The 144,179-nt window shown below is 46.8% G+C and overlaps 1 protein-coding gene across 1 annotated transcript; it reads right to left on the bottom strand.

The window, feature by feature from the left end:
• Nucleotides 1-26,017: 26,017 nt before the first annotated feature.
• Nucleotides 26,018-129,459, bottom strand: CBL (Cbl proto-oncogene). The gene is made up of 16 exons (XM_069741761.1): nt 129,192-129,459; nt 74,760-75,007; nt 67,635-67,781; nt 63,949-64,105; nt 63,739-63,860; nt 59,369-59,506; nt 58,502-58,589; nt 58,274-58,405; nt 57,998-58,195; nt 57,718-57,849; nt 54,098-54,454; nt 52,910-53,004; nt 49,014-49,160; nt 48,840-48,937; nt 31,545-31,712; nt 26,018-29,786 (listed from the first exon to the last, which is right to left on the bottom strand). Exons 1-16 carry the CDS (start codon nt 129,330-129,332, stop codon nt 29,527-29,529), a joined length of 2,628 nt encoding a protein of 875 aa, XP_069597862.1. The 5' UTR covers nt 129,333-129,459; the 3' UTR covers nt 26,018-29,526.
• Nucleotides 129,460-144,179: the final 14,720 nt, after the last annotated feature.

Genomic DNA, 144,179 nt, shown 5'->3' with positions numbered 1-144,179 from the left:
CACCAAAAGGACCTGGCCACCAGATCTCTGGTGCCAAAAATTCCCGGGTGACCTGCCAACACCGAGGAATGAACCTCGGAAATGACTCTGCTGGTCCACTTATCCGGAACAAACAGTCTGTCAGGTGGACAAGACTCAGGCCTATCAGCTTGAAATCTCTGCAACACACGTCGCAGATCCGGAGAAATAGCTGATAAGATAACTCCATCCTTAAGAATACCAACAGGATCAGCGACTCCAGGAGCATCAGGCACAAAGCTCCTAGAAAGAGCATCGGCCTTCACATTCTTTGAACCTGGTAAATACGAGACAACAAAATCAAAGCGGGAGAAAAACAATGACCAGCGGGCCTGTCTCGGATTAAGGCGTTTAGCAGACTCGAGATACATCAGATTTTTGTGATCAGTCAAGACCACCACACGATGCTTAGCACCCTCGAGCCAATGACGCCACTCCTCAAATGCCCACTTCATGGCCAACAACTCCCGATTGCCCACATCATAATTTCGCTCGGCAGGCGAAAACTTCCTAGAGAAAAAGGCACAAGGTTTCATAACAGAGCAACCAGGGCCTCTCTGCGACAAAACGGCCCCTGCTCCAATCTCCGAAGCATCCACCTCAACCTGAAAGGGAAGTGAGACATCGGGCTGGCACAAAACAGGCGCCGAAGTAAACCGGCGTTTCAACTCCTGGAAAGCCTCCACGGCAGCAGGAGCCCAGTTAGCTACATCGGAGCCCTTCTTGGTCATATCCGTCAAAGGTTTCACAATGCTAGAAAAATTAGCGATAAAACGACGGTAGAAGTTAGCGAAACCCAAGAACTTCTGAAGACTCTTAACTGACGAGGGCTGAGTCCAATCAAGAATAGCTCGGACCTTGACCGGGTCCATCTCCACAGCAGAAGGGGAAAAAATAAACCCCAAAAAGGGAACCTTCTGTACACCAAAGAGACACTTTGAGCCTTTGACAAACAAAGAATTTTCACGCAAAATTTTAAAGACCAACCTGACCTGCTCCATATGCGAGTCCCAATCATCAGAAAAAACCAAAATATCATCCAGATAAACGATCAAAAATTTATCCAGATACTTCCGGAAAATGTCATGCATAAAGGACTGAAAAACTGAAGGCGCATTGGAGAGCCCAAAAGGCATCACCAAGTACTCAAAATGACCTTCGGGCGTATTGAATGCGGTTTTCCATTCATCACCTTGCTTAATGCGCACAAGGTTGTACGCACCACGAAGGTCTATCTTGGTGAACCACTTGGCACCTTTAATTCGGGCAAACAAGTCAGACAACAGCGGCAGAGGATACTGAAATTTGACAGTGATCTTATTTAAAAGCCGATAATCAATACAAGGCCTCAAAGATCCGTCCTTTTTAGCCACAAAAAAGAATCCTGCACCAAGAGGGGAAGAAGACGGACGAATATGTCCTTTCTCCAAAGACTCCTTGATATACGAACGCATAGCGGTATGTTCAGGTACCGACAGATTAAAGAGTCTTCCCTTAGGAAATTTACTGCCTGGAATCAAATCTATAGCACAGTCACAGTCCCTATGAGGAGGCAATGCACTGGACCTGGACTCACTAAAGACATCCTGATAATCAGACAAATACTCCGGAACTTCCGAAGGCGTAGAAGAAGCAATAGACACAGGCAGGGTATCCCCATGAATACCACGACAGCCCCAACTAGAAACTGACATAGCCTTCCAGTCCAGGACGGGATTATGGGTCTGTAACCATGGCAGCCCTAAAACAACCAAATCATGCATTTTATGTAAAACAAGAAAACGTATCACCTCGCGGTGTTCAGGAGTCATGCACATGGTAACCTGTGTCCAATACTGCGGTTTATTTGCTGCCAATGGCGTAGCATCAATACCCCTAAGAGGAATAGGATTTTCTAATGGTTCAAGAGTAAAACCACAGCGCTTAGCAAATGACAGATCCATAAGACTCAGGGCAGCACCTGAATCTACAAACGCCATGACAGGATAAGACGACAGTGAGCAAATCAAAGTTACAGACAAAATAAATTTAGGTTGCAAATTTCCAGCGGTGACCGGACCAACAACCTTAGCTATACGTTTAGAGCATGCTGAGATAACATGTGTAGAATCACCACAGTAGTAGCACAAGCCATTCCGGCGTCTATGAATTTTCCGCTCATTTCTGGTCAGGATTCTATCACATTGCATTAAATCAGGTGTCTGTTCAGACAACACCATGAGGGAATTTGCGGTTTTTCTATCACATTGCACCGAATTAGGTGTCTGTTCAGACAACACCATGAGGGAATTTGCGGTCTTGCGCTCCCGCAATCGCCGGTCAATTTGAATAGCCAGTGCCATAGCATCATTCAGACCTGTGGGAATGGGAAAACCCACCATAACATCTTTAATGGCATCAGAAAGACCATTTCTAAAATTAGCGGCCAGTGCACACTCGTTCCAATGTGTCAGCACGGACCATTTCCGAAATTTTTGGCAATACACTTCAGCCTCGTCCTGCCCCTGAGACATAGCCAGCAGGGCCTTTTCTGCCTGAATCTCAAGATTGGGTTCCTCATAAAGTAAACCGAGCGCCAGAAAAAACGCATCAATATCAGCCAATGCCGGATCTCCTGGCGCCAGCGAAAAAGCCCAATCTTGAGGGTCACCCCGTAAGAACGAAATAACAATTTTTACTTGCTGAGCGGAGTCTCCAGATGAACAGGGTCTCAGGGACAAAAACAATTTACAATTATTCTTGAAATTCCTAAACTTAAACCTGTCTCCGGAAAACAGTTCAGGAATCGGTATCTTAGGTTCTGACCCAGGACTTCTGATAATATAATCTTGTATGCCCTGCACTCGAGTAGCCAGCTGGTCCACACTTGTAATCAAGGTCTGGACATTCATGTCTGCAGCAAGCAGAAGCCACTCTGAGGTAAAGGGGATGAAGAAAAAAAAAAAAAAAAAAAAAAAAATGAGAGAGGAGAAAAAAAAAAACTCAGAATCTTCTTTCTTATAATCCCTCTTTTGCAATGCATTAAACATTTAATATAGGCCTGGCAAACTGTTATGACCCCAATGGCGAGGGTCTCAGAGGAACGTGGAAGTCTGCAAGATACAAAAATCCAGCTCATAGGGCAGTGGTAACTGGGTTGACCATATATCTACTCCTAACGCCAACACTAGAAGTAGCCGGGGGTCATACCTACGTTGATCCTAGATGACTCGCGCCAGCCGGAGAATCTAACTACCCCTAGTAGAGGAAAACAAAGACCTCTCTTGCCTCCAGAGAAAGGGACCCCAAAGCAGGATAGAAGCCCCCCACAAATAATAACGGTGAGGTAAGAGGAAATGACAAACACAGAAATGAACCAGGTTTAGCACAGAGAGGCCCGCTAACTAATAGCAGAATATAGAAAGGTAACTTATATGGTCAACAAAAAACCCTATCAAAAATCCACACTGGAAATTCAAGAACCCCCGAACCGTCTAACGGTCCGGGGGGAGAACACCAGCGCCCTAGAGCTTCCAGCAAAAGTCAGGATACAGATTAGGAACAAGCTGGACAAAAATACAAAACCAAAAACAAATAGCAAAAAGCAAAATAAATGACTTAGCTGAATAACCGGACCAGGATCAGTAGACAAGAGCACAGCAGATTAGCTCTGATAACTACGTTGCCAGGCATAGAACTGAGTGTCCAGGGAGCTTATAAAGCAACGCCCCTAACTAACGACCCAGGTGCGGATAAAAGGAAAGACAGAAAAACCAGAGTCAAAAAAACTAGTAACCACTAGAGGGAGCCAAAAAGCAAATTCACAACAGCCATCATTGACGATCAGAGCAATCGATCCCTAGCTGGACCTAAGTTCTTTGAAGCCTTTAGAATCAAGGGACCAGCAACGCCCTACACTCTGAATACTTGCTCGGGGCGCATAGAGACTAGCGGCAGAAGAGCACAAGGTTTCATCGCTTCTCCTGTCAATGAAGACGTAGAAATACCCCTACCTACGCTAATTGAATGCGATCAAATACCAGACCAAAGGGATGAGATCCCTACCCCGGAAGCTGCTTTCCACCAACCACACTTAAGGCACCTAGCCAGCGTTATCCCACCTTTGGACACAGATGCTGAAATCCTACTTCTGCTCGGCAGAGACAATTTGAGGATACATAAGGTCCGCCAACAGTGTAATGGTCCTGACTACGCCCCCTACGCCCAGAGACTTGACTTGGGGTGGGTAGTCATAGGAAATGTATGCTTGGACCAAACAGGAGTCCACTCCTTTAAGACGTACGTACGCCGAGACGGGCGCACTACCTTCTGCAAACCATGTCCTCAGTCATCACTATGAGGTGAAGGAAAAGCTTCCAGATTCCGTAGAGCTGCCTGATGTTATCCCTTCTCCCTATGCAGACGACTTGGGAAAATTGGTGTTTCATACCACTAAGGATGACAACAAAGTAGCCCCATCTATGGAAGACAAGGAATTTGTCAGGATAATGGACAATGAGTTCCTTAAGGACGAAACCAATCACTGGGTTTTCCCCTTACCCTTCCGAGCTACCAGGGTAAGGCTCCCGAACAATCGTGAACAAGCCTTGTCCAGATTTAACTCTCTCCAGCGCACGCTAAGCAATAAACCGGAGATGAAAGAACACATTGTCACCTTTATGGGCAAAATATTCCATAACAACCATGCGGAGCCAGCGTCTCCCTTAAAGGAAAATGAGGAGTGCTGGTACCTACCCTCATTTGGAGTATATCACCCGAAGAAACCTAAACAAATTAGAGTTGTCTTTGATTCAAGCACCAAACATCAAGGCGTATCTCTCAATGATGTCCTCCTCACAGGTCCTAATCTGACAAACAACTTAGTAGGAGTGTTGATGAGGTTCAGGAAAGAGCCCATTGCCATCACCGCCGACATTGAACAGATGTTCCACTGTTTCATAGTCCGAGAGGACCACAGGAATTTCCTCAGGTTCCTGTGGTACAAGGACAATGACCCCAGCAAAGAGATGGTGCAGTATCGCATGCGGGTGCACGTATTCGGGAACAGCCCTTCACCCGCTGTGGCAACATATGGCCTGCGGAGAACCGCACAAGAAGGAGAGTCCGAGTATGGAACAGACGCCAGAGACTTTGTAGAGAAAGACTTCTACGTAGATGATGGACTAAAATCTCTACCTACAGAAGAAGCTGCAATCGACCTACTCAAAAGGACCCAACATATGCTGTACCGAGCTAAGCTTAGACTGCACAAAATTGCTTCAAACAGCCCGGCTGTCATGAGAGCCTTTGAGTCAAGCGACCACGCACCTGGATTCAAGGACATAGACCTGGGACCAGACCGTCCGCCTGTGCAGAGAAGCTTAGGCCTGAGGTGGAACCTGTCAGCCGACACCTTCGGATTCCAAATCAACTGTGCAGACAAACCATTCACTAAACGTGGTGTCCTGTCAGTGGTAAATAGCCTGTATGACCCACTGGGATTCGTAGCACCAATTACCATACAAGGTAAATCCCTTCTGAGACAGCTGTCCGAAACTGTCAAGGACTGGGATACCCCTCTACCTCCTGATAAGGAACCAAAATGGGAAACCTGGAAGCAGTCTTTGTGTGCCTTGGATAAAATCCATATAACGAGATGCTACGCTGGAATCTCACTTGCTGCTAGCACTAGGACGGAACTCCATGTGTTCTCGGATGCATCCACGGAGGCCATTGCAGCTGTTGTCTACCTGAAGGTAACGGGATCTGACAATCAAGATCATGTTGGGTTCGTTTTCGGCAAAGCTAAGTTGGCTCCCAAGCCTGACCACACTATTCCCAGGCTGGAACTCTGTGGGGCTGTGCTTGCAGTAGAACTCACAGACTTTATTCAGCATGAGCTGGACACTCACATAGATGACGTACAATACTACAGTGACAGTAAAGTTGTCTTAGGTTACATCTACAACCAAACAAGGCGCTTCTACGTGTACGTCAGTAACCGCATTGAGAGAATAAGAAGGTCTTCCAAACCTGAACAGTGGCACTATATCCCATCTGAACTTAATCCAGCCGACCATGCCACTAGACCTATGTCTATAAATTCCTTTGCTAACTCTTCTTGGCTTTCAGGTCCAAAGTTTCTGCTGGAACAGAAGGGAAGTGAATGTGTTCAGGAATTCTTCAGCATCCAGGATCCGGACGATGATCCAGAAGTCCGCTCCGAGGTCAGTGCTCTGGCCACGAATGCAAAACCAACCTCCACCCTCGGTTGTCAGCGCTTCGAACGCTTCTCCAATTGGATGAAACTCGTCAGGACTATTGCAAGGTTAGTCCACATTGCGAGATCTTATCACAATTCACATGGAGACAAAGACTGTCATGGTTGGCACGTCTGCCAAAAACCACTCTCTGCTGAGGACATTTCTCACTGTGAGTCTCTTATAATACTTTATGTCCAGCAGAGTGTATTCAGTACCAAATGGGAATGCTTATACCACAAACAGCAGATCCCTCCGAAAAGCCCCATTGCCAATTTGAATCCACTAATGGACAGCTTCGGTTTGCTGAGAGTCGGAGGTCGATTAAGTCGAGCCAAGCTAGAGTTTTCAGAGCAACATCCTTGCATCATTCCCAGTAGACATCACATCACCGATCTACTGATTCGGCACTTTCATGAAAAAACTGAACACCAAGGCAGGCAGATCACAGAGGGCAAGATACGGTCTGTGGGACTTTGGATCATAGGCATGAAAAGACGTGTAGCGGGATCAATACATCGCTGTGTGCAATGTCGCAAAACTAGAGGAAAACAGGTACATCAACAAATGGCCGACCTACCCTTCGACAGACTGAGCACCGAACCGCCTTTTACCTACGTTGGCCTGGACGTCTTTGGGCCATGGATGGTATCTGCACGCAGGACTCGTGGAGGTCATGCCAACAGTAAACGTTGGGCCGTGCTGTTCACTTGCATGAGTGTCCGTGCCGTTCACATAGAAGTGATAGAATCTATGGACACATCCAGCCTGATTAACGCTCTTTGGCGGTTTCTAGCGATCAGAGGACCAGTGAAACAGTTAAGGTCCGACCGCGGAAGCAACTTCATCGGTGCATGTCGAGAGCTGGATATTGACATCAAGCCAATTCAGGATCAACTGGCAGAAAAAGGTTGCACCTGGATCTTCAATCCTCTGCATAGTTCTCACATGGGAGGTTCCTGGGAAAGGATGATCGGGATCTCACGCAACATCTTGAACTCTATGCTTATGGACATAAACTCTTCAAGACTTACGCATGAGACCTTGGTTACTCTTCTGGCTGAAGTTTCTGCCATAATCAACTCAAGACCCCTTGTCCCAGTGTCAATGGATCCTGAAACGCCAACTATTCTTACGCCGGCTACTCTTCTTACCCAAAAGATCGGGAACCCGCTAACAGTCAGTGGAGAGTTTACTCACGCAAACTCCTACCAGAAGCAGTGGAAACGCGTACAGTACCTCGCCAATTACTTCTGGAACCGATGGAGAAAGGAGTATCTTGTGGTTCTGCAAGGAAGAAGAAAATGGCAACAGAGTAAACCAAACTTGAAGGAAGGAGATATTGTGTTAATGAAGGAACAACAAGCTCAAAGGATTGACTGGCCTATGGGAATCATTACAAAGACTTTCCCTAGTGAAGACGGTAAGGTCCGGAAGGTGGAGCTGAAAGTCCTTAGGAAAGGTGAACCTAAGTCATTTCAGAGGCCTATCCACGAGCTCGTACTGGTACTACCAATCGAGGACATTCCGGTAGGATAAACTACCAACAGAACACTGCACTAGTACTTTACCCATTGGATTACAGTGGGTCAGAGATAGTTTGGCCTAGTGCGGCTTCTCTGATCCGAAGATGGGTTTTCCATTGGATTATCTCAGGAACTGACTTAATGTCTTGTTTAAAGTTATTATTGCATTACATGCATGTTTGGTTTCACTTTCTAGGTTGTTGGACTTTTTAAGGACATTGATATAGTGAAATCCCTTACGGAATTTCAGACGGGGAGTGTGCTGTTCCATGTATATTCCTCAGTTTCCATGTATGTTGTTATATTTTACTCTGCTGCCACCCAATGGCCTTTTTCTGTATGGCAGCTTGTTTTTCATGTATTTCTTGTGGGCATGTCTTACATCCGGTTCAGGGGTCAAATCTTCTCTTCCTCTGGCAGCCATTTCCAGGTTACTTTCTGTTGTGAGAGGATGTGCTTTTGAACTGGGCTTAGGAAGGCATCAGTCTTTCGACCACTCTCTCATGCTGCTCACACTTGCAGACACATTTGGTGCTACATCTTACTGTACCCTGTCTACCCTGCATTTCTGGAGAAGTTCTGTATTACCAGTTATACGCTGTATGTCCAGATCTACAAAATAAACAAGTCTGGATTGCACAATCCCTGGAGTGCATCATCTCTCTGGACGCTGAGCAGCATTGGTCCTGTCTGCCTCACATCGAAGAAATACGGAGGTACGTTTCTCTCTCACAACACTTATTAATCAACCACACCTCCATTCGCCTCATGTGGGGACAGAACAGTCGGCAGCAGTCTCACATTATCCTTACTAGGATGCAGCCCACCTTTCCCAGTGTCGGCAGCAGTCTCACATTATCCTTACTAGGATGCAGCCCACCTTTCCCAGCGTCGGCAGTAGTCTCACATTATCCTTACTGGGATGCAGCTCACCTTTCCCAGCGTCGGCAGCAGTCTCACATTATCCTTACTGGGATGCAGCTCACCTTTCCCAGTGTCGGCAGCAGTCTCACATTATCCTTACTAGGATGCAGCCCACCTTTCCCAGTGTCAGCAGCAGTCTCACATTATCCTTACTAGGATGCAGCTCACCTTTCCCAGTGTCGGCAGCTGTCTCACATTATCCTTACTGGGATGCAGCTCACCTTTCCCAGCGTCTGCAGCAGTCTCACATTATCCTTATGAGGATGTAGCCCACCTTTCCCAGCGTCGGCAGCAGTCTCACATTATCCTTACTAGGATGCAGCTCACCTTTCCCAGCGTCGGCAGCAGTCTAACATTATCCTTATGAGGATGTAGCCCACCTTTCCCAGCGTCGGCAGCAGTCTCACATTATCCTTACTAGGATGCAGCTCACCTTTCCCAGCGTCGGCAGCAGTCTAACATTATCCTTATGAGGATGTAGCCCACCTTTCCCAGCGTCGGCAGCAGTCTCACATTATCCTTACTAGGATGCAGCTCACCTTTCCCAGCGTCGGCAGTAGTCTCACATTATACTTACTAGGATGCAGCCCACCTTTCCCAGCGTCGGCAGCAGTCTCAAATTATCCTTACTAGGATGCAGCTCACCTTTCCCAGTGTCGGCAGCAGTCTCACATTATCCTTACTAGGATGCAGCCCACCTTTCCCAGCGTCTGCAGCAGTCTCATATTATCCTTATGAGAATGCAGCTCACCTTTCCCAGCGTCGGCAGCAGTCTCACATTATACTTATGAGGATGCAGCCCACCTTTCTCAGCGTCGACAGTAGTCTCACATTATCCTTACTAGGATGCAGCTCACCTTTCCCAGCGTCGGCAGCAGTCTCACATTATCCTTACTAGGATGCAACCCACCTTTCCCAGTGTCGGCAGCAGTCTCACATTATCCTTACTAGGATGCAGCTCACGTTTTCCAATGTCGGCAGCAGTCTCACATTATCCTTACTAGGATGCAGCCCACCTTTCCTAGTGTCGGCAGCAGTCACACATTATCCTTACTAGGATGCAGCTCACCTTTCCCAGTGTCGGCAGCAGTCTCACATTATCCTTACTGGGATGCAGCCCACCTTTCCCAGCGTCGGCAGCAAGTCTCACATTATCCTTACTGGGATGCAGCCCACCTTTCCCAGTGTCGGCTGCAGTCTCACATTATCCTTACTAGGATGCAGCTCACCTTTCCCAGTGTCGGCAGCAGTCTCACATTATCCTTACTAGGATGCAGCTCACCTTTCCCAGCGTCGGCAGCAGTCTCACATTATCCTTACTAGGATGCAGCCCACCTTTCCCAGCGTCGGCAGCAGTCTCACATTATCCTTACTAGGATGCAGCCCACCTTTCCCAGCGTCGGCAGCAGTCTCACATTATCCTTACTAGGATGCAGCCCACCTTTCCCAGTGTCGGCAGCAGTCTCACATTATCCTTACTGGAATGCAGCTCACCTTTCCCAGTGTCGGCAGCAGTCTCACATTATCCTTACTGGAATGCAGCCCACCTTTCCCAGTGTCGGCAGCAGTCTCACATTATCCTTACTAGGATGCAGCCTACCTTTCCCAGTGTCGGCAGCAGTCTCAAATTATCCTTATGAGGATGCAGCCCACCTTTCCCACTGTCGGCAGCAGTCTCACATTATCCTTACTGGGATGCAGCCCACCTTTCCCAGTGTCGGCAGCAGTCTCACATTATCCTTACTGGGATGCAGCCCACCTTTCACAGTGTCGGCAGCAGTCTCACATTATCCTTACTAGGATGCAGATCACCTTTCCCAGTGTCGGCAGCAGTCACACATTATCCTTACTAGGATGCAGCCCACCTTTCCCAGTGTCGGCAGCAGTCTCACATTATCCTTACGAGGATGCAGCCCACCTTTCCCAGCGTCGGCAGCAGTCTCACATTATCCTTACGAGGATGCAGCTCACCTTTCCCAGCGTCGGCAGCAGTCTCACATTATCCTTACTAGGATGCAGCCCACCTTTCCCAGCATCAGCAGTCTCACATTATCCTTACTAGGATGCAGCCCACCTTTCCCAGTGTCGGCAGCAGTCTCACATTATCCTTACTAGGATGCAGCCCACCTTTCCCAGCGTCGGCAGCAGTCTCACATTATCCTTACTAGGATGCAGCCCACCTTTCCCAGTGTCGGCAGCAGTCTCACATTATCCTTACAAGGATGCAGCCCACCTTTCCCAGCGTCGGCAGCAGTCTCACATTATCCTTACTAGGATGCAGCCCACCTTTCCCAGTGTCGGCAGCAGTCTCACATTATCCTTACTAGGATGCAGCTCACCTTTCCCAGCATCAGCAGTCACACATTATCCTTACTAGGATGCAGCTCACCTTTCCCAGCGTCGGCAGCAGTCTCACATTATCCTTACTAGGATGCAGCTCACCTTTCCCAGTGTCGGCAGCAGTCTCACATAATCCTTACTAGGATGAAGCCTACCTTTCCCAGTGTCGGCAGCAGTCTCACATTATCCTTACTAGGATGCAGCTCGCCTTTCCCAGTGTCGGCAGCAGTCTCACATTATCCTCACTAGGATGCAGCCCACCTTTCCCAGCGTCGGCAGCAGTCTCACATTATCCTCACTAGGATGCAGCCCACCTTTCCCAGCGTCGGCAGCAGTCTCGCATTATCCTTATGAGGATGCAGCCCACCTTTCCCAGCGTCGGCAGCAGTCTCACATTATCCTTACTAGGATGCAGCCCACCTTTCCCAGTGTCGGCAGCAGTCTCACATTATCCTTACTAGGATGCAGCTCACCTTTCCCAGCGTCGGCAGCAGTCTCACATTATCCTTACTAGGATGCAGCTCACCTTTCCCAGCGTCGGCAGTAGTCTCACATTATCCTTACTAGGATGCAGCCCACCTTTCCCAGCGTCGGCAGCAGTCTCAAATTATCCTTACTAGGATGCAGCTCACCTTTCCCAGTGTCGGCAGCAGTCTCACATTATCCTTACTAGGATGCAGCCCACCTTTCCCAGCGTCTGCAGCAGTCTCATATTATCCTTATGAGGATGCAGCTCACCTTTCCCAGCATCGGCAGCAGTCTCACATTATACTTATGAGGATGCAGCCCACCTTTCCCAGCGTCGACAGCAGTCTCACATTATCCTTACTAGGATGCAGCTCACCTTTCCCAGCGTCGGCAGCAGTCTCACATTATCCTTACTAAGATGCAGCCCACCTTTCCCAGTGTCAGCAGCAGTCTCACATTATCCTTACTAGGATGCTGCCCACCTTTCCCAGCGTCGACAGCAGTCTCACATTATCCTTACTAGGATGCAGCTCACCTTTCCCAGCGTCGGCAGCAGTCTCACATTATCCTTACTAGGATGCAGCCCACCTTTCCCAGCGTCGGCAGCAGTCTCACATTATCCTTACTAGGATGCAGCCCACCTTTCCCAGCGTCGACAGCAGTCTCACATTATCCTTACTAGGATACAGCCCACCTTTCCCAGCGTCGGCAGCAGTCTCAGATTATCCTTACTAGGATGCAGCCCACCTTTCCCAGCGTCGACAGCAGTCTCACATTATCCTTACTAGGATGCAGCCCACCTTTCCCAGCGTCGACAGCAGTCTCACATTATCCTTACTAGGATGCAGCTCACCTTTCCCAGCGTCGGCAGCAGTCTCACATTATCCTTACTAGGATGCAGCCCACCTTTCCCAGCGTCGGCAGCAGTCTCACATTATCCTTACTAGGATGCAGCCCACCTTTCCCAGCGTCGACAGCAGTCTCACATTATCCTTACTAGGATGCAGCCCACCTTTCCCAGCGTCGGCAGCAGTCTCAGATTATCCTTACTAGGATGCAGCTCACCTTTCCCAGTGTCGGCAGCAGTCTCACATTATCCTTACTAGGATGCAGCTCACCTTTCCCAGCGTCGGCAGCAGTCTCACATTATCCTAATGAGGATGCAACCCACCTTTCCCAGCGTCGGCAGCAGTCTCACAGTCCTTACTAGGATGCAGCCCACCTTTCCCAGTGTCGGCAGCAGTCTCACATTATCCTTACTGGGATGCAGCTCACCTTTGCCAGTGTCGGCAGCAGTCTCACATTATCCTTACTAGGATGCAGCTCACCTTTCCTAGTGTCGGCTGCAATCTCGCATTATCCTTACCAGGATGCAGCTCACCTTTCCCAGCGTCGGCAGCAGTCTCACATTATCCTTATGAGGATGCAGCCCACCTTTCCCAGCGTCGGCAGCAGTCTCACATTATCCTTACTGGGATGCAGCTCACCTTTCCCAGTGTCGGCAGCAGTCTCACATTATCCCTACTAGGATGCAGCTCACCTTTCCCAGTGTCGGCAGCAGTCTCACATTATCCTTACTAGGATGCAGCTCACCTTTCCCAGTGTCGGCAGCAGTCTCACATTATCCTTACTAGGATGCAGCCCACCTTTCCCAGTGTTGGCAGCAGTCTCACATTATAATTATGAGGATGCAGCCCACCTTTCCCAGTGTCGGCAGCAGTCTCACATTATCCTTACTAGGATGCAGCTCACCTTTCCCAGCGTCGGCAGCAGTCTCACATTATCCTTACTGTGATGCAGCCCACCTTTCCTAGTGTCGGCTGCAATCTCGCATTATCCTTACCAGGATGCAGCTCACCTTTCCCAGCGTCGGCAGCAGTCTCACATTATCCTTATGAGGATGCAGCCCACCTTTCCCAGCGTCGGCAGCAGTCTCACATTATCCTTACTGGGATGCAGCTCACCTTTCCCAGTGTCGGCAGCAGTCTCACATTATCCCTACTAGGATGCAGCTCACCTTTCCCAGTGTCGGCAGCAGTCTCACATTATCCTTACTAGGATGCAGCTCACCTTTCCCAGTGTCGGCAGCAGTCTCACATTATCCTTACTAGGATGCAGCCCACCTTTCCCAGTGTCGGCAGCAGTCTCACATTATAATTATGAGGATGCAGCCCACCTTTCCCAGTGTCGGCAGCAGTCTCACATTATCCTTACTAGGATGCAGCTCACCTTTCCCAGTGTCGGCAGCAGTCTCACATTATCCTTACTAGGATGCAGCTCACCTTTCCCAGTGTCGGCAGCAGTCTCACATTATCCTTACAAGGATGCAGCCCACTTTTCCCAATGTCGGCAGCAGTCTCACATTATCCTTACTGGGATGCAGCTCACCTTTCCCAGCGTTGGCAGCAGTCACACATTATCCTTACTAGGATGCAGCCCACCTTTCCCAATGTCGGCAGCAGTCTCACATTATCCTTACTGGGATGCAGCTCACCTTTCCCAGCGTCGGCAGCAGTCACACATTATCTTTACTGGGATGCAGCTCACCTTTCACAGTGTCGGCAGGTCTCACATTATCCTTACTAGGATGCAGCCCACCTTTCCCAGTGTCGGCAGCAGTCTCATATTATCCTTACTAGGATGCAGCCCACCTTTCCCAGCGTCGACAGCAGTCTCACATTATCCTTACTAGGATGCAGCCCACCTTTCCCAGCGTCGACAGCAGTCTCACATTATCCCTACTAGGATGCAGCTCACCTTTCCCAGTGTCGGCAGCAGTCTCACATTATCCTTACTAGGATACAGCTCACCTTTCCCAGTGTCGGCTGCAATCTCGCATTATCCTTACCAGGATGCAGCTCACCTTTCCCAGCGTCAGCAGCAGTCTCACATTATCCTTACTAGGATGCAGCTCACCTTTCCCAGTGTCGGCAGCAGTCTCACATTATCCTTACTAGGATGCAGCTCACCTTTCCCAGCGTCGGCAGCAGTCTCACATTATCCTTATGAGGATGCAGCCCACCTTTCCCAGCGTCGGCAGCAGTCTCACATTATCCTTACTGGGATGCAGCTCACCTTTCCCAGTGTCGGCTGCAGTCTCGCATTATCCTTACCAGGATGCAGCTCACCTTTCCCAGCGTCGGCAGCAGTCTCACATTATCCTTATGAGGATGCAGCCCACCTTTCCCAGCATCGGCAGCAGTCTCACATTATCCTTACTAGGATGGAGCCCACCTTTCCCAGCGTCGGCAGCAGTCTCACATTATCCTTACTGGGATGCAGCTCACCTTTCCCAGTGTCGGCAGCAGTCTCACATTATCCCTACTAGGATGCAGCTCACCTTTCCCAGTGTCGGCAGCAGTCTCACATTATCCTTACTAGGATGCAGCTCACCTTTCCCAGTGTCGGCAGCAGTCTCACATTATCCTTACTAGGATGCAGCCCACCTTTCCCAGTGTCGGCAGCAGTCTCACATTATAATTATGAGGATGCAGCCCACCTTTCCCAGTGTCGGCAGCAGTCTCACATTATCCTTACTAGGATGCAGCTCACCTTTCCCAGCGTCGGCAGCAGTCTCACATTATCCTTACTGTGATGCAGCCCACCTTTCCTAGTGTCGGCTGCAATCTCGCATTATCCTTACCAGGATGCAGCTCACCTTTCCCAGCGTCGGCAGCAGTCTCATATTATCCTTATGAGGATGCAGCCCACCTTTCCCAGCGTCGGCAGCAGTCTCACATTATCCTTACTGGGATGCAGCTCACCTTTCCCAGTGTCGGCAGCAGTCTCACATTATCCCTACTAGGATGCAGCTCACCTTTCCCAGTGTCGGCAGCAGTCTCACATTATCCTTACTAGGATGCAGCTCACCTTTCCCAGTGTCGGCAGCAGTCTCACATTATCCTTACTAGGATGCAGCCCACCTTTCCCAGTGTCGGCAGCAGTCTCACATTATAATTATGAGGATGCAGCCCACCTTTCCCAGTGTTGGCAGCAGTCTCACATTATCCTTACTAGGATGCAGCTCACCTTTCCCAGTGTCGGCAGCAGTCTCACATTATCCTTACTAGGATGCAGCTCACCTTTCCCAGTGTCGGCAGCAGTCTCACATTATCCTTACAAGGATGCAGCCCACTTTTCCCAATGTCGGCAGCAGTCTCACATTATCCTTACTGGGATGCAGCTCACCTTTCCCAGCGTCGGCAGCAGTCACACATTATCCTTACTAGGATGCAGCCCACCTTTCCCAATGTCGGCAGCAGTCTCACATTATCCTTACTGGGATGCAGCTCACCTTTCCCAGCGTCGGCAGCAGTCACACATTATCCTTACTAGGATGCAGCCCACCTTTCCCAATGTCGGCAGCAGTCTCACATTATCCTTACTGGGATGCAGCTCACCTTTCCCAGCGTCGGCAGCAGTCACACATTATCTTTACTGGGATGCAGCTCACCTTTCACAGTGTCGGCAGGTCTCACATTATCCTTACTAGGATGCAGCCCACCTTTCCCAGTGTCGGCAGCAGTCTCACATTATCCTTACTAGGATGCAGCCCACCTTTCCCAGCGTCGACAGCAGTCTCACATTATCCTTACTAGGATGCAGCCCACCTTTCCCAGCGTCGACAGCAGTCTCACATTATCCCTACTAGGATGCAGCTCACCTTTCCCAGCGTCGGCAGCAGTCTCACATTATCCTTACTAGGATACAGCTCACCTTTCCCAGTGTCGGCTGCAATCTCGCATTATCCTTACCAGGATGCAGCTCACCTTTCCCAGCGTCAGCAGCAGTCTCACATTATCCTTACTAGGATGCAGCTCACCTTTCCCAGTGTCGGCAGCAGTCTCACATTATCCTTACTAGGATGCAGCTCACCTTTCCCAGCGTCGGCAGCAGTCTCACATTATCCTTATGAGGATGCAGCCCACCTTTCCCAGCGTCGGCAGCAGTCTCACATTATCCTTACTGGGATGCAGCTCACCTTTCCCAGTGTCGGCTGCAGTCTCGCATTATCCTTACCAGGATGCAGCTCACCTTTCCCAGCGTCGGCAGCAGTCTCACATTATCCTTATGAGGATGCAGCCCACCTTTCCCAGCATCGGCAGCAGTCTCACATTATCCTTACTAGGATGGAGCCCACCTTTCCCAGTGTCTGCAGCAGTCTCACATTATCCTTACTAGGATGCAGCCCACCTTTCCCAGTGTCGGCAGCAGTCTCACATTATCCTTATGAGGATGCAGCCCACCTTTCCCAGTGTCGGCTGCAATCTCGCATTATCCTTACCAGGATGCAGCTCACCTTTCCCAGCGTCGGCAGCAGTCTCACATTATCCTTACCAGGATGCAGCCCACCTTTCCCAGCGTCGGCAGCAGTCTCACATTATCCTTACTGTGATGCAGCCCACCTTTCCCAGCGTCGGCAGCAGTCTCACATTATCCTTACTAGGATGCAGCCCACCTTTCCCAGTGTCGGCAGCAGTCTCACATTATCCTTACTAGGATGCAGCTCACCTTTCCCAGTGTCGGCAGCAGTCTCACATTATCCTTACTAGGATGCAGCCCACCTTTCCCAGTGTCGGCAGCAGTCTCACATTATCCTTACTAGGATGCAGCTCACCTTTCACAGTGTCGGCAGCAGTCTCACATTATCCTTACTAGGATGCAGCCCATCTTTCCCAGTGTCGGCAGCAGTCACACATTATCCTTACTAGGATGCAGCTCACCTTTCCCAGCGTCGGCAGCAGTCTCACATTATCCTTACTGGGATGCAGCTCACCTTTCCCAGTGTCGGCAGCAGTCTCACATTATCCTTACTAGGATGCAGCTCACCTTTCACAGTGTCGGCAGCAGTCTCACATTATCCTTACTAGGATGCAGCCCATCTTTCCCAGTGTCGGCAGCAGTCACCCATTATCCTTACTAGGATGCAGCCCACCTTTCCCAGCGTCGGCAGCAGTCTCACATTATCCTTACTGGGATGCAGCTCACCTTTCCCCAGCGTCGGCAGCAGTCACACATTATCCTTACTGGGATGCAGCCCACCTTTCCCAGCAGTCTCACATTATCCTTATGAGGATGCAGCTCACCTATCCCAGTGTCGGAAGCAGTCTCACATTATCCTTACTAGGATGGAGCCCACCTTTCCCAGCTTCGGCAGCAGTCTCACCTTATCCTTACTGTGATGCAGCCCACCTTTCCCCAGTGTCGGCAGCAGTCTCACATTATCCTTACTAGGATGCAGCCCACCTTTCCCAGTGTCGGCAGCAGTCTCGCATTATCTTTATGAGGATGCAGCCCACCTTTCCCAGCGTCGGCAGCAGTCTCACATTATCCTTACTAGGATGCAGCTCACCTTTCACAGTGTCGGCAGCAGTCACACATTATCCTTACTAGGATGCAGCCCACCTTTCCCAGGGTCGGCAGCAGTCTCACATTATCCTTACTAGGATGCAGCCCACCTTTCCCAGTGTCGGCAGCAGTCTCACATTATCCTTACTAGGATGCAGCCCACCTTTCCCAGTGTCGGCAGCAGTCTCACATTATCCTTACTAGGATGCAGCTCACCTTTCCCAGTGTCGGCAGCAGTCTCACATTATCCTTACTAGGATGCAGCCCATCTTTCCCAGTGTCGGCAGCAGTCTCACATTATCCTTACTGGGATGCAGCTCACCTTTCCCAGTGTCGGCAGCAGTCTCACATTATCCTTACTGGGATGCAGCCCATCTTTCCCAGTGTCGGCAGCAGTCTCACATTATCCTTACTGGGATGCAGCTCACCTTTCCCAGTGTCGGCAGTAGCCTCACATTATCCTTACTAGGATGCAGCTCACCTTTCCCAGTGTCGGCAGTAGCCTCACATTATCCTTACCAGGATGCAGATCACCTTTCCCAGTGTCGGCAGCAGTCTGACATTATCCTTACTAGGATGCAGCCCACCTTTCCCAGTGTCGGTAGCAGTCTCGCATTATCCTTACTTGGATGCAGCCCACCTTTCCCAGCGTCGGCAGCAGTCTCACATTATCCTTACGAGGATGCAGCCCACCTTTCCCAGCGTCGGCAGCAGTCTCACATTATCCTTACTAGGATGCAGCCCACCTTTCCCAATGTCGGCAGCAGTCTCACATTATCCTTACTGGGATGCAGCTCACCTTTCCCAGTGTCGGCAGCAGTCTCACATTATCCTTACTAGGATGCAGCCCATCTTTCCCAGTGTCGGCAGCAGTCTCACATTATCCTTACTAGGATGCAGCTCATCTTTCCCAGTGTCGGCAGCAGTCTCATATTATCCTTAATAGGATGCAGCCTACTTTTCGTAGCGTCGGCAGCAGACTCAGAAGTTATCACAGAGCTGTATGCCAACTTTCCCAATGAGTCAGAAGGGTGACAGCTGATAAACTGGGCTACAGCCATGTGGTGTGCTATGGGCTGCAGTAATCATGGGGCTCCTCACTATTGTAAAGAGGACATCTAAGGTTACGTTCACATTAGCGTCGCCGTTGCGTCGGCGACGCAGCGGCGACGCGCCCCTATGTTTAACATAGGGGACGCGTGCGTTGTTTTGGTGGCGTTTTTCGCCGCTAGCGTCGGACGCAAGAAAACGCTACATGTAGCATTTTCTGTGCGTCCGATTTTCGTCAAAAACGACGCACGCGTCGCAAAACGCGCGCGTTTTTGCGCGCGTTTTTCCGTGCGTCGCCGCTGCGTCGCCGACGCAACGGCGACGCGACGCTAATGTGAACGTAGCCTTACACTACGTTAATTTGGATAATGTACCTTGGAACAGTGATTTTGCTTCCAAATGCAGGAGCACCTCTAGGTACAGTACAAGGAGTCCGATTGGTAATGTAAGAGCCGCTCAACCTGCGAACACTCGGCCAAGCGATGTTGTGTTTTTAATAGGATAAGAGAACGCTGCTCATCCTCACCTGGATAACAGAGATCAGGTGTCTGCATCCAAATTGCCCAAGGCTCATCTGTGTTGGCATATGCAACAGATTAGAACTTATTATATATATAATATATATTATAACTGTTACAAGTGAAAGGAGGACTTTATACTAACCAGACAGCAGATGGCGATAGTGTGTAAAGTCATATACTTGCTGTAATGTGGGGAGGGAAGCTCTCAGTGGTTGGTTGTTTTACTTTCGGTTTTGCTTTTCTTCATGAATGTGTTGTCTTCAGTGCACAGACTGTGTGACACTGAATTGTATCTCATGTTTATCCAGTATGAAGTAAATACTGTTTACTCAAGATATCTTGCTGATTGAAGCTTTCCTAAGTACAGTGGTGACTGCAAGAAGACGCACTCTGCAACAGGTTATGGGCCCAGGCATCCCAGATAACCCCAGACACCCCAGATAACTCCAGATAACCCCAGGCACCCCAGACACTACAGGTCTGCACTACAAGCTCAGGCAGAAGGATCCTGGTTTATAGCCCAGATAACGGAGCACACAGATAAGCTCTGTAAACAGAAGGAACTAAATCCAGATACAGAGTGACAGAGGAATTCAGCATCCCAGGAGCTGGATATAATTGCAGAGAATTCACAGGACATACAGGAGAATATCTTCAGTACAACTCTCTAAACAAGTAAGACCATATAAAGATGATGAGTAACACAGAACTGAAATTTACAGTAGCTAAACTGAATAGTGAAAATTATCAGTTATGGAAATTCAAAGTAGAGATGTTGTTATCTAAGGATGATCTATGGGAAGTAATTGTTACAGCAAGACCAGATCAAGATAATCAGACATGGGATAAGAAGGATATACAAGCGAGAGCCACCATTAGCTTATTAGTGGATGATGCTCAATTAATACATATAAGAAATTTAGAAACAGCTAAGGGAATGTGGGAAGCATTAAGAAAACTGTATGAAAGACCTAGCTTGAATCACAAGTTGTTTTTATTAAGAAAGCTGTACAGTATGAGATTGAGTGCAAATGACGATATGCAGAAGCACATATTCTCAATGATGGAAGTGATATCACAGCTAAGATCTATGAAGATGTTAAAGAAAGTCATGTAGCAGCTATATTGTTGTGCAGTTTACCAGATTCGTATACAGCCTTGATAAATGCCCTTGAGATGAGACCAGAAACTGACGTTACATTAGATTTTGTGAAAACAAGACTAGTAGATGAATATCAGAGAAGAAAAGAACAAAGAAATGATTCTTCTACTGAAAAGGACAGTGAAAACGCTCTTAAAGCTACAGAATTAAAAAACCCCTATAATAAAGAGACAAGAGAATGCTTCAGATGTAAGAAAAAAGGTCATTTAAAGAAAGACTGTACCATATGGAAAGCAGAACAACAAAAATTACAACATAAAAAGCATACAGAGAAAGTAAAAAACACAATTTCCGATTCATGTGAGAATAATTGGAATGGCACATTTAAAGTAACAGACAAGAAAACATCACTTGGTTGGTTTATTGATTCAGGAGCAACGAGTCATATGACAAGTGACAAGAATTTCTTTACTGATCTTGATTTAGATAAGAAAGAAGCCATTTATCTCGCAGATGGAAGCAAAATAACCGCAGAAGGTATCGGACAAGGTATGCTAAATTGTTCAAACAAGTTCGGAAAGATTCAAAGATACTTGTACAAGATGTGTTGTATGTTCCAAAATTGGAAGGCGGATTATTATCTGTGAAACGTTTAACAGCAAAAGGACTTACAGTGAAATTCAAAGACAATGAGTGTGCAATTATTGCAGGAAACAAGGTGATAACCAAAGTCAAGGCAGATGAACAATTATATAATTTTGACACACCAAAGGAACAGATGAAGGTATGTACACATGATCACAAAAACTGTATTCACATGTGGCATAGACGTCTAGGACATAGACACCCTGACAGTATAAGGGAACTACAGAGAAAAGAATTGACAAAAGATTTAAAGATATCAGATTGTTCAATTACCATAAGATGTGATTGTTGTATAAAATCCAAAGCCACAAGGATATCTATTCCAAAAGAAAGTGAGATGAAAAGCGAAAGACCACTTGATTTGGTGCATACTGACGTATGTGGACCCATGAAAGTGACTACATCAGGAGGCAATAGATACATGTTGACTTTTATAGACGATTACTCAAGATACACAGTCACATACTTAATTAAAAACAAAAGTGAAGTTTTTGATAAACTTGTAGACTATGTAACAAGATCAAGTAACAAATTTCAAAGGAAGCCAATTGTCATCAGAAGTGATAATGGAGGTGAATTTACAGGTCACAGAATAGAAGACTACTTAAGACAAAATGGGATAGAACACCAGAAAACTGTTCCATACACACCTGAACAAAATGGAGTAGCAGAAAGGAAAAACAGAACTCTAACAGAGATGATAAGATGTATGCTGACGGATTCCAAACTACCAGAGAAATATTGGGGTGAGGCAGCAATGACAGCTACTTATCTACATAACAGACTTTTTTCCAGAAAACTGACGAAAACTCCATATGAACCGTGGCAAGGTATGAAACCAAGTGTCAATCATTTAAAAGTTTTTGGATGTAAAGTTTTCATATTCATTCCAACAGAAAAACGTTCCAAACTTCAAAACAGATCCATGGAAGGAATATTTGTTGGATATAGTGAAAATTGCAAAGGATACAGAATCCTAGATCCCAAAACAGACAAAGTTATGGTGAGTAACAGTGTGACATTCATTGAAGATTTAAATGAAGACATTATGATTTCAGTTGAAACTAAAAATGAGAAAACCAATAATGACACAACTGAAGAAATATCTGATGAGAAAGAAGTAGAAATTAATGAAGAACATAATACTGAAAGTGAAGAATCACAACTACAAACAGACACAGAACCAAGACGTTCAATGAGAGAGAACAAAGGAAAACCACCAAAACGTCTCTCATACAAGACAAGCACAAGAAAAATCTATGAGCCTACTTCTTGGGAAGAAATATCTAAACTGCCTGTAGAAGAAGCTAATAAATGGATAGAAGCAACAGAAACAGAAATTAAATCCATGCAAGATTCAAATACATGGACATTAAAGGGAACCTGTCACCTGAATTTGGCGGGACTGGTTTTGGGTCATATGGGCGGAGTTTTCGGGTGTTTGATTCACCCTTTCCTTACCCGCTGGCTGCATGCTGACTGCAATATTGGATTGAAGTTCATTCTCTGTCCTCCATAGTACACGCCTGCACAAGGCAAGATTGCTTTGCGCAGGCGTGTACTATGGAGGACAGAGAATGAACTTCAATCCAATATTGCAGCCAGCATGCAGCCAGCGGGTAAGGAAAGGGTGAATCAAACACCCAAAAACTCCGCCCATATGACCCAAAACCAGTCCCGCCAAATTCAGGTGACAGAGTCCCTTTAACAGATTTACCAGAAGAAAGAAAAACCATAGGATGTAAATGGATTTTTAAAGTTAAATACCAAACAGATGGCACAGCTGAAATATACCGAGCAAGACTCGTAGCTAAAGGGTATTCTCAAAAATATGGAGAAGACTATGATGAAACATTTGCTCCAGTTGTCAAACACACTACAATAAGAACTTTACTTACAGTTGCAGCAATGAAACAGATGCAACTGAGACATCTGGATGTAAAGACAGCTTTTCTGAATGGAGATTTAACAGAAGACATTTATATGGAACAACCTCCAGGATTCAAAGATCAAAGAAATCCAAACAAAGTTTGTAAACTACAGAAAAGCATATATGGTTTAAAGCAAGCAGCTAAAGCGTGGAATGACAAAATCACGGAAGTACTTACAAATGAAAAATTTCAAAGAAGCAAAGCTGATCCATGCTTATACACAAAAAGGCTGATTAATAGATGGATTTACATACTCATATATGTAGACGACATTTTGATTTGTTTTGAACAAGAAAGGGATAACGAAAACATTCTAAAAATCCTGAAGCAACATTTCGAAATCAAAGACTTGGGAAATGTAAAACAATATCTAGGAATACAAGTAGAAAGAGAAGAAGATGGAAGTTTCCTACTGAATCAAAATCACATGATTCAAGACATAACAGAAAAATTTGGATTAAAGGATGCAAAAACAGTAAAGTCTCCAATGGAAACTAATTATCTCAAAGAGATGAACAGTGAACAAAATATGCTACCAAATAATGGAGAATACAGAACAGCAATAGGAAAACTACTGTATCTAGCAACCGTTACAAGACCAGACATCGCAGCAGCAGTAGGAATCCTGAGTAGAAAGGTATCAAAACCAAATAAAGCTGATTGGAATGCCGTGAAGAGAGTAATACGTTATTTGAAAGGAACTAGCAATGTTAAGCTGAAATTACCCACAAACGATGATTGCATTTTAACAGGATATGTTGATGCAGATTGGGCTGGAGATCCAACTGACAGAAGATCTACCAGTGGACATATTTTTTTCCTCTCAGGTGGACCAATAAGTTGGACAAGTAAGAAACAGTCAATTGTGACACTATCTTCAACAGAAGCAGAATATGTTGCAGCAGCACATGCGAGTCAAGAAGTACTGTGGTTAAGACAATTGTTGACAGAATTAGGACAACCACAGTTGGCACCAACAAAACTAAAAGAGGACAATCAAGGATGTCTTGTTCTTGCTCAGATGGAAAGAGTCAATCCAAGAACCAAGCATATTGATGTGAAATATAATTTCTTGAGAGATCATCAGGAACAAGGAGTCTTGAAGTTAGAGTACTGTCCTACTGAAGAAATGACAGCAGACATTTTCACGAAGGCGTTGAATGCTGATAAACATCAGAGACTAATAAAAAAGTTGGGTTTGAATGAATAAGTCCTTACTGTTGAGAAAGGGTGTTGGCATATGCAACAGATTGGGACATATTATAAGTGAAAGGAGGACTTTATACTAACCAGACAGCAGATGGCGATAGTGTGTAAAGTTATATACTTGCTGTAATGTGGGGAGGGAAGCTCTCAGTGGTTGGTTGTTTTACTTTCGGTTTTGCTTTTCTTCATGTATGTGTTGTCTTCAGTGCATGGACTGTGTGACACTGAATTGTATCTCATGTTTAACCAGTATGAAGTAAATACTGTTTACTCAAGATATCTTGCTGATTGAAGCTTTCCTAAGTACAGCGGTGACTGCAAGAAGACGCACTCTGCAACAATCTGTTCTGAATGTATAACGATATTGGCACCTCACCAAGTGATAATTATGTCCTTCCAGCTTCCAAGTGATCAGATCACACAGGGTGGACACTGGATGAGAAGACAAGGCGAGAGGTGACTGCCTGCTAATACTAAAATACATTGAATGTTGAGCTCTATGGATCTATAAACTAACACGATCCCAAGACCGCAGTTCTCAGAAAGCACAAAATTATTCTTTACATGTGGAAGGTCCCAAATGCTCTGCATCTGTGTGTTTGAATGAGGATCTGCAGCCTTAATAATGTTCTTCTGAAGCAACATGTGACTGTGGCGCTGACCAGGAGCCTTTCCTACTCCATTACATGCAGTGATAGAACTGACAGCCAGGGCACAATGCTGCAGATTGTGGCCAAATACCACAGAAGCTAATGTTAGCACCCTACTCGTGTTTAAGGCTATGTGCACACGTTGCAGATTCTGTGCGGATCCGCAGCGTTTTTTGCGGTGCAGAAACGCTGCGGATCTGCAAATGATTTACAGTACAATGTAAATCAATGAGAAAAAAAGAAAGCTGTGCACACTTTGCGGAAAATCCGCTGCATTTTAAAAGAAGTAGCATGTCACTTCTTTTTTGTGAATCTGTAGCGTTTTTGTACCCATTCCATTATAGAAAACCGCAGGGGTAAAAACCGCAGCAAATCCGCAGAAAAACCGCCGCAAAAACGCACAAAAAAACGCGACAAATCCGCAGGTGCATTTTCTGCCAGGAGAGGCAGAATCCGCACCAGAAATTCCTAAGGCTAATCCGCAACATGTGCACATAGCCTAAAGGGGTTTTCTTGTAATCAAAAGAGGTAAAAAATAAAATAAAATGCAAAGCGCTTGTAAAAAAAAAAAAAAAAAAAAAATAGCATTTTCTTATTTAAAATGCTTTCCTTTCTGAAGAATGGAGGGAATTTTAATGATATAATTTAATTCTCTAGTTCACCAGAGACTGAGTCTGGCAGCAGAGGTTGGTCTTCTTCACATGCTGCGGGGGGAAAAAAGCTGCCTGTGCCTGCGGCATGGGGTGAAATAGAAGAATGCTGCCAACTCTACCAGTCTATCTCCAGGAATGCACCAAACCCCCACAAAGCAGTTGTCCTACTCTTAAAAAAGTAAAAAAAACAAACAAAAAAAACCACAAAAAGCTGTAGAGAAAAGAAAGCTGTATTATACAGGTGACATTGTGGCAATATATTATTCAAATTACTGCCAGATTTTTGAAAATTCTCCTTTGGTGAAACCAATTGATTTTTTAAAGTAAACTATTGTTAAAATTCTCTAATACATGCTAACAAACCGTGAAAAACAGGATGACAAAGTACACAAGAAATACCAGACAAAAAAAAATTTATTTTAAAAATAATTTTTTTTCCCCAACTTGTACAGAAAAAAAAAAAGAAAAAATAAGAAAAGCTCTTTAGTCAACAGAAGAAAGTCATTAAATAAATAAGTTGTACTTTTTTTTTTTTCTTTTAGTATATTCTACAATCGTTAAAAGAACACAGGCATAAAACACAAACACATCAGGATGAGGGAATTCACGGGGGCCCTCATACGCAAGAATATTTACCTTTGGGTCTTGAATGAATCATCAAGACATATGATTAAAAAAAACAAATTATATTATATATTTATATAAAAGAAAAAACAAAAAAACAAAAAAAAACAAAGGCGTATGGTCATGAAACATTCAAGCTTGTAACACTGCGATCACCTGGAGCACGTGTTGGTCATTTCTGAACACTAGCAGCTGCCAAGTTGCCTCTAATTCTTACTGTATCTCGAGGCCATAACGTTGCAAGAGCAATTATGCAAAAACCAATCACTCGGTGGGGTTCGGAGAACGTCGTGGAGGAGCGCAGTTATCTTTTTAAGCAGTTTCCACACTGCTTACAATGCCATCACTGTGAATAATCATCAGAAGATCCTCAGAGCTAGAAGTGATCATATATACGTTGCCCTAAACAATTAACCGTTACTAAAATTTTAGGAAATTCTGCTTTTGCTGGATTTTCAGAAAGTCAATCTTTGATTACAGTATGGGCATCACCTTTCTTCTCTCCATATTTACCCTACCTGCCATTACATGTATAGCCAGCAGATAACGTTACTATCTCCGAAGTGAACGTGTGCAACGTTTGCAAATGCAACAGGACATTGCAAGAAAGGAGAACAGAAAGCCCACGGCATGAGGTAATCGCGGATCCAACAAAAAGAAACTCTGGAATTAAAAACATTGAGGAAAAATGGAGTTTCACCCCGTAAAATGCTTCTATAACCCTTGGAGACCTTCATTTGCGTTACCAGTTAAAAATTTGGATACTGGGTCATGATGTACAATAACAAATTGTATTGTGGTACCGTGTTAGCCTGAAAAATCGATGTGAATAGTTTTCTTCCCAATGATGACAAGTATTCTACGAGTGATACCTTTATTGGCTAACCAGAAAATAATATGTTTGCAAGCTTTCAGAGCACAGTGGCTCCTTCTTCAAGCAGGATTATAATCTTGCCTGAAGAAGGAGCCTCTGTGCTCCGAAAGCTTACAAACATATTTTCTGGTTAGCCAATAAAGGTATCACTCCTAGAATACTTCTGTCATCATTGGGCAGAAAAATATTCCCATCGATACTGGGTCAGAAACCCAAAATTTAAGAGAGTCCTAAAATGGTAACAAACATGGAGGAAGAAGGGTTGACGGAACTCGAAAGAGAAAGCACAAGATTATAAAAAACAGGCAACAAAGTTGCATGCGAAAAAGATGTTGTGCATGGATAAGGAAACGGGCCGCTTCAAGATTTACATCTTGATGTCCTCTATGACGACATCTAAGTGGATGTGCACACAGTGTCTCGCACCCGCTGAGCTTTCGAAGCTGAAGATGCTCCAGGTAAATGTCGGCAGTGTTTTACCTGAGGAGTCTTATTTGGAGTCTTTTTGGTTGTTCTCGGATGATGGAGTCTTTTAATCAGCTTCTGTTTGGAAGCCGTCTGAAGGATGCGTTCAGGACATTCTTTATGGCAGTTTTGTGGTTTTTGAATCACGTAGGTTAAAAGAATCGCAAAAATTCTGAATGTACGAACGGCAAATGATCATTTTTTGTAGGAATTTATTTGCACTCACTTTTTCAGGCGGAATGAGGGGTTGTGTGCACATACCCTAAAGAAAACCAGCCTTCAAAATCTATAGGAACACGATGCTTGTAGTGCCAATTACTTCATGTCCCAAAGTAAGGAGAGATGTGTTGGACGATTTCAAGGGGCAGTCATTTATTTTGGTTCCTCTATATGAATATAACAAAACAAGCTGTACCTGATCCAACCCTCCTACTGCCGTTGTAGCACCAGCTCTCCACTACCATGCTGCAGTCGTATTAACTAGGACTGACGACAGCAGCTGACCTGGAGCAGGAGGAGAGGGTGGGTTAGTACAGCTGACATTTCCTTTAGCCTTGTGGCTTCCTCATATTTATCATATTAAACTCACTTTTTCCATTGCTTTTGTTATATACAAAGTGGAAAGAGGTGAAAAGAAATTTTAGTTTTACCTTCTGCATTTCTCTGGGGACCAACTGGGCCCCATCTTGGGGGAATGGAAATAAACTGTCTACATGCGATAAAAGGTACATGTGAGAGGACCAGTTAGTAAGTGGTTATGAGAAAGAACGACCATTACTCGGGATCACTGGATATATGTGAAGCTAAGCAGACTGTAGCTTTCCATCATTTTCGGTTTGCCGCTGGACCACAACAATATGCATCTCGAAATGGAGTTTCTTCAGGTAACTGTACAATTATTTAGATTAAAGCCCAACTGAGTAGTAGAAAATGCATACAATCGATAAATCTGTACGTACCTTGGACATATAGGTGTATACATATATACACATTTTACATACACATAAATATACTGTATATGTTACATATGTATACAGAGAAATACAGAGCAATGGGCATCATTATACTTTGCAAGGTATCTCCAGCTCACTCGGGAGCGCAGGAGGGCGGAACTCACCCCATCATTTCCTTCCTCCCTGCACAAAATTTCCCCCATTTAACCCTTTGCACCCTGAGTTAGGCAACATCAATTCACCACTAAAGTTGGGAGCAGAGCCCAATTTCTGGAATAAGTTACGGCCTTTAGTCACAGGATTTAAAAAAAATAAAAATAAATAAAAAACATTAAAAAAAAACCAAAATACACAGCAGGTAACAGATCCTCTGGGCCAGGAAATACTGAATATATTCAGGAAATGTTGCCATTTACTGCATGTTAATGAGCCGTGTTGATTTTTATTCCAAGGCAACATCATTCAATCAGTGAGGTCCCCCATTCTGCATCTATACAAGATGCCGGTGAAGTAGATTAAATAACACTGAACTGTTAAAAACAAAACAAAAAAGTTGGCAATCTATTCGCAAAACACAACATAGGGCCTATAGTGACCGGCAGTTAAATTAAAAAAAAAAAAAAAGGTTACAGGTGGAGAAAGTGGGTTCAGTGTACACGATAATCCCCTGAGCCAATCAGAGCTTCCCACGTCTGCCTTGACGGAAAGGATTTCCTTTCAGTTGCCGAAAAGAAAAATTGGGGAAACTGCGCTCGCTAACGCACTGCATTCTGATTGGTTAGGAATCACCTGATTTATAATGCTCATCAGTGGGCAGGCTTGTGCCCGTACACTGTATGCTTCCAGTTTGGGGCGGAGTACGGACAATTTCCTCTATCCATGTACCCACAGTTGCCCCCCACTGGTCCCATAGCTGCTCCCTTAAGGATCAGAGGTGCACGCATTACTCTTCTCATGACACGGTGTGGGAGTATTTGTGGATCCGACTGCTATGTAGCCACGTGAGGCGCAGATGGTATGGCTACAAACTCGCGGAGGATATTTCGAGCCATTTCAATGTTGTTATGAGCGATGAGCAAGGCTTTATTCACATCCTGCTGAGAATAGCCCTGGCTCAGCAGGCTCTCGATCTCACTGGAGAGTGGCGCGGACCCTCCATCGCCAGCCGGGGTGGGGCGGCGCTCAGAGTTCATCCTCCTTGGGTAGGGTTTTGGTGGACGCTCTGGAACAGCTGAAGACTCAAAAGCCCCTGCAAAATGAAAACCCATTAAGGATGTAGAATAAAGCAAGGATATGGACAACCAAACCGGCTGGGGGAGAATGGGGACTTGTGTGTGGGACCCGCTGCCATCTAACAAGTATCACACAGTTTCGTAGACTGGAATACAACTTTTTTTAAAAAAAAAAGGGCACTCAAGTGCCAACAACTGCACAACATGTCTGTGAGCAAGAGAAGCAAGTTGTGTAACCTAGACCCCTACCAAGGGCGATGATTTACCATCATAAGAATATCTCAGAATATAGGGGTTCAGATTGGGAAAAAACCCACAACAAAACTTATATTTCAATGACCAAACTTAGACAAGGTTGTGTTCATCTATGAAACAAGAATGCATTCTAACGGGACTCCTGGGCATAGAACCTATTTAAAGAGTTACCGTCACTTTAATAATTTTATCATAGCTTAATAGCACTAGTGGTAAACTTTGTAACACAACTTACCAGAGAATTCTGCTCTTTCTCCAACCAAACTGATCAGTCTCAAAATCCTCAACTCAGTGGTAAAATCTGGCTTCAGTGGCTACAGACTTCCCCATTACAGGGCCATGAGGTGACAGTTGGTGCCCATAACATTCTATGGAGACGTCTCCTCTAACTCCTCCCACTCTGTAGAATTTAAAGGAACCAACTGTCATCTATCTCAGTGATGGGAAAATGATCCAGGAACGGACAGTGAAAGATCAGCCCAGGAGGAGAGAGGCAGATTTGTCAGATGAGATCTAGTATAAAGTTGCTTATTTTCACGTGCGCTATTGATTTATAAAATAAATTGATGGTTCCCTTTAAGATTTCTTGATAAAAATCTTGATTCCAGGAGATAACTCCTTTCTAAATGAGCACTTTACGGTCTTATTGTGCCTAGTTTTTTCCCTTCCTTTCTTCCAAGAGCCACAACTGTTCAAGGGCTTTTTTTTTGCAGGACAAATTGTACAGTAATACCAAACACGGATTACGTTTTTTGGGTTGTTTTTTTTTATGAAATGAGGGGGGAAAAAATTCAGCTTGTTAAATTCTTTAGAGACATTTTTTGGTTACTAGAGATGTGAGAAGGCTTTTTTTTTGCCCTAAAGCTTTTATTGATACCATTTGGGGTTGATACAAAACTTTAAGTTAAGTTTTCTTATTTTATGTATTCTTAATAGGTTTGAGTCCACCTATATTTTTTTTCTATTCTTTTTTATTTTTTTTTCTTTATTATATTTTGTAGTCCCCATAGAAAACTGCAGGGTCAATAGTCCCAACTGCTGTGACTATATAATGCAATACCACAGTATTGCTGCGTATGGCAAAAATCACCATCTCCCAGGAAAGCCAGCCACGGCGTTCTTCAGCAGACCCCCAGCCGTCATGGCAAACCATCAGCACCCCAGTGCGTCTCACTGCAGGGGCGCTGAAGGGCACGCCCTTAAGGCCGCCTAGTGTAAATGATGCAGTCACAGATGTATCCAGTTGGATGAAACACGTCAGGTAGGCTGCACTGCTGGAGTAAACCGATGCCTCAAAGATTATCGAAGGGTTTTTTACGCACAACGCCGAACTGGCATCTTCATCATGTGAAAAAAAATAATGTCACAGATTGACAGCGGCAAGAGAAGCTCAGCTCCATCCACAGCTGTAAGATGCAGATGATGGCTGAATAACTCAGCCATCATCTGCTGGAACAAATGTGGGCTCAGTTCCTAAGCCCACATGGAAGACGGGGGGGGCGACATACAACCTCATGTACCTGCTGCAGGGTCTCTACCAGCGGTGCTGGAACTAAAGGCAGGAACGGCATTAGAGATATCAGAAAGTGTGCGCCGGGCTGGAGCCATTGGCAAGTGGGACTTTGGGATATCATAGCCATCATCTTCATCATCTTCTGACCCATTACTGCATGCAGCACAGCATTCATCTGCATTGGGAAGCAAAGACAACGTCATTAGCACATGGCAGCATCTGTCACATCACATTGAACAATGCGCGACATCATATTTCTCCATCTTTCCAGTTTTATAATTGTTGTTAGAGCACATCACTTACTAGATTTCACCATCTGATTAGATCATTAAACAGATCTCAGACCCAGGTACTTTGTAGACACTATGGTGAACTTGATCTGAAAGTTTAAACTCCTCTCCGCCCACCTAGTCTGACTGACAGCTCCTCAGTGTTCCTCCTCCCTGCTGAGCTCTCACACTGCTCAGTACAAGCTGCAGCTGTCAGTCAGGCTGAGCGGAACAGACATAACACTCTGATTTGTGAACCTGTTTAACTGGACCCATAAAATTGGCAATTTAAAATCCAGCCATCCTGACATTGGTTTTTACAGTTAGCAGACCTCAGTCCTCAGATGTGCAGGCAAATAATGTATGCAGATTGTACTGTGGAATTTGGAGACAGACCCACTATCAAGTGATTTCAATGTTCTTGTAAAAAAAAAAAAAAAAAATTCTGCTACAAATAGGAAAGTTGTGGGACGTCCTAAGAAGATTTCTTTACTGCTCCTATGTGCTTTGTCTAATACTACTGGTATGGCGGCCTCTCCATCCACACCGCTTTCACGTGGATATGGCTGATGAAGAATAGACTTTCCTCTGAGAGAATCCTGCACGTAAGAAATAACAAGCTACTAGTGATGAGCGAACGTGCTGTGATGGGGTGTTATCCGAGCATTATCGGATCCTAACCGAGTGACTTTGCGGCTCATGTCTCATGGCTGTAAGACAGCCGCAACACATGCATGGATTGCCGAACAAACTGTCGAACAACCGTGAGACATGCAGCCGCGGGGACCCGGACACTCAGCACAGGGATAACACCTTCTCAGAGCACGCTCACACATCACTACAGGCTACTAAAGTACCACGATGACAGTATGAAGCCCCAGAACACAGACATGGCACCACGTCACACTACACATAGGCAGTTTGCCTCCGGTAGTCTTGGAGCGGCATCATTCTGGAGCACATGGCTCTGCACACGAGCAGTGAGTTTGGCGTAATGTCTATGACAAGGATTACACTATAAGGAGGGGTGGTCATCCTTCAGAGCAGACGCCTGGTCATGGCTCACTCTAAAGCTGGAGTCACATATAACGATATCGTTAAGGATATCGTTGCAACGTCACGCTTTTGGTGACGTAGCAACGATCCCGTTAACGATCTCGTTATGTGTGACAGCGACCAACGATCAGGCCCCTGCTGGGAGATCGTTGGGGAATGATCAGGACCATTTTTTGGTCGCTGATCACCCGCTGTCATAGCTGGATCGGTGTGTGTGACGCCGATTCAGCGATGTGTTCACTTGTAACCAGGGTAAATATCGGGTTACTTCCCTGCACTGACTGTCAGCGCCGGCCGTAAAGCAGAGAACAGCGGTGACGTCACCGGTGTTACTGCCGGCGCTGACACAGTCAGTGCATGGAAGCTCTCGGCAGCAGCGCGTGCATTAGCAGCGCTCCTGCCAAAAGCAGTTTTAACCCTGTGGACGCCGGGGGACGTCACAGACATCAGAAAGTGAGTATGTACTGTTTTTTTGTTTTTTTTTTTACTTTTACAATGGTAACCAGGGTAAATATCGGGTTACTAAGCGCGGCCCTGCACTTAGTAACCCGATGTTTACCCTGGTTACCCGGGGACTTCGGCATCGTTGAAGACAGTTTCAACGATGCTGAAGTCTTTCCCCTGATCGTTGGTCGCTGGAGAGAGCTGTCTGTGTGACAGCTCCCCAGCGACCACACAACGACTTACCAACTATCACGGCCAGGTCATATCACTGGTCGTGATCATTGGTAAGTCGTTTAGTGTGACTAAAGCTTAATACCAGCCCGATACTAATGGAGGGAGATACAGCAGGTGTCTGTGCCATTGGATGCAGAGGCGGGCGTGATCCTTCCTCCATTTCACAGAAACAGGGAAGTCAGAGCTAAATGTGACCTCAGGGTTTTCATTTTACAAAGTTCCCTTCCTGACCTTATAGAAATTTTCAGTTCAGGGCTAATAACGCAAAGAAATGCAAGAGCTTGTAAAAGACGACCGATCGGTTACCAGGAAGACGGAGAACGAACCCGAATGTTGCTTTTTCAGACTGCACTCTATACGGCCTTCTCACTCACCAGCCATGCATTTCCTTTTGGGAGAAGCGATTTAACTATTCTTCTCAAATTCACTATTGCATCCAAATAACCAGCAAATGAGAGACTCAAAGCAAAAAAAAAAAAAAAAATGCTCTTTAACCTTTCATGCCGTGGCCAATTTCCATTTTTTCTTCCCTTTCTTACCAGAGCCATAACGCTTATTTTCCTGTCCACATGGCCATGAGGGCTTGTTTTTTGCACTTTTGAATGACACCATTGCTTTTACCACAGTGTATTGGAAAGCGGGAAAAAAATCCAAAGTGCTGTGAAATTGTGACAACCCACACAATCCTGACATTGGTTTTTGAAAATGGCTTTTAAAGTGTGCATTTTAATTATAAAAATTACCTTGCAATTTGATTCTCCTCGAGAATACAATGATGGCTATACCCAACATGTCCAGTTTTTCATTATTTTAGTGGTGGAAAAAATAGGGATTTTTGTGTACTCACCGTAAAATCCTTATCTCCAAGCCAATCATTGGGGGACACAGGATCATGGGTGTTATGCTGCTGCCATTAGGAGGACACCAAGTTAACACATAAAGAATAACTCCTCCCCTGCAGTATACGCCCTCCTGCTGGCTCTAAGTGAACCAGTTCGGTAACAAAGCAGTAGGAGCTTAACAATTAACAAGAATGAACCATGTCAAAACCAAGTAAGAACAGAAAAAAACTAGAGCCAATAGGCTAACAGGGTGGGTGCTGTGTCCCCCAATGATTGGCTCGGAGAAAAGGATTTTACGGTGCGTACACAAAAATCCCCATTTCTCCTACGCCTCATTGGGGGACACAGGACCATGGGACATCCTAAAGCAGTCCCTAGGTGGGAAAACAATCCACTGCAATTGCTCCTTGTACCACTGCAATTGCTCCTTGTACCCACAAGTTACAGATGCGGCACTGCCACCTGCAAAATTCTTCTGCCGACGGACACATATGCTGAGGCTTGAGAATGGACATGGTAATGTTTCGTAAACGTATGCAAACTGGACCAAGTTGCAGCTCTGCAGATTTGTGCTGCCGACGCCTGGTGCCGGATGGCCCAAGACGCACCCACTGACTGAGTAGAATGAGCCTTAATCCCTGCTGGGACGGAGTGACCTAACTCGGTAGGACTCCTGGATAGCTGTATGAATCCACTTGGCTATCGTAGCTTTGGAAGCAGCTAGACCTTTCCTTGGCCCTTCCGGGAGCACACACAGGGCATCTGACCTGCGGAAAGATGCCGTCCTCGAGACGTATCTCCTAAAAGCTCTCACCAAGTCCAGTGTGTGGAGAGCCTTCTTGGTGCGATGTACTGGCGCCGGGCAAAGTGAAGGCAAGACAATTTCCTCATTGAGGTGGAAAGATGAGACAACCTTCGGTAGAAAAGACGGGGATGTACTCAAAACCACCTTATCCTGATGAAAAATGAGGAAAGGAACTTGGCAAGACAAGGCTGCCGGTTCTGAGACTCATCGGATGGATGTGACCGCAACCAGGAAGGCAACTTTCCATGACAGAAGAGACAGGGAAACGTCCTGCAGAGGTTCAAAAAAAGCCTCCTTCAAGACTCCGAGGACCAAATTAAGGTCCCATGGTTCCAATGGCATCTTATAGGGCACCACATGGGAGACTCCCTGAATGAAAGTCTTCACCTGTAATCTGTTGGCAATTTTATGTTGGAACAGGATTGACAAGGCTGAAATCTGCCCTTTGAGAGAACTAAGGGCAAGACCTAAGTCCAAACCCGACTGAAGGAATTAGAGGATGGAAGGAATAGAAAATTCAAGAGGAGAGTGTCCACCTGTCCTGGCACCATGAGAAGAAGGTCTTCCAAATGTGATGATATATACGCATAGACGTAGGCTTTCTAGCACTGATCATGGTAGAAATGACTTTCTGAGAGAAGCCTGCTTGTGTCAGCACCCAGGACTTAATGGCCATGCCGTCAAACACAGGGCCTCGGAGTTCTGGTGGTAAATGGGGCCCTGGGACAACAGGTCTGCGCGATTCGGTAATTGCCAGGGAACATCGGCGACTAGTTGAACTAGTTTGGCATACCAGGCCCTGCGCGGCCAATCTGGCGCAATGAGGATTACTGGTATCCCCTCCGCTCTGATCTTCTTGATGACTCTCGGCAGCAAGGGAAGCGGGAGAAATATATACGGAAGCTGGAACTGATGCCACGAGTGAATGAGTGCATCTGCCCCGATAGCTGCCGGATCGTGGGACCGAGCTATGAAAATGGGAACCTTGGAATTTAGCCGTGAGGCCATCAGATCCACGTCCGGGGTTTCCCAACGACAGCAGATCTGGTGGAAGATCTCTGGATGGAGAGACCACTCTCCGGAGTCGAGACCTTGGCGGCTGAGGAAATCTGCCTCCCAATTTTCTACGCCTGGGATGTTAACCGCTAATATCATTGAGCAGTTTTCCTCGGCCCAACGAAGGATGTGGCCTACCTTGGTCATGGCTGCCTTGCTGCGTGTTCCCCCCCCCGCCGGTTGATGTATGCCACTGCCGTGGCATTGTCGGACTGAATCCTGATGGGATGACCCATCAGGAAGGGGGTGGAATTGAAGAAGAGCCAACCTGATTGCCTGTATTTCCAGGATGTTGATGGGCAAGCTAGCTTCCTGAAGAGACCAGTGGCCCTGAGCAGTGTGATGGTGGAACACTGCTCCCCAGCCAAGAAGACTGGCATCTGTGGTCACAACTAGCCAATGTACTGGGAGAAAGGACTTCCCCTGATTCAGGGAGGACTTCAAAGTCCGCCACCTGAGAGACTGTCTGACTCGCTGGGGAAGAAGGAAATGACGATCGAGAGATAACGGGTTCCTGTCCCACACAGCCAGGAGAGCATGTTGTAAGGGGCGGAGGTGTAGTTGAGCAAATGAGACCGCCTCCATAGCTGTTACCATCCTGCTGAGGACTCTCATACTGAAACGTAGAGTGTGAGTATGAGGTTGGGAGAGCTTCTGAGCTTCCCGCTGTAAGAATGAGATTTTTTCCGGGGGAAGAAGTACCAACCCCTGGGACGAGTCCAGTATCATTCCTAGAAAGGAAATTCGCTGAGCCAGTACTGGGGAAGATTTTTTGAAGTATATCTTCCAACCCAGGCGAGAAACAGTATTTATTGTGATGGTCACGGCCTCCTTGCAGGTGCGGAAAGAGGGGCCTTTGATGAGGATATCGTCTAGATACGGTAACACCACCACCCCTTGGGTATGGAGGATGGCCACGGCAGTCGCCATGACCTTGGTGAATACCCTTGGAGCGGTGGCGAGGCCGAAGAGCAGAGCAGCAAACTGAAAGTGATCTTCCTGAACTGCGAAGAGAAGAAACCTTTGGTGAGAAGGTAAAATAGGAATGTGGAGGTACGCGTCCTGGATGTCTATGGACGCTAGGAACACGCCTTTCTCCATGGAGGCGATGACAGAACGAAGTGATTCCATCAGGAACCGTCGCACCCTGACAAATTTGTTCAGCAGTTTTAGGTCCAGTATGGGCCATACTGTACCGTCCTTCTTTGGAACAATGAACAGGTTTGAATAAAAACCTTGAAACCTTTCGCTTTGAGGAACCGGGATAATAACCCCGTCTTCTTTTAGAGAGCTTATGGCCTGGAAGAACTCTGATGCCTTTGCCCTGGGAGGAGGAGAAGATGGGAAAAAGGGATTTGGTGGAAGAGAAAGAAATTCTATCTTGTATCCGAGGGACACTAGGTCGCGGACCCATTCGTCGTGAACAACCGAGAGCCACGCGTTGCTGAAGGAAAGCAGGCGGCCGCCTACTTTGAGGGTGTCCTCCGGATACCGCAGGGAGTCATTGTGTGGGAGACCTGCCCGGTCTGGACCCCCTGGACCCCGACTGCCTAGGCCTGCCTCTCCAAGAGGGGGAAGGTTTGTAAGAGGTTTGAGGACCTCTATCCCTACGTTGCACCCGGCCAGGTCCGGAGGATGTGAAAGTAGAGGACCAATTTGAGTTGAAGCGAAAAAAAATTTTTGGGACCGGGTCTGCTGTTGTTGGTTCCGAAAGGGCCGAAAGGGTCTCTGTTGTGGAAGAAATTTACTCTTCCCTCCAATGGCGTCAGAAATTAATTGGTCGAGCTTTTCGCCAAAAAGGCGACCGCCCTGATATGGAAGAGAAGTCGATGACTTTTTGGAAGTCGAATCCACACACCAGTCCCTGAGCCATAAGGATCTCCGGATGGTGATGGCGTTTGCTGCTTGAGAAGCACAGTTAGCAGCGGCCAAGGATGCGGTAACTACAAAATCTCCCTCACTGGCTACCTGAGTAGCGAGGTCTGCCATCTTGGGGGAGGGGGGGGGGGATATCGGTATCCAGCACTACTGCGGACAAGACCTCAGCCCAGTGGGTCATAGCCTTAGCCACCCACGTAGCAGCAAAAGTTGGGAAGAGTGCGGCTGCTGAGGCTTCAAAGGCTGAACGCGCCATATTGTTGATCTGACGATCGGTTGGATTTTTAATAGAGGCGTCCTCCGAAGAGGATAAAATAGCTTTAGTAGCCAGGCGTGATACCGGAGGATCTACCGGGGGGATATTCTTAGATCCTGGGCAAAGGGATATTTTGATTCCATGGGCTTCTGCCCTGTGAATCGTTTATTGGGACGGATCTTGTGAGATTCAACAATTTACTTAAATTCAGGATGAGTAGCGAATACCTTGTGAGCTCGCTTGGTCCTCTTAAAGGACTCGGCATGATCCGTTTTTGATAAAGGTTCCTCCTCGCTTGATACTCATGAGAAAAAACTTAAGGGAATGGGCGACTGACATTTCGGCGAGATCCAGTTGGGATTTGTTTTCTCTGTCGATAGAGGAGAGTTCTGCGCTCGTTAGCAATGGTTAAAGAGTTGAGCAACTGTTGGGGGTTTTGCTGGGCCATATTGAAGGAATGGCCGGAGGGGACAGTACCAACTATTAAGTACGGGGGAGGAGGGTTATGCTGGGTACTGTGAACTGGTTTGGTACTTTTTCTATATGTTAATATAAGTTGAAATGTTAAGATACAATAAAGTGAAAGTTGGGGGGGAAATTGTGATTGCTATGGCAGCGGGATGCGAATGGAGAGGGTTAAGTAAGGGAGAGTGTTCGCAGTGGGCAGCCCCACTCTTGATGAGAGGAAGAATGCGTTATATTGGGGGGGTTAGGGGGGCAGGTTGGGAGGGGGCAGGGGGGGTGGGAGGGTTGGGGCAGCTCATACTTGGGAAATTGGATACAAGAAATGATGAGCCACATGATGGGAGATTGTATTAAAATATTGAGTTGGAATGTGAGAGGTCTGGCGGATAAAACACGGCGGGCGGCAAGTCTGCAGTATGTCCGAGAACAGAAGGTCTCAATGATATGCCTGCTGGAGACACATTTAGTGCGGGAGAGGGTGAACGTATTGAATAGGCGCTGGATACAGAGGGCGTATCATTCTACTTTCTCGACGTATTCTAGGGGTGTGTCTGTGTTGATTCCTGCTGGGGTGCAATATGAGGAGGTAGCGGTAAAGGAAGATGTGGATGGTCAGTATGTGGTGGTGAAATGTAAAATAAATGGAGTGTTGATGTGTATAGCGGCAATGTATATTCCGCCCCCATACTCAAGCAAGAAGATAAGAGAGGTGCTGGAGAGGGTAGAGCGCTGGGGACCGTTACCATTACTAATTATCGGCGACCTTAATAATATATGTGATGACTTTTGGGATAAGAACAAAAACCCCCAGAATAGGACGGTGGGACATACCACTACGTTTGGGACTTATGTCGGGGAAGTGGGCATGGTTGATTTATGGAGAGTTAGGCATATCGGGGAAAGGGCGTATTCATGCTACTCACCAGCTCATGGTACGCTGTCTAGGATTGATCTGGCACTGGGTAACCGATTACTAGATACGATGGTAAGGGACGTGAGATATTTACCTAGGGCTCTCTCAGACCATAGTCCAGTTGAAGTGGAATTTCGATCAGTGGGGACGCAGACCGGGAGCAGGAGGGAGTGGAAAATTCACCCTAATTGGCTACACAGTATAGACTTGGAGAAGATTAAGAAGGAATTGGTGGAATTTTTTGAGATAAATGAGGGTAGCGTAGATGTGCTTACTGTGTGGGAAGCCATGAAAGCGTACTTGAGAGGGCTGTTGTTTAGGGATATTAGCAGGTGTAAGCGGAAATCGAGAGAGGCAGAGAGGCTGGCGATAGATGGGCTGAGGGTGGCTGAAGATGAGATGGTAATAATGGGTACTTTGGAGGCTGGGAGGAGGTTAAAGGCAGCTCAAAGCCAGCTAGAGGCGGTCTTGCTGAGTAAGGCTGAAAGGAAGAGGGAATTCATGAATTTGGCCTATTACCAGGAGGGTGAATCAGTGGGTCATTTGCTGTCGCTGGTGGCATCTGCCCAGAGAAATACTTCCTTTGTTCACTCTTTGGTGACTGGGAGTGGTGTTGCTGTTTCTGAGACTTCAGAGATTTTGGAGACTTTTGCAGATTTTTACGCAGACTTATACTCCTCTCGGGTAGATGGGTCAATGGAGGACACGTGGCGTTCCTTGAGGAGTTGGAGCTCCCGAGGCTGAGTGACACAGCTAGGGAGGATTTGGAGGCTCCCATTACGGAGGAGGAACTGGGACGGGCATTGCAGTCGATGGCTAATGGGAAGGCGCCTGGCGTAGACGGATTTCCTGCCGAAATTTATAAAAGCTTGGGGGAAGTGTTGATCCCTAAATTGAAGGCGGTCTTGGAAGAGGCTACGAATGGTGGAAGGCTACCGGCATCTATGCGGGAGGCCACAATAGTGGTGATTCCAAAGGAGGGGAAAGACCCGACACAGCCGGATTCATATCGGCCAATTTCTTTGCTTACTATCGACGTTAAACTCCTGGCTAAGGTGTTGGCGATGAGGTTGACAAGTGTTATTTCTGGCCTGATACACTCAGACCAGTCTGGCTTTATGCCCGATAGGTCAACTGCGATTAATCTACAAAGGCTGTATATGAACTTGCAACTCAAAGCCGATAACTGTGGCCAGAGAGTTATTGCATCTTTAGACGCTCACAAGGCGTTCGATAGTGTGGAGTGGGGGTATCTCTGGCAGGTGTTGCGAAGAATGGGGTTTGGACCGCAGTTCATATCATGGATTCAATTAATGTACTCGATGCCGATGGCCAGGGTTAGGGTAAACGGGGAGTTGTCACGGACCATACAATTGGCTAGAGGGACGAGACAGGGGTGTCCGCTTTCCCCCCTTTTGTTTGCTCTGGCGGTGGAACCACTGGCCGCTACACTTCGACAGTCTGATGAGATGACGGGGTTTAAATATGGGGTGATTGAAGAAAGGGTGGCGTTGTATGCGGATGATATTTTGTTGTTTCTGGCTGACCCGGTTGCATCCTTGGAGGGAGCCATTGGGATTATTGAACGATTCGGATCAGTGTCGGGACTTAGGATAAATTGGAGTAAGTCTATCTTGTTTAAGGTGGACGATGTGGATGGGGAACCATTGGAGGATGGGCGTCTGGAGGTGACGAGTAAATTTAAGTACCTGGGAATATGGGTATCTATGCCGGTCACTGACTATATACATGAGAATCTGACTCCAATCTTGGGTGCCCTCAAGGCAAAAGCGGATGCATGGCTTAAGCTACATTTGTCTGTGGTAGGCAGGGTGAATCTTATCAAAATGATTCTGATGCCGAAAATACTGTATATTCTTCACAATGCGCCGGTTTGGATACCACGTGGGAAATTTAGACAGATCAACTCTCTGTTTAGGAATCTGGTTTGGGGGAGGCAGCATCCGCGTATCAAACTGGAGACACTTCAGCGACCCAAGGATGATGGGGGTCTGGCATTGCCTAACCCTGAGTTGTACTTTCTTGCAGCCCAGAGTCAGTATTTAAGGGGCTGGGCGCATGAGGGGTCATCTGGGGCAGTACAGCGGTTGATGGAGGTGGTGACAAAAAGAAGGCCAGTGGTGCAATGTTTGGAGGATGGATCCTTGGAGAGTTTGGAGAAGCTATATCCGACTTTGCTGTTGATACGCAAGCTGTGGAGTAGATTGAGGCACATACGTGGGATCACGGACTTGACTAGATACTCGCCGCTATGGCATAATAACAATCTGAAAGAATTTGAGGCATTGGGGGTACTGATAGAGTGGTTGGGCAAAGGGATTCAGTATGTGTATCAAATAATTGAACAAGGTGAACTGAAATCATTTTCCCAATTGCAGGCGGAATTTGGTCTTGGGTCTGCAGGGGAGTATCAATATTTGCAGATGAGGCATGCCTTTGGAGCTCAGAGTAGGAACGGAGGTATTAGGATTCAAAGGGAATAGTACTGGAGTATGTGTGTAATGACGGGACGACTGGAGGAGTCATATCCACTCTGTACAGGGATCTGTTGCACACTTTTCTATTGGGGCTTCCAATAATGGCAAGAGCTAAATGGGAAAGGGATTTGGGCCCAATAGATAACGAGACTTGGGAGTCGGTGTTGGAATGGATCCCAAAACTGTCGCTGAGTGAACCGTATAGACTGTCACAGCTCTATGTGATACACAGAGTTTATAGGTCTCCGATGGTGCTATATAAGGCAGGATTGCGTAATGACTCTGAATGTCCGAGGTGTAGGTCTACGGATGCAGACATTTTCCATATGATGTGGACATGTCCGAGGTTGGCTGCCTTCTGGGTGGTAGTTTTGAGTCGTATGGAAGGTGCGTATGGATGCATGGTGCCAAGGGATCCAGTTGTCTGTTTGTTGGGATGCGTGGATGAGATTGGAGTGGATAAACACCTAAAGATAGCTATAGCCAGATTGTTATACATGGCTAGGAAGGTGATAGCTAGAAACTGGATTAGGGAAGAGCCGCCGTCAAGAGGAGAGTTCCTCCAGTATGTGAAGCAGGGCCTGACACTAGAAAAAGGGATTTATAAGAAGAAGGAAAACTGAAACGTTCAATAAAATGTGGTCTCCATGGATTGCTATGGGATAGTAATGTGAAGTGTGGCTTATACGAATGGTTGAGGGATTAGATACTCTATTGTTTTAATGATGGTAGTAATTAACAAGATGAGCTGCTTTGTGGGGTGGGGGTGGGGGGCTTTGGAATCGAAGGGGGCTGTTTGAAGGGGGAGGGGGGGGGAATTCTCTATATTGAAAATGTAAATGTAACATGTTAATTGCCTTGTTATTCTTAATAAAAATTTATTTGAATAAAAAAAAAAAAAGGTTCCTCCTCAAGTTTCAAAGCCTTATTTACTGACTCAGAGAATCGAGAGTCTCCTGATAATCGTCCTCTGAAACAGGTGCTTTGCTAGCCCCAATGGAAGGGGAGCGAGAAATGGAGCTCTCAGAACCCGAATCCCGGTGATGGTCTGGGGATATGGCATGAGTCCTCTTTCTGGAAGGGCAAGAGCCCCTTGGCAAGGTACGACCCTTAGAGTACGAGGGGTTTTGAGGATCGGAAGCGTCTTCCGTAAGAGTGCCCTGGTTAGAGGAGGGGTCTCGGAACCATTCTAACGCTTTTGCCAGGGATGCCATAGACCGGGTAAGGGAGGTAGCCCACTCAGGGGGACCAGGCTCACTAGGTTCGGTATCAGTAACAGGTGGTTCCTGAACAGTCGCCGGTTCACAAGCTGTGTACAATGCAGTATTTTGACCCCGGGGTAATGAGACCTTACAAGAGGTACATGCAGCAAAAAATACAGTGTGGGTTTTCCCAGACTTTTTGTGAGGCCTTGATTGAGACATAGTAACCTTGATGATAGCGCTTACTAGCAGGGGAAGGGTTAAGCTATGTATCTGCAGCTTACCCAGGTCCTGTGTCTTGAGTCTCCAGGGGAGGTCCGCAATGTATGGTCCTGAAGGCTGTATATCGGTTGTGACCCTGGATCCAGAGATTAAGAGGGCTGGAGCAGCGCTGCAGGATCAGCGCTGGGTGTACCAAGATGGCCACCGAGATCTGTGAGCGCTTCTCATGGAACGAGAAGCGCTGGAAAAGATGAGCGGCGGTAATTGCCGGTGGGCGTGACCAAGGACTCTGGCCTGTACGAGGAGAAAAGCCGGGGACTAAACTTGAAAAGCTTGCGGTTGCGGCCTGTGGGGTCATGACCGCTATTAGTGCCATCCTGAGGAGCACTCCATTAAAAATGCGCGCTGCGGACCACCCAAGGACCCAGGCTTTCTGTTAGAGGTGCGGACCTTCCATATCCCGGGGACCAGGACCCCCCAGCGCCTCGGCCCCTGCAGTGTACTCACGGTAGATGCGGTGGGCCGGTGCTCAATCCACCGTCGCCATAGTCAGGGAGGGGGTGGAGAGCTTCTGCTGCCATGCGCCATCCGCTATATCAGTGGTGATGCAGAGGGGGGCTGCACGAACGCCATTCATAATATGTCCGGCTATGCACCTGGCTCCAGGAGAGGTAGATGGAGGGCTACTCCATGTGGTCGCGTGCTATGGAGGGGGGAGATCGGAACGCGAAGGAACTGTCGCCCGTAAGGTGTGCTCAGGGCTGGCATCCAACGTTGCAGGAAAGGATACGGGAGGAACGCTCCACGTACTTGCCTGTTGATGGTTCGGGGGAGATCGGAACCTAGAAAGGGTCCATCGCCCCTATTCGCTCCGTTAAGAAAAAAATAGAATAAAAATTTAAATAAAAACGGTGGCGTCTGAAACAGACCCAAGTGCCACCTATAGACACTAAGCAAGAACTGGTTCACTTGGAGCCAGCAGGAGGGCGTATACTGCAGGGGAGGAGTTATTCTTTATGTGTTAACTTAGTGTCCTCCTAGTGGCAGCAGCATAACACCCATGGTCCTGTGTCCCCAATAAGGCGTAGGAGAAAAATAAATAAATCAGAGGTTACAAAAAAAAAAAAAAAAAAATTTTTCTGGGGTTGTGTCACCATTTTTTGAGACCCGTACCATTTTCATTATTTTAGCCGATGGAGCTGTGTGATGGCTTATTTTTTGTGGGGCAAGACAACGTTTTTATTAATATTTTGGATTAGATGTGACTTTTTGATCGCCTCTTGCAGCAGTTTTTATGGAACTAAGGCGACTAAAAACAAGAAAAAAAAATCCAAAAACTTAAATTTTGGAGTTCTTGAATTTTTGTTGTTTATGGAGTTTATCGTCAGGTTAATTGTTTTTAGATTGGGATAGATTGAACTTTTCTGAACATGGAGATATGACCTGTACTTTTTTAATCTTTATTTTTAACTAGCTGAAGAGCCCGACATTGCATGGGCATAGTATCTAGCTGTAGTTAATATATATACTCGAGTATGAGCCGAGAAATTCAGCCCATTTTTTTAGGCTGAAATTGCCCCTCTCGGCTTATACTCGAGTCATTCCCAGGGGTTGGCAGGGGAGGGGGAGCGGCAGCTGTCTAATCATACTCACCTGCTCCTGGCGCGGTCCCTGCACGTCCCTGGTTCTCCGGGCGCCGGCAGCTTCTTCCAGCGTTGAGCTGTCACATGGTACCGCTCATTACAGTAATGAATATGGACCCGTAGGGGTGGAGCCGCATATTCATTACTGTAATGAGTGGTATCATGTGACCGCTCAAAACAGGAAGAAGCTGCCGGCGCCTGCAGAACCAGGGATGTGCAGGAACCGCGCCAGGAGCAGGCGAGTATGGGGGCATTGCGCGATATTCACCTGTCCCTCGTTCCACCGCCGGGCGCCGCTCCGTCTTCCGCGTCCTCTGCAGTGACGCTCAGGTCAGAGGGCGCAATGACGCGATTTGTGTGCGCCGCCCTCTGCCTGAACAGTCAGTGCAGAGGATGCGGAAGACGCAGCTGCGCCCAGCGGTGGAACGGGGACAGGTAAATATTGCAAGTGCTGGGGGCCTGAGCGACGAGAGGAGAGTATGTGATTTTTTTTTTCTTTTTAATCGCAGCAACAGCATATGGGACAAATGTGTTTATGGAGCATCTTATGGGGCCATAATCACCATTTGAGCAGCATTAAAGGGGGCAAATGTCTTTATGGAGCATCTTATGGGGCCATGTGCAGCATTATGTGGGGCAAATATCTCTATGGAGCATCTTATGGGGCCATAATCAGCATTTGTGGAGCATTATATGGGGCATATTTTAATATGGAGCATCTTCTGGGGCCCATCATAAAATGTATGGAGCATTATATGGAGTGTATTTTGTATGGAGCATCTTATGGGGCCATCATGAACTGTATGGGGCATTATATGGGGCTCCTGATTCAATATGGATATTCAAAAACACTTAACCTACTGATGTCTCAATTAATTTTACTTTTATTGGTACCGTATATATTTTTATTTTTGACATTTACCGGTACCTGCTGCATTTTCCACCCTAGGCTTATACTCGAGTCATTAAGTTTTCCCAGTTTTTTGTTGCAAAATTAGGGGTCTCGGCTTATACTCGAGTATATATGGTAGTTATAGCACCTCACTTCTCTCATTTTCCCATCACGTCTCTCATTTTCCCCCTCAACACCTTCAGATCACTCCACCGTTTTCCCCTCATCCTCTATTTTCCTATCACACCTCTCAATTTTCACCTCACACCTCCATTTTCACCTCAGTATATACCTGTATGTCATCTCCCCTGTATATAGTATATAGCTGTATGTCATCGCCTTCTGTATACAGTATATACTTGTATGTCATCTGCTCCTGTATATAGTATATACCTGTGTGTCATCTCCTCCTGTATATACCTGTATGTCATCTCTTCTTGTATACAGTATATACCTGTATGTCATCTCCGCTGTATATAATATATAACTGTCATCTCCTCCTGTATTAGACCTCGCTCACACGTTATTTGGTCAGCATTTTTACCTCAGTATTTGTAAGCTAAAACTTGAAATAAAACAATCAGAGGAAAAGTTTATTAGAAACACGTCACCATTTCTGTATTTTTCTCCCACTCGTGGTTTTGGCTTATAAATACTGAGGTAAAATACTGGCCAAATGCTGAACGTGTGAATGTGGCCTTATACACAGCCTCCACCTGCAGCGCCTCACTCTTCTCTGTTCACAGCCTCATACTGCAGCAGCACCTCACTTCTCTCATTTTCCCGATGACATCTCCCATTTTCCCCCTCACACCTCTATCCATGAGGCTCCTCCCTGTCCCTTGATGTCATACCTCACAGGAGCAACTCCATTCTAGACATGACGGAGCCAGATGTGGCCTGTGCCTGCTATGCGGAGTGGGCGCGGCTCGATACATACATAAACATATAGATAGGGGAAAGTGGCAATATAAACTACCGTATTTTATTTTTACTTTTTAACCCCCTGAGCTTTTTTCAGTTTTGCATTTTCGTTTTTCACTCCCCTCTTTCCCAGAGCCATAACTTTATTTTTTCATCAATATGGCCGCGTGAGGGCTTATTGTTTGCGAGACGAGTTGTACATTTGGACGACACCATTGGTTTTACCATGTCATGTACTAGAAAACGGGAAAAAAATTCCAAGTGCGGTGAAATTGCAAAAAAGTGCAATCCCACACTTGTTTTTTCTTTGGCTTTTTTGTTAGGTTCACTAAATGCTAAAACTGACCTGATATTATGATTCTCCAGGTCATTACGAGTTCATAGACACCTAACATGTCTAGGTTATTTTTTATCCAAGTGGTGAAAAAAAAAATTTCAAACTTTGTTAAAAAAAACCAAAAAACTTTTTTTTTTTTAAATTATGCCATTTTCCGACACCCGTAGCGTTTCCATTTTTCGTGATCTCGGGTTGGGTGAGGGCTTATTCTTTGCACGCCAAGCTGACTTTTCAATAATACCATTTTGGTGCAGATATGATCTTTTGATCGGCCATTATTGCATTTTAATGCAATGTCACACCGACCAAAAAAAAAGAGCATTTTGGCATTTTTACTTTTTTCCTTGCTACACCGTTTAGCGATCAGGTTAATCCTTTTTTTTTTTTTTAATTGATACGGCGATTCTGAACACGGCGATACCAAATATGTGTTTGATTTTATTTTTGTTTTATTTTTAATGGGGCGAAAGCGGAGTGATTTGATCTTTTTATATTTTTAAAAACATTTTTATTTTTAACTTTTGGCATGCTTCAATAGTCTCCATGAGAGACTAGAAGCTGCCATAGTCCGATCGGCTCTGCTACATAGAGGCGATGTTCAGAGTTCAGTGTTTGACAGCAGCATTTAACTTGTTAATGGCCGTGGGGGATTGCGATTCCACCCGCGGCTATTGCGGGCACATGTCAGTAGTTCAAGACAGCAGATATGTGCCAGGAAAGATGTGGGCTCACCGCCGGAGCCCACATCAAAGGGAGGGATTCTGACGTTGATGTAAATGTATGCACGATGTTGGTAAGGGGTTTACGTTATTGTTAGCCCCTTAGGGGATTTGAAGATGTGATCATCCCATCACTTGTGCTAAACACAGCAATGCCTCTTTATATCGCAGAAACCAGTGTCTCCTAAGCCCGGCCACGGGCAGGGTTTAAAAGGGACTCCTGTAATGTCAGGTATGGGGGTCATCAGCTGATTCCCGGCTGTCATGACAACCCGCGATCACATCACAGACCCGCTGATGGGCATAGAGAATTACGCGCATGAACGTCGGTGTGTGCCAAATGCCTATGTTAGAGATTGACCGCGGCATTAAAAAGGTTAACAATCGTTGAGTGGAGCACCACTTCACTGGCAATTGTTAGCGGAAGAGCCTGGCTGGAATACTCAGCCACCAGCTGCCGCTGTTGGGTGGGCTCGCTGCAGGAACCTGTCCCATACACCCACTTCCGACTGGCGCCGTACATTTATGGCAGATGTCAAGAAGGGGTTAACTACAATAACTACAATTAGGATATAGCAGCTTTTAAGGCGCTAATCATAGTCCTTCACTACATAGACAAAGCTTTCCAGGAGGGTCACGAGTCTTACCCGCTTCTCTCCCCGGCTCCAGGACCACCGGTGCCGATTGGCACTGGATGTTGTACATGGTCTCATATGAGTCTCTTTCAATCAACGGCTCCCCGGGCCTAAAACAGAAAGAAAGACGTCAGTATTGAGCTCCAACACCACAAATATATAACCCAGGGCAAAAGATCTGCTAACCTCATCCCAGGAGTCATCACTTCCACTGGCCGCTCACATTTAGGTACCATGGTGGGAAGAACCGGTCGGGAGGATGGACACATGTATTCGGAATCATCAGCACTTTCTGAATGATCTCCTAATGGAGGTTTTGGCACTGGGAACGGCCTATAATGGAAGAAGATGGGAAAAAATAACAACCCGGAGGAAGAGCCAAGACTGCAGGAGCATCTCATCTTACCATACAAGATACTAAGAACACAATCATTTCTCAAACATCTTCTGGTTTTAACGATTTTATAGCATTTTTACTGGGAACTGAACCTGTGATCGCTTGTTTTATATACTGTAATATCTCAACCTGGACTTAAAACCAGCATTAACAATGAAACCAAGGGGGTCCGCAGCAGTATCCCATTAACACCCCCATTCACATGGCAGGGGAACAGCAGATACACGGGACACGGGAGCAGAACTGTGCACCTTAAATGGTTAAGTCAGGGACCCAGAGTGACATTTATCAGCCACACGCAATGCTGAACTCCATCACTACTGCTAGGAGAGGATGACCGCTGGACAGGACATCCCACTACATCAGGCTTCAGGAAGGGGTTAAGGAGAATGCTTCGTGTGGATACAACCTGTACACATTAATAAAGAGATCGCAGACCTATTGAGGCTGGTGTACAGACTTTGAAAATCCAAGATATTAAAACGAGCGTGTCAGCTGGGCTCAGAAAAAACGCATCTGAATATCAAGCCAGAAACTTCGGAAAGGATAGTAAAGCCATTCTGGATAAGTACATCAGCCTCATCAGATCCAAGGTGTATTTAATGCCTTTTTATGAAATCCAGAGACCGATCCGCTTTATAGAAGTGATTATGAATGCAAAATCCGGCAAGTACAGAAAACTGAGCAATTACAGCACCGCCGTATTCTCGTTATACCTGACAAAATAACAGAATATACAGTTTTGTCGTCGGCAGATTGTTAAAGCCAGAAATGTGTTTCACCAATAGGGCGGTGTGAAGGGTTATTGCTCGCATGATGAGCTGTAGTGGGCACCATTTTGGGGCTCATAACTTTTTACTAGGGAAGGAGAGATTTAAAAAAAAAAGAAGAAAAAAAATTGGATTTGCTTATGTTTTGTTACATACGTGGGGAAACCAAATATGCAGATTTTTCATTTTATCTTTGTTTTTGATAAACTTAAAAAAAAAACACATTTCAGTGGCTACCATTAGCTTAATAGAGAATAAAGAAATCCGCCATATGGTTAAGAAGAGAAGGGACTTTTCAATTTTGTGCAAATGTTGATAATCTTTTCCAAGGAGGCGTGAATGGTTGGGATTCTCTAGAATTATTATAAAATGAGAACTTTATATAAAAAGACCCTGATCTCTGGAACTGTACGGCTCAGTTACCAAAAAAATAAACCCAACCCCCCCCCAAACTACAAGGCAGAGCAGGGGGAACCGAGCAGAAACGGCCCACTTCACACATGAAGACCGCTTCTCTTTTCCTACTTATGGTTATGAAACAAGAAGTGGTTGTTCCGTCTGACAGCTCCAGGCTGCTCAACTGCAATTCTATATCCATTTCCTCCACTGACATTTCCGGCTTCAGAACAGTCATGCTGAATGCAGAATTCGTGGTACTGGATTGTGATGTAAGGGCATCACACCAGGAAGGAGAGGGGAACTCAATGACCACAGGATCTTCTAGTAACAAAAAGGGCACATTAGCATTCTTGCAAAATTAGGAAAGATATCCGAGACTTAAAAAAAAAAAAAGCATGTAAGCACCAACAGGCATGTAGTTAGAGGAAACTACCTGCATGTTGTACCCGGCACCAGTCATTGACCGCTCTTGCCAGAGATTCAGCTGCTTCGTCAGCACAGCAGTGGTTTCTCTTCCTGTTGACAGGGCAGGACTACTGGTGTCATGCTGATTGACAGTCGGCTTTCCCCAATTAGTCAGTGGACAGCCCGCTATCAATCAGCATGACACCAGTAGCCCCATCCTGTCAACAGGAAAAGAAAAAGCCGCTCTTGACAGGCAGCAGCAGAATCTCCGGCAAGAGCGGTCAATGAACGGCACTGGGTACAACAGGCAGGTAGTTGCCTCTGTTAGCAGCTACATGCCTGTTAGTGCATTTTTTTTTTTTTTAAGTCCCGGATATCTCCTTTCAGGGAAATGTATCATGTAATTAATCAAAATTTTATTATTTAAATCTAAATTATGTACAAAAGAAAAGGTGTGTTGCCATCTTCAATGTAGACAGTTTTTTAAATAACGCAGAACATTCCACGATGCTGCTACAACGGAGGTATGAATTCCTGCATGGTCTGTGGGAACATAAGATGGGCGTTACTACCCCAACCTCCGTCAAATGTGTGTGGCATTGCCCCTTACTCCCACACGCCCAACAGACCCAAATCCTCATATTCATCTCTGAAACGAGAGGTCGTGTATGTGCACAAGACTTCCGACGACAAAGAACCTGCATCGTGGTGAGGCAGAAGATGCTCGTTTTACCATGAGAAACATGAAGAGGTTAAAAAGTACAAAAAAAATACGTGACCTTATGCACAGCATCATTTCTACATTGCAGTGAACATAACCTTTCTTTTTACCCCCTTCATCCCCAGACCTTTTTCCGTTTTTTTTTTCGCCCCCTTTCTTCCCAGAGCCATAACTTTTTTTTTAATTTTTCCGTCAATATGGCCATGTGAAGGCTTGTTTTTTGCACGACACCATTCATTTTACCATATAATGTACTGGAAGATGGGGAAAAAAAATCCAAGTGTGGTGGAATTACAATAAATGTTTCATTCCGCAGTTGTTTTTTTACCATGTTCACTAAATGCTAAAACAGACCTGCCATTATGGTTCTCCAGGTCATCATGAGTTCACAGATAATGAACATGTGTAAGTTCTTTTTTATTTTTATGTGGTGAAAAAAAAATTCCAAAGTTTGATAAAAAAAAAAAACAAAAAAAAAAACAACGCACGCCATTTACCAAGACCCGTAGCGTCACCATTTTGGGCTAGACATGAACTTTTGATCACGTGTTATTGCATTTTTTTGCAATGTTGCGTCGACAAAAAACAAAATAGTTTTGATTTTTTTTATCACTATCCAGTTTATTGATCAAATTATTTTCATATCTTGATAGATTGGGCATTTCTGAACGTGGCGATTCCAAACATGTGAATTTTTATTTTTTATTTTGAATGGGGAAAAAGTGGGGTGATTTAAACTTTTACATATGTTTTTTTTTTCTCTGGCTTCAATAGTCTTCATAGGAGACTTGAAGTTGCGATCTTCTAATCGCTTGTCCTACACAGCAGAGCTTCAGCCTTGCTATGGTTAGTAAAAATTCTCATCACAAATTTGCAATGACAACCACAGGGGTCTCCTGCAGACCCCCCACCTGTTGTCATGCCAACCCATCAACGCCCCGCGATCATGTGACAGGGTACAGATGGGAAGGGTTAGTGACGTGCTTCCGGAGCGTGCATGCTAAATGCCGTAGTCAGAGATTGACAGCAGCATTTAACATGTGAACAGCCACGGATGGATTGTAATTCCACCCGCAGCTGTTAGAGGCACAAGACAGCTGATGAAATCAGCTGTCATGTGCTAGAAAAGATTCGGGCTCAGCAATGGAGCCTGCATCAAAGGGGAATATACCTCATATGTTGTGAATGTGTTAATGTTTAATGAGCATTTTTTCAGGCAGAATTTGCTGAGAGATTTCGTGTGCACATACCCATAAGGTCAAGCCTTGTAAATAAAAGGTGATGGATCTTCTATAGGAGCTTTGTGAAACTCTACATGAATACTAAACTTGGGTTCAGAAAAATCCTTTGGTTTTAAATAAATAAAAACACTAAATTACAATGATTTTACCTGGCGGCCAAAGAGTAGATGGCATTGGCAGAAGAAGATGGCTTCACTTTGGGATCATCAATATCAAGCCCTGCCAAAAGCTCCATACATCCACTCTGAAAAATAGATCAAATGGTCACATTTGAGTTAAAAAAAAAAAAAAATATGTTATACTACCTTGTAGATCAGATAGTTATACATTGGATTAGAAACTAAAGGTACCTTCACACATAACGATTTCGTTAACGATATCGTTGCTTTTTGTGACGTAGCAACGATATCGTTAACAAAATCGTTAAGCGTGACAGCGACCAACGATCAGGCCCCTGCTGGGAGATCGTTGGTCGCTGGGTATGATCAGGACCTTTTTTTGGTCGCTGATCACCCGCTGTCATCGCTGAATTGGCGTGTGTGATGCCGATCCAGCGATGTGTTCACTGATAACCAGGGTAAATATCGGGTTACTAAGCGCAGGGCCGCGCTTAGTAACCCAATGTTTACCCTGGTTACCATTGTAAAAGTAAAAAAAAAACAAAAACAGTACATACTCACATTCCGATGTCTGTCACGTCCCCCGGCGTCCACAGGGTTAAAACTGCTTTCGGCAGGAGCGCTGCTAATGCACACGCTGCTGCCGAGAGCTTTCCCTGCACTGTGTCAGCGCCGGCCGGCCGTAAAGCAAAGCACAGCGGTGACGTCACCGCTGCTTTACTGCCGGCGCTGACAACAGTGCAGGGAAAGCTCTCGGCAGCAGCGCGTGCATTAGCAGCGCTCCTGCCGAAAGCAGTTTTAACCCTGTGGATACCAGGGGACGTGACAGACATCGGAATGTGAGTATGTACTGTTTTTTTTTTTTTTTAACTTTTACAATGGTAACCAGGGTAAATAGCGGGTTACTAAGCGCGGTCCTGCACTTAGTAACCCGATGTTTACCCTGGTTACCCGGGGACTTCGGCATCGTTAAAGACAGTTTCAACAATGCTGAAGTCTTTCCCCTGATCGTTGGTCGCTGGAGAGAGCTGTCTGTGCGACAGCTCCACAGCAACCACACAACGACTTACCAACGATCACGGCCAGGTCGTATCGCTGTTCGTGATCGTTGGTAAGTCGTTTAGTGTAACGGTACCTTTTGGCAGATAACGTTAAGGGCATGAGATAAGCTTACTGCTAGCAGCGCATTACCAGCTCATTGCTTGTTTCAGCACTTACTGTAGCAGCGTTGTCCAAGCTCTGTGTGCTTCCATGACGTTCTACCCTTTTATCATCAATATGTGAAGGCAACGTGAAGGGCAGAGAGTGCCTGTTGGTAAGCTCCTTGCCCCCAGTCCACGGGTCACTAGCATTTAAGTTGGGCGTTGGGGCTTTGGGAACAGAACGCCAAGGATCCGGACGATTTGAGGGAAGAGGAAGTGGCTTTTCTGCTGGAGTGGAGGGAAGAGGTCTCCTCTGAGGTCTGTTGTCACCGACCATTGAATGCGGTCTATCTGGGGGTGGAGGTGGTGGGAGGTCTCGAAGTGTTGGAGGGACAGGCAATGGTTTGTCTTTGTGATGTAAACTAGCAGAAGCCTAAAGTGTTAAAAACAAAAAAAATGGCATTTAAAAAGTTACAGACACAATATATAAAACATAAAATAAAATACAACACATATATACACACACACTAAAGGGATTAAACAAAAAAACCCTGGGAAACATTTTCTCAATTGCAGCAGTTTTTCTACAACGCCTACTCATTTCATGAGCTCAAAAGAAATTGGACAAATTAACTTTACCATAAATGTTCATTTTTACTACTGGAAGCTATGGACGTCACCAAACGCTGGGTTTCCTCCAGGGCTTTACTACACCTGACTTCCATTGTTTCTTGTTTGTGGGTCTTTCTGCCTGAAGTTTTGTCTTAAGCATGTGAAATGGATGCTCGATGGGGTTGAGATCTGGCGATGACTCGGCCATTGCTGAATATTCCACTCCTTTGCCTTAAGCTCATGTGTTGCTTTCGCAGTATGTTTTGGGTCATTGTCCATCTGTCCAATCAGCGTTGCTGCATTTAGTGGATTATGAGCAGAACCTATCACCCTGTACACTTCAGAATTCATCCAGCTGCTTCTGTCTTCAGTCACATCATCAATAAACACTAGTGACCCAGCGCCATTGGAAGCCATGCATGCCCACGATATCACACTGCCTCCGCCATCTGTTACCCAGGATGTGTTGTGCTTTGGATGATGAGACATTCCAAACCTTCTCCATACTTTTCTTACCATCATTCTAGAACAGGTTGACCTTCATTTAATCTGTACAAAGAATGCTTTTCCAGAACTGGGCAACTTATTTAGTTATTTTTTGACAAAGTCAGATCTGACCTTTCTATTTGTAAGGCTGATTAATGGTTTGCATCTTGTGGTGAACTCTGTATTTGCTCCCATGAAGATTTTGCTTTACAGCAGACAGATACTGAAATGCCTACTTCCTGGAGCAGGTTCTTCACTGAGGTGGATGTTGTGAAAGGGTTTTCTTCACCATGTAAAGGATTCTGTGATCATTCACCACTGTTGCCTTTGTGGATGTTCAGGCTTTTTTGAGTTCCTAGCTCACCTGTGTGCTATTTTTGTGCAAAATGTACCAAACTGTTGATTTGGCCACTCTTAAAATTTCTGCTATCACACGGACGATTTCCTTTTTCAGCCTAATGATGGTCTCTTTCACTTCAATCAAGAGCTCCCTTGACTGCATGTTGTGGGTTCACAGCAACATGTTCCAAATGAAAATGTCATACCTGGAATCAGCTTTAGACCTTCTACCTATTAAATTGATGATGGATTAATGAGGGAATACCCCATTTGGCCATTAAATAGCTTTTGAGATAATTGTCCAATTGCATTTAGTCCCTTTAAATAGAGGAATTTACATATTAAAAAGCTATAATTCCTAAACCCTTGGGCCATGTTCACAAGTTCAGTATTTCACATCAGCATATGTAAGCCAAAATACCGTATATACTCGAGTATAAGCCGACCCGAGTATAAGCCGACCCCCCTAATTTTGCCACAAAAAACTGGGAAAACTTATTGACTCGAGTATAAGCCTAGGGTGGAAATGCAGCATTTACCGGTGAATTTCAAAAATAAAAATAGATCATTATTTCCCCATAGCTGTGCCATATAGTGCTCTACACCATTCATATTTCCCCATAGCTGTGCCCCATATAGTGCTCTGCACCGTTCACTGTGCCCCATAGCTGTGCCATATAGTGCTCTGCACTGTTCACTGTGCCCCATAGCTGTGCCATATACAGTGCTCTGCACCGTTCATTGTGCCCCCTAGCTGTGCCATATACGGTGCTCTGCACCGTTCACTGTGACCCCTAGCTGTGCCTTATACGGTGCTCTGCACCGTTCATTGTGCCCCCTAGCTGTGCCTTATACGGTGCTCTGCACCGTTCATTGTGCCCCCTAGCTGTGCCTTATACGGTGCTCTGCACCGTTCATTGTGCCCCCTAGCTGTGCCTTATACGGTGCTCTGCACCGTTCACTGTGCCCCATAGATGTGCTCCATATACGGTGCTCTGCACCGTTCACTGTGCCCCATAGATGTGCTCCATATACGGTGCTCTGCACCGTTCACTGTGCCCCATAGATGTGCTCCATATACGGTGCTCTGCACCGTTCACTGTGCCCCATAGATGTGCTCCATATACGGTGCTCTGCACCGTTCACTGTGCCCCATAGATGTGCTCCATATACGGTGCTCTGCACCGTTCATTGTGCCCCCTAGCTGTGCCTTATACGGTGCTCTGCACCGTTCACTGTGCCCCATAGATGCTCCACATTAATCTGTGCTGCCGCTGATACTGCTGCAATAAAAAAAAAAAACACATACTCACCTCCCTTGATTGCAGCTCCCAGCGTCTCGTTCCGGCGCCTCCATCTTCCCGGCGTCTCTGCTCTGACTGATCAGGCAGAGGGCGCCGCGCACACTATATGCGTCATCGCGCCCTCTGCCTGATCAGTCAGAGAGCGCAGACGCCGGGAAGATGGAGGCGCCGGCCGGGAAGATGGATCGGCGCCCGGCGGCTGGAACGAGGACAGGTGAATATAACATACTCACCTAGTCCTGGCGATCCTCGCGCTGTCCCCTCCTGTCTTCGGCGCTGCAGCTTCTTTCTCTATCAGCGGTCACCGGCACCGCTGATTAGAGAAATGAATAAGCGGCTCCGCCCCTATGGGAGGTGGAGCCGCTTATTCATTTCTGTAATGAGCGGTCCCACGTGACCGCTGAAGAGAGGAAGAAGCTGCAGCGCCGAAGCCCGTGGGACGGCAGGGACAGCGCGAGGATCGCTGGGACTAGGTAAGTATACCCCAGCGCCCTCAGCCCCTCACCTGCCGACCCCACCGCTACCGTGACTCGAGTATAAGCCGAGGGGGGCACTTTCAGCCCTAAAATTTGGGCTGAAAATCTCGGCTTATACTCGAGTATATACGGTAAGTAGGAGAATAGTCAAAGGAAAAGTATAACAGAAACACGTCACCACTTCTGTAATTATCACCCACTGCTGGTTTTGGCTTATAAATACTGATGTAAAATACTGACCAAATACTGAACGCGTGAACATGGCCTTACTCCAATTAGGACGTGAATACCCTCAAATTAAAGCTGAGACTTTGTACACAATATTGATTATCCAACCATTTTGAATATGTTTTGGAGCTAAAGTGATAAAACCTGTGTCATTGTCCAAATATTATTTCTAGACCTAACTGTATACACACATATGCATGTATGCATGTGTTACACAAACTTATGCAGAAGCAGAGATGTTCGAGATTCACCTTCGAGCTCGTTGAAGGACTACATGCGCCCGGGGGATTTGAAGTTCTTTGCTGGAGCAAGTCTAAACGAGGGGGTACAGGTGGTAGAGCTGTCGGTGTAGCAACTGAAAGCGGAGATGGAGGCCTTTCAATCTGAAAAGGAAAAAAAAGACAGTATTTCAATCCATTGCCAGCCACACAACAGAAGATAAGTATCACACAAAGTACCAGTGTGTGTAAAACGTCCTAAAACTTTAAAACCCTGTTAAATCAAAGAGAAAAGCCATAAAAAAAGACAAACCTTGGCCCCAGCTAACATGAAGAGGGAATCATTTCCATCGTCGTCATCATCTTCATAACAAGGCGATGGAACACCGTCTAGACAGTGGCGTAACATTTCTGCCATACCACCGCCTCTAGGGTCAAAAGGATCCACTACAATAGGTTCTGTTCCTTTTATTTCACAGCGGCAGAAAGGACATCCCTGGCCTTCAGATTCCTAACAGAAGACACAAGGGGTTTTCTCACAAATTCTATTATGGAAGACAACGGCATTCCAAGAAGATGAGATTCTGACCTGCCAGGAAGTGAGGCACAGCGTGCAAATTAAATGGCCACAGGGTTCAATCTTTACATCCTTATCGTTCTCAGCACATATCTTACAGAGCTGGAAGGTGGAGCCCATCTCACAGTACAGCTCATACTGCTCCTGGAGAAGAAAGCAAAGACAACATATTGGCACATCACTGGTAACCAGGGCATCACGATCCTTGTTTACCATGCCAGCTGACCTGACAGAAGTTACCTGAGTAACTTTGATGTGGTCCTGAGGTGTGGGTTCACATAGGCCTGTTAAATCTGGGTTCTGACTTCGACCATCTGGAAATAGATAGCTGCAAGCACAGAAAAAAACAGGGATTTTTGTGTACTCACTGTAAAATCCTTTTCTCCGAGCCACTCATTGGGGGACACAGCATGAACTAAAGTCCTGGGTCCCCCGATGAGGCAAAGGAGAAACAGGGATTTTTGTGTACTCACCGTAAAATCTTTTTCCCCCCGAGGCACTCATTGGGGGACATAGGACCATAGTTCATGCTGTGTCCCCCAATGAGGTGAAGGAGAAATAAAAAATAATACTAATGCTGGTGGGCATCTTAATCTAGAACAGCGGGCACATCGTCCTGCATACCATCTTCTCTAGGAGTTTTCCATATGAACTTATAAGGGTACATGGCCATCAAATCCCACCAAGGAAAACATCTGCAAAGAGTTTGTATGTTCTCCCAGTGTTTGCCATACTGATAGGGAATTTAGATGGTGAGTCTCAATGGGGACAGTAATGATAAGTTCTGTAAAGTGATGCGGAACATGATGGCGCTACAGAAGTGTAACATCTGAAATGTTTTCTGTATTAGCACAAAAATATTAGAGGGGAAGAAAATCGATTGGCACAAAATCCAGACATGGCATAAAACAAAATATGCATAAGCACTGATCCACGATTCATTAAATCTATTCTGGATAGGGAAAAAAAAACACTTGCACTTGCTGAAGAACCATGGCATTTATGATATCTTCATACATGACAATCTCAGACTAGACTACACCTTGAGGAAGCAGCAAGTACATGACGCGAGAACATATGAAGCTAGAAAGAGATTATGGCCCTTACAATCCTTCCCGGAATCCATCAATCAGAGCCTGGAACAGAGGTTTGTTGTGTGGAATGGTCTGTAAAATGTTGCCATCCGCGGTAACGTATCCAATCGCCCACTGGCCAAGTCTTGTGCAGCTCAGGCGAAAAATGTAACTGCAAGAGAAAATAAGTGTGCAGAGCAATGATGAATCTATCCAGACCATTTAGGAAGGAGAGACAATGGGGTCCAACTAGCAAAGCTTCATCCCACCCTTCTGTGCGAGGCAGAAGTATTTAGTACAGAAGTTTCAGTGCTCCCAAGTATCCAAAAATACAAAAAAAAAAAAAAATAATTATTTGGGGAAATAGGATGAAGCCTCCAAGACCTCAAATAAACCAACATCGCTCTGAAGAGAGCCGTTCTAGTCTCTCTAGTCCGAAACCTATTCTTGAAGTTTTCGTTGGTCATGTTCTCCCCAACAGTTTAATGTAAGAAGTCATCACAAAATGCCATGTTCATCACATTACTACAGATTTGTCACTGGGGGCTTGTACTTGTTCTTCCTGTATGACCAAGTCTAATCATACGCAAACATTAACATACAGGAGAAAAAGAACACGCCCACAGCAGCTCAGAACAGGTCACTCCTGTGTGAGATACTATGACACCCTGCTCTGATTTTACTGCAGAGGGATGCATTAGCTGAACATAATAGAGATAAGTGGACAACTTTCCTGATAGCATTGTAGAGGGAGTGTCAGCACATCAGAGCCGACTATGCCATGAGAGAAGTAAAGCAGATAGAAGGGTTTGTAATGAGACACCGCTAAACTCACCTGTACAGCACCCTCCCCCCACCCAAACTGACTGCGGTGAAGGATGTTCATTATCTTGTGCTCTAGTTCCAGCAGTTTCAACCCATGAACAAGATTATAGGAGATAAATCAGGGTATTCTGACATTACATTGAGAAACCTGCTATTAATGGGGAAGCACTCTTCTTTCCTTTGAGTGCTGCTGGCGATTGGTCAACATCACACAGGAGGAAGAAGTACACACCTACAGTGAAAACTATCAGAAAATATTCATTAGGTGCCTAATCCTTTGATTATAGCTCTACACTGAAAGAAGGTGAAGAAAAAAAAAACAAAACAAAAAAAATAATTTTATTGTGCCCTACAGCCACCACTACAAGTGTGTGTCCAGTTCACTGAATCTGTCGTCAAGCCAGGGAGCTGTCAATCAAGCAAAGGACGGTGGCACTACGGGGGATTAAGAGCCAGTAACGCAGAGGCTTGGAAAATGCTGTTACATACTGGAGCACTTAACCCCTTCGCACCGCGGTCAATTTAAATTTGTTTTCCTCCACTTCTTCCAAAAGCCATAACTTTTTCTATTTTTCTGACCACATAAACATATGAAGACGTGTTTTTTGTGACCAGTTGTTCTTTTGAATGACACCATTCATTTTATCATGTGATGCACTGGAAAGTGGGAAAAAAAAATCCAAATGTGTTGAAATTGCAAAAAACAAAACAAAATGTTTTTTATTTAACATGCTCAGCACATGGTAAAACTGAACTGGCAATGTGATTCTCAATACCAGTATGATTATGCAAATACCAAACGTATTGTTTTGTATTATTTAAATTGAGGAAAAAATATGGAAATTTGTATAAAAAAATATATATTTATTTTATTGCTTGTGCAGTCCCACCCCCCTCTCCCCCTCCCCGAGGACAGTAAAGCTAATTTTCATGATAAAGTGCTGTGCAGCGGCTTACGTTTCGATCCCAGAGCTGTCGTCTTTGCTGACACCATTTTGGGGCAGATATGATGTTTTGTCTCTTATTGCAATGTTGTGATGTCCAAAAGACCACAATTCTGGTGTTTCGATTTTTTTCTCATTGCACCATTTAATAATAGTATTATATTATATTTTGATGGATCTGACATTTACAAATGCAGCGCAACCAAATGTGCATTTTGGTTTATTTTTAATTTAATTTGAATTTTTTTTTTTTTTTTTTAAACTTTTAGTGTATTTAATAGTCCCCTTGGGGGACTTCAACCTGCAGTAGCCTGATAGCTTCTACTATACATAGGCTTCCACAGAAGAATCGTCATGACAAGCATGAAGGTCTTCAGAAGACCCCGGCTGTCATGGTAACCGACAAACAGAATTGGAATGACACTCCCCCGCCGTTACGTGTTAAATGCTGCTGTCAGAGATCAACAGTGGAATTTAACGGGTTAACAGCCTGAGGGTGGAGCTGATGAAGGCAGATGCCGAAACGCACGTCGGGGTGGGCGCATCCAAGGGACAACACACAGTATAGCAGGTAATGTACCATCTATATGAGGATTTAAATGTTCCAGCATGCCACTGCAGCCATGATTTTGCTAGGCAATACTTTGTGTATCACCTTCATTGTCTTGCTTACCTCCTAGCATATTTTGCACTACTATTTTATTGCATATGCACTTTATTCCTTCCTCTTCACCTTATCGCTTACCTGTATACAGCTTGTTACATGGTCCAATGTAGTAGACTGAGATTTTCAGGCTTTATGATTGCAACTTTGCACATAGGCACTTTCCTATTTATTATATGACATCTAAACTTTGCTGTCACTATTATTTATACAATTTTATTCTGCATTGTTCCTTTTTTCTGGTTATTTGTCCCCTACCATACCGCACCGGTTCATGCTTGTAACACCAATAAAGCTATTATTTGTGTCACATTTTGGACTTCTGAAGTTGTTTTTTTCCTCTTGTTCTTATCATTCATTTGCTGATATGTCCTACACTTTGTCCTAAGCACACATGTAGTGGGGACGGTATATATTTTTATATAATATTTATATATAATGTAATATACACACACAAACACTTGTACAAAACCTACAAGAAACAAAATGCGCAAAAACCCTGCTATAACGAAATAAGTAAAAGCAAAAGTGTGCTTGAATAATAGCTTTTATGCTTTTTTTTTAATCAAAAACAGTATTACTAAGAACCCTGAGTTATTTAAATGCACTTTTGCTTTTTACTTGTTTAGTTACAGCAGGGTTTTTGCTCATTTTGTTTCTTATAGGTTTTGTGCATTTTATGGCCAATGTGAACATGCGTTTATGTGCTGCGTGTATACCAACTTAATCCAAGCTCAATTTTTGCGTTTTTTCTCTATATATTTGAGATTATATTTACCATTGTCTACACGTGTACATTGCCTTTGAAGCAATTTTCCTGATTCACTTCTTATACCGGTACAAGCGGACATGCTACATTTTTTTCATCCAAAAAAGACATTAAAAACATATCCTACTCACAGTCTGACAACAGGTACATTACCCAAATACTAATTTTCGGAGGAAGGAGTAAGGCTACTTTCACACTAGCGTCGGCCCGACGTACGTTGTGAAAGAAATGAACAACGGGGGCAGCGGATGCAGTTTTTCAATGAATCCGCTGCCCCATTCTAATGTCCGGGGAGGAGGGGGCGGAGTTTCGGCCGCGCATGCGCGGTTGGAAATGGCGGACGACGCACAAAAAAACGTTACATGTAACTTTTTTTGTGCCGAGGGTCCGCCAAAACACGACGCATCCGTCGCACGACGGATGCGACGTGTGGCCATACGTCGCTAATGCAAGTCTATGGAGAAAAAACGCATCTTGCGGGCACATTTGCAGGATGCCTTTTTTCTCCAAAACGACGCATTGCGACATACGCCAAACAACGCTAGTGTGAAAGTAGCCTAAGGCTTCTTTCACACTAGCGTCGGAATCTTCCCGTCGCAATGCGTCGGGGAGAGATTCCGACGCTAGCGTTTGCTGCATTGCACAATGGAGGCAGCGGATGCATTTTTCTGGCGTATCCGCAGCCCCATTGTAAGGTGCGGGGAGGTGGGGGCGGAGTTCCGGCCGCGCATGCGCGGTCGGAAAAAGCGGTCCGTCGGGAGAAAAAAACCTTACATGTAGGGTTTTTTCTCCTGACGGTCCGCCAAAGCACGACGCATTCGTCGCAAGACGGATGCGAAGTGTGCAAATCCGTCGCAAATGCGTCGTCAATAGAAGTGTATGGGGAAAAAACGCATCCTGCAAGCACTTTTGCAGGATGCGTTTTTTCTGCAAAACGACGCATTGTGACGGATTTAAAAAAACGCTAGTGTGAAAGTAGCCTAAGTGGCCTGCTGCATTAGAATAAGCACCACTCTCGTCCTTGGAGGTGGATCAGCCCACCTTTTGTCTACTGCATCAGTAAGGTATGGATGACATTATCTTTCAAAGAGCCACATGGCCAAACAAACAATTGATCGTGGTGACAGATTCCCCTTTAAGGAAGTTTCCATAAAAACTGTAGCCTGACGAGAACCTTCCATAATGGAGTTTCACGCACTCACCTCCCAGGCTTGTGGATAAATTTCTGAAGTCGTGCCTTGACTTCATCGTACGTCAGGAAAGCCATGTAACCCGGATGCGTCACCGCCAGGCTATTCCAGTTCCTGAGAAGGGAAGACCATGGCTGTTGGCGTAAAAAAAAGGAAGAAGGAATGATTGGACAATATCGGTTATAAGGGTAACGGGCAACAAGAACAAAACAAACACTGTACCTGAAAAAGTCTAGTGAAGATATCAAACTCAAAAACAGAGATATAGTCATTGCACGTGAGGTCGATGGTGGATTTCAGCGCCATGGCTTCCAGACCAGAAGAAATAGGGTGGACGTCATGCAGGGCATGTCGGAATATTTTCCAAGGAACGACGGTTCTTCAAGAAAAGGGGAAGACATTTTTGTTGAGTTAAGCACATTTCATTGTTTTCCTTATTTTTAGGCATTTCCGCTATAAGTTCTCAGAAAGCGAAGTAATGTTGAACAGGAAGTAGGGCAGGGGTCTACAATAAGGTTAGGTGTGCACGGTGCGCTCTTCCATCGAAAAGCTGGATTTTACTGTCCCATTTCTGAAGTCTCATGCACACACTGCTAATGTTTTCCTTGCAGATTTGAAGCAGTTCAGAATGAACTGAAACTTCAGAACGAAAGTGTGATCCGTCCACGTGACAAGAATTTAGCCCAAAGAACCCAAATTTACGGGGTCAAAAATAAAAAACCTTTAACAAAGTCTTCATATGGCAAGACATTCCTGATGTCACACGATCCAGGAGGTTATGGCTCCAAACAAGTATTGCTGGCAGAAAACTGCAATACTCAAGTGTGAAAGCAGCCTCGGGCGGCAGAAGGAGAAGTGAGATGTGCAGAAGCGGTGGAAAGAAGAAGATGGCTTCATGAGACAAGCTGTACTCTGACTGTGGCTGCAGACATCCACGTCTGGTGCTAATCGTCACCCCTCTAAATGTATGGCTAGTGACTGGTGTCATCTGCTACTGGACAATCTCTTTCTAATGGACACAAGGAAGTGTGGGGGGGGAAATAAAACTGATCCGCCAATCTGCTGGAATCAACACTCAGCAGAGGTGTAACATAAAATCTGCAGCCAATCAGAAGCCAGTGATCGTCTGCAGCATTTACATTTCACCTGAACTAGGCTGGAAGAAGCTTGTTTGATGGGTTTGGACAACATGTGAATGCTAAAACCTATCAGCGATGTGATTCTGCCGATAGCAGCGGGAAATGCAGCGCCGAGTCCAAATAGAGTAGAAAGGAGCAGTGCATTCTGGGAAGTCAGGACTGCAGATTAGCTCTCATTCTCTTGGTTTGGGGTGGGGGTCAGGACTGCAGATTAGCTCCCATTCTCTTGGTTTGGGGTGGGGGTCAGGAATGCAGATCAGCTCCTATCCTCTTGGTTTGGGGTGGGGGTCAGGACTGCAGATTAGCTCCCATTCTCTTGGTTTGGGGTGGGGGGTCAGGACTGCAGAACAGCTCCCATTCTCTTGGTTTGGGGTGGGGGGTCAGGACTGCAGAACAGCTCCCATTCTCTTGGTTTGGGGTGGGGGTTAGGACTGCAGAACAGCTCCCATTCTCTTGGTTTGGGGTGGGGGTTAGGACTGCAGATCACCTTTCATTCTATTGGTTTGAGATGGGGGTCAGGACTGCAGATCAGCTCTCATTCTCTTGGTTTGGGGTGGGGGTCAGGACTGCAGATCAGCTCTCATTCTCTTGGTTTGGGGTCAGCACTGCAGATCAGCTCTCATTCTCTTGGTTTGGGGTGGGGGGTTAGGACTGCAGATCAGCTCTCATTCTATTGGTTTGAGGTGAGTCAGGACTGCAGATCAGTGCTTATTCTTTTGGTTTGGGGTGGAGGGGGTGGGGGTCAGGACTGCAGATCAGCTCCTATCCTCTTGGTTTGGGGTGGGGGGTTAGGACTGCAGATCAGCTCTCATTCTATTGGTTTGAGGTGGGCGTCAGGACTGCAGATCAGCTCCTATTCTTTTGGTTTGGGGTGGAGGGGGGTCAGGACTGCAGATCAGCTCCTATTCTTTTGGTTTGGGGTGGAGGGGTGGGGGTCAGGAATGCAGATCAGCTCCTATTCTTTTGGTTTGGGGTGGAGGGGTGGGGGTCAGGAATGCAGATCAGCTCCTATCCTCTTGGTTTGGGGTGGGGGTCAGGACTGCAGATCAGCTCCTATTCTTTTGGTTTGGGGTGGAGGGGTGGGGGTCAGGACTGCAGATCAGCTCCTATCCTCTTGGTTTGGGGTGGGGGTCAGGACTGCAGATCAGCTCCTATTCTCTTGGTTTGGGGTGGGGGGTTAGGACTGCAGATCAGCTCTCATTCTATTGGTTTGAGGTGGGCGTCAGGACTGCAGATCAGCTCCTATTCTTTTGGTTTGGGGTGGAGGGGGGTCAGGACTGCAGATCAGCTCCTATTCTTTTGGTTTGGGGTGGAGGGGTGGGGGTCACGAATGCAGATCAGCTCCTATCCTCTTGGTTTGGGGTGGAGGGGTGGGGGTCAGGAATGCAGATCAGCTCCTATCCTCTTGGTTTGGGGTCAGGACTGCAGATCAGCTCTCATTCTCTTGGTTTGGGGTGGGGGGTTAGGACTGCAGATCAGCTCTCATTCTATTGGTTTGAGGTGAGTCAGGACTGCAGATCAGTGCTTATTCTTTTGGTTTGGGGTGGAGGGGGTTGGGGTCAGGACTGCAGATCAGCTCCTATCCTCTTGGTTTGGGGTGGGGATCAGGACTGCAGATCAGCTCTCATTCTATTGGTTTGAGGTGGGCGTCAGGACTGCAGATCAGCTCCTATTCTTTTGGTTTGGGGTGGAGGGGTGGGGGTCAGGACTGCAGATCAGCTCCTATTCTTTTGGTTTGGGGTGGAGGGGGGTCAGGACTGCAGATCAGCTCCTATTCTTTTGGTTTGGGGTGGAGTGGTGGGGGTCAGGAATGCAGATCAGCTCCTATTCTTTTGGTTTGGGGTGGAGGGGTGGGGGTCAGGAATGCAGATCAGCTCCTATCCTCTGGGTTTGGGGTGGGGGTCAGGACTGCAGATCAGCTCCTATCCTCTTGGTTTGGGGTGGGGGTCAGGACTGCAGATCAGCTCTCATTCTCTTGGTTTGGGGTGGGGGTCAGGACTGCAGATCAGCTCTCATTCTCTTGGTTTGGGGTCAGGACTGCAGATCAGCTCTCATTCTCTTGGTTTGGGGTGGGGGGTTAGGACTGCAGATCAGCTCTCATTCTATTGGTTTGAGGGGAGTCAGGACTGCAGATCAGCTCTCATTCTATTGGTTTGAGGTGAGTCAGGACTGCAGATCAGTGCTTATTCTTTTGGTTTGGGGTGGAGGGGGTGGGGATCAGGACTGCAGATCAGCTCCTATCCTCTTGGTTTGGGGTGGGGGTCAGGACTGCAGATCAGCTCCTATTCTCTTGGTTTGGGGTGGGGGGTTAGGACTGCAGATCAGCTCTCATTCTATTGGTTTGAGGTGGGCGTCAGGACTGCAGATCAGCTCCTATTCTTTTGGTTTGGGGTGGAGGGGGGTCAGGACTGCAGATCAGCTCCTATTCTTTTGGTTTGGGGTGGAGGGGTGGGGGTCAGGAATGCAGATCAGCTCCTATCCTCTTGGTTTGGGGTGGGGGTCAGGACTGCAGATCAGCTCCTATTCTTTTGGTTTGGGGTGGAGGGGGGTCAGGACTGCAGATCAGCTCCTATTCTTTTGGTTTGGGGTGGAGGAGGGGGGGGGGGGGGTCAGGACTGCAGATCAGCTCATTCTCTTGGTTTGGGAAAAACAGGTGGTTTTCTGGGCAGTGTCAATGTGATACTGATTCATTGATATACCAAGCCAAGCCCATTAAACTACAAAAAACATGACTTAAATCTGACAAGATCCATTTCTCAGAATTCATACTTTTCTCCAAAAGCTTTTCTCCAGAAGTCGGCAGCATCTGCCTTGGTGATCCGGAAAGTATCTCCTTGGAACAATCCATTGGGGAATATTCCCTTTAACTCTGCAAGCATGTGACTGAAGATCAGGGACAACTTGGTCAAGTTCCGCCTAGTGGGTACAAAAAAAAAAAAAAAGAAAACAGAGGGTTAATATTACAAATGTAAACAGTTATTAAAAAGCACAGAAAAGTTGATCCAGAGTAAATGAGAAGACTAAGCAAGAGTGATGAGCGAATATACTCGTTACTCGAGATTTCGAGCATGCTCGGGTGATCTCCAAGTATTTTTTAGTGATCGGAGATTTAGTTTTTATTGCCGCAGCTGAATGATTTACATCTGTTAGCCAGCATAAGTACATGTGGGGATTCCCTAGCAACCAGGCAACCCCCACATGTACTTATACTGGCTAGCAGATGTAAATCATTCAGCTGCGGTAAGAATAACTAAATCTCCGAGCACTAAAAAATACTCAGAGGACCCTGTTGTGAATTCTGTGGCAGAGCTCCCTCCTGTGGTCACGGGTGGTACTTCGGCTGATTCTCTCTGGGAGCTTCCGTTTGTGGAGGAAACTGGTGCTGCTGCTTCTGAGTTTCCTCCCTCAGGTGATCTGGTGAGGTCGTTAGGTGCTTCTCTACTTAACCCCACCTAATGCTTTGATTCATGCTTCCTGTCAATGTTCCAGTGTTGGACTTGCTTTTCCCTGGATCATTCCTGTGGCCTGCTGCTCTGCATAGCTAAGTGCTTCTTTGCTATTTGTTGCTATTTTTTCTGTCCAGCTTGTCTATTTGTTTTGCTGGAAGCTCTGGGACGCAAAGGGTGTACCTCCGTGCCGTTAGTTCGGTACGGAGGGTCTTTTTGCCCCTTTGCGTGGTTTTCTTTAGGGTTTTGTGTAGACCGCAAAGTTATCTTTCCTATCCTCGTTCTGTCTAGAATATCGGGCCTCACTTTGCTGAATCTATTTCATCCCTACGTTTGTCTTTTCATCTTACTCACAGTCATTATATGTGGGGGGCTGCCTTTTCCTTTGGGGTATTTCTCTGAGGCAAGGTAGGCTTATTTTTTCTATCTTCAGGCTAGTTAGTTTCTCAGGCTGTGCCGAGTTGCATAGGTAGCGTTAGGCGCAGTCCACGGCTGCCTCTAGTTGTGTTTGGAGAGGATCAGGGATTGCGGTCTGCAGAGTTCCCACGTCTCAGAGCTCGTTCTATTATTTTGGGTTGTTGTCAGATCACTGTATGTGCTCTGACCTCCATGTCCATTGTGATACTGAATTGCCTTTCATAACAGGACCCCCTATCATGCTCAAGTAATGAGTATATTCGCTCATCACTACTAAGCAACTAAAGCGTTAAGTTCATGGCAGCAGGAAGTGTCAGTGACAAAAGGGCCCATAGACAAGTAGTTACCCTGGTTGCAAGTATTTCCTCTTTACAAGCATGCAAATAGTGTCAGTAACCTCGGGGCCTCCGGACATCATTCTTAAAACTGTAGTTTGATTGTCACCATTACAAGCAGCAGCATAATAGAAGCTTTGGCCTGTAGGGGTCCACAGCGGGCACAGGAGCCCCTGGCGCTGGGATGGACAATGTATTAGTTTGGGCCAGGGGACCAGCAGTCTGCCGCGTGCCGTACACAGATGTGTCGCAGCCTTATACTGCTCCCGCAGGTCTCCAGCAGCACATAATGCAGCCATTCTAGGCGTTTCCAGTGTTGCATATGTACACATGACTGTAAAGCCGCCATACACATCAGACCAACGTCATCCAAAGCCATCGATATCGACAGGTTCAGCCGATGGTCTCATGTGTATAGGGGTGCTGCCGACTGCAGACCGCATCTTGGTCCTGAAGATAAGCCGCCATCCAATGTGTCAATTCGCGGGTTTCTCAGAATATCGCCCCATTTTGAAAAGTAACAGCTTTACAGTGCGAGTCGTTATTGACACGGCAATACCACATGAGCGCCTTACTGGGGACCCTTGTTTCTCCAATATAAATCCATTTTATTTATTTTTTAATTTTTTTTTACCGTTAAACAGATTTTTGTATCATGTTTTTTTTTCCTCTAAAAAAATCCGTTTTTAAATCCTACAAAAAAGACAAATATGTGAACCTTTCATCGCTTAGTCTGTGTTCACATGTGGGATGTAGGACACCACTATTATTGGAGTCTGAACTTTACATAATCCCCTGAAATATACTATTGAACCCCAAAGCTAGGCTATAGGCGAGATTAAACAGTTTGATGGCAATCTGGTTGTAGGGGGTGAGTGTATTCACCTTACAGACGTCTAACCCCCCAACCACAGAGAACCACATTATTAGACTTTACTAATACCTACAATTGTAGCCTCACAATTTCTCTCGGCCTGGGAGCCCTTTCTTGTCCCCGGACCTTGTATATACCGCTTATAATTTAGCACACGGATCTATTTTGGGCGTAAGCTCCCCAACAGACGTGATCTTAGGCTACCTGGGATGATACACTTCACAATGTTTGTAGTGCAAGGTGTCATCGAAGGCTAGAAGATTCCACCTCTGGTAGGATCTAACTGGCTTAAAAACATGGCATACACAGAAGCCATTGTTAGGGGCAATCCAACGGTACCCTATCAAGAGGTTTTGCCGGGGACAGGATGATGGGCTGGATGAGGTAGTGCTCTCTGTCAAACGCCTTACATGATGCAGAAGCTAGTAACGACATCCGAGGAGGTCTGCTGTAGGCATCTTATTCTGACAAACATCTAAAATCTTTAGAAGGTCCCCCAGCCTACCTTAAAGAATGAACACTACTTGAGGTTCTCACAAATATGAATCTCTGTAATAACTGAGTTATGATTTTGATGCCATGTCAAACCAAACCCGTCGATTTTAGCAGGACAGGTCAACTTGACCTAAGGTGCAGTGGCCTACTGACCGTGCCAAAACAATATGTTGGTGAAGATAAAAAAAATCAGGCATGTTGTATGTCCATGCCGACCCGTTAGACTTACTCTACTCTATGTACATGTGGAGGAACCAAGCATCTATGTGAACGGGGAGGTCAAAAGGCTTAACTGCTGGCCCAAATGAGAAGTCGCTTGACAGACATCTATTTTCAGGAGTGTATACTTACTGGAGAAAGACACCCAGACGCAGTGTACTCTGAGCAGCCGCCTTCAGTAGGCACGTATGCCCAAAAATGATGCACGCGAGAGCACACGTTCCCTCTACTGACAACATCACTATGGTGCCTACACCTGTATCCTGTTTTTTGGCCCAAAAGGGCCAACGAATGGGTGACTGCATGCAATGTGAAAGCACCCTAATGGGTATGGACACACGCAATCCTCGCATACAGTATCTAGATGTAGGTACAGTAAGTATGCCTTCCTTCAGGGAGCAGAATAGATGGAACACAGCAGTGTCTTTACCATGGGAAACCATTAATTTGGAAAGAGACAGAAGTGTTTCATTTTTTAATTTCCATGTTTTCACAAAGCCATACAAAGGCTTTCTACAATCTCTACTTCTCATGCCGGTCTGCACCAACAGAAAATCATCTGCAGCGATCTACAGGGATGGATCAGAAGTCAGCCCGTGACAAGTCACACCGTTTATTTTCTAGTGTTGCTCAGCCTGGAACAGTGCTAAAGGGCCAAATGTAATTTGTTTAAAAGGGAAAGTGCCAAAATAGTGTTTAAATCCGGCTTTGAAAAGGGAATCTGCCAGCAGGATTTCACCTCCACACACTATATGTGCATGTAGGTCTTTCAAAGACAAGTCCAGTGATATCTTTACATTGCCAGCACGATCAGCATTATAACTGATATGCACATGAGGCTGAAGATCTGAAGCCTCTGTCACTCCAGCTCTATTTTCCTTCCAGCGCCACCTTCTCCTGCGTGACTGACCGCCTCTAGGCAGTGCGACTTCAGGCAAAAGCACTGCAAGAGTAGAAGGAGGTGGCGGCGTTGGAAGGAAAATGGAGCTGGAGTGACAGAGGCTTCAGATCTACAAGTAGCACTTCAGTCTCATTTGCATATTAATTCACTCACTGATTTCTCAGTAACGGAGGTATTAAAGAACTACATGAACATGTAAACAGCTTGGGGTGTGAAATCCTGCTGACAGGTTCTCAATGTTAAATGTATTATTAAAAACAAATAAAAAAAATAAAAACATCACACTGGCCTCGGAGCCTAGATGAAGCCGTCATCAGCAATAGAGACATCACAATTGTGAATACTGTTATTCACTGTACATAGAAATGTCATTATACAAATACAAAACATAATAATAATAATAATAATAATAAGTCATAGAAAACAAACAAAAAAAAAAAGTTTGAACGAATTTAACATAACAGCCAGGTTTAAACGACTAGTCCATTTTGTGCAGACACGTGCCCTTTAAACTTTTCTGATAATGCAGTCATTTTATCTATCAAGGAAATATAGTTATAAAGGCCATAAACAACATGTTCCATCTACAGCCTATTAAAAAAAACCGTAATAAAAATGTAATAAATAAATCCTTGTAGGTAACTACCGAGCCCAAAAACAAACAAGAACTTTTTGAGTTGTTTCCTACTAACATCTATGGAGATGAAAAAAAAACCAAAAAAAAACCGACCACGTGAATCCCATGTGTTTATACACAGACTTCGTGGTCTGAGTGGCCATAATCATACTCGGACCAGTGTAATACCGAGGGCAGTGACTGCAGCATTTCTCCAGCAAGTTTCACAAGGGCCGCGTCACACACCGCTCTCACTGCGGTCATACTCACTTCCTCTTGCTTTTTCCACTGCACAATGCAAAACTTCCTACTTTCAGATCGCAAATCTTGCTGCAAACACCTCAATGCTGCACAATGTAGTCTGCGGGTTCAACATTTTACCGTAAAAACATAGGTCATTATGGACAAGGTGGAAACCCGCTGAACGCAGCATGCCCGAGTGGTGGCATTTTTACAAGGTAGTTTCTCATAGAAGTCTCTATGTAAACTAAAAACTGCAAAGAAAAAAAATAAAACACCAAAATGACGCCGTAAAATACATGAAATTTATAAGTGAAGAAAAAAAAAAGGCGGCAAGCGAAGGAAGTCTTCTTCATAAGGGCCATTCCTAACTCAGCAAGTTATCACCTATCCAGTAGGAATTCTCTTGTGTTACAATTTTTCAGGGCTGTGGAGTCGGAGTCCATTTTGGTGGAGTCGGAGTCATGGAAATTGAGGAGTCAGAGGTTTGGCCTACTGACTCCACAGCCCTGCAATTTTTGACCCGTGACTGCATGAGTGGACCCAAAAACAAGAAAATACGGAGAAAATGTATAAGTTATCTACTTTTTTGGATCAAATTTGGCCAGCATGAGACTGAACAGATCTGCAGAGGCTTTATCTATGTGGATGCAGAGATGTCAGGAAGAATAGAAAACACAAGCACTTACCCCAAGTCACGTCTACTCTTCATTTAGTGCTGGTGTCAAAGAGGAGGACAGAACAAATTCTGCTTGTAGCTACATACGCCGGTGTCCCAAGTAAACATATAAAAAGACACCTGACACTGGCACACAGGACCGGCTAATGACGGCTCCACCATCAACTGCAGGTCAATTAAAAATCCAACTCAGCTCCTAGTATCGTTCAAAGGCCCGAAAAGCTTTTTACTCAAAGTAAAATTCCTGTGTAGCCTCCTTACAAATTCTAATGCTTGTGGGTCTTTTATATAAGTAACGGATACAGGATTTCTCTTACATCAAAACATAAGGACACTACCACTTCAGGAAAAGCATCGTAATGAAAAGGAAGACCAAAATAAAAGGGGACATTAAGGAAAAAAAAAAAAAAAAAAAAAAAACAGGTTGGGCTCTCTGCTGTCTCACTATTTAATAGTTGTATGAGACTTCGTGTGTGCTAAACAAAAAAAATAAAAAAAATAAAAATTAAGAGCTAGAGCCCCCACACCTTTAGCATTAAATTAATGCACAAAAATGCTACGGCGCCATATTTCTTATTTTTTGTGTAGTACATATCGGGTGAGAATGGCGATGTGGCCCCCCTGCAGGGTTCAGTACTCTTATCCACCCATCATTCCCACGTACGGTTTAATTGTGAGCTATGCCTGGCTTACTATTCCCCATCACATGAGGCTGGTTTGATACAGAGGTAGGACATATAGTGGCTAGGTAGCATTCATATTAAAAGTTCTTCTTGTTGTGGTTGGATGGCTTTAGCACGCTCGGGTCACAAACCGCTAACAAAGGGCCTTTATGTATTTAACGTTTACAGTAATACTGGAGTTCATGTACTCAATAGTCGCAATGTGCTGATGCATCGGGTCTGTATGTGTTCATATGTGAGTGTTTCATGTGAAGACTTGGGAAATCTGTGCTGTTATATTGCTGGAGAGAAGGTAAGAAAAATGCAACAATGACCCTGTGAGCTATGGATACTTTTTTGTTTCTTTACATTTTCCATCTATAGAGCTTCCTGAGGTCTTGTTTCTTTCATGCCAAGTTGTAGCTTGATACCAATTTGGGGTACATTGCATTTTATTGTTTATTTTTAGGGAAATGTGGCTGCAAATTCTTTTGGGCGGTTAACCATATGGTTTAAATTATCATTTTTTGATAGAAAGGAAAACAAAACATATTTGATATTTTTTTTCCATTTTTACTTTATTTTTTTATGGAGAGAATGCTGTGATTTAAGTTTGTGTATTCTTATTTCTTTTTATATTGTGATCATTTGCTTAAACACATAGATACGGTATTTGTATGAGTCTTACAGGTGGACTAAGATGGCAGCGCAAAATCCCTGGCTGCCTTGCGCACTGGCAATTGCGCCATGTAAATGCCAACATCAGCGATTGATGGAGGCATCTGATGGCTTGATTGCACAGATCGGGCACTCCGCGCTCTAGCCACTACAGTCGCAGGGAGACACCGGCTATGGTTTACGCCTAGCAAAAAGCGGGTTCAGCTACTGAGCCCGCTCCATAAAGCCCTCAGCGACCACTGAGCAGAATGTACATCACAGACCATTAAGGGGTTAAAGTGGTACTCCTGAATGCCATTTTTCCTGTTGCCAGAAGTATTTGGCACACCAACCTTGGTTGAGAGTTCTCCTCATACATGCGTTCTTTGCCTTCCTTAAAAAGACTAATTGTTTGCTTGGTCTTCTTCAAAAGGTTCTCCATGAAAACTCTGAAGTACTCATTTTCTCCAAGAATCTCCATCTTTCCCTCGTAGCGAGACATAATGGTGCGGAGGTGCTGGTATGTATCCGGCAGTAGGTCCAAGATATAAGGTGGGCTGTTTTTCAGGGCAAGCCTTTGGTTCTGGCACAAACGGACCACCTACAAAAGAGGAAATAATACGTTGATTAGACTCATCACTAATGATTTTTTTTGCCATTCATGATATAGGCCTAACATTCTGTAGCGCTGTACAGAGAACACCAGAGTCCCAGGCTCCAGTGGCGATCATAAGGTACTTTCCCCGGGGCCGACTGCATAGGAAGCCAGAGAGAAGACAGAAGAAACCCAGTACAGCAATGATCACTGATCACACCAGAAGCTTCACTTTCCATGGAGACATACTCTCCAAATGGGATCAGAGGGGGTCTATGCACGTCTGCATGGTACCGATAGAGAGGGTCTACGCATGTCTGCATGGTACCGACAGAGAGGGGGGTGTATGCACGTCTGCATGGTACCGATAGAGAAGGGGGGGGGGGGGGGTCTATGCACGTCTGCATGGTACCGATAGAGAAGGGGTCTATGCACGTCTGCATGGTACCGATAGAGAAGGGGTCTATGCACGTCTGCATGGCACCGAGAGGGGGGGGGGTCTATGCTCGTCTGCATGGTACCGATAGAGAAGGGGTCTATGCACGTCTGCATGGCACCGAGAGGGGGGGGGGGTCTATGCTCGTCTGCATGGTACCGATAGAGAAGGGGTCTATGCACGTCTGCATGGTACCGAGAGGGGGGGGGGGGGTCTATGCACGTCTGCATGGTAGCGATAGAGAGGGGTGTGTATGCACGTCTGCATGGTACCGAGAGAAGGGGTCTATGCACGTCTGCATAGTACCAATAGAGAAGGGGTCTATGCACGTCTGCATAGTACCGAGAGGGGGGGGGGGTCTATGCACGTCTGCACGGTACCGATAAAGAGGGGGTGTATGCATGTCTGCATGGTACCGATAGAGAGGGGGTGTATGCATGTCTGCATGGTACCGATAGACAGGGGGGTTCTGAGTATAGAGAGCGGAGGCTGGAACTGAACCCCCCACACCGACTGCCAGCCGCCCCAATTAAAGTGAGAGCTGCGGAGAAGAACAGGAGTGCTGTTCGTAGAAGAGCAGGTGTTCTGCTTTACAGGCAGCAACAGGTTTTTGATAGACTGCAGGGAAAAAAAATGACAATGTAACACTACATAATTTATGGTGGCGAAATACCTAGAAAAAGAACCGTTCCAGAAGCCACAATATGACGGCGCGTCTAACACCTCATTCATCCATCTATCGCACACCGTCATATCGCTCCTCACACTGCCTAGGGGCAAAGCAGATAACAGAGGCCTCCCGACTCTCTGGGGGGCCCCTCACTCCAACATAGCGATGAGAAAAAATAAGCATCGGGCGCGGTGAGATGCTTTTTTTCATAGAGAGATGAGCCGCCGCTAGGATGGAGCCATAGTAACTACACATTACATTTTTCAGCAGATCCGGACCACCATCTCGAGTCTCTGGTGCCTGTCCGATAGAGGGGTCAGGCATGGTAGATTTATATGCCACGGAAATCAGGGATTTCAGATGCATCTTGTATGATTTAACCATAGACTTAACCAACGGCTTTCTTCAGTTCAGCCTATGTCCATATTTATAGGACACTAAGCCCCTTCAGATCACAAATCTTATTGAAGCTGCTTCAAATGTTTGGGACCAACCATGGTCATGTACAGGACATCGGTGGGAGATCGACACATGGCACCCTGAAGATCAGCAGAAATTACTCCAGCATCGCGTGTACATAAGCGGTGGGCACCACACCTGTACATTGTGTAGTGACCGCCGCTGAGTATTGCCATTCATCTACCATTCACGCGAACTGATCTGTTCCTCTTGGACAAGCCCTTTACAGGGAAGCAATCGTCAGAAAAGTATGTGTTTAAATGATGGTTTTTGTGTTAAACGTCAATTTTTTTTTTTTAAAACACTTTTACGTGTTTTAAAAATAAAGATATCTCACGTCTGTGGCCAGTGTGCAAACTGCGTTTTTTAGACTCATACTTCCTGACGAATCAGGAAACAACACATATACAGATTCAGGAAACAATACATGTACACAATCGGATCCCAATCATATCTAATGAGTGTGTTTATAGGTCATTGTGAAGGGAGGGGAGGCCTCAGCTGATAACACTGGTCTACAAAAAAAAAAATATTCTGGCATGGACTTTAACCCCTTCATGACCCAGCCTATTTTGACCTTAAAGACCTTGCCATTTTTTGCAATTCTGACCAGTGTCCCTTTATGAGGTAATAACTCAGGAACGCTTCAACGGATCCTAGCGGTTCTGAGATTGTTTTTTCGTGACATATTGGGCTTCATGTTAGTGGTAAATTTAGGTCAATAAATTCTGCGTTTATTTGTGATAAAAACGGAAATTTGGCGAAAATTTTGAAAATTTCGCAATTTTCACATTTTGAATTTTTATTCTGTTAAACCAGAGAGATATGTGACACAAAATAGTTAATAAATAACATTTCCCACATGTCTACTTTACATCAGCACAATTTTGGAAACAAAATTTTTTTTTGTCAGGAAGTTATAAGGGTTAAAATTTGACCAGCGATTTGTCATTTTTACAACGAAATTTACAAAACCATTTTTTTTAGGGACCACCTCACATTTGAAGTCAGTTTGAGGGGTCTATATGGCTGAAAATACCCAAAAGTGACACCATTCTAAAAACTGCACCCCTCAAGGTACTCAAAACCACATTCAAGAAGTTTATTAACCCTTCAGGTGCTTCACAGCAGCAGAAGCAACATGGAAGGAAAAAATGAACATTTAACTTTTTAGTCACAAAAATTATCTTTTAGCAACAATTTTTTTATTTTCCCAATGGTAAAAGGAGAAACTGAACCACGAAAGTTGTTGTCCAATTTGTCCTGAGTACGCTGATACCTCAAATGTGGGGGTAAACCACTGTTTGGGCGCACGGCAGGGCTTGGAAGGGAAGGAGCGCCATTTGACTTTTTGAATCAAAAATTGGCTCCACTCTTTAGCGGACACCATGTCAAGTTTGGAGAGCACCCGTGTGCCTAAAAATTGGAGCTCCCCCACAAGTGACCCCATTTTGGAAACTAGACGCCCCAAGGAACTTATCTAGATGCATAGTGAGCACTTTGAACCCCCAGGTGCTTCACAAATTGATCCGTAAAAATGAAAAAGCACTTTTTTTTCACAAAAAAATTCTTTTAGCCTCAATTTTTTCATTTTCACATGGGCAACAGGATAAAATGGATCCTAAAATGTGTTGGGCAATTTCTCCTGAGTACACCAATACCTCACATGTGGGGGTAAACCACTGTTTGGGCACATGGTAAGGCTCGGAAGGGAAGGAGCGCCATTTGACTTTTTGAATGAAAAATTATTTCCATCGTTAGCGGACACCATGTCGCGTTTGGATAGCTCCTGTGTGCCTAAACATTGGCGCTCCCCCACAAGTGACCCCATTTTGGAAACTAGACCCCCCAAGGAACTTATTTAGATGCCTAGTGAGCACTTTAAACCCTCAGGTGCTTCACAAATTGATCTGTAAAAATGAAAAAGTACTTTTTTTTCACAAAAAAATTCTTTTCGCCTCAATTTTTTCATTTTCACATGGGCAGTAGGATAAAATGGATCATAAAATTTGTTGGGCAATTTCTCCCGAGTACGCCGATACCTCATATGTGGGGGTAAACCACTGTTTGGGCACTCGGCAGGGCTCGGAAGGGAAGGCGCGCCATTTGACTTTTTGAATGGAAAATTAGCTCCAATTGTTAGCGGACACCATGTCGCGTTTGGAGAGCCCCTGTGTGCCTAAACATTGGAGCTCCCCCACAAGTGACCCCATTTTGGAAACTAGACCCCCCAAGGAACTTATCTAGATGCATATTGAGCACTTTAAACCCCCAGGTGCTTCACAGAAGTTTATAACGCAGAGCCATGAAAATAAAAAATAATTTTTCTTTCCTCAAAAATGATTTTTTAGCCTGGAATTTCCTATTTTGCCATGGATAATAGGAGAAATTGGACCCCAAATATTGTTGTCCAGTTTGTCCTGAGTACGCTGATACCCCATATGTGGGGGTAAACCACTGTTTGGGCGCACGGCAGGGCTCGGAAGGGATGGCACGCCATTTGGCTTTTTAAATGGAAAATGAGCTCCAATCATTAGCGGACACCATGTCACGTTTGGAGAGCCCCTGTGTGCCTAAACATTGGAGATCCCCCAGAAATGACCCCATTTTGGAAACTAGACCCCCAAAGGAACTAATCTAGATGTGTGGTGAGGACTTTGAACCCCCAAGTGCTTCACAGAAGTTTATAACGCAGAGCCATGAAAATAAAATAAAAAAATTATTTTCTCAAAAATGATCTTTTAGCCTGCAATTTTTTATTTTCCCAAGGGTAACAGGAGAAATTTGACCCCAAAAGTTGTTGTCCAGTTTCTCCTGAGTACGCTGATACCCCATATGTGGGGGTAAATCACTGTTTGGGCACATGCCGGGGCTCGGAAGTGAAGTAGTGACGTTTTGAAATGCAGACTTTGATGGAATGCTCTGCGGGCGTCACGTTGCGTTTGCAGAGCCCCTGATGTGCCTAAACAGTAGAAACCCCCCACAAGTGACCCCATTTTGGAAACTAGACCCCGAAAGGAACTTATCTAGATGTGTGGTGAGCACTTTGAACCCCCAAGTGCTTCATAGAAGTTTATAATGCAGAGCCGTGAAAATAATAAATACGTTTTCTTTCCTCAAAAATAATTATTTAGCCCAGAATTTTTTATTTTCCCAAGGGTAACAGGAGAAATTGGACCCCAATCGTTGTTCTCCAGTTTCTCCTGAGTACGCTGATACCCCATGTGTGGGGGTAAACCACTGTTTGGGCACACGTCGGGGCTCAGAAGGGAAGTAGTGACTTTTGAAATGCAGACTTTGATGGAATGGTCTGCGGGTGTCACGTTGCGTTTGCAGAGCCCCTGGTGTGCCTAAACAGTAGAAACCCCCCACAAGTGACCACATTTTAGAAACTAGACCCCCCAAGGAACTTATCTAGATATGTGGTGAGCACTTTGAACCCCCAAGTGCTTCACAGACGTTTACAACGCAGAGCCGTGAAAATAAAAAATCATTTTTCTTTCCTCAAAAATGATGTTTTAGCAAGCATTTTTTTAGATTCACAAGGGTAACAGGAGAAATTGGACCCCAGTAATTGTTGCGCAGTTTATCCTGAGTACACTGATACCCCATATGTGGGGGTAAACCACTGTTTGGGCACACGTCGGGGCTCGGGAGTGAGGGAGCACCATTTGACTTTTTGAATACGAGATTGGCTGGAATCAATGGTGGCGCCATGTTGCGTTTGGAGACCCCTGATGTGCCTAAACAGTGGTAACCCCTCAATTCTACCTCCAACCCTAACCCCAACACACCCCTAACCCTAATCCCAACTGTAGCCATAACCCTAATCACAACTCTAACCACAACCCTAATTCCAACCCTAACCCTAAGGCTATGTGCCCACGTTGCGGATTCGTGTGAGATATTTCCGCACCATTTTTGAAAAATCCGCGGGTAAAAGGCACTGCGTTTTACCTGCGGATTTTCCGCGGATTTCCAGTGTTTTTTGTGCGGATTTCACCTGCGGATTCCTATTGAGGAACAGGTGTAAAACGCCGCGGAATCCGCACAAAGAATTGACATGCTGCGGAAAATACAACGCAGCGTTTCCGCGTGGTATTTTCTGCACCATGGGCACAGCGGATTTGGTTTTTCATATGTTTACATGGTACTGTAAACCTGATGGAATACTGCTGCGAATCCGCAGCCAAATCCGCACCGTGTGCACATAGCCTAATTCTAAAGGCATGTGCACACACTGCGGAAAACGCTGCAGATCCGCAGCAGTTTCCCATGAGTTTACAGTTCAATGTAAACCTACGGGAAACAAAAATCGCTGTACACATGCTGCGGAAAAACTGCACGGAAACGCAGCGGTTTACATTCCGCAGCATGTCACTTCTTTGTGCGGATTCCGCAGCGGTTTTACAACTGCTCAAATAGAAAATCGCAATTGTAAAACCGCAGTGAAATGCGCAGAAAAAAACGCGGTAAATCCGCAGCGGTTTAGCACTGCGGATTTATCAAATCCGCAGTGGAAAAATCCGCAGAGGACCAGAATACGTGTGCACATACCGAAACCCTAACCCTAACCCTACCCCTAACCCTAACCCTAGCCCTAACCCTAACCCTACCCCTAACCCTACCCATACCCCTAACCCTACCCCTAGCCCTAACCCTACCCCTAACCCTAACCCTATTCTAACATTAGTGGAAAAAAAAAATTTCTTTATTTTTTTATTGTCCCTACCTATGGGGGTGACAAAGGGGGGGGGTCATTTATTATTTTTTTTTATTTTGATCACTGAGATATAATCTCTCTCAGTGATCAAAATGCACTTTGGAACGAATCTGCCGGCCGGCAGATTCGGCGGGCGCACTGCGCATGCGCCCGCCATTTTGGAAGATGGCGGCGCCCAGGGAGAAGACGGACGGGACCCCGGCAGGATCGGTAAGTATGATGGGGTGGGGGGGGACCACGGGGGGGGGGGGATCGGAGCACGGGGGGGGGAATCGGAGCACGGCAGGCGTGGAACGGAGCACGGGGGGCGTGGAACGGAGCACGGGGGGCTGGAACGGAGCACGGGGGGGTGGAACGGAGCACGGGGGGGTGGATCGGAATGCAGAGGGGGTGATTGGAGCATGGGGGAGTGATTGGAGCACTGGGGGAGCGGACAAGAGCACGGGGGGGAGCGGAGCACTGGATGGAGGGGAGCCGGAGCAGTGTACCGGCCAGATCGGGGGGCTGGGGGGGCGATCGGAGGAGTGGGATGGGGGCACATTAGTATTTCCAGCCATGGCCGATGATATTGCAGCATCGGCCATGGCTGGATTGTAATATTTCACCCGTTATAATAGGTGAAATATTACAAATTGCTCTGATTGGCAGTTTCACTTTCAACAGCCAATCAGAGCGATCGTAGCCACGAGGGGGTGAAGCCACCCCCCCTGGGCTAAACTACCACTCCCCCTGTCCCTGCAGATCGGGTGAAATGGGAGTTAACCCTTTCACCGGATCTGCAGGGACGCGATCTTTCCATGACGCCACATAGGCGTCATGGGTCGGATTGGCACCGACTTTCATGACGCCTACGTGGCGTCAAAGGTCGGGAAGGGGTTAAGAACAGTTTTAGACTAATTTGAGGGTGCTGAATTCTAATCTGATCTTATAATTTCTCTATCACATCACCGGTTTATACGGTTCACTAAGGTAAATTTAGTTTTCCTTTAGTCTCCCAATAAATGTGAGAATATCTTTGTTTTCTTTGAACATGCATAATTCCCATTTGTTATGATAACACCCTTGTTTTCTGTGCTACTGGGACAGTAGAGCTACAGCAGAGCATTGGGTGAAAACTGAATGGCCTCAGAGACAGAGTTTGGCATCTGGTGATAAGAATGTCATCCATGATCCTCTAGTGGATAGGAAGGACATTGTCTTTCCTCCCTTATACATAAAACTTGGATTGATGAAGCAGTTCATCAGAGCTCTCAATCACAGTGGAGAATGCTTTAACTATATATGTTCAACTTTTCCTGGTCTTAGTGAAGAGAAGAAAAAGGCTGGAATATTTGATGGACCTCAAATAAGAAAACTTATGAGAGACCCAAATTTTATCACATCAATGAATGAGACAGAAGAAAGAGCTTGGAATGCATTTAGTAATGTGGTGCAGAATTTTCTAGGGAATAAGAAAGCAGACAACTATGAAGAGATTATGGAAGAGCGACTAATGAGTCTGCGAAATCTTGGATGTAGAATGAGGATCAAGATTCACTATTTACACAGCCATTTGGACTTTTCTCCAGAGAACCTTGGGGATGTGAGCGAGGAACAAGGGGAGCGTTTTCATCAGGACATTAAAACAATGGAAGAACGGTATCAAGGCCGGTGGACTCACGTATGATGGCTGACTATTGCTGGAGCTTGTGAGAGACAACCCTGAAGCCGTACATCACAGATCAGCCAAGAGAAGAAAGTTCAAATAACTGCAAATAGTCATTCATCTGTGTGCCATATATATATGTGTTTTTATATTTTGTAGTTTAATTCTGTAAGTATATTTGATTTGCTGTACATAGACTTTGTAATCTTTGCTATTCCTTGATTAAAAATATACAATGTAGTATTGAAAATCATGTGTTTTTATCATAAAACATTAGATAGGAGTAATTTTCATGAAAAATTGAAAATATCTCGAAATCCTGATGTGATAGCCAAAAACGGAGATCATATTCGTAATCAGCAGCCAAAATTGGCTTAAAATGTTTTAAAACCTATTACCAGAAAAATTGCGTTGACCAGTGTAAGACAATGCCTGTAAACCCTTCCTGAAAGGACAGCAAGTACAAGTCTAAAAATTATCACCATTTTGTTTTATTTTGGATTTCTTTATTCGAAAAAAGTAAAAAATAAAATACAAACAACACAAATTTGATTGAAATAATGGATAATTTTCAGATGATAGATTTCCATTAAATGGTCAAGCAGATCATGTCAAGAGCCAATATTTTTTTTTTGTAAGGAACCATACCTGTAGACATTCCTGTTGCCTGGATATCAATAGAAAACACCACAAATAGTTGAAATTCAGCTGACATTTTTTAGTCCTATTTTGCATCTGGGATTTGTCCAGGCCTGACACATTTTTGCTTTTCCTAGTGAAACCATGATGTGGAAAGATCTCTGGGTTTCGAAAGCTATATTTTTTAAAGTAAGGTAAAGTGATATTGCAAGACTTGCTAAAGGGTCGAGAGTGACTTGGAGGATCGCTGCTTCCAAAAGCTGGCGCTAAAGAGATCAAGTTCTGTTCCTCTCTGAAGAGGCAATTTCCATATTAAATTTATCAGAGGAGCATTGTACGGCGAATAAGGCTCCATACCTTGGCATGCCAGAGCCGGTATGTCACTCTTCACAAGGAGAAACATTACTCCATAGACCTCAGTCCAGAACCAAATCAGATCTCCTACTCTGCACTGACGCGGGGCAGTACCCCGAAACACATGGTGTCTGCAAATTGAGATTCTGATTTGGCTTTTGTCCCAAGTCATATTGCAAGGCTCGTTGAAGGGTCGACAGTGACTTGTAGGATTGCTGCTACCAATAGGTGGTACTATAGTGTTCAAGTCCTCTTCCGCTCTGAAGAGGAAATTTGCATATTAAGACCTGGGAGAAAATCTGCTTGAAAAAAAATCAAATCTAATTTTTAAGCTGCTCTATCCAGCTATGCCCCCCTCCAATTATCCGGCCCAGCTATGCCCCCTCCAATTATCCAGCCCAGCTATGCCCCCCTCCAATTATCCGGCCCAGCTATGCCCCCTCCAATTATCCAGCCCAGCTATGCCCCCCTCCAATTATCCGGCCCAGCTATGCCCCCCTCCAATTATCCGGCCCAGCTATGCCCCCCTCCAATTATCCGGCCCAGCTATGCCCCCCTCCAATTATCCGGCCCAGCTATGCCCCCCTCCAATTATCCGGCCCAGCTATGCCCCCCTCCAATTATCCGGCCCAGCTATGCTCCCCTCCAATTATCCGGCCCAGCTATGCCCCCCTCCAATTACCTGGCCCAGCTATGCCCCCCTCCAATTATCCGGCCCAGCTATGCCCCCCTCCAATTATCCGGCCCAACTATGCCCCCCTCCAATTATCCGGCCCAGCTATAGTCCCCCCTCCAATTATCCGGCCCAGCTATGGCCCCCCTCCAATATCCGGCCCAGCTATAGTCCCCCCCCCCTCCGATTATCTGGCCCAGCTATAGTTCCTCCTCCAATATCCGGCCCAGCTAGATAGAACTGCAGAATAAGTATATGAAATTGAGTGTTTCACAGCAGATTTTGAAAAATCTTGGATTCCGCAGATTGAACAGATCCATAAAACAGAAAACAGCAGATTTTCTCTTCTGAAGAAGCATTCTGCATAGGTGGGTTATAACGTTTCATTCATAAGCGACCAAATAAAACAATTAAATCTGTTTGATAAAATACCTCAAGTTTAAAAATAACCTAATTTTGGTTTGACCTCTTTATAGCGTTATATAAAACCCCTATAGGATTCTCTCCCGCACTTTGGGGGATTCATCCTGTGGTCTTAGCTTTCAATGTAACGACAGGTTTAATGTTCTTCTATGCTCAGAATCCTTAAATTATTTGCCGTACAAACAAAGTAACAGAAATCTTAGGGTGTCTATAGAGCTGCATCCAATGGTGGTTCAGGTCTTTTTCGGCATTACCTGCTAGGACCTTACAGAACCTGTCGGGCGCCATCTGCACAAACATCTATATCCAGACGTGGACGTCCAGAACAGACACATGGCACCTTCAGCATTTTACTTCCAAGCAGAAGCGGACATTTTTGAGTTGTGATCTACCGGTGTTCGCCTACATGTGATAGCCTCCAGATCATCGGACCACTTGTGTGCACTTTTTTTGACGGTCTCATTCTCTCTCCAGATAGAGTCCCCCTGAAAGTTTCTCGCCAGCTCCCAACATCACACTGAGATGCCTGGAGATGGAGCTCCGTGGGTCACAGGCTCGGGCTCAGTCACTGTCTCCAGTGGAAGCTGTCGGAGGTTTCCGTTACTACAGAGGCCGTCACAGGCCGAAGCCACCTCACAGTGACAGCTGCACATGACTGACAGACGTGCACCTCACAGAACAGCTGGAGACCGGAGCTGCAGCCACACTGAGGAGGCAGAATAGACCGTGTGTCAGCAGCGCTATCTTTCCACATCTGACTTTGAAGAGTTTCTGTTTTTCAGTAAAACATTGCGCAATGATCATTACGGTCCCGATTCCTTATTTTGTCTGCTGATCGTCACGACATGGGCACTGGAGTAAAATGCGCCAAATTTATTAAGAGCCAACTTACAACTAGAGTGGTCTGCGCCAGATACGGCCCTCCAGCCAGGAGCGGGCATCCAAGTCTGGAATACTGGCACAAATTATAACTGGTGGCGCCATCTCTGGTGGGATACACAGCTGTCCTGAGGAAGGAGTCGGTGTGACTCTGAACGCGGTGACAATAAACCGTCAGACTATATCCAAGTATGGAGGTCACTCTTCCATTTCCCTAGCAATCTCTCGTCTGATCTTTCTATGGAGGCTGCAGCACATGGTGTTCAGTGGTTGTGTCACAACTTTGTAAGGCGAGTATCTTACTTGTATGTGTTTTGGTTATATTAGGGTGAAGACCCCATTGCAGCTGGTTTTTTATATCTATTATCTAGAGGCCTACAGTTCGCCCTCACAGCTCCAGGGAGCATCTGCAGCAGCTGTCTCCAAACAGATTGCTGTGGAACATCAATATTCTGCATGACAAACAGTGGACCATCCGAACAAAATCTGAAAAATACTTTGCAAAAACGCAGCAAAAACTGATGGCTGCGTTTTTTTTTTGCTGTTTTTGAACTTACCCATGAGTTAAAAAAAATGCTGCAAATAAGCAGAAAAAACGCTGAATGATTTGGAAGACTGCAGCGTGTCACTTTTAAAATAAAACCAATGTGTGTTCATCAGATTTCTGAAATCTCAGAGCCTTTTAGGTGGTACTGTAAAATGCAGCTTAAAGTTTGCATACAAAAAAAAAACAACACAGCAAAAACGCAACGTGTGAACATAGCCGAAGTGTTGCCCTCTGGCTCCTCTCTTCCCCATAGAGTCTTATAAGCACTAACTGCCATCTCCTATCTCAGTAATGGGTACATCTATCTTCACTGGATACAGATTTTACCCTTGAATTGAAAGCAAAAGATGTGACCTGGTGGAGAAAGAAGCACATTTCTGTGATAAGAGATATTACAAAGTTACATATCTTCATGTACATTATTGATTTATGAAACGGTTATTCTCTAACAATGCTTTGCTTGTTGTCCAGGACATTATGTGGTGAGACCTTGTCCAGACGGCTCTACTGACGTACACTGGGCCTCGGTTACATTCCCGGGGTCCATGACCTGCGCAGACCGAGGGCACTCTGGCCCAACACTGCCACATACAATCTATAGGAGATAATGTCACCCAATTACTGCAGAAATTATAAATTAACAAATCAGAAAAACACATCTAGGATTCACTTTCTTTGCCCCATGACAGCGCCTCTATTTATTCTCTATGTATCTGCAAGTTCCATGCGTCCATAGCCATAAGATTAATACCAGCCGGCGTGTGGACGATCAAGCACACGTTGGATCAGAACATCTGGATGAACCACACGACTCAGCAGGTCCATAAAAAGTGTCTGCACCTCGGCTTCTACTATCTATCACTTCTCTCACACAGGCTACAGGAATTTAATTTTTTTTTTTTTTTTAGGAATTTAATTTTTTAACACAAAAGTGTGAATGCAACAAAAAGCCCATTACCTGCACCCCGGGGCAAAAAGAACAGTCACAATGCAAACACCATATGTGCTCATGGTTACACAAGCAGTAAGAGACGGTCTCCATCTCCTCTGACTACACTAAGTCTCTGTAAGAAAACCCGCTATCGCAGGGAAGGAGAAGATCGCCACTAAACGTTATCATCTTCCGTCTTCAGTTTCAGCCAAAGCTCTAAAAATAAGCAGTTTATTTCCTGCAGGTTTCGCTGGTTTGAGAGGACACGAGGCTCCACTCAGCGAGACCTGAACAGCTCTGCACTACATTATACTGCAGCGTATCACTACCATTGCCAGGCTGAGCGCATCAGATCACTAGGGTTATCCAAGTCCCAACCAATGACTTCCAGGACTCAGACCGTCCTGAATCTCAGACACTGCCCTAGACCACCACATATCTCCCCTCAAACCATCACTCACAAGTGGCTGCTTACTGCTCCGGCACTGCCCCGGACCACCACATATCTCCCCTCATACCATCAATCACTGGTGGCTGCTGACTGCTCAGACACTGCCCAGTACCACCACATATCTCCCCTCATACCATCACTCACAAGTGGCTGCTTACTGCTCCGGCACTGCCCCGGACCACCACATATCTCCCCTCATACCATCCATCACTAGTGGCTGCTGACTGCTCCGACACTGCCCAGTACCACCACATATCTCCCCTCATACCATCAATCACTGGTGGCTGCTGACTGCTCAGACACTGCCCAGTACCACCACATATCTCCCCTCATACCATCAATCACTGGTGGCTGCTGACTGCTCCGACACTGCCCAGGACCACCACATATCTCCCCTCATACCATCCATCACTAGTGGCTGCTGACTGCTCCGACACTGCCCAGGACCACCACATATCTCCCCTCATACCATCAATCACTGGTGGCTGCTGACTGCTCCGACACTGCCCAGGACCACCACATATCTCCCCTCATACCATCCATCACTAGTGGCTGCTGACTGCTCCGACACTGCCCAGGACCACCACATATCTCCCCTCATACCATCCATCACTAGTGGCTGCTGACTGCTCCGACACTGCCCAGGACCACCACATATCTCCCCTCATACCATCAATCACTGGTGGCTGCTGACTACTCCGACACTGCCCAGGACCACCACATATCTCCCCTCATACCATCAATCACTAGTGGCTGCTGACTGCTCCAACACTGCCCTGAACCACCACATATCTCCCCTCATACCATCCATCACTAGTGGCCGGTAACTGCTCCGGCACTGCCCTGGACCACCACATATCTCCCCTCATACCATCCATCACTAGTGGCTGCTGACTGCTCCGGCACTGCCCTGGACCACCACATATCTCCCCTCATACCATCACTCACAAGTGGCTGCTGACTGCTCTGGCACTGCCCTGAACCACCACATATCTCCCCTCATACCATCCATCACTAGTGGCCGGTAACTGCTCCGGCACTGCCCTGGACCACCACATATCTCTCCTCATACCATCCATCACTAGTGGCTGCTGACTGCTCCGACACTGCCCAGGACCACCACATATCTCCCCTCATACCATCCATCACTAGTGGCTGCTGACTGCTCCGGCACTGCCCTGGACCACCACATATCTCCCCTCATACCATCCATCACTAGTGGCTGCTGACTGCTCCGACACTGCCCAGGACCACCACATATCTGCCCTCATACCATCCATCACTAGTGGCTGCTGACTGCTCCGGCACTGCCCTGGACCACCACATATCTGCCCTCATACCATCCATCACTAGTGGCTGCTGACTGCTCCGGCACTGCCCTGGACCACCACATATCTCCCCTCATACCATCACTCACAAGTGGCTGCTGACTGCTCCAACACTGCCCTGGACCACCACATACAGTGCCTACAAGTAGTATTCAACCCCCTGCAGATTTAGCAGGTTTACACATTTGGAATTAACTTGGCATTGTGACATTTGGACTGTAGATCAGCCTGGAAGTGTGAAATGCACTGCAGCAAAAAAGAATGTTATTTCTTTGTTTATTTTTTTTTTTAAATTGTGAAAAGTCTTTTCAGAGGGTCATTTATTATTCAACCCCTCAACCCACCAGAATTCTGTTTGGTTCCCCTAAAGTATTAAGAAGTAGTTCAGGCACAAAGAACAATGAGCTTCACATGTTTGGATTAATTATCTCCTTTTCCAGCCTTTTCTGACTATTTAAGACCCTCCCCAAACTTGTGAACAGCACTCATACATGGTCAACATGGGAAAGACAAAGGAGCATTCCAAGGCCATCAGAAAAAAGATCGTGGGGGGGTCACAAGGCTGGCAAGGAAGGGGTACAAAACCCTTTCCAAGGAGTTGGGCCTACCTGTCTCCACTGTTGGGAGCATCATCCGGAAGTGGAAGGCTTATGGAACTACTGTTAGCCTTCCACGGCCTGGACAGCCTTTGAAAGTTTCCTCCCGTGCCGAGGCCAGGCTTGTCCGAAGAGTCAAGGCTAACCCAAAGACAACAAGGAAAGAGCTCCGGGAAGATCTCATGGCAGTGGGGACATTGGTTTCAGTCAATACCATAAGTAACGTACTCCACCGCAATGGTCTCCGTTCCAGACGAGCCCGTAAGGTACCTTTACTTTCAAAGCGTCATGTCAAGGCTCGTCTACAGTTTGCTCATGATCACTTGGAGGACTCGGAGACTGACTGGTTCAAGGTTCTCTGGTCTGATGAGACCAAGATCGAGATCTTTGGTGCCAACCACACACGTGACGTTTGGAGACTGGATGGCACTGCATACGACCCCAAGAATACCATCCCTACAGTCAAGCATGGTGGTGGCAGCATCATGCTGTGGGGCTGTTTCTCAGCCAAGGGGCCTGGCCATCTGGTCCGCATCCATGGGAAGATGGATAGCACGGCCTACCTGGAGATTTTGGCCAAGAACCTCCGCTCCTCCATCAAGGATCTTAAGATGGGTCGTCATTTCATCTTCCAACAAGACAACGACCCAAAGCACACAGCCAAGAAAACCAAGGCCTGGTTCAAGAGGCAAAAAATCAAGGTGTTGCAGTGGCTTAGTCAGTCTCCTGACCTTAACCCAATTGAAAACTTGTGGAAGGAGCTCAAGATTAAAGTCCACATGAGACACCCAAAGAACCTAGATAACTTGGAGAAGATCTGCATGGAGGAGTGGGCAAAGATAACTCCAGAGACCTGTGGCGGCCTGATCAGGTCTTATAAAAGACGATTATTAGCTGTAATTGCAAACAAAGGTTATTCCACAAAATATTAAACCTAGGGGTTGAATAATAATTGACCCACACTTTTATGTTTAAAATTTATAAAAATTTAACTGAGCAACAAAACTTTTTGGTTTGTAAGATTTATGCATCTGTTAATAAATCCTGCTCTTGTTTGAAGCTTGAAGGCTCAAACTTATTTGCATCTTATTAAACCTGCTAAATCTGCAGGGGGTTGAATTCTACTTGTAGGCACTGTATCTCCCCTCATACCATCACTCACAAGTGGCTGCTGACTGCTCTGGCACTGCCCTGGACCACCACATATCTCCCCTCATAGCATCGATCACTAGTGGCTGCTGACTGCTCCAGCACTGCCCTGGACCACCACATATCTCCCCTCATACCATCCATCACTAGTGGCTGCTGACTGCTCCGGCACTGCCCTGCACCACCACATACAGTTAGGGCCAGAAATATTTGGACAGTGACACAATTTTCGCGAGTTGGGCTCTGCATGCCACCACATTGGATTTGAAATGAACCCTCTACAACAGAATTCAAGTGCAGATTGTAACGTTTAATTTGAAGGGTTGAACAAAAATATCTGATAGAAAATGTAGGAATTATACACATTTCTTTACAAACACTCCACATTTTAGGAGGTCAAAAGTAATTGGACAAATAAACATAACCCAAACAAAATATTTTTATTTTCAATATTTTGTTGCAAATCCTTTGGAGGCAATCACTGCCTTAAGTCTGGAACCCATGGACATCACCAAACGCTGGGTTTCCTCCTTCTTAATGCTTTGCCAGGCCTTTACAGCCGCAGCCTTCAGGTCTTGCTTGTTTGTGGGTCTTTCCGTCTTAAGTCTGGATTTGAGCAAGTGAAATGCATGCTCAATTGGGTTTAGATCTGGAGATTGACTTGGCCATTGCAGAATGTTCCACTTTTTGGCACTCATGAACTCCTGGGTAGCTTTGGATGTATGCTTGGGGTCATTGTCCATCTGTACTATGAAGCGCCGTCCAATCAACTTTGCAGCATTTGGCTGAATCTGGGCTGAAAGTATATCCCGGTACACTTCAGAATTCATCCGGCTACTCTTGTCTGCTCTTATGTCATCAATAAACACAAGTGACCCAGTGCCATTGAAAGCCATGCATGCCCATGCCATCACGTTGCCTCCACCATGTTTTACAGAGGATGTGGTGTGCCTTGGATCATGTGCCGTTCCCTTTCTTCTCCAAACTTTTTTCTTCCCATCATTCTGGTACAGGTTGATCTTTGTCTCATCTGTCCATAGAATACTTTTCCAGAACTGAGCTGGCTTCTTGAGGTGTTTTTCTGCAAATTTAACTCTGGCCTGTCTATTTTTGGTATTGATGAATGGTTTGCATCTAGATGTGAACCCTTTGTATTTACTGGCATGGAGTCTTCTCTTTACTGTTGACTTAGAGACAGATACACCTACTTCACTGAGAGTGTTCTGGACTTCAGTTCATGTTGTGAACGGGTTCTTCTTCACCAAATTAAGTATGCGGCGATCATCCACCACTGTTGTCATCCGTGGACGCCCAGGCCTTTTTGAGTTCCCAAGCTCACCAGTCAATTCCTTTTTTCTCAGAATGTACCCAACTGTTGATTTTGCTACTCCAAGCATGTCTGCTATCTCTCTGATGGATTTTTTCTTTTTTTTCAGCCTCAGGATGTTCTGCTTCACCTCAATTGAGAGTTCCTTTGACCGCATGTTGTCTGCTCACAGCAACAGCTTCCAAATGCAAAACCACACACCTGGAATCCACCCCTGACCTTTTAACTACTTCATTGATTACAGGTTAACGAGGGAGACCCCTTCAGAGTTAATTGCAGCCCTTAGAGTCCATTGTCCAATTACTTTTGGTCCCTTGAAAAAGAGGACGCTATGCATTACAGAGCTATGATTCCTAAACCCTTTCTCCGATTTGGATTTGGAAACTATCATATTGCAGCTGGGAGTGTGCACTTTCAGCCCATATTATATATATAATTGTAATACTGAAAATGTTTTTGTAAACAGCTAAAATAACAAAACTTGTGTCACTGTCCAAATATTTCTGGCCCTAACTGTATCTCCCCTAATACCATCCATCACTAGTGGCTGCTGACTGCTCCAGCACTGCCTTGGACCACCACATATCTCCCCTCCTATCATCCATCACTAGTGGCTGCTGACTGCTCCGGCACTGCCCTGGACCACCACATTTCTCCCCTCATATCATCCATCACTAGTGGCTGCTGACTGCTGCGGCACTGCCCCGGACCACCACATATCTGCCCTCATAGCATCGATCACTGGTGGCTGCTGACTGCTCCAGCACTGCTCTGGACCACCACAAATCTCCCCTAATACCATCAATCACTAGTGGCTGCTGACTGCTCCGACACTGCCCAGGACCACCACATATCTCCCTTCATACCATCCATCACTAGTGGCTGCTGACTGCTCTGGCACTGCCCTGGACCACCACATATCTTCCCTCATAGCATCGATCACTAGTGGCTAGTGGCTGCTGACTGCTCCAGCACTGCCCTGGACCACCACATATCTCCCCTCATACCATCAATCACTAGTGGCTGCTGACTGCTCCGGCACTGCCCTGGACCACCACATATCTCCCCTCATACCATCGATCACTACTGGCTGCTGACTGCTCCGGCACTGCCCTGGACCACCACATATCTCCCTTCATACCATCCATCACTAGTGGCTGCTGACTGCTCCGGCACTGCCCTGGACCACCACATATCTCCGCTCATACCATCGATCACTACTGGCTGCTGACTGCTCCGGCACTGCCCTGGACCACCACATATCTCCCCTCATACCATCGATCACTACTGGCTGCTGACTGCTCCGGCACTGCCCTGGACCACCACATATCTCCCTTCATACCATCCATCACTAGTGGCTGCTGACTGCTCCGGCACTGCCCTGGACCACCACATATCTCCCCTCATACCATCAATCACTAGTGGCCGGTAACTGCTCCAGCACTGCCCTGGACCACCACATATCTCCCCTCATACCATCAATCACTAGTGGCTGCTGACTGCTCCGGCACTGCCCTGGACCACCACATATCTCCCCTCATACCATCAATCACTAGTGGCCGGTAACTGCTCCAGCACTGCCCTGGACCACCACATATCTCCCCTCATACCATCAATCACTAGTGGCCGGTAACTGCTCCAGCACTGCCCTGGACCACCACATATCTCCCCTCATACCATCAATCACTAGTGGCTGCTGACTGCTCCGGCACTGCCCTGGACCACCACATATCTCCCCTCATACCATCCATCACTAGTGGCTGCTGACTGCTCCGGCACTGCCCTGGACCACCACATATCTCCCCTCATACCATCACTCACAAGTGGCTGCTGACTGCTCCAACACTGCCCTGGACCACCACATACAGTGCCTACAAGTAGTATTCAACCCCCTGCAGATTTAGCAGGTTTACACATTTGGAATTAACTTGGCATTGTGACATTTGGACTGTAGATCAGCCTGGAAGTGTGAAATGCACTGCAGCAAAAAAGAATGTTATTTCTTTGTTTATTTTTTTTTTTAAATTGTGAAAAGTCTTTTCAGAGGGTCATTTATTATTCAACCCCTCAACCCACCAGAATTCTGTTTGGTTCCCCTAAAGTATTAAGAAGTAGTTCAGGCACAAAGAACAATGAGCTTCACATGTTTGGATTAATTATCTCCTTTTCCAGCCTTTTCTGACTATTTAAGACCCTCCCCAAACTTGTGAACAGCACTCATACATGGTCAACATGGGAAAGACAAAGGAGCATTCCAAGGCCATCAGAAACAAGATCGTGGGGGGGTCACAAGGCTGGCAAGGAAGGGGTACAAAACCCTTTCCAAGGAGTTGGGCCTACCTGTCTCCACTGTTGGGAGCATCATCCAGAAGTGGAAGGCTTATGGAACTACTGTTAGCCTTCCACGGCCTGGACAGCCTTTGAAAGTTTCCTCCCGTGCCGAGGCCAGGCTTGTCCGAAGAGTCAAGGCTAACCCAAAGACAACAAGGAAAGAGCTCCGGGAAGATCTCATGGCAGTGGGGACATTGGTTTCAGTCAATACCATAAGTAACGTACTCCACCGCAATGGTCTCCGTTCCAGACGAGCCCGTAAGGTACCTTTACTTTCAAAGCGTCATGTCAAGGCTCGTCTACAGTTTGCTCATGATCACTTGGAGGACTCGGAGACTGACTGGTTCAAGGTTCTCTGGTCTGATGAGACCAAGATCGAGATCTTTGGTGCCAACCACACACGTGACGTTTGGAGACTGGATGGCACTGCATACGACCCCAAGAATACCATCCCTACAGTCAAGCATGGTGGTGGCAGCATCATGCTGTGGGGCTGTTTCTCAGCCAAGGGGCCTGGCCATCTGGTCCGCATCCATGGGAAGATGGATAGCACGGCCTACCTGGAGATTTTGGCCAAGAACCTCCGCTCCTCCATCAAGGATCTTAAGATGGGTCGTCATTTCATCTTCCAACAAGACAACGACCCAAAGCACACAGCCAAGAAAACCAAGGCCTGGTTCAAGAGGCAAAAAATCAAGGTGTTGCAGTGGCTTAGTCAGTCTCCTGACCTTAACCCAATTGAAAACTTGTGGAAGGAGCTCAAGATTAAAGTCCACATGAGACACCCAAAGAACCTAGATAACTTGGAGAAGATCTGCATGGAGGAGTGGGCAAAGATAACTCCAGAGACCTGTGGCGGCCTGATCAGGTCTTATAAAAGACGATTATTAGCTGTAATTGCAAACAAAGGTTATTCCACAAAATATTAAACCTAGGGGTTGAATAATAATTGACCCACACTTTTATGTTTAAAATTTATAAAAATTTAACTGAGCAACAAAACTTTTTGGTTTGTAAGATTTATGCATCTGTTAATAAATCCTGCTCTTGTTTGAAGCTTGAAGGCTCAAACTTATTTGCATCTTATTAAACCTGCTAAATCTGCAGGGGGTTGAATTCTACTTGTAGGCACTGTATCTCCCCTCATACCATCACTCACAAGTGGCTGCTGACTGCTCTGGCACTGCCCTGGACCACCACATATCTCCCCTCATAGCATCGATCACTAGTGGCTGCTGACTGCTCCAGCACTGCCCTGGACCACCACATATCTCCCCTCATACCATCCATCACTAGTGGCTGCTGACTGCTCCGGCACTGCCCTGCACCACCACATACAGTTAGGGCCAGAAATATTTGGACAGTGACACAATTTTCGCGAGTTGGGCTCTGCATGCCACCACATTGGATTTGAAATGAACCCTCTACAACAGAATTCAAGTGCAGATTGTAACGTTTAATTTGAAGGGTTGAACAAAAATATCTGATAGAAAATGTAGGAATTATACACATTTCTTTACAAACACTCCACATTTTAGGAGGTCAAAAGTAATTGGACAAATAAACATAACCCAAACAAAATATTTTTATTTTCAATATTTTGTTGCAAATCCTTTGGAGGCAATCACTGCCTTAAGTCTGGAACCCATGGACATCACCAAACGCTGGGTTTCCTCCTTCTTAATGCTTTGCCAGGCCTTTACAGCCGCAGCCTTCAGGTCTTGCTTGTTTGTGGGTCTTTCCGTCTTAAGTCTGGATTTGAGCAAGTGAAATGCATGCTCAATTGGGTTTAGATCTGGAGATTGACTTGGCCATTGCAGAATGTTCCACTTTTTGGCACTCATGAACTCCTGGGTAGCTTTGGATGTATGCTTGGGGTCATTGTCCATCTGTACTATGAAGCGCCGTCCAATCAACTTTGCAGCATTTGGCTGAATCTGGGCTGAAAGTATATCCCGGTACACTTCAGAATTCATCCGGCTACTCTTGTCTGCTCTTATGTCATCAATAAACACAAGTGACCCAGTGCCATTGAAAGCCATGCATGCCCATGCCATCACGTTGCCTCCACCATGTTTTACAGAGGATGTGGTGTGCCTTGGATCATGTGCCGTTCCCTTTCTTCTCCAAACTTTTTTCTTCCCATCATTCTGGTACAGGTTGATCTTTGTCTCATCTGTCCATAGAATACTTTTCCAGAACTGAGCTGGCTTCTTGAGGTGTTTTTCTGCAAATTTAACTCTGGCCTGTCTATTTTTGGTATTGATGAATGGTTTGCATCTAGATGTGAACCCTTTGTATTTACTGGCATGGAGTCTTCTCTTTACTGTTGACTTAGAGACAGATACACCTACTTCACTGAGAGTGTTCTGGACTTCAGTTCATGTTGTGAACGGGTTCTTCTTCACCAAATTAAGTATGCGGCGATCATCCACCACTGTTGTCATCCGTGGACGCCCAGGCCTTTTTGAGTTCCCAAGCTCACCAGTCAATTCCTTTTTTCTCAGAATGTACCCAACTGTTGATTTTGCTACTCCAAGCATGTCTGCTATCTCTCTGATGGATTTTTTCTTTTTTTTCAGCCTCAGGATGTTCTGCTTCACCTCAATTGAGAGTTCCTTTGACCGCATGTTGTCTGCTCACAGCAACAGCTTCCAAATGCAAAACCACACACCTGGAATCCACCCCTGACCTTTTAACTACTTCATTGATTACAGGTTAACGAGGGAGACCCCTTCAGAGTTAATTGCAGCCCTTAGAGTCCATTGTCCAATTACTTTTGGTCCCTTGAAAAAGAGGACGCTATGCATTACAGAGCTATGATTCCTAAACCCTTTCTCCGATTTGGATTTGGAAACTATCATATTGCAGCTGGGAGTGTGCACTTTCAGCCCATATTATATATATAATTGTAATACTGAAAATGTTTTTGTAAACAGCTAAAATAACAAAACTTGTGTCACTGTCCAAATATTTCTGGCCCTAACTGTATCTCCCCTAATACCATCCATCACTAGTGGCTGCTGACTGCTCCAGCACTGCCTTGGACCACCACATATCTCCCCTCCTATCATCCATCACTAGTGGCTGCTGACTGCTCCGGCACTGCCCTGGACCACCACATTTCTCCCCTCATATCATCCATCACTAGTGGCTGCTGACTGCTGCGGCACTGCCCCGGACCACCACATATCTGCCCTCATAGCATCGATCACTGGTGGCTGCTGACTGCTCCAGCACTGCTCTGGACCACCACAAATCTCCCCTAATACCATCAATCACTAGTGGCTGCTGACTGCTCCGACACTGCCCAGGACCACCACATATCTCCCTTCATACCATCCATCACTAGTGGCTGCTGACTGCTCTGGCACTGCCCTGGACCACCACATATCTTCCCTCATAGCATCGATCACTAGTGGCTAGTGGCTGCTGACTGCTCCAGCACTGCCCTGGACCACCACATATCTCCCCTCATACCATCAATCACTAGTGGCTGCTGACTGCTCCGGCACTGCCCTGGACCACCACATATCTCCCCTCATACCATCGATCACTACTGGCTGCTGACTGCTCCGGCACTGCCCTGGACCACCACATATCTCCCTTCATACCATCCATCACTAGTGGCTGCTGACTGCTCCGGCACTGCCCTGGACCACCACATATCTCCGCTCATACCATCGATCACTACTGGCTGCTGACTGCTCCGGCACTGCCCTGGACCACCACATATCTCCCCTCATACCATCGATCACTACTGGCTGCTGACTGCTCCGGCACTGCCCTGGACCACCACATATCTCCCTTCATACCATCCATCACTAGTGGCTGCTGACTGCTCCGGCACTGCCCTGGACCACCACATATCTCCCCTCATACCATCAATCACTAGTGGCCGGTAACTGCTCCAGCACTGCCCTGGACCACCACATATCTCCCCTCATACCATCAATCACTAGTGGCTGCTGACTGCTCCGGCACTGCCCTGGACCACCACATATCTCCCCTCATACCATCAATCACTAGTGGCCGGTAACTGCTCCAGCACTGCCCTGGACCACCACATATCTCCCCTCATACCATCAATCACTAGTGGCCGGTAACTGCTCCAGCACTGCCCTGGACCACCACATATCTCCCCTCATACCATCAATCACTAGTGGCTGCTGACTGCTCCGGCACTGCCCTGGACCACCACATATCTCCCCTCATACCATCCATCACTAGTGGCTGCTGACTGCTCCGGCACTGCCCTGGACCACCACATATCTCCCCTCATACCATCACTCACAAGTGGCTGCTGACTGCTCCAACACTGCCCTGGACCACCACATACAGTGCCTACAAGTAGTATTCAACCCCCTGCAGATTTAGCAGGTTTACACATTTGGAATTAACTTGGCATTGTGACATTTGGACTGTAGATCAGCCTGGAAGTGTGAAATGCACTGCAGCAAAAAAGAATGTTATTTCTTTGTTTATTTTTTTTTTTAAATTGTGAAAAGTCTTTTCAGAGGGTCATTTATTATTCAACCCCTCAACCCACCAGAATTCTGTTTGGTTCCCCTAAAGTATTAAGAAGTAGTTCAGGCACAAAGAACAATGAGCTTCACATGTTTGGATTAATTATCTCCTTTTCCAGCCTTTTCTGACTATTTAAGACCCTCCCCAAACTTGTGAACAGCACTCATACATGGTCAACATGGGAAAGACAAAGGAGCATTCCAAGGCCATCAGAAACAAGATCGTGGGGGGGTCACAAGGCTGGCAAGGAAGGGGTACAAAACCCTTTCCAAGGAGTTGGGCCTACCTGTCTCCACTGTTGGGAGCATCATCCAGAAGTGGAAGGCTTATGGAACTACTGTTAGCCTTCCACGGCCTGGACAGCCTTTGAAAGTTTCCTCCCGTGCCGAGGCCAGGCTTGTCCGAAGAGTCAAGGCTAACCCAAAGACAACAAGGAAAGAGCTCCGGGAAGATCTCATGGCAGTGGGGACATTGGTTTCAGTCAATACCATAAGTAACGTACTCCACCGCAATGGTCTCCGTTCCAGACGAGCCCGTAAGGTACCTTTACTTTCAAAGCGTCATGTCAAGGCTCGTCTACAGTTTGCTCATGATCACTTGGAGGACTCGGAGACTGACTGGTTCAAGGTTCTCTGGTCTGATGAGACCAAGATCGAGATCTTTGGTGCCAACCACACACGTGACGTTTGGAGACTGGATGGCACTGCATACGACCCCAAGAATACCATCCCTACAGTCAAGCATGGTGGTGGCAGCATCATGCTGTGGGGCTGTTTCTCAGCCAAGGGGCCTGGCCATCTGGTCCGCATCCATGGGAAGATGGATAGCACGGCCTACCTGGAGATTTTGGCCAAGAACCTCCGCTCCTCCATCAAGGATCTTAAGATGGGTCGTCATTTCATCTTCCAACAAGACAACGACCCAAAGCACACAGCCAAGAAAACCAAGGCCTGGTTCAAGAGGCAAAAAATCAAGGTGTTGCAGTGGCTTAGTCAGTCTCCTGACCTTAACCCAATTGAAAACTTGTGGAAGGAGCTCAAGATTAAAGTCCACATGAGACACCCAAAGAACCTAGATAACTTGGAGAAGATCTGCATGGAGGAGTGGGCAAAGATAACTCCAGAGACCTGTGGCGGCCTGATCAGGTCTTATAAAAGACGATTATTAGCTGTAATTGCAAACAAAGGTTATTCCACAAAATATTAAACCTAGGGGTTGAATAATAATTGACCCACACTTTTATGTTTAAAATTTATAAAAATTTAACTGAGCAACAAAACTTTTTGGTTTGTAAGATTTATGCATCTGTTAATAAATCCTGCTCTTGTTTGAAGCTTGAAGGCTCAAACTTATTTGCATCTTATTAAACCTGCTAAATCTGCAGGGGGTTGAATTCTACTTGTAGGCACTGTATCTCCCCTCATACCATCACTCACAAGTGGCTGCTGACTGCTCTGGCACTGCCCTGGACCACCACATATCTCCCCTCATAGCATCGATCACTAGTGGCTGCTGACTGCTCCAGCACTGCCCTGGACCACCACATATCTCCCCTCATACCATCCATCACTAGTGGCTGCTGACTGCTCCGGCACTGCCCTGCACCACCACATACAGTTAGGGCCAGAAATATTTGGACAGTGACACAATTTTCGCGAGTTGGGCTCTGCATGCCACCACATTGGATTTGAAATGAACCCTCTACAACAGAATTCAAGTGCAGATTGTAACGTTTAATTTGAAGGGTTGAACAAAAATATCTGATAGAAAATGTAGGAATTATACACATTTCTTTACAAACACTCCACATTTTAGGAGGTCAAAAGTAATTGGACAAATAAACATAACCCAAACAAAATATTTTTATTTTCAATATTTTGTTGCAAATCCTTTGGAGGCAATCACTGCCTTAAGTCTGGAACCCATGGACATCACCAAACGCTGGGTTTCCTCCTTCTTAATGCTTTGCCAGGCCTTTACAGCCGCAGCCTTCAGGTCTTGCTTGTTTGTGGGTCTTTCCGTCTTAAGTCTGGATTTGAGCAAGTGAAATGCATGCTCAATTGGGTTTAGATCTGGAGATTGACTTGGCCATTGCAGAATGTTCCACTTTTTGGCACTCATGAACTCCTGGGTAGCTTTGGATGTATGCTTGGGGTCATTGTCCATCTGTACTATGAAGCGCCGTCCAATCAACTTTGCAGCATTTGGCTGAATCTGGGCTGAAAGTATATCCCGGTACACTTCAGAATTCATCCGGCTACTCTTGTCTGCTCTTATGTCATCAATAAACACAAGTGACCCAGTGCCATTGAAAGCCATGCATGCCCATGCCATCACGTTGCCTCCACCATGTTTTACAGAGGATGTGGTGTGCCTTGGATCATGTGCCGTTCCCTTTCTTCTCCAAACTTTTTTCTTCCCATCATTCTGGTACAGGTTGATCTTTGTCTCATCTGTCCATAGAATACTTTTCCAGAACTGAGCTGGCTTCTTGAGGTGTTTTTCTGCAAATTTAACTCTGGCCTGTCTATTTTTGGTATTGATGAATGGTTTGCATCTAGATGTGAACCCTTTGTATTTACTGGCATGGAGTCTTCTCTTTACTGTTGACTTAGAGACAGATACACCTACTTCACTGAGAGTGTTCTGGACTTCAGTTCATGTTGTGAACGGGTTCTTCTTCACCAAATTAAGTATGCGGCGATCATCCACCACTGTTGTCATCCGTGGACGCCCAGGCCTTTTTGAGTTCCCAAGCTCACCAGTCAATTCCTTTTTTCTCAGAATGTACCCAACTGTTGATTTTGCTACTCCAAGCATGTCTGCTATCTCTCTGATGGATTTTTTCTTTTTTTTCAGCCTCAGGATGTTCTGCTTCACCTCAATTGAGAGTTCCTTTGACCGCATGTTGTCTGCTCACAGCAACAGCTTCCAAATGCAAAACCACACACCTGGAATCCACCCCTGACCTTTTAACTACTTCATTGATTACAGGTTAACGAGGGAGACCCCTTCAGAGTTAATTGCAGCCCTTAGAGTCCATTGTCCAATTACTTTTGGTCCCTTGAAAAAGAGGACGCTATGCATTACAGAGCTATGATTCCTAAACCCTTTCTCCGATTTGGATTTGGAAACTATCATATTGCAGCTGGGAGTGTGCACTTTCAGCCCATATTATATATATAATTGTAATACTGAAAATGTTTTTGTAAACAGCTAAAATAACAAAACTTGTGTCACTGTCCAAATATTTCTGGCCCTAACTGTATCTCCCCTAATACCATCCATCACTAGTGGCTGCTGACTGCTCCAGCACTGCCTTGGACCACCACATATCTCCCCTCCTATCATCCATCACTAGTGGCTGCTGACTGCTCCGGCACTGCCCTGGACCACCACATTTCTCCCCTCATATCATCCATCACTAGTGGCTGCTGACTGCTGCGGCACTGCCCCGGACCACCACATATCTGCCCTCATAGCATCGATCACTGGTGGCTGCTGACTGCTCCAGCACTGCTCTGGACCACCACAAATCTCCCCTAATACCATCAATCACTAGTGGCTGCTGACTGCTCCGACACTGCCCAGGACCACCACATATCTCCCTTCATACCATCCATCACTAGTGGCTGCTGACTGCTCTGGCACTGCCCTGGACCACCACATATCTTCCCTCATAGCATCGATCACTAGTGGCTAGTGGCTGCTGACTGCTCCAGCACTGCCCTGGACCACCACATATCTCCCCTCATACCATCAATCACTAGTGGCTGCTGACTGCTCCGGCACTGCCCTGGACCACCACATATCTCCCCTCATACCATCGATCACTACTGGCTGCTGACTGCTCCGGCACTGCCCTGGACCACCACATATCTCCCTTCATACCATCCATCACTAGTGGCTGCTGACTGCTCCGGCACTGCCCTGGACCACCACATATCTCCGCTCATACCATCGATCACTACTGGCTGCTGACTGCTCCGGCACTGCCCTGGACCACCACATATCTCCCCTCATACCATCGATCACTACTGGCTGCTGACTGCTCCGGCACTGCCCTGGACCACCACATATCTCCCTTCATACCATCCATCACTAGTGGCTGCTGACTGCTCCGGCACTGCCCTGGACCACCACATATCTCCCCTCATACCATCAATCACTAGTGGCCGGTAACTGCTCCAGCACTGCCCTGGACCACCACATATCTCCCCTCATACCATCAATCACTAGTGGCTGCTGACTGCTCCGGCACTGCCCTGGACCACCACATATCTCCCCTCATACCATCAATCACTAGTGGCCGGTAACTGCTCCAGCACTGCCCTGGACCACCACATATCTCCCCTCATACCATCAATCACTAGTGGCCGGTAACTGCTCCAGCACTGCCCTGGACCACCACATATCTCCCCTCATACCATCAATCACTAGTGGCTGCTGACTGCTCCGGCACTGCCCTGGACCACCACATATCTCCCCTCATACCATCCATCACTAGTGGCTGCTGACTGCTCCGGCACTGCCCTGGACCACCACATATCTCCCCTCATACCATCACTCACAAGTGGCTGCTGACTGCTCCAACACTGCCCTGGACCACCACATACAGTGCCTACAAGTAGTATTCAACCCCCTGCAGATTTAGCAGGTTTACACATTTGGAATTAACTTGGCATTGTGACATTTGGACTGTAGATCAGCCTGGAAGTGTGAAATGCACTGCAGCAAAAAAGAATGTTATTTCTTTGTTTATTTTTTTTTTTAAATTGTGAAAAGTCTTTTCAGAGGGTCATTTATTATTCAACCCCTCAACCCACCAGAATTCTGTTTGGTTCCCCTAAAGTATTAAGAAGTAGTTCAGGCACAAAGAACAATGAGCTTCACATGTTTGGATTAATTATCTCCTTTTCCAGCCTTTTCTGACTATTTAAGACCCTCCCCAAACTTGTGAACAGCACTCATACATGGTCAACATGGGAAAGACAAAGGAGCATTCCAAGGCCATCAGAAACAAGATCGTGGGGGGGTCACAAGGCTGGCAAGGAAGGGGTACAAAACCCTTTCCAAGGAGTTGGGCCTACCTGTCTCCACTGTTGGGAGCATCATCCAGAAGTGGAAGGCTTATGGAACTACTGTTAGCCTTCCACGGCCTGGACAGCCTTTGAAAGTTTCCTCCCGTGCCGAGGCCAGGCTTGTCCGAAGAGTCAAGGCTAACCCAAAGACAACAAGGAAAGAGCTCCGGGAAGATCTCATGGCAGTGGGGACATTGGTTTCAGTCAATACCATAAGTAACGTACTCCACCGCAATGGTCTCCGTTCCAGACGAGCCCGTAAGGTACCTTTACTTTCAAAGCGTCATGTCAAGGCTCGTCTACAGTTTGCTCATGATCACTTGGAGGACTCGGAGACTGACTGGTTCAAGGTTCTCTGGTCTGATGAGACCAAGATCGAGATCTTTGGTGCCAACCACACACGTGACGTTTGGAGACTGGATGGCACTGCATACGACCCCAAGAATACCATCCCTACAGTCAAGCATGGTGGTGGCAGCATCATGCTGTGGGGCTGTTTCTCAGCCAAGGGGCCTGGCCATCTGGTCCGCATCCATGGGAAGATGGATAGCACGGCCTACCTGGAGATTTTGGCCAAGAACCTCCGCTCCTCCATCAAGGATCTTAAGATGGGTCGTCATTTCATCTTCCAACAAGACAACGACCCAAAGCACACAGCCAAGAAAACCAAGGCCTGGTTCAAGAGGCAAAAAATCAAGGTGTTGCAGTGGCTTAGTCAGTCTCCTGACCTTAACCCAATTGAAAACTTGTGGAAGGAGCTCAAGATTAAAGTCCACATGAGACACCCAAAGAACCTAGATAACTTGGAGAAGATCTGCATGGAGGAGTGGGCAAAGATAACTCCAGAGACCTGTGGCGGCCTGATCAGGTCTTATAAAAGACGATTATTAGCTGTAATTGCAAACAAAGGTTATTCCACAAAATATTAAACCTAGGGGTTGAATAATAATTGACCCACACTTTTATGTTTAAAATTTATAAAAATTTAACTGAGCAACAAAACTTTTTGGTTTGTAAGATTTATGCATCTGTTAATAAATCCTGCTCTTGTTTGAAGCTTGAAGGCTCAAACTTATTTGCATCTTATTAAACCTGCTAAATCTGCAGGGGGTTGAATTCTACTTGTAGGCACTGTATCTCCCCTCATACCATCACTCACAAGTGGCTGCTGACTGCTCTGGCACTGCCCTGGACCACCACATATCTCCCCTCATAGCATCGATCACTAGTGGCTGCTGACTGCTCCAGCACTGCCCTGGACCACCACATATCTCCCCTCATACCATCCATCACTAGTGGCTGCTGACTGCTCCGGCACTGCCCTGCACCACCACATACAGTTAGGGCCAGAAATATTTGGACAGTGACACAATTTTCGCGAGTTGGGCTCTGCATGCCACCACATTGGATTTGAAATGAACCCTCTACAACAGAATTCAAGTGCAGATTGTAACGTTTAATTTGAAGGGTTGAACAAAAATATCTGATAGAAAATGTAGGAATTATACACATTTCTTTACAAACACTCCACATTTTAGGAGGTCAAAAGTAATTGGACAAATAAACATAACCCAAACAAAATATTTTTATTTTCAATATTTTGTTGCAAATCCTTTGGAGGCAATCACTGCCTTAAGTCTGGAACCCATGGACATCACCAAACGCTGGGTTTCCTCCTTCTTAATGCTTTGCCAGGCCTTTACAGCCGCAGCCTTCAGGTCTTGCTTGTTTGTGGGTCTTTCCGTCTTAAGTCTGGATTTGAGCAAGTGAAATGCATGCTCAATTGGGTTTAGATCTGGAGATTGACTTGGCCATTGCAGAATGTTCCACTTTTTGGCACTCATGAACTCCTGGGTAGCTTTGGATGTATGCTTGGGGTCATTGTCCATCTGTACTATGAAGCGCCGTCCAATCAACTTTGCAGCATTTGGCTGAATCTGGGCTGAAAGTATATCCCGGTACACTTCAGAATTCATCCGGCTACTCTTGTCTGCTCTTATGTCATCAATAAACACAAGTGACCCAGTGCCATTGAAAGCCATGCATGCCCATGCCATCACGTTGCCTCCACCATGTTTTACAGAGGATGTGGTGTGCCTTGGATCATGTGCCGTTCCCTTTCTTCTCCAAACTTTTTTCTTCCCATCATTCTGGTACAGGTTGATCTTTGTCTCATCTGTCCATAGAATACTTTTCCAGAACTGAGCTGGCTTCTTGAGGTGTTTTTCTGCAAATTTAACTCTGGCCTGTCTATTTTTGGTATTGATGAATGGTTTGCATCTAGATGTGAACCCTTTGTATTTACTGGCATGGAGTCTTCTCTTTACTGTTGACTTAGAGACAGATACACCTACTTCACTGAGAGTGTTCTGGACTTCAGTTCATGTTGTGAACGGGTTCTTCTTCACCAAATTAAGTATGCGGCGATCATCCACCACTGTTGTCATCCGTGGACGCCCAGGCCTTTTTGAGTTCCCAAGCTCACCAGTCAATTCCTTTTTTCTCAGAATGTACCCAACTGTTGATTTTGCTACTCCAAGCATGTCTGCTATCTCTCTGATGGATTTTTTCTTTTTTTTCAGCCTCAGGATGTTCTGCTTCACCTCAATTGAGAGTTCCTTTGACCGCATGTTGTCTGCTCACAGCAACAGCTTCCAAATGCAAAACCACACACCTGGAATCCACCCCTGACCTTTTAACTACTTCATTGATTACAGGTTAACGAGGGAGACCCCTTCAGAGTTAATTGCAGCCCTTAGAGTCCATTGTCCAATTACTTTTGGTCCCTTGAAAAAGAGGACGCTATGCATTACAGAGCTATGATTCCTAAACCCTTTCTCCGATTTGGATTTGGAAACTATCATATTGCAGCTGGGAGTGTGCACTTTCAGCCCATATTATATATATAATTGTAATACTGAAAATGTTTTTGTAAACAGCTAAAATAACAAAACTTGTGTCACTGTCCAAATATTTCTGGCCCTAACTGTATCTCCCCTAATACCATCCATCACTAGTGGCTGCTGACTGCTCCAGCACTGCCTTGGACCACCACATATCTCCCCCTCCTATCATCCATCACTAGTGGCTGCTGACTGCTCCGGCACTGCCCTGGACCACCACATTTCTCCCCTCATATCATCCATCACTAGTGGCTGCTGACTGCTGCGGCACTGCCCCGGACCACCACATATCTGCCCTCATAGCATCGATCACTGGTGGCTGCTGACTGCTCCAGCACTGCTCTGGACCACCACAAATCTCCCCTAATACCATCAATCACTAGTGGCTGCTGACTGCTCCGACACTGCCCAGGACCACCACATATCTCCCTTCATACCATCCATCACTAGTGGCTGCTGACTGCTCTGGCACTGCCCTGGACCACCACATATCTTCCCTCATAGCATCGATCACTAGTGGCTAGTGGCTGCTGACTGCTCCAGCACTGCCCTGGACCACCACATATCTCCCCTCATACCATCAATCACTAGTGGCTGCTGACTGCTCCGGCACTGCCCTGGACCACCACATATCTCCCCTCATACCATCGATCACTACTGGCTGCTGACTGCTCCGGCACTGCCCTGGACCACCACATATCTCCCTTCATACCATCCATCACTAGTGGCTGCTGACTGCTCCGGCACTGCCCTGGACCACCACATATCTCCGCTCATACCATCGATCACTACTGGCTGCTGACTGCTCCGGCACTGCCCTGGACCACCACATATCTCCCCTCATACCATCGATCACTACTGGCTGCTGACTGCTCCGGCACTGCCCTGGACCACCACATATCTCCCTTCATACCATCCATCACTAGTGGCTGCTGACTGCTCCGGCACTGCCCTGGACCACCACATATCTCCCCTCATACCATCGATCACTACTAGCTGCTGACTGCTCCAGCACTGCCCTGGACCACCACATATCTCCCCTCATACCATTCATCACTAGTGGCTGCTGACTGCTCCAGCACTGCCCTGGACCACCACATATCTCCCTTCATACCATCCATCACTAGTGGCTGCTGACTGCTCCAGCACTGCCCTGGACCACCACATATCTCCACTCATACCATCGATCATTGGGGGCTGCTGACTGCTCCAGGACTGCCGTGGACCACCACATATCTGCCCTCATACCATCCATCACTAGTGGCTGTTGACTGCTCCAGCACTGCCCTGGACCACCACATATCTCCCCTCATACCATCCATCACTAGTGGCCGGTAACTGCTCCGGCACTGCCCTGGACCACCACATATCTCCCCTCATACCATCCATCACTGGTGGCTGCTGACTGCTCCGGCACTGCCCTGGACCACCACATATCTTCCCTATACCATCCATCACTAGTGGCTGCTGACTGCTCCACCACTGCCCTGGACCACCACATATCTCCCCTTATACCATCGATCACTAGTGGCCGCTGACTGCTCCGGCACTGCCCTGCACCACCACATATCTCCCCTCATACCATTAATCACTGGTGGCTGCTGACTGCTCCAGCACTGCTCTGGACCACCACAAATCTCCTCTCATACCATCACTCACAAGTGGCTGCTGACTGCTCCAACACTGCCCTGGACCACCACATATCTCCCCTCATACCATCACTAGTGGCTGCTGACTGCTCTGGCACTGCCCTGAACCACCACATATCTCCCCTCATATCATCCATCACTAGTGGCTGCTGACTGCTCCGACACTGCCCAGGACCACCACATATCTCCCCTCATACCATCCATCACTAGTGGCTGCTGACTGCTCTGGCACTGCCCTGAACCACCACATATCTCCCCTCATACCATCACTCACAAGTGGCTGCTGACTGCTCCGGCACTGCCCTGGACCACCACATATCTCCCCTCATATCATCCATCACTAGTGGCTGCTGACTGCTCCGACACTGCCCAGGACCACCACATATCTCCCCTCATACCATCCATCACTAGTGGCTGCTGACTGCTCCGGCACTGCCCTGAACCACCACATATCTCCCCTCATACCATCACTCACAAGTGGCTGCTGACTGCTCCAACACTGCCCTGGACCACCACATACAGTGCCTACAAGTAGTATTCAACCCCCTGCAGATTTAGCAGGTTTACACATTTGGAATTAACTTGGCATTGTGACATTTGGACCGTAGATCAGCCTGGAAGTGTGAAATGCACTGCAGCAAAAAAGAATGTTATTTCTTTGTTTATTTTTTTTTTTAAATTGTGAAAAGTCTTTTCAGAGGGTCATTTATTATTCAACCCCTCAACCCACCAGAATTCTGTTTGGTTCCCCTAAAGTATTAAGAAGTAGTTCAGGCACAAAGAACAATGAGCTTCACATGTTTGGATTAATTATCTCCTTTTCCAGCCTTTTCTGACTATTTAAGACCCTCCCCAAACTTGTGAACAGCACTCATACATGGTCAACATGGGAAAGACAAAGGAGCATTCCAAGGCCATCAGAAACAAGATCGTGGGGGGGTCACAAGGCTGGCAAGGAAGGGGTACAAAACCCTTTCCAAGGAGTTGGGCCTACCTGTCTCCACTGTTGGGAGCATCATCCAGAAGTGGAAGGCTTATGGAACTACTGTTAGCCTTCCACGGCCTGGACAGCCTTTGAAAGTTTCCTCCCGTGCCGAGGCCAGGCTTGTCCGAAGAGTCAAGGCTAACCCAAAGACAACAAGGAAAGAGCTCCGGGAAGATCTCATGGCAGTGGGGACATTGGTTTCAGTCAATACCATAAGTAACGTACTCCACCGCAATGGTCTCCGTTCCAGACGAGCCCGTAAGGTACCTTTACTTTCAAAGAGTCATGTCAAGGCTCGTCTACAGTTTGCTCATGATCACTTGCAGGACTCGGAGACTGACTGGTTCAAGGTTCTCTGGTCTGATGAGACCAAGATCGAGATCTTTCGTGCCAACCACACACGTGACGTTTGGAGACTGGATGGCACTGCATACGACCCCAAGAATACCATAACTACAGTCAAGCATGGTGGTGGCAGCATCATGCTGTGGGGCTGTTTCTCAGCCAAGGGGCCTGGCCATCTGGTCTGCTTCCATGGGAAGATGGATAGCATGGCCTACCTGGAGATTTTGGCCAAGAACCTCCGCTCCTCCATCAAGGATCTTAAGATGGGTCGTCATTTCATCTTCCAACAAGACAACGACCCAAAGCACACAGCCAAGAAAACCAAGGCCTGGTTCAAGAGGCAAAAAATCAAGGTGTTGCAGTGGCTTAGTCAGTCTCCTGACCTTTACCCAATTGAAAACTTGTGGAAGGAGCTCAAGATTAAAGTCCACATGAGACACCCAAAGAACCTAGATAACTTGGAGAAGATCTGCATGGAGGAGTGGGCCAAGATAACTCCAGAGACCTGTGCCGGCCTGATCAGGTCTTATAAAAGACGATTATTAGCTGTAATTGCAAACAAAGGTTATTCCACAAAATATTAAACCTAGGGGTTGAATAATAATTGACCCACAATTTTATGTTTAAAATTTATAAAAATTTAACTGAGCAACAAAACTTTTTGGTTTGTAAGATTTATGCATCTGTTAATAAATCCTGCTCTTGTTTGAAGCTTGAAGGCTCAAACTTATTTGCATCTTATTAAACCTGCTAAATCTGCAGGGGGTTGAATTCTACTTGTAGGCACTGTATCTCCCCTCATACCATCACTCACAAGTGGCTGCTGACTGCTCTGGCACTGCCCTGAACCACCACATATCTCCCCTCATACCATCACTCACAAGTGGCTGCTGACTGCTCCGGCACTGCGCTGAACCACCACATATCTCCCCTCATACCATCACTCACAAGTGGCTGCTGACTGCTCCGGCACTGCCCCGGACCACCACATATCTCCCCTCATACCATCACTCACAAGTGGCTGCTGACTGCTCCGGCACTGCCCTGGACCACCACATATCTCCCCTCATACCATCAATCACTAGTGGCCGGTAACTGCTCCAGCACTGCCCTGGACCACCACATATCTCCCCTCATACCATCAATCACTAGTGGCCGGTAACTGCTCCAGCACTGCCCTGGACCACCACATATCTCCCCTCATACCATCACTCACAAGTGGCTGCTGACTGCTCCGGCACTGCGCTGAACCACCACATATCTCCCCTCATACCATCCATCACTAGTGGCTGCTGACTGCTCCGGCACTGCCCTGGACCACCACATATCTCCCCTCATACCATCACTCACAAGTGGCTGCTGACTGCTCCGGCACTGCCCCGGACCACCACATATCTCCCCTCATACCATCACTCACAAGTGGCTGCTGACTGCTCCGGCACTGCCCTGGACCACCACATATCTCCCCTCATACCATCACTCACTAGTGGCCGGTAACTGCTCCAGCACTGCCCTGGACCACCACATATCTCCCCTCATACCATCCATCACTAGTGGCTGCTGACTGCTCCGGCACTGCCCTGGACCACCACATATCTCCCCTCATACCATCAATCACTAGTGGCCGGTAACTGCTCCAGCACTGCCCTGGACCACCACATATCTCCCCTCATACCATCCATCACTAGTGGCTGCTGACTGCTCCGGCACTGCCCTGGACCACCACATATCTCCCCTCATACCATCAATCACTAGTGGCCGGTAACTGCTCCAGCACTGCCCTGGACCACCACATATCTCCCCTCATACCATCCATCACTAGTGGCTGCTGACTGCTCCAGCACTGCCCTGGACGACCACATATCTCCCCTCATACCATCGATCACTAGTGGCTGCTGACTGCTCCAGCACTGCCCTGGACCACCACATATCTCCCCTCATACCATCAATCACTAGTGGCCGGTAACTGCTCCAGCACTGCCCTGGACCACCACATATCTCCCCTCATACCATCAATCACTAGTGGCCGGTAACTGCTCCGGCACTGCCCTGGACCACCACATATCTCCCCTCATATCATCAATCACTAGTGGCCGGTAACTGCTCCGGCACTGCCCTGGACCACCACATATCTCCCCTCATACCATCCATCACTAGTGGCTGCTGACTGCTCCGGCACTGCCCTGGACCACCACATATCTCCCCTCATACCATCAATCACTAGTGGCCGGTAACTGCTCCAGCACTGCCCTGGACCACCACATATCTCCCCTCATACCATCCATCACTAGTGGCTGCTGACTGCTCCAGCACTGCCCTGGACGACCACATATCTCCCCTCATACCATCAATCACTAGTGGCTGCTGACTGCTCCAGCACTGCCCTGGACCACCACATATCTCCCCTCATACCATCAATCACTAGTGGCCGGTAACTGCTCCAGCACTGCCCTGGACCACCACATATCTCCCCTCATACCATCAATCACTAGTGGCCGGTAACTGCTCCGGCACTGCCCTGGACCACCACATATCTCCCCTCATATCATCAATCACTAGTGGCCGGTAACTGCTCCGGCACTGCCCTGGACCACCACATATCTCCCCTCATACCATCAATCACTAGTGGCTGCTGACTGCTCACATGAACCAGGGAGGAAACAAATGAGTTTTATTTGAGCAATAAGGTGCATTAAAAGGGTTATCCAATAAATATGCATTAGGCAACAGTAAAACACCTGTCACTGAAATGCTGGGCCCAGTGATTGGCAGCAGTGGTCATGTGTTGCAGACAGGACGACGCTGCTGCAGTCGCAGAGAGGTTGGGCAAGAACAGCAGGAGAATCAGCAGGTAAGCAACACCCATTGTTATTCTAGAGCTTTCATCAGCAGCTGGCGGGTGCAGTAGTGCAGACATACAGGCTCCCTGCGCTGACAGCACATCGTGTACTGCCGCTCCTGCCGCTGCCATGTATGAGCGAGCAGTTTGCATGGATCAGTGCGACACATCAGGATGAATATCGCAGGTGGCGGAGGAAATTCTACCCTGAGAGTAGGGGGGGGGGGCAATGGCCACCAGGAGCAATATCTGTTATGCTCCTACAATGATAGAAACATATAACAATAATAATAATAATAATAATTTTATTTCTATGGTGCTGACATTCTGCAGCACTTTACAAATTATAGAGGGGACTTGTACAGACAATAAACATTACAGCATAACAGAAATCACAGTTCAAAACAGATACCAGGAGGAGTGAGGGCCCTGCTCGCAAGCTTACAAACTATGGGGAAAAGGGGAGACACGAGGTGGATGGTAACAATTGCTTTAGTTATTCGGACCAGCTATAGTGTAAGGCTCAGGTGTTCATGTAAAGCTGCATGAACCAGTTAACTGCCTAAGTATGTAGCAGTACAGACACAGAGGGCTAATTCTGCATAAAGTGTATGAGAACATGATGCGAGGAACCTGATTATGTTTTTTTTTTTTTTGAATGGGCCACACAGGGATCGTTAGGTTAATGCATTGAGGCGGTAGGCCAACCTGAACAAATGCGTTTTTAGGGCACGCTTAAAACTGTGGGGATTGGGGATTAATCGTATTAACCTAGGTAGTGCATTCCAAAGAATCGGCGCAGCACGTGTAAAGTCTTGGAGACGGAAATGGGAGGTTCTTATTATTGAGGATGCTAACCTGAGGTCATTAGCGGAGCAGAGGGCACGGGTAGGGTGGTAGACTGAGACCAGGGAGGAGATGTAGGGTGGTGCTGAGCCATGGAGTGCTTTGTGGATGAGGGTAGTAGTTTTGTACTGGATTCTGGAGTGGATGGGTAGCCAGTGTAATGACTGGCACAGGGTAGAGGTGTAACGGTTGGTGAGGAATATGATCCTGGCAGCAGCATTCAGGACAGATTGGAGCGGGGAGAGTTTGGTAAGAGGGAGACCGATTAGTAGAGAGTTACAATAGTCCAGATGAGAATGAATAAGTGAGACAGTCAGAGTTTTTACAGAGTCAAAAGCAAGAAAAAGGCGAATTCTAGAAATGTTTTTGAGGTGCAGGTGACAAGAGAGCCAGTGATCGGATGTGGGGAGGTGATAATAATAATAATAATGATATTATTATTATTAATACTTCTTGCTGACCTCCAAGCACACAGCCCATAACATAATAGACCCGGATCGGCACATAATCAGCGAGTCAATGACAGAGCAGAGGAGACGGCGCACACAGCAGTGTCACGGCTTCTGTACGTGCGGGGGCAACCATCACTGGGGCCACCATTTCTATACGGGACGTCCGTCTTGCTATTTGCCCATGTGCCATTTACACTGTGATAAATAGCGCTGTGGATTTTATATGATGAGATCTTAAATCGGATTTCTGTCACTGAACACTGCAGGTTTTATAAGAGAATGAGATGTGAAACCAAACATTGCCGCCACTGGAACATGCAGATATTTGTCACAAGGCCGCAGTCTGAATTTCACTGTGTATTCGCTCCGTGGGAATGTACCATTAGAATAATTGAAAACTTAGCAGGTTTTTGCTACATCATCGGAGAATAGCATTATCAATGGACAGAGACCCTGATTCCTGTGAGGTATCACTTACAGATTACAGGGGGCCGCTGTTATGATAAAATCACAGTTTTATCTGAAGCAGATCTAGCAGCGCTCTCAATGCCGAGCTCTGCATAACCCCGCCCACATCACTGATTGGAAGATTTCTGACAGTGTACACAGAAGTCTGCCAATCAGTGGAGGGGGTGGAGTTAACACCGCGATAATCTGATGATAAAACACTGATTTTATTGATTTAAGCAGCCTAGTAAGTGACATATTGTTGGAACCAGGGTCTCTGTCTCTACATCATGCTACTCTTGGATAACAGGCAAAAACCTGTTCACAGGTTCCCTTTAAATGTGTGTATTTGGGCCAAAAAATTATTTTTGCAATTGGACTTCATTAAAAAAGTTGCAGTTTGGCTTTTATATGCTTTTTATTTCTTACACATTTAAGATTTACATTGTCTGGTCATAAATCAGCACAAAGGAAAAGACATCATTCAGACTGTCCTAGCGGGCTGACTGACAGACACCAATAGACTGTGCAGCATAGAGGCTAGAGAAGCCAAAAGAAGCACATTGATTTTTATTTTAATCTAATTGCAAGTATAGTAAGTACATGTAACTGGGAGAAAGAAAAAAATTGTCCCCAACGTGACACCGTAAGAAATCATTCCATCGTCTAGTCCTCTTCTGACCATCAGCCCTCACTTCACAAACAGGGAATAGCTGCTGCGGGCTGGGACAGAATCCACGGACACCTGGAAAAGCGCCATAAGTCCATATGGCAGAAACGGAGAGCCCCCAAGATCTACTCTCACAACAGCATCCATTTGTAAGACCCATGGAGAGCATAAAGCAGACCTGTCACCGGGTGTCACAATATACACTGCATTAATTAATAAACAGCCTGGTAGACCTCTTGAGGCTGGCATACTTACTATGAAAATCTAACAGAATGGTTGTATAACGATTTTTGAAAATTTTTTATGCCCTGTAGGTGGACTAATTTTGAGCCATTTTGACGTGGATTTTCAATGTAAATACACCAGGCTCATCAGGTCAAATACCTATTAAAAAGGTGTATGCAGTTTGTATTGTGAAATATGCTAATGGATTAGCTTTTAAAGGTGTTTTCTCCTAGTTATTGCAGACAAAAAGGTAGTCGGGAACGCCACGGTTGCCATGGGTCTTAATGTTTTCCACATTTTCCCCTCTTGGCCAGCTCGCTCTTGGAAAACCCGAAATAATTTATTTATTGGTATGGGTCTTGAAAAGGGGTTAATGAAGGATATTTTGCTTAAGAGAGAAACTGGGGAGGAGACAAAGCACAGACAGGCTGATCTCTGTGTAACAATATAGGATAGAGATGATTGTGCTCACCAGGATGGGCTGTGTTCACCTGGATGGGCTGGTCACACAACCACTTATAAGGCTGCTGCAGACCCACAAAGAACTGGAGAAACAAATGGGCTATTCTGCGCTGCCGGAGAAAAAAAAAATGAAGGATGCCAATCCAATTTCAGGTGGGTTTATTAGTCAACGCGTTTCGAAGTATAAAACATCTTGATCAGGACAAACCACGATGAAGAAAGTCTTTGAAAGGCACAATATGGGAGCAAGGAAGCACTGATCTCTCCATGTAGGACTCATTCAATGAAAGCATCTGCACCAAGTCCGCCCCACTCAGCTCTCAGTGAAGAGGATTTGGAGCTCAGGTTCTGATCCAATCTGCAGCTAATTAGGGGACAATAACTATGAAACTGGGGGGCTTTCAAAAGACCGTTCACGTGTAGCACAATGCCAAATGTGTAAAGGTACCGTCACACTGGACGATATCGCTAGCGATCCGTGACGTTGCAACGTCCTGGCTAGCGATATCGTCCAGTGTGACAGGCAGCAGCGATCAGGCCCCTGCTGTGATGTCGCTGGTCGGGGAAGAAAGGCCAGAACTTTATTTCATCGCTGGCTCTCCCGCTGACATCGCTGAATCGGCGTGTGTGACGCCGATTCAGCGATGTCTTCGCTGGTAACCAAGGTAAACATCGGGTTACTAAGCGCAGGGCCGCGCTTAGTAACCCGATGTTTACCCTGGTTACCATCGTTAAAGTAAAAAAAACAACCACTACATACTTACCTACCGCTGTCTGTCCCCGGCGCTCTGCTTCTCTGCTCTGGCTGTGAGCGCCGGGCAGCCGGAAAGCAGAGCGGTGACGTCACCGCTCTGCTTTCCGGCCGCTGTGCTCACACAGGGCAGAGAAGCAGAGCGCCGGAGGACAGACAGCGATAGGTAAGTATGTAGTGGTTGTTTTTTTTACTTTAACGATGGTAACCAGGGTAAACATCAGGTTACTAAGCGCGGCCCTGCGCTTAGTAACCCGATGTTTACCCTGGTTACCCGGGGACTTCGGCATCGTTGGTCGCTGGAGAGCGGTCTGTGTGACAGCTCTCCAGCGACCAAACAGCGATGCTGCAGCGATCCGGATCGTTGTCGGTATCGCTGCAGCGTCGCTTAAGTGTGACGGTACCTTTAGGCATCGTTCACACTTATCCTGTGCACTACGCTGAGCACTGTGTCAGGGTTTCCACCGAAAGCTCAAAAACTGGATTGAGGTGGAGCCTTCAGAATAATGGGGCAGACCGAGTTGGTTTTGGCCTCAATTTTGCTGGCATCCGTCTTTTTTAGGAAGACATAAAAGGAGTGGTGAACTACGCTTCTGTGATTGCCTATGTAGACAGACAGGCGAATTGGAAGCCACAGAGTCCAAAATAACTCCGTCTACCCCAATACAATGAATGGGTCTGTATGAATCATGAAAACCCCGATGCAGTGCTCAGCGCAGAGCAAGGGATAACTGTGGCTGAGCCCAACGTGGTCATTGTGTTGTGGGAGGCTGTAATCTGAAGTGAACCCACAACCAGTCTGCATTTGTCACAATCGCCGTGTGTGAGGGATCCAGAGTAAAAAGCCCATGTCTGGCTTAACCTCTGGGGTCTCAGCTATGCCCCTGATGGTTCTGCTGCTATCAGATAGAACGGAGCATCAGGTAGTAAAGCAGCAGATTGCAGAGTGTGCGACCAGGACACACCGGCACCTCACTGATCACGGGCAGAACTACACACCTACTATGGTCACATAGGATAAGGTACCAAAACCAAGCCAGATAGAAGAACATGGTATACACGACAAGTGACGAATAAGAGGGAAGCGACAACATTTATTACCAGGAAGAAGATAATTGTTCACAAAAAAAGGAACCATCACTTCATGCGTCACGATGGTGTGTCCAGGCTGTAAGGCGAGAAGTGGCAGAAGAGGAGGCTTTCTCCAGACAGTCACATACACAGTGTACCGGAAAGCATCTACAGAACCACAGATCTGCAGAGAAGACACCAGACCCACCAATAACTAATGGAGAGGGCATCAATGCGCCCACCGACGCGCTAACAAAACTCTCCATCAGAGAGCAGGAAGGGCCCATGTAGCCCAGATGGCACAATTTATTTTCTCATAACTGAATTACGGTATGTCGGACTAAGTCCACACCTACGGTACTTCAGCAACAATCAAGATAACACCACTGCCGAAGCCGTGCTATGACGGAAACAGACATGTCCTTGCAGGATCAAACATGGCGTATGCCATTTGACAACACAACCTAAAATCAGAGGTACAGGTTAGGTATCAGGTCCGTGTCCATGTGAACGAGGCCTGAGCGGAACACTACAGAATTGGATACATATGGAAAACGATAGGGGCCAATGTCACAAGACCCATCAGCATACAGGCACTGATAGCAGAAAACTGTGTCTCAGCCATAATATAAATAAATATATATATGTATAATATATATACACATACACACACGCAGACAGTATATACAGTACAGACCAAAAGTTAGGACACACCTTCTCATTTAAAGATTTTTCTGTATTTCCATGACTATGAGAATTGTACATTGACATTGAAGGCATCAAAACTATGAATTAACACATGTGGAATTATATACTTAACAAAAAAGTGTGAAACAACTGAAATTATGTCTTATGTTCTAGGTTCTTCAAAGTAGCCACCTTTTGCTTTGATGACTGCTTTGCACACTCTTGGCATTCTCTTGATGAGCTTCAAGAGGTAGTCACCGGGAATGGTCTTCCAACAATCTTGGAAGGAGTTCCCAGAGATGCTTAGCACTTGTTGGCCCTTTTGCCTTCACTCTGCGGTCCAGAACACCCCAAACCATCTTGATTGGGTTCACGTCTGGTGACTGTGGAGGCCAGGTCATCTGGCGTAGCGCCCCATCACTCTCCTTCTTGGTCAAATAGCCCTTACACAACCTGGAGGTGTGTTTGAGGTCATTGTCCTATTGAAAAATAAATGGAGGTCCAACTAAACACAAACCGAATGGAATAGCATGCCGCTGCCGTGGTCGCTATGCTGGTTCAGTATGCCTTCAATTTTGAATAAATCCCCAACAGTGTCACCAGCAAAGCACCCCACACCATCACACCTCCTCCTCCATGCTTCACGGTGGGAAGCAGGCATGTAGAGTCCATCCGTTCACCTTTTCTGCGTCGCAGAAAGACACAGTGGTTGGAACCAAAGATCTCAAATTTGGATTCATCAGACCAAAGCACAGATTTCCACTGGTCTAATGTCCATTCCTTGTGTTCTTTAGCCCAAACAAGTCTCTTCTGCTTGTTGCCTGTCCTTAGCAGTGGTTTCCTAGCAGCTATTTTACCGTGAAGGCCTGCTGCACAAAGTCTCCTCTTAACACTTGTTGTAGAGATGTGTCTGCTGCTAGAACTCTGTGTGGCATTGACCTGGTCTCTAATCTGAGCTGCTGTTAAACTACGATTTCTGAGGCTGGTGACTCGGATAAACTTATCCACAGAAGCAGAGGTGACTCTTGGTCTTCCTTTCCTGGGGCGGTCCTCATGTGAGCCAGTTTCTTTGTAGCGCTTGATGGTTTTTGCAACTGCACTTGGGGACACTTTCAAAGTTTCCCAATTTTTCGGACTGACTGACCTTCATTTCTAAAAGTAATGATGGCCACTCGTTTTTCTTTACTTAGAATTTGTATTATTGCAAGAAAAAAACAGCTAACAGTCTATTCAGTAGGACTATCAGCTGTGTATCCACCAGACTTCTGCACAACACAACTGATGGTCCCAACTCCATTTATAAGACAAGAAATCCCACTTATTAAACCTGACAGGGCACACCTGTGAAGTGAAAACCATTCCCGGTGACTACCTCTTGAAGCTCATCAAGAGAATGCCAAGAGTGTGCAAAGCAGTCATCAAAGCAAAAGGTGGCTACTTTGATGAACCTAGAATATAAGACATATTTTCAGTTGTTTCACACTTTTTTGTTAATGAGAAGGTGTGTCCAAACTTTTGGTCTGTACTGTGTATATGTATATACACATACATACATATATATGTGCACACATATCTTGCTGATAATAATAATAATAATAATTTTATTTATATAGCGCCAACATATTCCGCAGCGCTTTACAAATTATAGAGGGGACTTGTACAGACAATAGACATTACAGCATAACAGAAATACAGTTCAAAACAGATACCAGGAGGAGTGAGGGCCCTGCTCGCAAGCTTACAAACTATGGGGAAAAGGGGAGACACGAGAGGTGGATGGTAACAATTGCTTTAGTTATTCGGACCAGCTATAGTGTAAGGCTCAGGTGTTCATGTAAAGCTGCATGAACCAGTTACCTGCCTAAGTATGTAGCAGTACAGACACAGAGGGCTAATACTGCATAAAGTGTATGAGAACATGATGCGAGGAACCTTTTTTTTTTTTTTATTATTATAAATAGGCCACACAGGGATCGTTAGGTTAATGCATTGAGGCGGTAGGCCAGTCTGAACAAATGAGTTTTTAGGGCACGCTTAAAACTGTGGGGATTGGGGATTAATCGTATTAACCTAGGTAGTGCATTCCAAAGAATCGGCGCAGCACGTGTAAAGTCTTGGAGACGGGAGTGGGAGGTTCTGATTATTGAGGATGCTAACCTGAGGTCCTTAGCGGAGCGGAGGGCACGGGTAGGGTGGTAGACTGATACCAGGGAGGAGATGTAGGGTGGTGCTGAGCCATGGAGTGCTTTGTGGATGAGGGTAGTAGTTTTGTACTGGATTCTGGAGTGGATGGGTAGCCAGTGTAATGACTGGCACAGGGTGCTGATCACTAAATGTCCAACCACTGGAACCCCCAGCAATGCAGAGAATGAAGCAAAGCTGCGCCTGCTCTGCCTCACTCCACTCATTGTCCATGGGACTGGCAGAAGAACTGTACAGCGCATGGCCACTTTGAGGAGTCCCCCTGAGAATGAAAGGAGCCGAGGTCAAGTACAGGGTGGAGCGCGGTAATTTGCTGATTTGGGAATGAAATAAAAAAATTATGATCATTAGAAAAATTTATTTTATATTTTAATCATACTGAACAGTAATGGAATTTTTAAATTACATGGTTTTAAATAGTGTATCTGGCAAATGTCGACCTTCGCTATCCACACACTGCTGCATACGTTTTCTGAAGTTTTCATGAACTCTAACAAGCATGTCCACTGGTATTCTGCCAATTTCAGCTTCAATATTGTTCCTTAGGTCTTCCAAGGTGTTGGGACGGTTGATATACACCTTAGACTTCAGGTAACCCCAAAGGAAAAAATCGCATGGGGCTAAATCTGGTGAGCGTGCTGGCCAGTTCACATCTCCCCTCAGAGAGATAAGCCGTCCAGGAAACATTTGCCTCAAACAATTCATGGTAACCCTCGCTGTGTGTGCAGTGGCACCATCCTGTTGGAACCATGTATCCTCTAGTTCCATTGCCTCAAGAGCCGGCTGAAAATAATCCTGTATCATAGACAAGTACCGTTCGGAGTTCACAGTTATGGCACGACCATTATCCTGAAAAAAGTAAGGACCAATGATGCCTACTCGTGATATGGCGCACCACACAGTGAAAATGAGGTGAAAATGTGCCTCATCAGAAAAAAACACAATTGCGTCACGGGGTATCGTTGCTAACATGTCTTCACAAGAGGTCCGCCGTGTCAAATAGTCCCATGCTGACAAATGTTGGACCACGCACATTTTATACGGGTGAAAATTCAGTTCATCATGAAGAATCCGGTGGAGAGAACGTCTTGAAATGCCAAGAGCAAATGATTGCTTCCGAGCAGAGCGTTTCGGAGATTGCAGTACTGCTGCTCTAACTCTCTCGATGTTTTGTGGTGTTGTAATCCTTCTCTCAGGTCCCCTTCGTACACATGACACATTCCCTGCTGTTCTGAATGCATTCACCCAATTTACAATTGATTGCCGTCCAGGAACACGTCCGCGTGGAGGAACAGCGAATTGTAAACGAAAAGCACGCTGCACTGCAATGATCGAGTGGGCGTTTGAAAAATACGCTTCAACACAAAATGACCTCTCCTCACGTGTCCACTGCATGATGGCAACTGAAAGGCAGAGGAATACAAATCTCCCATCAGCCACTGTAAGCCACACCCACTCTCCCCTCTCTTCGACCGACAGTGCCGCCACAGCATGCAGTGCAAAAAAGCAAATTACCGCGCTCCACCCTGTATAAGCACAGCTCCTTCACACAAGATGGGCTGTACAGTCTGTTCCAAGCATTGCTGGGGGTCCTGCGCTCTGCAAGTTATCCCCCATCCTATAGATTGTGGCTAGCTTACCATCATGGGAAAACCCCTTTATTAATCATAAATCCCAAATCAACAAATGACGGCCAAGAGTGTCTTTTCCTTGTAGCCACCACAGCATTACTATGCCAAGGGCCAGTGCAAAAAGCCCAAGTCTCCAGGGTCCACGCAGACTGCGGCCTCAGCAGGTTGTACGGCTTACGAGGACATCAGCAGCCACAAACACTGTATGCACCGAGACTAAAGAAATGAATGGGGCCCTCAATATAAACAATCAGCCCAGTTCCGGGCGATCAGTCCCATACAATCAGCCCAGTTCCGGGCGATCAGTCCCATACAATCAGCCCAGTTCCGGGCGATCAGTCCCATACAATCAGCCCAGTTCCGGGCGATCAGTCCCATACAATCAGCCCAGTTCCGGGCGATCAGTCCCATACAATCAGCCCAGTTCCGGGCGAACAGTCCCATACAATCAGCCCAGTTCCGGGCGATCAGTCCCATACAATCAGCCCAGTTCCGGGCGATCAGTCCCATACAATCAGCCCAGTTCCGGGCGATCAGTCCCATACAATCAGCCCAGTTCCGGGCGATCAGTCCCATACAATCAGCCCAGTTCCGGGCGATCAGTCCCATACAATCAGCCCAGTTCCGGGCGATCAGTCCCATACAATCAGCCCAGTTCAGGGCGATCAGTCCCATACAATCAGCCCAGTTCAGGGCGATCAGTCCCATACAATCAGCCCAGTTCAGGGCGATCAGTCCCATACAATCAGCCCAGTTCAGGGCGATCAGACCCATACAATCAGCCCAGTTCAGGGCGATCAGTCCCATACAATCAGCCCAGTTCAGGGCGATCAGTCCCGTACAATCAGCCCAGTTCAGGGCGATCAGACCCGTACAATCAGCCCAGTTCAGGGCGATCAGTCCCATACAATCAGCCCAGTTCAGGGCGATCAGTCCCATACAATCAGCCCAGTTCAGGGCGATCAGTCCCATACAATCAGCCCAGTTCAGGGCGATCAGTCCCATACAATCAGCCCAGTTCAGGGCGATCAGTCCCATACAATCAGCCCAGTTCAGGGCGATCAGTCCCATACAATCAGCCCAGTTCAGGGCGATCAGTCCCATACAATCAGCCCAGTTCAGGGCGATCAGTCCCATGCGATCAGTCCCATACAATCAGCCCAGTTCAGGGCGATCAGTCCCATACAATCAGCCCAGTTCAGGGCGATCAGTCCCATACAATCAGCCCAGTTCAGGGCGATCAGTCCCATACAATCAGCCCAGTTCAGGGCGATCAGTCCCATACAATCAGCCCAGTTCAGGGCGATCAGTCCCATACAATCAGCCCAGTTCAGGGCGATCAGTCCCATACAATCAGCCCAGTTCAGGGCGATCAGTCCCATACAATCAGCCCAGTTCAGGGCGATCAGACCCATACAATCAGCCCAGTTCAGGGCGACCAGTCCCATACAATCAGCCCAGTTCCGGGCGATCAGACCCAATCAGCCCAGTTCAGGGCGATCAGACCCATACAATCAGCCCAGTTCCGGGCGATCAGACCCATACAATCAGCCCAGTTCCGGGCGATCAGACCCAATCAGCCCAGTTCAGGGCGATCAGTCCCACACAATCAGCACAGTTCAGGGCGATCAGTCCCACACAATCAGCCCAGTTCAGGGCGATCAGTCCCACACAATCAGCCCAGTTCAGGGCGATCAGTCCCGCACAATCAGCCCAGTTCAGGGCGATCAGTCCCATACAATCAGCCCAGTTCAGGGCGATCAGTCCCATACAATCAACCCAGTTCAGGGCGATCAGTCCCATACAAACAGCCCAGTTCAGGGCGATCAGTCCCATACAATCAGCCCAGTTCAGGGCGATCAGTCCCGTACAATCAGCCCAGTTCAGGGCGATCAGTCCCGTACAATCAGCCCAGTTCAGGGCGATCAGTCCCGTACAATCAGCCCAGTTCAGGGCGATCAGTCCCGTACAATCAGCCCAGTTCAGGGCGATCAGTCCCATACAATCAGCCCAGTTCAGGGCGATCAGTCCCATACAATCAGCCCAGTTCAGGGCGATCAGACCCATACAATCAGCCCAGTTCAGGGCGATCAGTCCCATACAATCAGCCCAGTTCCGGGCGATCAGACCCAATCAGCCCAGTTCTGGGCGATCAGACCCATACAATCAGCCCAGTTCAGGGCGATCAGTCCCATACAATCAGCCCAGTTCAGGGCGATCAGACCCGTACAATCAGCCCAGTTCAGGGCGATCAGTCCCGTACAATCAGCCCAGTTCAGGGCGATCAGTCCCGTACAATCAGCCCAGTTCAGGGCGATCAGTCCCATACAATCAGCCCAGTTCAGGGCGATCAGTCCCATACAATCAGCCCAGTTCAGGGCGATCAGTCCCATACAATCAGCCCAGTTAAGGGCGATCAGTCCCATACAATCAGCCCAGTTCAGGGCGATCAGTCCCATACAATCAGCCCAGTTCAGGGCGATCAGACCCATACAATCAGCCCAGTTCAGGGCGACCAGTCCCATACAATCAGCCCAGTTCCGGGCGATCAGACCCAATCAGCCCAGTTCAGGGCGATCAGACCCATACAATCAGCCCAGTTCCGGGCGATCAGACCCATACAATCAGCCCAGTTCCGGGCGATCAGACCCAATCAGCCCAGTTCAGGGCGATCAGTCCCACACAATCAGCCCAGTTCAGGGCGATCAGTCCCGTACAATCAGCCCAGTTCAGGGCGATCAGTCCCGTACAATCAGCCCAGTTCAGGGCGATCAGTCCCTTACAATCAGCCCAGTTCAGGGCGATCAGTCCCATACAATCAGCCCAGTTCAGGGCGATCAGTCCCATACAATCAGCCCAGTTCAGGGCGATCAGTCCCATACAATCAGCCCAGTTCAGGGCGATCAGTCCCATACAATCAGCCCAGTTCAGGGCGATCAGTCCCATACAATCAGCCCAGTTCCGGGCGATCAGTCCCATACAATCAGCCCAGTTCAGGGCGATCAGTCCCATACAATCAGCCCAGTTCAGGGCGATCAGTCCCATACAATCAGCCCAGTTCAGGGCGATCAGTCCCATACAATCAGCCCAGTTCAGGGCGATCAGTCCCATACAATCAGCCCAGTTCAGGGCGATCAGTCCCATACAATCAGCCCAGTTCCGGGCGATCAGTCCCATACAATCAGCCCAGTTCCGGGCGATCAGTCCCATACAATCAGCCCAGTTCCGGGCGATCAGTCCCATACAATCAGCCCAGTTCCGGGCGATCAGTCCCATACAATCAGCCCAGTTCCGGGCGATCAGTCCCATACAATCAGCCCAGTTCCGGGCGATCAGTCCCATACAATCAGCCCAGTTCCGGGCGATCAGTCCCATACAATCAGCCCAGTTCCGGGCGATCAGTCCCATACAATCAGCCCAGTTCAGGGCGATCAGTCCCATACAATCAGCCCAGTTCAGGGCGATCAGTCCCATACAATCAGCCCAGTTCAGGGCGATCAGTCCCATACAATCAGCCCAGTTCAGGGCGATCAGACCCATACAATCAGCCCAGTTCAGGGCGATCAGTCCCATACAATCAGCCCAGTTCAGGGCGATCAGTCCCGTACAATCAGCCCAGTTCAGGGCGATCAGACCCGTACAATCAGCCCAGTTCAGGGCGATCAGTCCCATACAATCAGCCCAGTTCAGGGCGATCAGTCCCATACAATCAGCCCAGTTCAGGGCGATCAGTCCCATACAATCAGCCCAGTTCAGGGCGATCAGTCCCATACAATCAGCCCAGTTCAGGGCGATCAGTCCCATACAATCAGCCCAGTTCAGGGCGATCAGTCCCATACAATCAGCCCAGTTCAGGGCGATCAGTCCCATACAATCAGCCCAGTTCAGGGCGATCAGTCCCATACAATCAGCCCAGTTCAGGGCGATCAGTCCCATACAATCAGCCCAGTTCAGGGCGATCAGTCCCATACAATCAGCCCAGTTCAGGGCGATCAGTCCCATACAATCAGCCCAGTTCAGGGCGATCAGTCCCATACAATCAGCCCAGTTCAGGGCGATCAGTCCCATACAATCAGCCCAGTTCAGGGCGATCAGTCCCATACAATCAGCCCAGTTCAGGGCGATCAGTCCCATACAATCAGCCCAGTTCAGGGCGATCAGTCCCATACAATCAGCCCAGTTCAGGGCGATCAGACCCATACAATCAGCCCAGTTCAGGGCGACCAGTCCCATACAATCAGCCCAGTTCCGGGCGATCAGACCCAATCAGCCCAGTTCAGGGCGATCAGACCCATACAATCAGCCCAGTTCCGGGCGATCAGACCCATACAATCAGCCCAGTTCCGGGCGATCAGACCCAATCAGCCCAGTTCAGGGCGATCAGTCCCACACAATCAGCACAGTTCAGGGCGATCAGTCCCACACAATCAGCCCAGTTCAGGGCGATCAGTCCCACACAATCAGCCCAGTTCAGGGCGATCAGTCCCGCACAATCAGCCCAGTTCAGGGCGATCAGTCCCATACAATCAGCCCAGTTCAGGGCGATCAGTCCCATACAATCAACCCAGTTCAGGGCGATCAGTCCCATACAAACAGCCCAGTTCAGGGCGATCAGTCCCGTACAATCAGCCCAGTTCAGGGCGATCAGTCCCGTACAATCAGCCCAGTTCAGGGCGATCAGTCCCGTACAATCAGCCCAGTTCAGGGCGATCAGTCCCGTACAATCAGCCCAGTTCAGGGCGATCAGTCCCGTACAATCAGCCCAGTTCAGGGCGATCAGTCCCATACAATCAGCCCAGTTCAGGGCGATCAGTCCCATACAATCAGCCCAGTTCAGGGCGATCAGACCCATACAATCAGCCCAGTTCAGGGCGATCAGTCCCATACAATCAGCCCAGTTCCGGGCGATCAGACCCAATCAGCCCAGTTCTGGGCGATCAGACCCATACAATCAGCCCAGTTCAGGGCGATCAGTCCCATACAATCAGCCCAGTTCAGGGCGATCAGACCCGTACAATCAGCCCAGTTCAGGGCGATCAGTCCCGTACAATCAGCCCAGTTCAGGGCGATCAGTCCCGTACAATCAGCCCAGTTCAGGGCGATCAGTCCCATACAATCAGCCCAGTTCAGGGCGATCAGTCCCATACAATCAGCCCAGTTCAGGGCGATCAGTCCCATACAATCAGCCCAGTTAAGGGCGATCAGTCCCATACAATCAGCCCAGTTCAGGGCGATCAGTCCCATACAATCAGCCCAGTTCAGGGCGATCAGACCCATACAATCAGCCCAGTTCAGGGCGACCAGTCCCATACAATCAGCCCAGTTCCGGGCGATCAGACCCAATCAGCCCAGTTCAGGGCGATCAGACCCATACAATCAGCCCAGTTCCGGGCGATCAGACCCATACAATCAGCCCAGTTCAGGGCGATCAGTCCCATACAATCAGCCCAGTTCAGGGCGATCAGTCCCATACAATCAGCCCAGTTCCGGGCGATCAGTCCCATACAATCAGCCCAGTTCCGGGCGATCAGTCCCATACAATCAGCCCAGTTCCGGGCGATCAGTCCCATACAATCAGCCCAGTTCCGGGCGATCAGTCCCATACAATCAGCCCAGTTCAGGGCGATCAGTCCCATACAATCAGCCCAGTTCAGGGCGATCAGTCCCATACAATCAGCCCAGTTCAGGGCGATCAGTCCCATACAATCAGCCCAGTTCAGGGCGATCAGTCCCATACAATCAGCCCAGTTCCGGGCGATCAGTCCCATACAATCAGCGCAGTTCCGGGCGATCAGTCCCATACAATCAGCCCAGTTCCGGGCGATCAGTCCCATACAATCAGCCCAGTTCAGGGCGATCAGTCCCATACAATCAGCCCAGTTCAGGGCGATCAGTCCCATACAATCAGCCCAGTTCAGGGCGATCAGTCCCATACAATCAGCCCAGTTCTGGGCGATCAGTCCCATACAATCAGCCCAGTTCAGGGCGATCAGTCCCATACAATCAGCCCAGTTCAGGGCGATCAGTCCCATACAATCAGCCCAGTTCAGGGCGATCAGTCCCATACAATCAGCCCAGTTCAGGGCGATCAGTCCCATACAATCAGCCCAGTTCAGGGCGATCAGTCCCATACAATCAGCCCAGTTCAGGGCGATCAGTCCCATACAATCAGCCCAGTTCAGGGCGATCAGTCCCATACAATCAGCCCAGTTCAGGGCGATCAGTCCCATACAATCAGCCCAGTTCAGGGCGATCAGTCCCATACAATCAGACCAGTTCCGGGCGATCAGTCCCATGCAATCAGCCCAGTTCCGGGCGATCAGTCCCATACAATCAGCCCAGTTCAGGGCGATCAGTCCCATACAATCAGCCCAGTTCAGGGCGATCAGTCCCATACAATCAGACCAGTTCCGGGCGATCAGTCCCATACAATCAGACCAGTTCCGGGCGATCAGTCCCATACAATCAGACCAGTTCCGGGCGATCAGTCCCATGCAATCAGCCCAGTTCCGGGCGATCAGTCCCATACAATCAGCCCAGTTCAGGGCGATCAGTCCCGTACAATCAGCCCAGTTCAGGGCGATCAGTCCCATACAATCAGCCCAGTTCCGGGCGATCAGTCCCATACAATCAGCCCAGTTCAGGGCGATCAGTCCCATACAATCAGCCCAGTTCAGGGCGATCAGTCCCATACAATCAGCCCAGTTCCGGGCGATCAGTCCCATACAATCAGCCCAGTTCTGTACACTACGTACAAGCCCAGTGCCATCAGCCCTGTGCGATCCCCGGTGACCTGTGAGCGGGGCCCCTGAGACCACTGGGGGCCCCAGAGCTGCCGGTACACGGGAAGTCTCACCTTATCCATCAGCTTCCAGCACTTCTCCACCGTCTTCCGGTCCACTGCCCCAGGCTGAGCAGCAGGGTGGTGGTGATGCGGCTGGAAGGCGTCCTTCACCAGGCCGATAAGCCCTCCACCTTTCCGCATATTAGTCGCCATGGCGGGGGAGAAGAGCGGACGTTATTGCTACCGGAGAGCACCGCAGCCCCCGGACAGGGCCCTCCCAGTGGTCGCCGGGAAGGGAGGGGAGTCTCCCGGGGCCGAGCACAGCAGCGCCGTCACTTCCGCCTCTCATGGAGCGAGTGATGATGAGACTAGCCAAAGAATGAGTTTACATAGATAACCCCGCCCACATCACTGCTGTGGGAACACGGACAGCTGATTGGATGACATGGCCACAACCGCCGCATGCGCAGTTGAATCTATTCTAACTTCCTGCCATGGTGAATGTGGGCTGCCCTCATGGCTGCTGCAGGGACGCGCGGGGTCGTCTACTGCTTGTGTTCTCAACCTCTCAGCTGAGCTCATGTCCTGGAGAGACTGGTGCATGGTGAACAGGCTGCCGCTCACCACAATAACGGGCAGCTCGCTTCATCTTCATCAGGTGAAAGGAGCATCGATCTCGGCAGCACATCATCCTGTGTAACCAGGTCCTGTGCTGCCGAGAACCCTGCATCCTGTGCACACTGAGCAACCTGTCACTGACGTCGGTGAGCGAGTGTTTAATCCCCTGAATTCTGCACAAATGGCCTTATTATTGGATCGCTGATGAGGTAACCCCGCGTCATCGCCGGCACCCCGACTCATGATATCTAATTCTCTGGCCTCTACAAGTGATCAGTGACCTTCACAGGGATGTCTTCAAAGAGAGTACACAAAATCAGATGGCAAAAAACATCCAGAAACGTAAAAAGTCCCCAAGTCTCACAACTAGCGCCAAATAGCCCCAGGACATAACTGTTACTAAACAGCAGAATTGTGAGGCGCGGAGCTGCCCCTGGAGTCCTAGCCACTCAGATTCAGACGTCAAGGGGCAATGAGCCGTTAGGCCCGGAGGTCCCACCTGCTCTCCACAAGGACAGCAGTAAAAATGAGGGGCAGTTACAAGCAGCATCTAAAGATTGTAAGGTCCTGGGAAGAGTGTGATCCCCTACAAAACGGTGTGAGCTGTGCCCGTCAGGACTAGTGCGCCTCACGCAGGGTTAATCCTCAGCACTGAGAATTCCAGGGGTTCTCCAGGCTTGGGTTACTGCATGGGAGGAGAGCATAGGCTTTTTACTTTGTTGGGGGTCCCAACAAATCTGACTTTTTCTTCACCACAGTCCACAAGGACGAGGAAGCGCTGCTGCATCCAATGTACAGGGATAATCTGCTTCTGGGCTCACTGCTGGCAATACATGTCAGGATTACCAGCATCTCCCATGTGTTTCATTATGAGCTGTGGCTGATCCACAGAGCTGCTGCCTGGGGACATGGGGATGTGAGTTTTTGTCTCGGGAGACCGTGCACCTCGGAAGTAGATAAATATAATTTATGCAGAGAGCACCCCTGCCCCCGAGGAGGAGGAACAACAGAGTGATGAAGACATCAGAGAGCGGGAGTAGAGAAACCGGGACCGAATTTCTGACGTGACGGGACAATCCCGCTGAATCCAGGACAATCCCGCTGAATCCGGGACAATCCCGCTGAATCCGGGACAATCCCGCTGAATCCGGGACAATCCCGCTGAATCCGGGACAATCCCGCTGAATCCAGGACAATCCCGCTGAATCCGGGACAATCCCGCTGAATCCGGGACAATCCCGCTGAATCCGGGACAATCCCGCTGAATCCGGGACAATTCCGCTGAATCCGGGACAATCCCCCTGAATCCAGGACAATCCCGCTGAATCCAGGACAATCCCGCTGAATCCGGGACAATCCCGCTGAATCCAGGACAATCCCGCTGAATCCAGGACAATCCCGCTGAATCCGGGACAATCCCGCTGAATCCAGGACAATCCCGCTGAATCCAGGACAATCCCGCTGAATCCGGGACAATCCCGCTGAATCCAGGACAATCCCGCTGAATCCAGGACGGTTTGGCGCTCTGTTTTATGTACAAGCAAAAGTAAACAAAGTGCACATTTGTTATCACCACATCGATAATGACCCAAGCTATGACACTGTACCATAACCTGTAGATTAATGCTCTTTAAAACAACTAAATAACATGCCAAAAACATGTAAAAGGTGTATAGAAAAAAAAATGGTACCACTAAACATTGTCATCTCATGTTGCAAAGAGTATTTCCCTTCAAATTCAATTTTTTTTCTATGTGCAGCCCAGCCGAGCTTGAGACCCCTGCCTTGATGCTGCTGTCAATCGCGACAGTGGAAAATATTAACAAACGGGGTTCAGTGGTTAGCACTGCAGCATTGGGGTCCTGGCTTGAAATCCCACCAAGGACAACATCAGGAAGGAGTCTTGAAAACACAAAAATGCACAGTAAAACCAAAAACACTCTGTTGCAAAAAAGGGATTACATACATCAGGTAGGACTGCTCTGATATGGGTATACCTTGACGTTTGGCAGAGCGGCTTAATATACATTTTTTGCAAAAAACATATCAACCAAATACCCTGTTTTTTCCATCTTTTTACTAGCACTTGCTGTCCACTGTGATTTTTTTGCAACAGAGTGTTTTTGGTTTTACTGTGCATTTTTGTGTTTTCAAGTCTCTTGGTGGTGTGAACATGTCTCTACGGGCTTGTTGACTGTGCGCGCAGCTCATGTGTTCTGGTATCAGGAAGGAGTCTGTATGTTCTCCCCGTGTTTGCATCCTCCATTTTTCTCCCGCACTCCAAAGACATACTGATAGGTAATCTAGATTGTGAGCCCCAATGGGGACAAAGATGTCTGTAAAGCGCTGTGGAATATGATGGTGCTATATAAGAAAAGCAAAATGAATGAAGAGGGCTCACTCTTCAACCCTATCGGGATCCTGTGATTGTAGGTCCTGTTCATTGCTATAGTAACTCAAGACCAAGTAATGTCCTCCAGAAACTATCTGAGGTGACCCGCCGGGACCCACCATAAGCAGGGTCTACAGGCTGAGTAAGTGTGACACTGCTAGGTCTCATGCAGAACATAAGTATTCCAGTGTATGAGATCACATATTCCAATCAATCACAGAAGGGGAAGCGGCGTGGCAGTGCCGCGAAACGTGCGTCGGGGTCATCTTTCCGTCGGGATCCCCCTCCTCTGCCTCCACCCTTCATATATGCTGTTGCGGTAGGGATTACTTACTATTGTCACTTCAGTCCAGTTTATGCCTTGTTACAACTACTCTGCACATGGGGTTCCTTTTTACTCCCTTTGTGTAGCAATTCTTCAGTACTGGGGCGACAGAGGGGTGGTATTTCCCATTCTGTGATTGATTGGAATATGTGCACCTATTGCATTACTGATGTTTGTTTTTAATGTTTATATTAATAAAGACTATGTTTATATATACCTTTACCATATGCTCCGTGTCCTCCTGTTTTCATACGTATTGTATGGAGCGGATATAACTCATTTGGAGATATATCACATACATGTGTTTCTACCCAGACTGCTGATATGACTTTTGGATTTTTGTTATTATGTGGAATTATATGCTTAACAAAAAAGTATGAAACAACTGAAATTATGTCTTATGTTCTAGGCTCTTCAAATAGCCACCTTTTGCTTTGATGACTGCTTTGCACACTGCTTTGCATTCTCTTGATGAGCTTCAAGAGGTAGTCACCGGGAATGGTCTTCCAACAATCTTGAAGGATTTCCCAGAGATACTTACCACTTGTTGGCCCTTTTGCCTTCACTCTGCGGTCCAGCTCACCCCAAACCATCTCGATTGGGTTCAGGTCTGGTGACTGTGGTGGCCAAGTCATCTGGCGTAGCGCCCCATCACTCTCCTTCTTGGTCAAATAGCCTTTACACAGCCTGGAGGTGTGTTTGGGGTCATTGTCCTGTTGAAAAATAAATGATGGTCCAACTAAACACAAACCGGATGGAATAGCATGCCGCTGCAAGATGCTGTGGTAGCCATGCTGGTTCAGTATGCCTTCAATTTTGAATAAATCCCCAACAGTGTCACCAGCAAAGCACCCCCACCATCACACCTCCTCCTCCTCCATGTTTCACGGTGGGAAGCAGGCATGTAGAGTCCATCCGTTCACCTTTTCTGCGTCGCACAATGACACGGTGGTTGGAACCAAAGATCTCAAATTTGGACTCATCAGACCAAAGCACAGATTTCCACTGGTCTAATGTCCATTCCTTGTGTTCTTTAGCCCAAACAAGTCTCTTCTGCTTGTTGCCTGTCCTTAGCAGTGGTTTCCTAGCAGCTATTTTACCATGAAGGCCTGCTGCACAAAGTCTCCTCTTAACAGTTGTTGTAGAGAAGTGTCTGCTGCTAGAACTCTGTGTGGCATTGACCTGGTCTCTAATCTGAGCTGCTGTTATCCTGCGATTTCTGAGGCTAGTGACTCGGATAAACTTATCCTCAGAAGCAGAGGTGACTCTTGGTCTTCCTTTCCTGGGGCGGTCCTCATGAGAGCCAGTTTCTTTGTAGTGCTTGATGGTTTTTGCCACTGCACTTGGGGACACTTTCAAAGTTTGCCCACTTTTTTGGACTGACTGACCTTCAATTCTTAAAGTAATGATGGCCACTCATTTTTCTTTACCTAGCTGCTTTTTTCTTGCCATAATACAAATTCTAACAGTCTATTCAGTAGGACTATCAGCTGTGTGTCCACCAGACTTCTGCTCAACACAACTGATGGTCCCAACCCCATCTATAAGGCAAGAAATCCCACTTATTAAACCTGACAGGGCACACCTGTGAATTGAAAACCATTCCTGGTGACTACCTCTTGAAGCTCATCAAGAGAATGCCAAGAGTGTGCAAAGCATTCATCAAAGCAAAAGCAAACTTTTGGTCTGTACTGTATATATATATATATATATATATATATATATATATATATATATATATATATAGTTATATGAAAAAGTTTGGGCACCCCTATTAATCTTAAGCTTAGTGTTTTATAAAAATTGTTTTTTTTTGCAACAGCTATTTAAGTTTCATATATCTAATAACTGTTGGACACAGTAATGTTTCTGCCTTGAAATGAGGTTTATTGTACTAACAGAAAATGTGCAATCTGCATTCAAACAAAATTTGACAGGTGCATAAGTATGGGCACCCCACCAGAAAAGTGACCTTAATATTTAGTAGATCCTCCTTTTGCAAAAATAACAGCCTCTAGTCGCTTCCTGTAGCTTTTAATGAGTTCTTGAATCCTGGATGAAGGTATTTTTGGCCATTCCTCTTTACAAAACAATTCCAGTTCAGTTAAGTTTTATGGTCGCCGAGCATGGACAGCCCTCTTCAAATGATCCCACAGATGTTCAATGATATTCAGGTCTGGGGACTGGGATGGCCATTCCAGAACAGTGTAATTGTTCCTCTGCATGAATGCCTGAGTAGATTTGGAGCGGTGTTTTGGATCATTGTCTTGCTGAAAGATCCATCCCCTGCGTAACTTCAACTTTGTCACTGATTCATGAACATTATTGTCAAGAATCTGCTCATACTGAGAGGAATCCATGCGTCCTTCAACTTTAACAAGATTCCCGATGCCGGCATTGGCCACTCAGCCCCAAAGCATGATGGAACCTCCACCAAATTTTACTGTGGGTAGCAGGTCTTTTTCATGGAATGCTGTGTTTTTTGGCCACCATGCATAACGCCTTTTTGTATGACCAAACAACTCAATCTTGTTTTCATCAGTCCACAGGACCTTCTTCCAAAAAGAAATTGGCTTCTCCAAATGTGCTTTTGCATACCTCAGCCGACTCTGTTTGTGGCGTGCTTGCAGAAACGGCTTCTTTTGCATCACTCTCCCATACAGCTTCTCCTTGTGCAAAATGCATTGGTATAGTTAACCGATGCACAGTGACACCGTCTGCAGCAAGTTGATGCTGCAGCTCTCTGGAGGTGGTCTGAGGATTGTCCTTGACTGATCTCACCATTCTTCTTCTCTGCCTTTCTGATGTTTTTCTTGGCCTGCCACTTCTGGCCTTAACAAGAACTGTACCTGTGTTCTTCCATTTCCTTACTATGTTCCTCACAGTGGAAATTGACAGGTTAAATCTCTGAGACAGCTTTTTGTATCCTTCCCCTGAACAACTATGTTGAATAATCTTTGTTTTCAGATCATTAGACAGTTGTTTTGAGGAGCCCATGATGCCACTCTTCAGAGGAGATTCAAACAGGAGAACAACTTGCAAGTGGCCACTTTAAGTAGCTTTTCTCATGATTGCATACACCTGGCTATGAAGTTCAAAGCTCAATGAGGTTAGAAAACCCAAAAAAAAGTGCTTTAGTAAGTCAGTAAAAAGTAGGTAGGAGTATTTAAAACAAGAAAATGATAAGGGTGTCCATACTTATGCACCTGTCAAATTTTGTTTGAATGCAGATTGCACATTTTCTGTTAGTACAATAAACCTCATTTCAAGGCAGAAACATTACTGTGTCCAACAGTTATTAGATATATGAAACTGAAATAGCTGTTGCAAAAAAAACAATTTTTATAAAACATCAAGCTTAAAATTAATAGGGGTACCCAAACTTTTTCATATAACTGTATATATACACACACAGCGGGTACAGAAAGTATTCAGACCCCTTTAAATATTTCACTCTTTCTTTCATTGCAGCCATTTAGTAAATTCAAAAAAGTTCATTTTTTCTCATTAATGTACACTCTGCACCCCACCTTGACTGAAAAAAACAGAAATGTAGAATTTTTTGCAGATTTATTAAAAAAGAAAAACTGAAATATCACATGGTCATAAGTATTCAGATCCTTTGCTCAGTATTGAGTAGAAGCACCTCTTGAGCTAGTACAACCATGAGACTTCTAGTGAATGATGCAAGAAGTTTTTCACACCTGGATTTGGGGATCGTCTGCCATTCTTCCTTGCAGATCCTCTCTAGTTCCACCAGGCTGGATGGTGAATGTTGGTGGACGGCCATTTTCAGTTCTCCCCAGAGATGCTCAGTTGGGTTTAGGTCAGGCCTCTGGCTGGGCCAGTCAAGAATGGTCACAGAGTTGTTCTGAAGCCTCTCCTCTGTTATTTTAGCTGTGTGCTTAGGGTCATTGTCTTGTTGGAAAGTGAACCTTCGTCCTGTCAATGCAGCTGAAAATCACCCCCATAGCATGATGCAGCCACCACCATGTTTCACTGTTGGGATTGTATTGGGCAGGTAATGAGCAGTGCCTGGTTTTCTGCACACATGCCCCTTAGAATTATCACCAAAAAGGTCTATCTCCATCTCATCAGACCAGAGAATCTTATTCCTCATAGTCTGGGAGTCCTTCATGTGTTTTTTAGCAAACTCTATGTGGTCTTTCATATGTCTTGCACTGAGGAGAGGCTTCCGTTGGGCCACTCTACCATAAAGGCCCAACTGGTGGAGGACTGCAGTGATAGTTGACTTTGTGGACATTTCTCCCATCTTCATCACTGAAGCTCAGCCACAGTGATCTTGGCAGGGCCGTATTTAGAGTTTCTGCTGCCCTAGGTACTTTTAGTGCTGCCTCCCCCTTTGGTGAGTATGACACTATCGAAAGTGACTTTGGCAAGAATCGCTGATGTGAAAGTCGCCTTTTGCAGCAGATCCGGCAGTTTTTCTGCATCTGCTGCGTAACGGATCACTTACAGCAACACTGCGTCCAGCCTCATTCATTCCCTATGGGATTTGCGGCACTTGCCGTGATCTGGCAAATGCGGTATCATACCTCCCAACTTGTGAAGAAGGGAAAGAGGTATAAAGTTTGCGGCGCGCGTAGCGGCAACTTTTAGGCCACACCTCTGACCACACCCATTTCACATCTAGTTACACCCATATCCACATCCCAACCACACCCATTTAGCACTGCTGATCACATTGTTTCATATAGAATAATTATAAACAAAAAAATATGGCCACACAGTACTCCATACTGTATAATGGCCACACATGTTGTTCAATACTGTATAATGGCCCCAATGATGCTCCATACTGTATAATGGCCACACATGATGCTCCATACTGTATAATGGCCACACATGATGCTTTATTCTGTAAAATGGCCACACATGATGCTCCATACTGTATAATGGCCACATATGATGATCCATAGTGTATAATGGCCACACATGATGCTCAATACTGTATACTGGCCACACATGATGCTCAATACTGTATAATGGCCCCACATGATGCTCCTTACTGTATAATGGCCACACATGATGCTCCATACTGTATAATGGCCACACATGATGCTCCATACTGTATAATGGCCACACATGATGCTCCATACTGTATAATGGCCCCACATGATGCTCAATACTGCATAATGGCCACACATGATGCTCCATACTCTATAATGGCCACACATGATGCTCCATATGGTATAATGGCCACACATGATGCTCCATACTGTATAATGGCCACACATGATGCTCAATACTGTATAATGGCTATTGGCCACACATGATGCTCCATACTGTATAATGACCCCACATGATGCTCCATACTGTATAATGGCCACACATGATGCTCAATACTGTGTAATGGCCACACATGATGCTCCATACTGTATAATGGCCACACATGATGCTCCATACTGTATAATGGCCACACATGATGCTCCATACTGTATAATGACCCCACATGATGCTCCATACTGTATAATGGCCACACATGATGCTCCATACTGTATAATGGCCACACATGATGCTCCATACTGTATAATGGCCACACATGATGCTCCATACTGTATATTGGCCACACATGATGCTCCATACTGTATAATGGCCACATTTGATGCTCCATATTGTATAATGACCCCACATGATGCTCAATACTGTATAATGCCTCACCCCCATCTTGTATGCATGGCTCATCCCCCCTACATCCTGTATGCATGGCCCAAATCCCCCCTCCTGCATGCATGGCTCATCTCCCTCCCATCCCATATGCATGGCTCATATTCTCCCCTGTATGCACGGCTCATATTCCCTCCCTCCTGTATGCATGGCTCATCTCCCTCCCATCCTATACACATGGCTCATATCCCCCCTCCTGTATGCATGGCTCATATCCCCCCTCCTGTATCCATGGCTCATCCCCCTCCCATCCCATATGCATAGCTCATATTCCCCCCCTCCTGTGTGCATGGCTCATATTCCCCCCCTTCTGTATGCATGGCTCATCCCATATGCATGGCTCATATTCCCCCCCACCTGTATGCATGGCTCATATTCCCCCCTCCTGTATTCATGGCTCATATCCCCCACCTCCTGTATGCATGGCTCATATTCCCCCCTGCATGCATGGCTCATATTTCACCCCCTCTTGTATGCATGGCTCATCTCCCTCCCATCCCATATGCATGGCTCATATTCCCCCCACCTGTATGCATGGCTCATATCCCCCCCCCCCCCCGTATGCATGGCTCATATTCCCCCCCCCGTATGCATGGCTCATATCCCCCCCTCTGTATGCATGGCTCATATCCCCCCTCCTGTATGCATGGCTCATATCCCCCCTCCTGTATGCATGGCTCATATTCCCCCCTCCTGTTTGCATGGCTCATATACCCCCTCCTGTATGCATGGCTCATATTCCCCCCCTCCTGTATGCATTGCTCATATTTCCCCCTCCTCCTGCATGCATGGCTCATATTCCCCCCTCCTCCTGTATGCATGGCTCATATTCCCCCCCCTCCTCCTGCATGCATGGCTCATATTCCCCCCCTCCTCCTGTATGCATGGCTTATATTCCCCCCCCTCCTCCTGTATGCATGGCTCATTTTCCCCCCTGTATGCATGAGTCATTTTCACCCCACCCCTGTATGCATGGCTCATTTTCACCCCCCTCCTGCTTGCACGGCTCATAGTCCCCCCCTCCTCCTGTATGCATGGCTCATATCCCCCCTGTATGCATGGCTCATATTCCCCCCCCCTGTCCCTCATACTCACCTTTACCACACCGCGCGGCCGCGCCAAATATCCCTCTAGCTCTGTCCCGACTCCCGGCGCAGCACCTTCTTCCTGAGTGAGCGGTCATGTGGTACCGCTCATTAAGGTCATGAATATGCCCATATTCATGACCTTAATGAGCGGTACCACGTGACCGCTCACTCAGGACTAGCTGCAGATGCTGAGAGCCTGAGACCAGGCATCACTGGAACAGGGTGAGTATGACGTCTTCAAGGAGGGTGGGAGGAAAGCAGGGAGGCAGGCAGGGGGGCGGCTGGGGGGGGGTGGCTGGGGGGCTGTCGTTCGGGAGGTGACACCGGACTTAAATAAATTAAAAAAAAACCTTGCTCAGGTGCCGCCCCCACATCGTCCCGCCCTAGGCACATGCCCTCAAGTGCCTAGTGGCAAATACTGCCCTGGATCTTGGGGTTCTTGTTATGGACCTGGTGGTTAGGAGCATCCGGCACGACCTGATAGTTAAACTCACACAGGACAAGCTCTGGGATGTGGGAGCTCTGCTGACCGCAACCCCTAATCCTATCACACAACTAGAAATAGCCGTGGAGCGTTCCTGACTCTCCCTAGACGCCTCTTCACAGCCTAAGAGCTAGCTAGCCCTAGAGATAGAAAATATAGCCTACCTTGCCTCAGAGAAATTCCCCAAAGGAAAAGGCAGCCCCCCACATATATTGACTGTGAGTAAAGATGAAAGTCACAAACGCAGAAATGAAACAGGTTTGAGCAAAGGGAGGCCAGACTTACTAAACAGACAGAGGATAGGAAAGGTATCATTGCGGTCAGCACAAAAACTATAAAAGACCACGCAGAGTGTGCAAAAAGACCTCCGCACCGACTCACGGTGCGGAGGTGCCACTCTGCATCCCAGAGCTTCCAGCTAGCAAGACAAAATCATGATAACCAGCTGGACAAGGAAACAATGAACAAATAATAACTATCAGGAACTTAGCTTCTGCTGGAGAAGACAGGTCACGAGAAAGATCCAAGAGCGAACTGAACCAATGCAGGAACATTGACAGCTGGCAAGGAGTAACGATCTGAGTGGAGTTAAATAGAGCAGCCAACCAAAGGATAAACCACGTCACCTGTGTAAGGAACCTCAGAAGCAGCAGCTTCACTCACAGCCACCAGAGGAAGTCCATGGACAGAACTCGCCGAAGTACCATTCACGACCACAGGAGGGAGTTCGACAACAGAATTCACAACAGTACCCCCCCCTTGAGGAGGGGTCACCGAACCCTCACCAGAGCCCCCAGGCCGATCAGGATGGGCCAAATGAAAGGCACGAACTAGATCGGCAGCATGAACATCAGAGGCAAAAACCCAGGAATTATCTTCCTGACCATAACCCTTCCACTTGACCAGGTACTGGAGTTTCCGTCTCGAAACACGAGAATCCCAAATTTTCTCCACCACATACTCCAACTCCCCCTCGACCAACACCGGGGCAGGAGGATCAATGGAGGGAACCATAGGCGCCACGTATCTCCGCAACAACGACCTATGGAACACATTATGGATGGCAAAAGAAGCTGGAAGGGCCAAAAGAAATGACACAGGATTAAGAACTTCAGAAATCTTATATGGCCCAATGAAACGAGGCTTAAACTTAGGAGAGGAAACCTTCATAGGAACATGACGAGATGACAACCAAACCAAATCCCCAACACGAAGTCGGGGACCAACACAGCGCCGGCGGTTAGCGAAACGTTGAGCCTTCTCCTGGGACAATGTCAAATTGTCCACCACATGAGTCCAAATCTGCTGCAACCTGTCCACCACCGTATCCACACCAGAACAGTCCGAAGGCTCAACCTGCCCTGAAGAGAAACGAGGATGGAAACCAGAATTACAGAAAAAAGGAGAAACTAAAGTAGCCGAGCTGGCCCGATTATTAAGGGCGAACTCAGCCAAAGGCAAGAAGGACACCCAATCATCCTGATCAGCAGAAACAAAGCATCTCAGATATGTTTCCAAAGTCTGATTAGTTCGTTCGGTTTGGCCATTAGTCTGAGGATGGAAAGCCGAAGAAAAAGACAAATCAATGCCCATCTTAGCACAAAAGGACCGCCAAAACCTCGAAACAAACTGGGAACCTCTGTGTTATGATAAGGTAATTCAGTAACACAATGGACATAGAGGTCAGAGCACATACAGTGACCTGACAATAACTCAAAAATATAGAACGAGCTCTGAGACGTGGGAACTCTGCTGACCGCAATTCCTAATCCTCTCCAACCACACTAGAGGCAGCCGTGGATTGCGCCTAACGCTCCCTATGCAACTCGGCACAGCCTGAGAAACTAGCTAGCCTGAAGATAGAAAATAAGCCTACCTTGCCTCAGAGAAATACCCCAAAGGAAAAGGCAGCCCCCACATATAATGACTGTAAGTTAAGATGAAAAGACAAATGTAGAGATGAAATAGATTTAGCAAAGTGAGGCCCGACTTTCTGAACAGAGCGAGGATAGGAAAGGTAACTTTGCGGTCAACACAAAACCCTACAAAAACCACGCAAAGGGGGCAAAAAGACCTTCCGTACCGAACTAACGGCACGGAGGTACACCCTCTGCGTCCCAGAGCTTCCAGCAAGCAGGAAAAAACAAATAGACAAGCTGGACAGAAATAACAGCAAACAAAATAGCAAAGCGGAACTTAGCTATGCAGAGCAGCAGGCCACAGGAACGATCCAGGAGGAAACAGGTCCAATACTAGAACATTGACTGGAGGCCAGGATCAAAGCACTAGGTGGAGTTAAATAGAGCAGCACCTAACGACTTCACCACATCACCTGAGGAAGGAAACTCAGAAGCCGCAGTACCACTTTCCTCCACCAACGGAAGCTCACAGAGAGAATCAGCCGAAGTACCACTTGTGACCACAGGAGGGAGCTCTGCCACAGAATTCACAACAGTACCCCCCCCTTGAGGAGGGGTCACCGAACCCTCACCAGAGCCCCCAGGACGACCAGGATGAGCCATATGAAAGGCACGAACAAGATCGGGAGCATGGACATCAGAGGCAAAGACCCAGGAATTATCCTCCTGAGCATAACCCTTCCACTTACTGGAGTTTCCGTCTTGAAACACGAGAATCCAAAATCTTCTCCACAATATACTCCAACTCCCCCTCCACCAAAACCGGGGCAGGAGGATCAACAGATGGAACCATAGGTGCCACGTATCTCCGCAACAATGACCTATGGAATACGTTATGTATGGAAAAAGAATCTGGAAGGGTCAGACGAAAAGACACAGGATTAAGAACCTCAGAAATCCTATACGGACCAATGAAACGAGGTTTAAACTTAGGAGAGGAAACCTTCATAGGAATATGACGAGAAGATAACCAAACCAAATCCCCAACACGAAGTCGGGGACCCACACAGCGTCTGCGATTAGCGAAACGTTGAGCCTTCTCCTGGGACAAGGTCAAATTGTCCACTACATGAGTCCAAATCTGCTGCAACCTGTCCACCACAGTATCCACACCAGGACAGTCCGAAGACTCAACCTGCCCTGAAGAGAAACGAGGATGGAACCCAGAGTTGCAGAAAAACGGCGAAACCAAGGTAGCTGAGCTGGCCCGATTATTAAGGGCGAACTCAGCCAAAGGCAAAAAGGACACCCAGTCATCCTGATCAGCAGAAACAAAGCATCTCAGATATGTTTCCAAGGTCTGATTGGTTCGTTCGGTCTGGCCATTAGTCTGGGGATGGAAAGCCGAGGAAAAAGACAAGTCAATACCCATCCTACCACAAAAGGCTCACCAAAACCTCGAAACAAACTGGGAACCTCTGTCAGAAACGATATTCTCTGGAATGCCATGTAAACGAACCACATGCTGGAAGAACAATGGCACCAAATCAGAGGAGGAAGGTAATTTAGACAAGGGTACCAAATGGACCATCATAGAGAAGCGAACACAGACCACCCAAATGACTGACATCTTTTGAGAGACGGGAAGATCTGAAATAAAATCCATAGAGATATGTGTCCAAGGCCTCTTCGGGACCGGCAAGGGCAAAAGCAACCCACTGGCACGAGAACAGCAGGGCTTAGCCTGAGCACAAATCCCACAGGACTGCACAAAAGAACGCACATCCCGCGACAGAGATGGCCACCAAAAGGATCTAGCCACTAACTCTCTGGTACCAAAGATTCCAGGATGACCAGCCAACACCGAACAATGAACCTCAGAGATAACTTTATTCGTCCACCTATCAGGGACAAACAGTTTCTCCGCTGGGCAACGATCAGGTTTATTAGCCTGAAATTTTTGCAGCACCCGCCGCAAATCAGGGGAGATGGCAGACACAATTACTCCCTCTTTGAGGATACCCGCCGGTTCAGATAAACCCGGAGAGTCGGGCACAAAACTCCTAGACAGAGCATCCGCCTTCACATTTTTAGAGCCCGGAAGGTACGAAATCACAAAGTCAAAACGGGCAAAAAACAGCGACCAACGAGCCTGTCTAGGATTCAACCGCTTGGCAGACTCGAGATAAGTCAAGTTCTTATGATCAGTCAAGACCACCACGCGATGCTTAGCTCCTTCAAGCCAATGACGCCACTCCTCGAATGCCCACTTCATGGCCAGCAACTCTCGATTGCCCACATCATAATTTCTGTTGTGAATTCTGTGGCTGAATTCACTCCTGTGGTCACAAGTGGTACTGCAGCTTCTGAGCTTCCTCCCTCAGGTGTTCTGGTGAGCTCGTTAACTGCTTCATTACTTAACTCCGCCTGATGCTGCTATCCTTGCTCCTTGTCAATGTTTCAGTGTTGGATCTGAGCTTCTCCTGATTGTTCCTGTGACCTGCTGCTCTGTATAGCTAAGTGCTTTTTGCTTTTTTGTTGCTTTTTTTCTGTCCAGCTTGTCTTTTGTTTTGCTGGAAGCTCTGAGACGCAAAGGGTGTACCGCC

Source organism: Ranitomeya imitator, chromosome 10 (genome assembly GCF_032444005.1).
Source record: "Ranitomeya imitator isolate aRanImi1 chromosome 10, aRanImi1.pri, whole genome shotgun sequence".
Classification (NCBI taxonomy): domain Eukaryota; kingdom Metazoa; phylum Chordata; class Amphibia; order Anura; family Dendrobatidae; genus Ranitomeya; species Ranitomeya imitator.
Note: the sequence above shows the minus strand (reverse complement) of the source record. Positions and strands in the feature narration are given on the sequence as shown.

Coding starts and splice junctions, on each gene's coding strand:
- CBL (XM_069741761.1), bottom strand. CDS start 129,332: ATGGCGACTAATATGCGGAAAGGTGGAGGGCTTATCGGCCTGGTGAAG. Junction 58,406..58,501: donor ACCACATCAAAGTTACTCAG/GTAACTTCTGTC, acceptor TTTCTTCTCCAG/GAGCAGTATGAGCTGTACTG. Junction 54,455..57,717: donor GTCCTTCAACGAGCTCGAAG/GTGAATCTCGAA, acceptor TTAACACTTTAG/GCTTCTGCTAGTTTACATCA.